Source organism: Fundulus heteroclitus, chromosome 22 (genome assembly GCF_011125445.2).
Source record: "Fundulus heteroclitus isolate FHET01 chromosome 22, MU-UCD_Fhet_4.1, whole genome shotgun sequence".
NCBI lineage: Eukaryota > Metazoa > Chordata > Actinopteri > Cyprinodontiformes > Fundulidae > Fundulus > Fundulus heteroclitus.
In genome coordinates, this window is record NC_046382.1 from 36,344,832 (window position 1) to 36,450,764 (window position 105,933).

Genomic DNA, 105,933 nt, shown 5'->3' on the forward strand with positions numbered 1-105,933 from the left:
AATTTGCCCCTTTTGTAATTTTTTGTATTTTTTATATTATATCTTTCTTTTTTCTTTATTTTTTTTTACCTTTTGTGTCCATCTGCATGCTTTCTTTTGCTTTTCACTTTTGCAGCTGGTACACCAGAATTTCCCCACTGTGGGACAGTAACGGATATTGCTATTATATTCTAATATCTAAAAGTGAAAAGACATCAAAGGGGTTCCTACACTATTTGCCCATCAGTTTTCACTTATAAAACACACTTGCACACACACATACACACTCTTGCCTAACCATTCTTTTAAAAAGGTCCCTCCTCTTTGTACGTACGCAGAAACGCCAACAGCAGCAGATGTTCTCACACTCAGTATTCACCCAGAGGGGACAGCGATAGGAGAGCAGAGAAAGAGATGCAAAGAGCAGACAAGGTCGTAGTTCCTGTGGACTGTCTTTGAAAGTGAAGGCGAGTGCCCCCCCCCTCCTCCTGTCCTTTGATGTTAAAGCAGTCCCTTTACTAGTGTAAAGACGGGATACAATAACCTTAACCCCCTCCAACTCTTCACCCAGCTCTCTGTGCACAGTTTGTACACGCACAGGTAACCCAGAGCAACTCCAGCCAGAAATCTGAATAAGTGTGGCAGCTCTCCAGGACCTTTTGCAGCTTGCTGAGTGTGTTTATTTGTACATCGCAGTGTGTTGGTGGTGAAAAAAATAATCAGATCTATCATTGAGATGCCCAAAGGCCTGAATTGGAAGAACTGCTACTGGTTTAAATAAGAATACTGTGCTCACAGTATGTAACTGAAAAATAAACTTTTATATCAATTGTATGAATCATCTGTTGAAAGTCATTCCATGGTTGACAACACGTAGAACTTAAATGGTCTTTTAGCAGTTTGCTGTGGTGTCAGCCAATAATATTTTGACAACCCTCCCTGCGATAGGGTTGGAGGTGGGTAAATACTGTGTGGGAAACCCTGGGACTCCGTGTTGGTGAATACAATTTGGAGAATGTGGCTGTAGTGTAATACACTTTGAGTTGTCGGTTTGGCTTAAAAAACACTACATAAATTCAGTCTATTTACGTGTAGTTTTGGCAATGACATGTATGTGCTAATTTCCCAAATGAATGGTGATGGAAGAAAATAAGAGGAAAAAGTGTCTGGAAAGGTGAGGTGTAGAAGCTGCATGGATGTGAAAATGAAAGGGCTTGGTGAGACATATCTTATACAATACACTGACCTGAGCTTCATAGAAGTCTATAAAGTGTCTTCCAGAAGCATTATAACCCCTTAAACGTTTTCACATTTTTCTCAAGGTAAAGCCACAAAGTAGTTTATTCCCTTTTCCTGTGGAAAATGCAACACAAACTAGAGCATTACTGTAAAGTGGAAGAAGAATTAGACATGGTCCATTTTACTGATACGCTGCAATTCAGCACAACCAATATTGCCCTCAGAAGTTATCAAATGAGTAAACCAAGTCCACATTGGTTGTAATCTTATCTTAGTTTAAATCCGGCTCAGAGGTTTGTTAGAAGACATTGGTGAACAGACAACATCCTGAGGACCAAGGAACACGGCAGACAGGTTAAAAAGTAAAGTTTTTAAAAAGGATAATGCAAGGTTAGGATACAGAAGGATTTTCCAAGCTTTGGACATCTCACAGTACATTGTTCCGTCTGTTATCTGAAAAATTGCTGGGACAACTGCAAACCTACCAAGACATAAGCTGGGCTCCACTCTATTCTACTTGTGTTGGTTTGTAGCAGGCCCGGTATTGCCAGAAGTTAACAGAAACAGATACTTGCAGCCGTGGAGGCTATAACCCCCCCCCCCCCCCCCTCTACCACACAAACACGCCCACAGAGCAGGAGCTGCTGCAGGTTCCTCGCACTCAATTTTGGACCCGGGGAGACTGATCTTTCCTAGCTGTTGGAAAATGGTCAAATCATATTTGGGGATTTTTGTGAGTTGATATCAATGTAAATAATAGTGTTAGATGGGCAGATGATAATGCATCATATCGATGGCATTGATCAGAAGTCGTAACAAACTTTGGCAAGTAGCGTATTGTCATCCAAACAAATCAATATATCAAATCATGGTAAAGCTGGTAATTTACACCCCTACTGATTACATTTTTATTAATGCTGTCAAACGATTAAAAATTTTAATCGCGATTAATCGCATAATGTCGAGAGTTAACTCGAGATTAATCGCAAATTAATCGCATATTTTATCCTTTTATTTCTGAAAGTGTAATAGCCTGTTTGGGCATTTTAATATGCACTTTTGCAATAAATGACACTAATAAAATACATGCTTGTACAAAAAATATTTTTATTTTGTTATTTTTCAAGCACTTTTCAGAATTGGAATGAAAACATCCTGGTGCCAAATGTTAAACTCTGGACTATAATGGCTAAATGACTAATCATGACGCCCTGATGTTTACACAGTGTGTAAACAAATGTGTAAATAAATACCTGTTTTCATGCCGATATATTTTTTTTGCCTCTTAAACAAAGATAGACATGGTATTCTGCACCAAGTAATCTACTTTCAGCAGTTATCACCGGTTATTGCACCGTAAACTGCAGAAAATACGTGCAGAGTTGCTCTGTCTGCCTTTACTACCGTCGGCTGCTATGGCGGAGGGATAGTTCAGCTGGATACACTCAAATGTGGTGCAGGCAGGTCTCATAATAACCCCTATTTCGTCACTTATTTTAGAGCCCAAATAAGCGATTTCACTTTCAGAAACGTGCCCAAAAAAAAACGCAACCCGTGACTCTAGAAATTTAGAAGCGCTTTTAGAAAAAAGCCCGAAGTCGCATGTGTCCGAGGGTAAAAGAAACAGCGCGGGTCTGTTTTGCTACAGTTTTCTAGCACTCTTGAAACTACGGAAAGCGCCGAGGGTAAAAGAAACACAGTCCGGAAAGCGCGGGGGGTGAAAAAACATTAGGGAACGGTGTGTGTGTTTTGACACGCGATTAACGGCGACAAAAAAATTGTCGGCGTTAAAATGGGTTTACGTTAACGCCGTTAATAACGCGTTTAACTGACAGCACTACTTTTTATATTTTACTTGCTATACATGTTATGCTAAACATGCTATACTTATTTATTAGTGGCAAGAAGAAAGCCAAGTGTTGAGAGAAAGCCAATTGTCACAAGCCATGTATGGGACACTGCAAACGTGTGAAAGAAGAGGCCAAGATCTGACTTTTTACCCAACATGCAAAAGGCCACATGTAGCAGAAAATCATCACCCAGCCATGGTAAAACATGCTGTGGCAACAAGTCAGAAAATTTGCCAAAAAACTAACATACTGGTTTGTATGCTCTTAGCTTGTGTTGTTTTATTAGGCTGTAAATGTTTGCTGAAACTTTTATTGAAAGAGAAGTTGTAGAAGCACCGCTGTATCATGATTGCATGACACTGCCACCACCACGCTTCACAGAAGCTATGGAGTTGCTGCAAACTCTTGTCTTTTTTATAATATGAGTCCTTGATTTAAAAAACAAAAAAAACAAATCTGAAATATTTCAGGTCATTTATTTTGAAATACACTGACATTGCGAGCATACCTTAGATACTTTAGGACCGGAAGAAGTAGCAGGTTAACCGCCTTGGTTTGAAAGGTTAACTGGCTGCAGTATAAGCTGTAATCAAGATGGAAGGATAGCATCAGTGTCAAACCTGCTGTGCCTTCATTAGCTGATTTGAGGAATGCAGCCTGCTTTGTCTGAGCTGTCAGCTCCTAAGTGTGTGTCTATCGCCGCTCGCCTCTGATGTGTGAAAGACGGCGCAAGCATTTCCACCCTTGACCCTTCTCAATGTCAGTCTGGGGTCATGTGCATGTCTTTCTCTCTTTTGCATTTTTCACTTGCAGCGTAACCTTTTACTGTTCTCTCAAAGTCTACCTAGAAATACAGGTGTAGCAGGTAGAGGAGGCAGGACAGCGTCAGGTTTCATGGCATTGGTCATATTTTGCTTGAATCGCACCCTTGACTGTTATTCCTGCAAAAACCATTACTTCAGCTAATTGTTCTCTGTTGGAAGTAACACCGACAGCACAGCTTTGAAACAGCCCGTGTCTTTGTGATCAGCTCATGTGGAGTTTAGCTACATGACTGAAGGAAAGGTTGAAGTATAGTGTAGTTAAGATTAGGACGTTTTTAAAATGTTACAGTATCAAAACATGTTGAATCTTCTATCACTCCATTTTTTTTTAGCCTAAACTCCTTTTCATTAGACGAGGGAGAAGGTGTCTGAAGTGACTGGACACTGCTGCCTCTTCCCTCCTTGTTCCTGTGCACTGCTGGTCAGCTGGCTAAAAGAAGGCTCCTACCCTTTTTTTGCTTTCCAGAGAGAAAAATGTAGCAGTTTGGAAACTTTCAAGAAGCTGCAACCCTATTTTAAAGGTATATAGCCTTGTAATATACTTATAAAAAAGACCAAAAACCATTTGATCATGATAAAATAAGGTTATATACACCAAGCCTCCATCTTGATAGTGTTTTGATGGTCCTTTTTGAGCCGAAAGATAATTCGCTCTCGGGTGTGATAACAAATATAAACAGACATGGCGACATCTAGAGACAGTATAACTATCATAATGCCAGTTTGCTTAATTTCTAAATCAATTGTAAATAATGCTGAACCGAGCCTGACCCTCCGCAATGCCTTGCAATAAAGTGTCAGCTCGGTGTGATCGAAGACCAACCTTTATTGATTAAATAAAATGATCTAAGAGCAACTTTAAGAGCCTCATATTTACTCACGTCAATCAACTCTGCGGTCACATCTGAGCAATCGGCAGGTGTAGTGTTCACTTCAGCGAACACCAATGTTTATACTGTATTCCCAGCGACATTTCAGTCTTTTCCCTTTTGGAATCATATTTTTCTGCGGGTTTTTTTGTCTGTTGGACCGTTCTGCAATGTTTCAATGGGAGATGCTAGTAGTCACTTTCTTGTTTTATCCCCTGCTGTGCATGTGCAGTGTTGTACCTCCTCTGTTATTAAAATAAACAGGAAAGGATTCATATGCTAACAAACTGAGCAAAAACAAAGCATAAAACACCAAAATAAAAACTAATACACCAGCAGGACATGATAATCTTTCATAAAAACTTTCATGCAACCAGAGTGAGCTACTAATGTATAAATAAAGATGTCAAATAACGTAGCTATGCACCTTTAAAGATACAGTTGACAGATTTCGAACATATCTGTAAAGTGGCCACCTGCATGGTAACGGACCACTTAATATCAGCTTGTTATACATGTACTACTCTAAAAAGAGCTGACCAAAAGGTTTGATGCTGCAATAATAATCGCTATTTTAGCAGCAGTGCAAATAATTGTTGTTTCTGTTTTTAAATAAATGAAACAGATCACATTATACAGTTTATTGTAATATTTGTGTAAATATTGAGATTCTGTGACATTCCTTTTTGTGTTTTGTTTGGTTTTTGGGGGTCTTTATCCGTTTTCATGTTGACAGAAGTTCATGCCACCCCATGTGTAGTTGTGATTTTCTGGTTTTACACACATCAATGTGTCTGTCCTCAATCAGGTAAGTGTTGCAAGTCGTCTTAGACGAGTTTGCTAAGCATGTGCCTTCATGCATGCTCTGCTTGGCCCTTTGTCTGAAACAGACCTGGCTATTTGTGTTCGCATCAAGATACTCGGGTGTGATTGTGTTCGGACTGCCCTGACTCACTCTCCATCTTTTATTTGCTTCCTGTCCCCCGCTGCAGACTCGGGTTACACTCCTCCGTCAGATGGCGTTCTGCCTGGCTGAGCTGCACTTGTGGTCCACGAAGAACTCGCTCCAAGTTAAAGGTGCCACTTATCACCATGTTCAATCTTCCTCCCTCTTATAAAGTCTCTCATTGTCTCCTTTCTTTTTCAGCCCACTCAGTCTTGTTCTGGTGGTTCCCGTCAACACTCACTTTGTTTTGGCACATTGTCCCCGCTAATATCTACTTCAGCAATCTGACACTGACTCTTACTCCACATCACCCAGTTACTTGTCTAAGTGTTGCATTATACTAAACATGCTTTGCCCACATAAAATGGTATTTTATCGTAATCAGCTCAGAAACACATTTCTTTATTTCTGTTTTTGGACAAAACCCAATTGTTAAGCAATATTAAGAAATAAATCCATCAACAAGGGAAAAATTAGTTTTTTTCATGTGAAAAAACATTTCTGTTTTTGTTTCTTTGTCACTCTTAAATGCACAGGTGACAAAATGTATGGCAACAACTCCTACGAAGCACTATCTGGCAATGATTTTCCAGAGTTGTTGTTTTCAGCCTTGTTGGAGAGGTTTTGAATATAATGTCTCTGCATCATAATTGGCCTGGACTTTGACTAAGCCCTGCTGTTTTGTTAAGCCACCCAGAGCTGGGCTTGCTGGTGTGGTTTTGGTCATTTTCCTGCTAGATAACCTAAGGGTGCTTTAGGTTGAGGTCACAGACTGATAGTTGGTCATTCTCCTTCAGAATCTTCTGGCTAGAGCAAAATTCATCGTACAATGTAATTTTGATAGGCAGGTCTGTCCTGAGAAGGTTCAGCACTGTTCTGTGTTTTCTCCATTTATGGACAATTATGTGGTTTGCTGGAGTCGAAAAGCCTTAGAAATGGCTTTTAAACATTTTCCAGATTACTTTTTTCTTCGCTTTTCTCGAAGCTTTTCTGTGATAGACCAAGCTGAAAGCAGGAGTCGTCACAGGAGTTAGTAGAAAAATTGAGTTTTTATTTTAACCCAAGTGTTTTCATGCTGAGCTCATGTAAGAGGTCAAAGAAACAAAATGGAACTCTGTCAAAATAAGCAAAAAACTACTTTAAAGAATATCCAATTCCCCCTCCTTAGCAGGTGCTCGTGGTGGAGTCCAAATAACCTTTCTTATATTTAGTCGCTCTTCAGTTTGGCCAAACTCCCAGGGACCATGCAAGGTAAGAAACCAATAAAAGAAAGAGGAAATGGCAATAAAATCACTGACCAAGGGTGAGAAATGAGCTGTTAAAAATGCAAAGTGAAATAAATGTGTGTGCTTACAAATAGAAACAAATGCAATTAAACCAGCTTTGTTTCAAATTAAATTAAAACAATAAAGGAAGGTGCCAAGAGTGGTGTCATCACAGCTTCATCTATTCTGTTTTCCAACATTATTTGGCAAGCATGATCTAGATTTTCTAATATTGAGATTTCTACACTGATAGTAAAAAGAGTCTACTGCCTCTTAAAGGTTTGTTCTCAGATCATGCTTTTGGGTCTTTATTTTTTATATCTTTAATCATCTATGTTCCTTAATCAAAGAGTTAGCCTGTGTTTATTTTTCAATCGTTGTTACAAGCCTTTTTTCAACCCCAGGTTCAGAGGTTTGCCGGTAATGGTTGCGCATTTGAGGAAATCAAACATGTTGGGAAAAAAGAAAAGAAAATCATCCACAAACTCCTCTATCTGTGATAAACTATTTTTTTTCTTTATGAAAGCAATGAAAAACTGCCAGTCATTGCTTCCATACCAGATAGTTTTAGACTTTTTTGGCAGTTTTTGTGTGATATTCTGCTAACCACCTATCGGTCCATCTCTTCTGTCAAACGGAAATTATCTTTTTCCTTTTTTTTTCTCCATTTTCTTGATTTTTCCTTCCATTTTGTCTTGTCTTTCACAGTCTGCTGAGCTTTCAGGCAAAGATAGTGTCTCTCAGAGGCTGTCTGTGTGGAAATGTGTGTGTCCATACACCTATGTATCTACGAAAGGCTGTATATCTTAGATGATGGTGACATGCTCCTTTCTGTTTGTTTTCCTGCTGTGTTTTGTCTGCTATCTTGGAAAAATATGGGGGGAAAAAAAGACCTGGTCGCCAGAGTGTGACATTCCCTATCTTCACCTTCCTCACGTCCATCTAAAAACAAAAATATGGAGTGAAAAAGCAGCTATGCTATAATGCTGTGTTCCCGACCCCCAGCTTTGCTTTGTTGCACAAGGAGACATCAACAAGCACCATTACGTCATGTCATGGGACAGATGTAACTGCACAAACTCATTGAAAGAATTACAGCACAACTAATTCACTACTATACTAGACAGATTCAAGCTCACATTTTCTTCCTGTGTTTCTTGCACATCTAAACATGTAGAACTGCATATTGTTATCTTCCAGATCTGGTAGTGCTTGATATGGTTTGTATACTACAAAAAAAAAAGATCGGATTTTCAGTTTCTGATTGACCAATCACTGATCAGGGCCAGTCAAGTCTATATCTTCTGATTTTGTTCCCAGACTGATTTCTCAGTACATCTTGAAAAATTGTAAAAACGGTTGTTTTCTAAAAAACACCCATCATACTGTTTGGAAAACTTAATTTTTGAGACATGATGCCATAAGAAAATGACAATTCTGCATCACCTTCCCATGCGTTTAACAGTACAGCACACAGGGTCTGATAACAAGATACACCCATTGCCAATTTATTTATTTTTTTGGCTGTGTCGAAACATTTCGACACATGAGCAACAGCTCTCACAGACTCTGTGTATGCCCAATCAGAATCGACACGATAGCAACTAAAACATTGGAGCAATGACCCAATTACCACAGTATAAAGTCTCATGTTAGATAGACGCTTCACTCACTACGGGATCCAGGATGTTTGGAGCTATAAGTGAAACTTTAGCCTGATTAAAATGGCTAATATGTTTTTAAAATAATTATTCATCCTTTGGGATAATTAGTAGTGTTACAAATTAATTCCCAGACGGTCTGTTGATCTGGTGAAAAATATTACTAATTTGAACAAAAAAAAGTTAAACAAGATGATATTACGTAAAAGTAACTTCACGGGTCCTAACACATCAGATTAATTCCAAACTATTGATCTGGGTATACATGCACTACTCAGCACAGGGACATCAAAAACGTGACAGGACTTGATGTTCCAGAAAATAACCTTCATCTCCTCATATTCAGACTTATGTAAGACGTGTAATTTTTTTTTAAACCAGGATGAATGGAAAGAGTGTGAGAGGTGTTTAAAGAAATCAGCGCATTACATAAAAATGTATCACCATGTGATTTGGTAGGGTTTGTTTATTACAGTTGTCTCAAAAGCCTGTAGTGTAGTGGTAAGTAAGGAGTAGTAGTTTTATGATGCCTGTCGGACAGGGGTGTCAAACTCCAGTCCTCGAGTGTCCTGCAACCTTTAGATATGCCCCCAGTCCAGCACACATTGAACCAAATGGATAATCCGTCTCCTTAACATCCAGTCTTTATTTAAAGGGGACATATCATGCAAAATCAACTTTTAACCCTTAAATACATTTTGTTGTGTATTGACCAGGAGCTGCCTAAATATCTTTTTATTCAGTTTGGGTCATATTTTTCAAATCATTCAGTTTTCTTTATTGTCCGTTACGTTTACTGAACAATTACGTTGTAGTGTTAACAGCAGAGCTGCTAAACAACCATTCTTAGTAAAGAGCCATAGTATGCGAAATCCCAGCATATCAACAGTTTGTGAAACAGTTAAGCTTGCTGCGAGAACCAAGAAATGTGTTAATGTATTGATGGTGACAAGAACATGAAAAAAGTTTGTTTTGGCTTTGTCCATTCATACTCCACAAGAAACTCAGCTGCCGCACTCTATAGCATACATCAAACCTGAGCTAAGATTGTGGACAACAGCACAATGGCAAACATGGCAGGAAGAGCGGAGGTGCACAAAATGTTGTTGGCATTTGCAGTCGCTAGAGCTCGAGTGAGGGCGGGTGGGGTGTGGGTGGAGGTCAGAGATGGAGCCGAGCATAGGGTAGGCAGAGAGCTGAATGTACTCCACACTGGGGGCAGGTGGAACTGCAGGGGTAGGAGATGCCACCGGGGGGGTTATTGAATAAATGCTGCAAGGAAGCAGAAGTGGCATGTTCCAGCGCTTAAACCACCAGAGTTGAACAGCACGACGACGGTGTTTAGTTTTCCAACTTCAACACTGCCATTTAAATCCTGACCAATCAGTAGTCAGACACCCTCCGAGAAAAGAGTTTTTCCCAGGCGTTGTGTTGAGAACAAGCAGTGAGAACTTCAAAGGCTACGAGAACAAAACGAGAACACATCAGAGTGATGTTGTAGTTCAAGCTGAAGGATGCCAAAACTACTCGGGGATAAGTCGATGAGGTGTTAGGTGCCTGCTTTAGATTTAAAGAGACGGCATCAAAATGAGTTGTCCTTAGATGCACCTCAGAACGGGGGCAAAAAGGGGGAATATGGGGGTAAATTAACAAGGAAATCAGACCAAAGCACAACTGAATGATTTCAGTGTGAAAAGGAAGAACTGAAAAGCATGATATGTCCCATTTAATTGAGATGTGTTAAAACAGAGACATATCTAAAGATACAGGATACTGGCCCTCGAGGACTGGAGTCTGACATCTGTGCCATAAGCAACAAAAACGAAATGTTGCAAAATAGAGAAGGTGACCTCAGGCCACTTTTATGTGCTGAGTTAGTTTACATATGTACCGTAGTTTTTTTTCTTCTTTTTCCAAATCCCTCTTAAGAAACAAAAATAACTTGTGTCACAAGCCTTGCAGTATATCTGCATTCGTGTGTGTGTGTGTGTGTGTGTGTGTGTGTGTGTGTCTCCCATCAGCTCTCTTGTTGTATTAGCATGACCCTGCCTCAGGAGCAGCAGCAGAGGCAGCAACAGCAGTTGAGTGAGCGATAAAGAAGCGATGTGTTGTGCAAATCTTAGACCGGCTGCTTATGGTTTTGGGGCCTGCAGGAATAACACTTCGAAAAATGCCTCAGCTCAGCAATTTGCCTGTGTTATGTGTCCATATCTATCAGTATGTGTATTTGCGCTTGTTGCATGCCTTGCATAGGTTGGTCATATGTTTCTGGAGCTGCACATCCTCTGCATCTACTTCTAAATGTCTACACGTCAGATTACTCCCTCGGGTGGGATGGGTGAAGGTGCACCCCTGTGTTTATTATTACCCCTCTGCAGGTCCTACCATTTTTTTCTTGGACCCTTCCCTTCCCACTTTCCATATTGGGTCTTATCTAAACCATGGTGCGAGCAGACAGGACAGGCCACTAGCTGATAGTGATTGTTTATCCCACGGTGCGAAATTGCTGATCTGTCGTCTGCTTTTCCCTGACAGCAAGATGCTCATCTCACTTTCTCTCTCCCCTCAGATACAGATATTGGCACCTATCAGTACTACGATAAAGGAGACCCAGGTAAATAGTGTTTATATTGGATGTCTGTTTGCGTTTCAGATTTGTTCCATGTGTCTTGTTTTTGGAATGTATGTGATTTCCCTATATATAAAGAAGGGCTTTTTGCTGCCTGCTGACACACAGATTATTGGTCCAGCATGATTCAGAGTCTTCCAGCCCCTAACTACACATGCACTTGTACACACAAAGGCTATTAGTATGAAGGATTTACACCCTAAAACCTTATATACACATAGACATACCACACACACACAGATTATGGGGTCTCTGCGGTTCTATCTTTTACACTCCCTGTGTTCCTGTTGACCCCGGGGTCCTGCCATACAGCGATAGGAAAACTAAACTGTTGACTTTCTCCTAGATCACATAGCAAGAAGCCCCATGCAGTCCAGCCTCATTTTGCCCTGAGGCCAGAGGGCTTTTCCTTATAATCAGGAAGTGCTAAGATCGTCCCCCTGCAGTGCCGCAGTAAAAGATGGTCTATAATTCTTACTTTTTTTTACTAAATAAATGATACATTCAGCTAAAAATATATAATATTAAGACATACTTTGCAGCATGTCTTATATCTTTCTGTCCATGTGCCATGCCCTGGAAACTGAGTAAGAGGAAGAAACTGTATGCAGTTTTTTAATGCAATTCAAGCCAGATATTTTAACATTTATTACTATAAATACCCCTCAAAAGGTTATTTATTAAGTAAAGTAATTAAAAAAAATCAACTAATTTGTTATAAGTGTGTAGCAGCCACCCACTGACAATTTCCACATTGAGGTAAGTCTCAAGAGTATAGATAAAGAAGCTAGTAGTGTAAAGAGTGCTGTATCCACACATATTAATGAACAATTGAGTGGAAGGATAAAGTGAGGCAGAATATGTGACGTAAAGCCCATTCCAGAAGTTTTAGGGAGTTTCACAAGCAGTCAGAGCTTCAAGAGCCCCCTCACAGAGACAAACTGTCACATTCATTTTTTTAGCCCCTCCTTATGCACAGACATCAGAAGTGTGTTACCTGGGCTAAGGATAAAATAGATTGGACTGTCGCTCAGCAGTCTAAAGTCAATTAGTCTGATAAAGGAAAAGTTTGCCATTCATTTGGAAATCAGAGTCCCTGAATCTGCAGGTTGGAGAATTACAGAATCTAAAGATGCTTGAGGTCCAGTTGATGCTTAAAGTTTAAAGATGCTTAAAGCTGAAATTGCTGCCCGGATGGAATAGATCTTGGAGAAGTTGGAAGCTCGGCTTTGGCAGAATGACCACAAATTTGGATTCCCCATTTAAGAGATATTCAAAATAAAGTTAAAAAATAAAGCAACTGGACTTGTTTTCCGTAGTTGAAGACGTTTCGCTTCCTCTCCAGAAAGCTTTCTCAATTCAAAAAGTCTGGAGTAATGTGGAGCAACAAGCTTTATACCATTGCCAAACAAAGGCCTTATAATGGCTTAGATGACATGCAAATTCAACCGAAACAGGTCCACCCCTTAGTAATGGGGAGTCGTTAGGGTTGTTATTGGCCTGGCTTTTAAGCTGGGCCAATTTGAACATGCCAATTCGGTTGAATTTGCATGTTGTCTAAGCCAATACAAGACCTTTGTTTTGGGCAGTAGTATAAAGCTTGGTACTCCACATTACTCCAGACTTTTTGAATTGAGAAAGCTTCCTGGAGAGGAAGCGAAACGTCTTCAACTATGGAAAACAAGTCCAGTTGCTTTGTTTTTAACTTTTTTCTGGAATGACCATGACCTGGATGACTGAGAACCTTCACCAGCACCATTTAAGAGGTATCAGTGAGACTTTAAAGCAGGCAGAAAATAAGAGTCAGCCTGCACCAAAACAGATGTGATGTGCCACGGCAAAAGTAGGAACAAGTCGGCAAAGCACAGTATCTGCGTGTCAGGGTGGGGAAAGCCGTGGCTCATTAGTATACCACCTTTGCGTGGCTCCACGGAGCCTTTTGTTATGCATCGGCCAAAAAGCTCTGTGCTTGAAGAGAGTAGATGGCTACCTTTGCTGCTACTTAACTCTGTTTGAAAGAGAAACTGAGTTTCCGTGACTTGTGAAGGAGAGGGACCGAGCTGAACGGATCTCCAAGAGTGGCTTGCTCAGCGCTCCACTGTGGATGACACATGACCAGGACGCAGACGTGGGACTTCTTTCATATTCTGTATCAGGAGTGTTGAAGCGTAACAAGCTGACGAAGCGACTGCATAACTTTGGCGAACATTCATAGTTTCCTGCTGCCGTTAACCGAAGATGATGATGAACGCTTTGGATATGTGGCTGAGGAGCGTTAACATGAACGCACTGCGCAATAACCTTACTGAGTTTGAGAAGTTTAAAAAAAACGATTATGATGCATCATACTGAAATTAAAGCCGTGTATCATTCAACCTTCCATATTTAATATCCAAACATGATTTAAGTAGCAGATTATTTTATTTAAGTGTTTTTAATGTAACACAAGACATAACAAAAATATATTCCCTGTGTTGCAACCGTATAATTAGCTAAATAGTAAACATACTGCATAGGTGTGAACATCTCTATTCATACCTACATAATCAACTCCTAAACTGTGGACTTTGAGCTAGAAATGCATAATCTCTTCTTAAGTATATCTGATTGTTGCTATACCTGGAAGATTGCTCCATTTGATCATTTTATACTGTAAGGTGATAACAAAGGTTATTTTAATACGTGCCCATAAAACGCTTTTTGAAAAGTTCCTTTTAAAAGAACAGAACAAGCAATTAAGAATCCTTATCCTCTATTGACAGGCATTGAATGGGAGGTAGGTGTTGCTGCAAGGTATGCAAAATAATTCAAATCAACAGCTTTTGTTAACACCCCCCTGCTTGGGGTGATTCTAAAGAAACTTTGAGACTTGTTTTCTCCCTAATCTTCTTTCCAGAGTGCTAACATTCAACAGGTCATATCTTTTTCAGTTGTTATTTGATTTCCACATGTTTGACTTCACTGGAAAGCTTAGAGTCCACTCTATCTGAATCTTTAAAAAAATAAAAAATGGCGGGGAGACTTGTTTCTAGTTTTGCTGTGGCCGGTCATAAATGCTGTTATCCAAAGTGGCTCCCCTGTGCCGGCCTTGAAAGGGTGGGGGCTATCTGGGGCCTTCACTGGCACACACACTCGCACACACACACACACACACACACAAATGACTATTGTTAAAACACACACCATCTTCACTGTGCTTCTTCCTTTTCTCTTGGTTTCTATTTTAGCTGTATTGTCAGAAAGGTCAGATCAGACTTTAAGTTGTAGCTTTAAGGATTGACTTAGTTTTTTTTTTACTGCAATGAAACAAAATAAGTCTAGTTAATTGTAGCTCTTAGAAAAGTTGGACAAAACTGCTTTAGATCAGAAACCCCCAAGGATTTACTTTATTTCTTATTATGAATAGAAACAATTAAGCACTATGATTTATGCATTCTCTGTGTTTGCCAATGTATGAACAGAAACAAGTAAGCTTTGAATGTTAGTGATGAAGCTTGTTACAGTGAAACTAAAAAGTAAAGTCAGAGATTTACTTAGCTTATTCCTTTAATGTAATGTTTTCTTTTCCTATGTAATATTTCCCTCTGTAATGTTTGTTTTTCTTTGCATGTACAGCACTTTGAATCATCTTGTTACTGAAAACTGATTGATTGATATATATATATATATATATATATATATATATATATATATATATATATATATATATATATATATATATATATATATATATATATATATATATATATATATATATATAAACACTTGCTTTGCCTTACCTTCATGCTTCCTTCTGCTTACAAGCTTTTTCGGAGATGCTGATTTCATTTTATAGCAGGCCTTGGTACTGGCCCACACTGGCCAAAGGAAAAAAAAGCTGGTCTGATGGTTAGCCAGCAAACTCAACTAACCCGAACAACATAGAGAATCTATGTGAGGTGCAACACCTGAGCCAACAATGCAGACAAGCTAAAAGCCACTACTAAACCAACCTGGGGCTCCTGACCAGTGTAGCAGAGCCACAGGCTTATTGGCTTCTGCATACTGCATTTATGCAGCAGTTAATGCAAAAGGAGGCTTAACCAAGTATTGAGTGCATACACTGTGTAGTAAATGGATAGTGGACTGGTATTTCTGTTTTAAAATCCTTTTGTATTACTCTTACGTAATGTTTTCCTGGAGTAGTTTTTCTTGTACCATTTGAAAATCTTTTGAAACTTTTTTTGGACTTGGCTGCTTCATTGTTTTTTCCACTAACAAATGCACATGTAGAAAAGAAAAGAAACTGAACTACTGTCTCCAGCATACAAACAATATTTGAAAGTCATGTTTAGCTGTGACTCTGATTAAGGCTCTCCTTGTCTGGTCTGTCCGTTTAGATAGACGGCCACGTTAGGAAGGTTTACGTCTGTGCCATACATCCTGAGATTCATTTGCAGGGTGTTGGAGTTAAAGGAGCTATAACTAATAATGACACTTAGTAGTTAAAATCCGAACAACACATACTCAATGCCTTTTGCGGCGACCAGCCATTTACTCAAAGGCTGCATACAAATGCATGTCACACATTCATAGATTTTTATTAGCACAGAAAGATCTAATCCATATATCCTTTACTTCACATTGGATAATAATAATAATAATAATAATAATAATAATAATAATAATAATAATAATAATAATACACCACTTTATGTTGATCCATCATATAAAATCCCAATAAAATACACTGAGGTTTGTGACTTTAACCCTTATGTGGTGTTCGGGTCTGTGGGACCCGTTTTCATTTTTTATTGAACGAAAAATGATACAATCAATTAATTTTTCAAACTCAGATTCACTGGCCTTGGCTCATTTTCTGTGAAGAACATATATCAGAAAACGATTTTAATGACTACATGCCGTACACCCCCCCTACACATTTGTATTACATATAAGGTGTCCGGGTCCACTGGACCCGGGGCTAATTGAGATGTGGAAGATGGCGTTCTGTGCACACAACACTCTTTCCTCCTCCTGTCTGGGCACATTTGACTCTCTGTTTTGTGGTAATCTTTAGTTTATCACACTCTTTCTGCTACAAATAGAGTAGAAAGAGTATAAGTATAGCTTTGCCAGTGTGGTTTCTTATAACAACCGATCAAGGTGGCCAAAAGATACTATGCGCAGAGGGCCCTGTAATTGATTTTGGAAGAGAGAGAAGTTTTTGATGATAATGTTGAGGGATAGTATTCAAAAAAAGAGGTTTCAGAATTTGAGGATCCCATTTCTGAAAATTCAGAGTCTGACAGTGACACTGAAGCAGGACAAGATTGAGCATCAGCCAGTTCCAAAACGAAGACAAGTCTCCAGACCAAGCCGTCAGCAGCCAGCCACAGGGCCAAGAACAAGAAAGAACAAGAACAAGACAGTCACCATGTAGCAAGTGAGGAAATATGGAAGTCAAAAATGTTGAAATTGAATGGTCTCGCCCAAGAAGAGTCACCCCGCAGACTACCAATGTGATTAAGGATGCAACCAGGACCAACACTATGGCAGTTACTTACACACAGGACATGAAATCTTCAATTCAGCTTTTTATCCCAAATTCCATCCACAAAATTATTCTTGTTTTTGGAGAGAGGTGGAAGGAAATGGGCCAAACCCATTTACATGCCTACTTCAGGGTTCTTATCCTTGCTTGAGTTTCCGGGTCTAAAGTCAAGCCTTACAAGTTTGCATACATGGGTGACACAACCCTGGTATCCTATGTGCCAAATGAGGATGATTCCGGAGGAGAATGCTGCCCTATCCTACAGAACCTACAGAACCAGAATCTGCAGAGCCTGAAGTAAGTGTGTGATGCTGTTCCAGTACATGTTTGGCAACAAGAAGAAGCAGTGCGAAGTGTGGAAGATGGACAGAAAAAAACAATACAGATGCATCAAGTGCAAAAAGTATATCTGCAACACACACAGTAAAACTCTGCCCCTCATGTGTTGTACAGGCCATTGGCTAAAGGTCATGGGGCTGATGTGTGTTCTTGACTGATAGATTTACTCTGTGTTCATATAGCTTGTGTTGTGCACCTGAATGGGTTAAATTTCTGAGTTCAAACAACTAAAAGTCACTAGTTTTGGAAAAACCTTGCTTCACGTGTGAATTTGTTTCCATTCATATCATGATTTTATTATAAATAATTTGCTTTATTATGTTTTAAATAACCAAATATTTTGTTTATACAACTTGAAATTGGGATTAAGTAACATCTGTTGAGTATTTTTACATAAAAGTGTTTGATTGTGAGGCCTTTAAAAAGCACAAAATGCAACGGCTCCACCAGACCCACAAACACTGGCTGAGTAACAATAATATGAACACCACACAAGGGTTAAATATCTGTATAAGAATTCCTGACTAAACCCAATCTGTTGTTGGTGGGCCTACTTGCTTTTTTTTGGCTGCACTTCCAAGCAAGATGTTTGGCCAATTTCTGTAAAACCAATCTTGAATAACCACAGCTTGTTTTCATGTGCAAAGCTTAGAAAATTGTATTTTAGGTCATGTGCAGTATTTATTTGTTTATTGGGTGCTTTGTGTACGTCGATCACATGAAATCCCAATAAAACACATTGATATTTCTCTGTAACGTGACAAAATGTGTGAAAGTGGAATGGGGCCGCATGCCTTGGCAAGACATAACATATTAATGTTTTGATACCGTAAACCAGAAACCTGTGAGTAATTACTTCCTAAAACCTTGTACATCGCTTGGCTTCTTCCTACTGCTTCTGCTTAAATTCAGACGTCCTAAAGGGGAAAACCAAATAAGACACTGACCCAATGGGAAGGCCTTTTTCTTGTCTTTTTTTGAGTCTAAGATTTAATTTTCTTTGCTTTCAGTTTGTACATTTCAGTGTTTCAGTCCCTTTTAAATACATTTTTACACAAATCAAACCCGAATGGGGAAAATCTGCTCATCCAGTTGTAAGTATTAAATTAGATGTGACTGTAAAAGCAGGTTGAGATAAGAAAAGCCACAAGGATATTGGTAATCATACACCAATGATTTTTCTAATTTTTCCATTAAAGATGAGCAAATTTCTATTAGTTATTTGATGTAGTGTTAAAGCAAAATATAATACCTATAATTTATCCCTTTTTTTTCTATATTTCTTTCAGTGCTTTGTGCATATTTTCAGAATATTTAAGACAGTTCTTTATCCTGTTTATATCATCTGGATATTCTAGCGTTGTTCATTGCTTGTCTGACATGGCACGGCTCTTCCAGTCTTTCATGCGTTTCCTCTCTCATTCCTCTCATCTTAGCAGCTGCCTTCTCTTTTCATTCCAATCTTCAGTGGAGAGATGATGCTCCTCCTCCCAAATCCTTTCATTTGGAGGATTACTAAAGTGTAGCTCGATATCAGAGTGGAGGGATGGGGGGGGGGGGGGACCCAAAATCACAATCCAGAAGGTATCATGACCCTCATACGGCAGTGTAATGATAGCCCAGTTTGGAGTGGGTTGGACTTTCAGCACTGCAATAAATTACAAAACAGTTGTGTGCATTTTAATACAAGTTGACTTTAACAAATTAAACTAAATGTGTGTTTACTCAGATTTACTGTAAAACCACTATGAGAAAGAAAATGAAAAAACGGTATATGTGTATATTTTAATTGACTCTAATTAAGGCCACCTTTCTACTAACACTCGAGAGCTTGTTAAAGGTTTTGTTTGTATTTTGGTTTAATGTAGTTTACAGGTGCAGACATCTTTGTAAAAGCTCAATGTATGTTCTGATGTTTGTTTTTTTACATAAAAGTGCTTAAAATAGTTTTTCATCACCTTTGCTATAGGCTGATGCCTGACTTCATAGATTTTTCAGTCACCTCTGTTTTGTAGCCACTGAACTAATCTGAATAATGTTATCCCCTTTGGGGCGTGCATGGATTCAGCAGCAGGAAAGAGTGCTGATATCGAAATATTTTGACAGTTTGGTCTTATTTTAACATTCAGTTTCAAAATAAGCATAAAAAGCATCATGTTGGTGTTCATATTACTTGATTTTGTATTTCTGGTTCATTTGACTGGTTTAACATTTCCTCCACTAGAGGGAGACCTAGACTCATTGGAGCGGCTCTGGGGGGGGTCCCCAGCTGCCAGTGCCCACCACCCCCCTCCACTCTGTTCATCCAGCCCCAGAGCAGGTGCCCATTTCTGGGCCTGTCTGGCCCTTCACCCCCTTATCTGATTAATACTACTAATCCTGGAGGTGTCCCTGCCTGCCAGAGAGGCCGGCCACCAGGCTGGCCACTTTTATGCTTGGGGCGGCCAGACCACGAGGCACGGTTATGGGTTTCACTTTGCCAGCGTTGCCCCCTTTAGAACTGAAGGGGATGGTCGAGCCACAGCTAAGCTCTCTGTTTTTATTTAGCTACATCGAAATGAAAAGCCAAACCCAGTTCTCATGTGTTGTGTGTTGTTGTTTTTTTGTTTGTTTTGTTTTTTTACATGTATGAATCGGTTCACTTGGCCTCTCTCTTTCCCCTCCAGCCAATCCTCTGGAGCATCACTACTACAATGAGAAACTTCAGTTCTGTGAGGGTAAGTTTACAAAGCAGGATTTCAAAAAGAGGAGTTCACACATCCTCCACATTTGTCTGTTTGGACTCTAATTGTTTGACCATTGGATGAACAGCCACCATAAATCAGTGCTCCAGTCACTGAACTGTCCCACGTCTTCTGTGAACTTCTTTCCCTGCCTCTGCTTTTCACCCAGTAGTGAAATACAAACAACCTTATCAGAAGACAAACACTCCCCCAACCCCATCTTCCACACCCTCATTTGCATGCATCTGTTTACCTCCTCTTATTCTTAATAGAGCACTCTCCTCCTCAGTCATTCATTTCTGTAAAGATGAAATGAGAGACTGTAAAATAAACAGATAAGAGTCTGATTGCCCCACATTGAGAGCAGCAGTGCTTCCTTTCCTCATGGAAATGTTTTGTATGTGCGCAGGCAGAGGCAGTTGCACAAATTCAATTAACTGTGTTTTTTTTCTTCCTATATGCTTCCTTCTGTCTGTTTAACCTCCAGAGATGGGAGAGGGAGAAATGGAGGGCTAGGAAATTAAATGAAAGGGCAGTACTTGGGTTATAAACTCAGATTGGCTCAGGCCTTTACATTCTTGTATGCAGGTCTCTGGCACCTTCCAAACCAATCAAGACTTGAAGAGACAAAGCAGCGGTACCTCATTAAGTATTTTCTTCCTTACTGATTTCTTCGGTTTTTGCTTTTTCTTTGTCACTTAATTCGATAAAATTTTATTTATGTAGGTCCAATTCACAACACATGTCATCTCAAGGTGCTTTACCAAGTCAATTCAATCAAATCATCCTTACAGGCTGGTTAAAAAGCTTTCTTAGGAAACCCAGCAGATTGCAACAAGTCATTGACTTACAGGGTTCTCCCCTCCTGAAAGAGAACATAGCAACAGTGGACAGTAGCTTGCATTGTGTCGATGGCTTTGCAGCAATCCCTTGTACTGAGCATACATGTAGCAACAGTGGAGAGGAAAACTCCCCTTTAACAGGAAGAAACCTTCACCAGAACCAGTGTGAACAGTCATCTGCCTCGACCGACTGGGGGTTTGATATCAAACTAAATTTAATATCAGGCTAAGAGAATCTGAGTAAATAAAATGAATAAATCAAATGATGATTTGATGATGATGATGATGATGAAAAACCTATTGAAAGGAATCTTGTTGAAAGGATAAATCCCTCCTTAACCTAATAACTGCTTGTGTCAGTCTTAATGGCAACACTGCTATTAAGTGTTAGTGAAAACTGACCTTTTACATCTCTGTCATGGGATTTTGTTCCACTCTTCATTGCAGAATTGTTTTTAATCAGCAACATTGGAGGGTTTCTGATATGAATGGCCTATTTAAGGTCAGGCCTCAGCATCTCAGCTTGACTTTGACTCCAAAACAGTGTTTCTGCCTTTCAGAGGCAGATTTGCTCATTGGCTTTGGACTATTTTCCTGCTGCGTAAAAAAGTCTTAGAGACCATGAAGATCTTTTTTGGCAGTGTGAGACGGCCTTTGTCTTTTTCTGGTGATCAGTGGTCTTTAGGGTGAGTGGTGAAATTAGACTCGGGTTACAAAACGTGCAGTCAATTATGGTTAATTTATGATAAGGAAGAGATTACTGATTTATATAGCCCCAATCTGCTTTGGATAGCTGCTTTGCTTCAATAAATGAAATTATCAAGTGAAAATAATGTTTGTACTGAAATCATCTTTGCCTGATTTTAAAATCTTCGTGAAAGCAAATGACATGTGAAAAGATGATTTAAAAACTACAGCACGTCAACATTAATTCAGCTCTGTTCAGTAATGTCCCAGTAACTAGTTTTTGCAATATTTAGGATTTAATGATGTTATAATCTCAAAATAATCCCATTTAAATGTTCAATAAATAGGAAAGGTGTTGATTTTCTTTATAAAGGCCAGATGATTGGAATGAACATTTCCAGAGTTTGTAAATTTGCGATCAGTCGTTTGGTAAGATAAATCTGTTTTTAGGTTTTATGAGAACTTCAGAGGATAATGGTTGGCTGTCTTTATATTATCTTCTTCCATAATCACAATTTTAAGAGAAGAATGACTCACATTAACACTTATGAGAATATGCAGCTGATTCATAACACCAGCTCAAATGCAGTTTTGACCACAAATATCAGCACCCATAGTAAATGTGTGTAGAAAGTCTAAAAGTAAATTTGTTCTTGCAGGAGCACAATCCGAAGCTGACAATGTAGGAAAATCAAGTCTTTGAGTCCTTTTATGATTAATATTTGTTTTTGACCACAGTGTCAGAATTATTGGCACTCCAACAAACCTTGTAATGCAAATCGTTGATCACAGTTTCTGGAAAGTTATAACTATTCCGTGATTTTCTGTTTTCCTGGTGAATAAATATAACATGACACAGAAGCCTGTCCAGGATAATAGTCCTACAATCACCAACATACATGTGGAGTTTGCTAAAGTCTACTTTAATTAGAAATGTATGCTTCGGTCAGATAGTTTAGCTTTTTTGGCAGAAAATCCTCCAGCCGGTTTTGGCATGAAAGAAAGCCAGAAAATGTGGACATATGCCGGTATGGTGGAGGATGTGTGATACTGTGGGCTGTTTATATTTCATAGGCCTTGCCGACCTTGTTATTGTGCATAACTCCATCAATTCTATGAAAGACATGAAGATTTAAAACAAAAATTCTGCAGATTCTGCCAGTTACATGAAGTTTTGTCAACAGCAGGACAGTTGTCCAAAACATATCAACACATAATTGATTCACAAGAGACAAAATCAGCCTTCTTCCATACTCTTAGGCTCCACACCTAAATATTAAAGAAAACCACTTGAATTTGAAACCAATTCAAACCAAATTAACTAAATTAGTCTTCTAGTTAATTTAAGACTAAATGGTGGGCTTTGGAAAATGTATGAACTGTATTATAATTAAAGAATTTAGCGTTTAGAAGGTTTTTTATGTTAGCACCTGTATTTGTCTGTAATATAATGCATTACAAAGAGTGATAAGTTTGCATTTGTTCCAAGGATGAGAAATGCAGCCAGACTTTACCATGAATCTGTTTTGATAAATACAAAAGATCCACTATTAGCTAAACAAGAACTATTTCCCCATTAATTTAATCTTTTTGGTTTCAGTCAGATAGTAAAAACTGAGCTGCTGTTTACCTGGGTCTACTTTGTTTATGTTTTTCAGAACTAACTTCCCTGTCGTCATCTTTTCATTCCACATCACCTTTATTGCTCTTTTATGACTAAATTGCAACCTGGTTATTCAGTTCATTCTGGATTTGTTCCCACATTGCCAAGGATTCCCATGGGTGTTGTTTTAAAGAGTATTCCTCTCTTTTAAATGTTTAGTCTCATGATCTCTTGACTCTCCCGTTGTTTTTCCTCTGTAGCTCGAGGCTATTCATGGACCCCCAGGAACCGCCGTCCAGAAAAGCTGCGCGACTCGCTGAAGGAGTTGGAGGTAACCCCACCCCACCTCATTACTCCACTATCCCTCTCCAGCTTCTTCCTCCCTCTGGGGATTTTTGCCGTTTTCCCTTTCCGAAACGGCTGATTGATTAACAAATAGGAGCATTCTCTGTCTGTTCTCCCTCTGCCTTCACTCTCCCTGTCATCCTCGTTTGTTCTCGTCTCCCCCTCTCCTCTCTCATCACCTCTCTTTCGGCCGAGCTCTGTCATCGAACGGGATATTTGAGGGGATCAGGGGGCTGCAGGCTCCCCCCCTTTCTTCCTCCCTCCTTCTCTTCAGCCTCCGTCCCTGACTCCTTCCTCATTCACCTCCTTCTCCGTTCTTCCCCTCTGTACTTGTAGCAGTACAGACCGAGCTTTGTTTGCTGAAACCTGTCTGTGGCTGACACACACACACACACACACACACACACACACACACACACACACACACACACACGCTACAAACCCAACCACCTTCCTCCTCTCACCCGTAACCATTGTCTGTAACCAGAAACACCCAGCACACCTCCTCTTTCTCCGTCCCTCTCTCCTCCCATCCAATCACCCCAGCTGGGTGTGGAATGTTGCAGGAATGACTGACCTTACACACACACACACACACACACACACACACACACACACACACACACACACACACACACACAGTGGCTACCTGCATCCGTTTCCAAGTCTCGCCCACCCCTCCCTGAGCAGGAACTGCTGGAGTGACCACCTGTTGGGACAAGTGTCTACTGCCACAAATGGACTGGGAACTATTTTCCTTTTGTTTTCACAGTGTCTTTCAAAAAGTTTCCTATAATTATTGCATTATTGCAACAAAGTTTGCGCTGACACTCTTCAACAAACCTGCATCTGCTACACTTTGTGCCTTTCTCTTTTTTTCCACTATGCCCATACAGGAGCTGCTGCAGAGCAACACCTGCGTTCACACCAGATGGAGGAACAAGTACTGCTGCCAGGTACACACCCTTCCCAGCTCAGCGCCCACTGGCTTCAAGCGGACACACACAAACACTCAGCCACCTGTTAGTGCGTGCCCGTGCCTCAGTGAAAAAGCTGAACTGGACAGTAAAGTCATTTGTAAGATCATTGTAAGCTTATTATATAAGTGAGCTGTTAAAACTAACATTCCAGTGTGTCTCTAAGTGGTCACAGTTTTTTAACCAGACAACCTCAAAACCAGATCTGTGCTTTCGTTCACTTCAGAATACATCTGTTAAACCACTTTTAAGTGTTTTCTCTGAATAGAAACCATTTTGATTGCATTTACAGTGCCTTGCAGAAAGTATCCATACCCCTCGAACTTTTCCACATCTTGTCACGCCAAAACCGTGCATTCTACTGTGTTTTGTTCAAGTTTTATGTGACTGAACAACAAAAAGTAGTGTATAATTGTAAAATGGAAGAATTATTACACATTGTTTTTACGTGCTGTGATAGACTGGTGACCTGTCCAGGGTGTACCCCGCCTCTTGCACATTGACAGCTGGAGATGGGCACCAGCACCCCTCGCGACCCCACAAGGGATAGACATGTTAGAAAATACTGTGATGGATGGATGTTTTTATGCGTGGCATGCATATGTTCATCCCCCTTAGCCAACACCTTGAAGAACCACTATTTGGTATAATTCAATTACAGCTGCAGTCCTGGATTACCTATCTTCCAACTTTTCACATCTAGAGACTGACATTTTTTGCCCATTCCTTCTTGCAAAAGAGCTAAACTGTAGTTAAATTGGGTGAAGAGCATCTGTGACTATGCAAAAAATGTTATGTAAAATAAATAAGCGACCTTGGGCATCTTGAAAGGCGCTATATAAATTGAAGTTATTATTATTATTATTATTATTATTATTATTATTATTATTATTATTATTATTAAATAACTTACTGGACAAGCAGGGTATCATCTTCTCAACGCTGTAACTCCACAAGTTGATCTTTAGACAACGGCTAAAGATCAACTGACTTTGCCTGATTTCCATTCTGGATAAATAAAGTAGTATCGAATGGAATTCTATTTAATTGAACAGCATTTTTGAAGTCTTGCCAAAGATTCTCAAGTGTATTTAGCTTTGACTAGGCCCTCATAACACATGAATATGTTGTGTTCTAAACCATTTTGTTGTAGCTGTCAATGTTTGGGTTGTTACAACACTCTGAGACTTTCACATTAATACTGATATTAAATTACACAACAATTAAGTGTGTTTACTAAATAACTGTATTCTGAAAGGTGTTTAGTTGCACTGTGTTTTATATAAGGGATATAAAAGGAGATGGGTAGAAATTCATGCCATACTTTTGGTATTTTTATTTGTAAAAGGGAAAAAAATTTAAATCTTGTTTGCTTGCTTTTTGTTTAGTTTAGTGTTTTTGTTTCACAAGTATGCACTACTTTCTCTTGGTCAGTCACATAAAATCTCAATAAAACATATTCTCGTGTGTGGTTGTAACAAGACCAAATGTGAAAAAGTTAAAGTGGTATCAATTATTTTACCAGGCCCTGTATTTCTTTCAGAAGCTTTGATTCAGTGAGAAAACACCAGTCATTCAAACCAGTGCACTTTTAAGAAATATTTGCATTAAATCTTTTTATATTTACACTGTTGGGAAGGGGTTTTATGCAGTTTTATAAGGTTTAGAGGACCATTACGTTTTTATTATTTTTTTAATAGTTGTTTCTAATACAACCTAAATTTAAACTGTGCTGTTGAAATTCATTAAAACAACTTAGTTTTTTCACCAAATGGTTGCACCTCGAGCTTAAAGAATAGGGTTGGAAAGGAGACTAATAAATCAGAAAATGTGTGAATAGTGTTATTTGCATTTCAAGCAACGACATTGACATATATTGTTTCCTTTCATTGATTTTTCTTAATGATGTGTAGCAATTTCATTATCTTTAGCCACAATGATCAGTATGATGAACCCAAACACTTAAAAGAAGCACGATGGACCAAAACACCTTCACGTGGAATAAAAGTTTATCTATCAGCTCTATCATTTGTGACAGTTGTCCATTTTGTTTGGATGTATGTGATATATGCAGATGATGCTGAGCAATGGCGTGCTGGTGACGGTCACCCTAAAAGGACCTCAAGTCGATCAAGTGTGCATAGACCGTATGTTAGTGGGTCGACTACCTGCCAACACTGTGACTGATGGTGAGTTGTACTGTAAAGCATTTACGTCCTAGTGAACCTCATGTGTTTCTCATTTATTACTACTAAGCTGCTCATTAGTGTGCCAAGTGCGTTGTGAACCCTATAAATCACAGAATTCCCAAAAATAAAATTAAGTCAACACCTGTTTTAGCTTGAAATCTGTTTGTTATAAATATAGATTCAATACTGTCCACCATTATATTTCAGTTTTCTTTTAAAAGCACATTGGTTTCCAACAAATTCTCCTTTAGGGGACACAGATTTGCATAATCAATAATAAAACATAATAAAATGTCAGTGGATGGAAGCAGTTAAAACTCTTGAAATATTGTTACACTGAAAGCAAAACCTTTAGCTCTGCTGCTGAGAAAAGTTTGCACGGTAAAGTAGAAAAACAGAAAACCCTCCCAGGGGAAATTATTGTTGGGGCATATCTGCTAATCTCACCTTTTTCTGGTGAAAATTTTTTCTAACATATGATACGTAGAAAATGACAAATGTCCAATGTGTGGTTCAGCACAAAATGTACAGGAGTTATTGGAAGTACACGCACAGAAAATTCCCCAATAACAATGATACGAGGTCATTAACAGTACCCTTCAGTGGACTCAAGAATAATGATGACGATGATGATGATGATGATGCTTGGCGCCTCCAGTTTTTTCTATGCTGAGTTTAATTTTATTACAAAAAATACTCCTAATTTCACACTCTACCAAACACCCTAAAAATCAGTTTAAATATTGGTTTACTGCTCAAACTTTAGAGTTTAGCAACATATCTCACTTCAACAACCACCAAGAAACACTTCTTTTAAATTTTTCCATCACCTCAGTCCCCAGACTGTTCCCAACAATATGTGCATGCTTCTATTTTTTTATGTGTCCTGTCTGACTGTGTAGCACTAAAATTGCTGTCTTAATGCCAAAAAGAGCCCAGATTTTACTTTCACAAGTGGAGCAGGACTGCTTTCAATATGGTGTTCCACTTGACATATAGGCAAAAACTTTATTGGATATTATTTTGGGATTATTTTGAATTCAATGGACACAGGAACAGAAATGTAAAAAAGAAAGGAAGAGAAAGAGATGAGGCAAAATGTTAAAAGGGAGAAAAGGTGACAAAAATATAGTAGAGGAAAAAGAGGGTACAAGATAACATCCTCGGAGTCTGCTTCTGCAGCTGCAGAGAGATATTTGTATATAAAAAGAACAGCAAAACCAACAAAACGTTTTCAAAGGTACAAACACCCAACTCCTTGATAACATCACTGAAAAATACACAATATTATTTCATATGACTCAAAATGTCTAAATGCTGCTGATGATGTGAATGCTTTTTTACTTTTTATAGCTATTTTAAGGAAAATTATTATTTAGAGCGTCATCGTCCACTCATTCTCTCTTAGCCTGTCAGTGCAGACCGTTTGTCTACACCTGCGCTCCCCGCATGCACTTTCACATCTACCACACACTTCCCCACACTCTGTCACGCAATCACTCTTTCACACAAGCGGCGACTCACACCATAACAGGTGCCACAGGTGAGCCAGGCGACTGTGCTAGCTAATTGCAGGCAAATCCTTTTGTGCTGCGTGTGTCCAGGGGCCTTCCCTTAAGAGCATCCATCAGTGTTTTTCTTCCATTGCGCGTTCCTCCAGGGAGCACCACTCCGCCCCTCTTTACTCTGGGCTCCCTCGCTCTGCAGACCTGGCAGGAGAGAATAAGAGGCTGTGGACAACGGCCCAAATCTGCTAATTATTTCTTTCTTTCTGTATCAATTATTTGTTCATAACACCGCCCTCCCTACTTCCGCCCGGGGTCTCAAGACACTTGATAAAACCCCCATAGTGCACACATATGCACACGTGTAATTACGCACACACACACACGCCTTTTTGCATAGACCAACACACACTTACTGTATGTCCACTTACATTTACACACTTAAAAAGAGTTGAACACACATGCTCATAGCCATGCTTGCTCACTCACACACACACACACACACACATACACACACACACACACACACACACACAGGTACACACTCACCTCCCGCTGCGCTTCATTCAAAGCCTCAGAGGGCACTAATTATTAGAGTAATGGTTGTGAGAGGGTGGGTTCCGGGGATTTTGTGTGCGTGTGTGTTGGGGGGGGGGGGGGGTTGTAGTCGGATTGGGGTTCTCACATCTGCCACTTGTTAAATTAGGCTGAGACAATTAAGAGCACAGAGCCAGACCAGATCACACCGTCCAACACGTTTCTGATTACTGGAGCAGTTTACGATATCAATCGAGCTGTGATCTCTCTGTGTGGGTGGGTGTTGTGTTTTAAATAGAAGCTGACTGTCAGTATTTGATATTACAATTTACAATCTCATCAACTAATGCATGCTTTAAAAGGAAATATCTGGAAAGAGAGAGAGGCACATGCATAAGGTAATTTCTGGCCCTGTTGTGGGTGATTTTAAGATTGTAGCTGAGAGAAGGCACGTTAAGATGCACCTATAGTTGGTAATCCTGTTCAGAAACACTTTTTGTTATGCTTTCCTTCCATTTTGAAAGTAGTTGAAACATCATGTATTCATGTAAAAGGAGCTGCATGGCTGTACAAACTCTAACCAGTCTCTGCTGTTTGGTACGAATGTCAGGTGTTTGTCAGAGTTTTGGTCCTACCCTCACCCCTCTCTGTCCCTCAAGTTCCAAAGGAATCGCCTTTTCTGTTGGTTGTCCCACATGACAAGCATTCTGATATGCTCATGTAACGCCAGTGTGTGTGCACGTTCCTTCCCAGTTTCAGCTTGCTGGTTAGTGTGCACACTTGTAGTGTTTCTGTATCCAGTTAGGTTCTGAGCCAGCAGCATGGGTGGGCATTGGGGGGCCGTGCCCGCCCACAGAGCCAGCTGTGACCGCCCTAGACTAGAGGCTGGGTTTTGTTTTGTATTACCTCGGCAACTTTCTATTATTTCTTTGACTTGTTAACCATACAATTGAACTAATCAAATCAAGGACTGAAAGCAACTTGCTAGCCAATTACAACTAGACGGGGGCGGGTCACTGAGTCTGACATTCATTGCCTACAGCGACACCGACGGCTCTGATGTACTTGCCATTGGTGTCACTAGTGCAGCGTGGATATTAGGACTTTCAAACAAATTCAAGAAGTGACAGAGTAAACGGGAGTGAGCAGGAAGCAGCACCATTAATTTCTGTTGGAAATGTCAGCACTGGAGTAAAGGTCCATGCTGGGAGGGTTAGCTACGGCAGCTAGGAGCTCAAGGAGCAGAACCAAGCAAAGAAACTCAGCCAAATTGAAGAAACTTGGATTGCAGGCAGAAGAAAACTCTGCTTTGTTGTGATCCTTGTGCTGCCTAGCTGCTGTGGTTACCTCTCCTATTATAAATGTTTACTTCAGGCAGTGTTCAGCCTGACACCAGTGCTCATGTTTATCAGAGCTTCTGTTTATGCTTGACTTTTGAGTTCATTGAATGGACACGGCACTGATCTGACTGATAGTTTCCAGCCCAAGCACAACGTAAATAGTAAAAAACAGCTTCAATCTCAACCTCTCTTGGACTCATGTTAAAAGCGTAATAGCACATAATAAAGAGCATGCCATTAGCACACAAACTGCACTGAAGCAAAGAAAAAAACGTTCCTCATACAGGCTCCCCACAAAATTAGCAATCAGGCAACCAAATAACACCAATTTTAACAATTACGTTATATCAACTGGAAAAAAAAGTTCATACACGGCCATTGAACATTTTTTAGTTGATCAGTAGAACTCAACCCCATTTAGGGCGTTTACAACATTGACTAATACAATTTCATAGAGACATTAACCATTGACTATTATTCATTGATGATGTCAGGTTTGAATGATTCTACTTATTTCAAAAATAAATTAAGTAATAAATTGAGTTCAAGGAGATGGCATTTTATTAAAACATGGAAAAAAATTATTTTTGTTACTAATTCTTTATAAAAAACATAAAAACATCAAATGTTGTGAAAAGCTTTCCAGCTACTAGTTTAATTGGACAGGCTGTGTTTTTGGATGGGTGTGTTTTGGTTGGAAGAGCAGCAACAGCTACAGTATGTCTACATGCACAAAATTTCATGATTGGATTAAAATGTATTCGGATTAAATAATAGGGTTGTACAGTTTATATGGACACACAATTAAGTAATCTGATCATAATGTGCGTTTATATGCACCTGGCTTTATTCAGAATACAACCACTCTGACATGCACAGTTATCAAATGCCCCTAGAAAACACAGAAGAAGTACTTCTGTCTTTGCTAAACAACAAAAATTGGGAACAAAGCAGTATTACACAAGTTCGTTTGTCTTCCGAGCGCCCAGGCATCGTTCTAATTACGTTTTGTTACTGTTTCACCGTGCCGTGACTACGGTGAAGTAAACGTTACTGAATAAGAACGATTTTTAAGCTTTTTTTTTTTTCGAATAGAAAGGTTTAACGGGAGCCCCGACAGTTTTACTCCAAATGTATTTCCGCCACTCACCAACGCAGAAATACGTCACATTTACGTCGGGTGCACATGCACACTCAGGCCAGTTTGCCACATTCGGAATAACTTGAGACTGACAAGCGTTTATATGCACGTTGATTGATTATCGATTGGCGTAAACCATCCCTCTCATTCAGGATAAAATGTCATACTGAACAGCCTAATGCAATCATCATATTCCGATTTTTTTTTTTTTAATTTTGATCATGTCTGATGCTGACATAATTCAGAAATGTAACTCTGAAAAATTATTCAAATGTATTAATTTCTATTCTGTTCTCTGCAATCCATTAACTAAATGTATCAGAATCTTAAATTGAGCTGCACCACAGTTTGTAATGAAAATGTATTTTCATTCCCCGAACAGGATTTGACAACTTTGTAAAGCGTAAAGAGGGTGTGGGGATTTTGAATTTCTCTGACTTCAACCAAACATCAAGCCTGGTTTGGTTTTAAACGTTCAAACAAAAAGCAAAGTAAAGCATTTTTGGAAGCAGGTTCACCATTCTGATTTAAACATTTCAACCTGGAGGCCAGTTTAACACCGTTGCAACCGTAAGCTCCAATTGCATCATGCTGAGCGGCAGATTACAAATATTTTACACCAAACACCAAGTATTACAGGTTTCCATTGGCCGATGGTTGGGCCAAGTTGAGCATATGCTCCACGATTAAGCATCCTTAAGTGATTTTTCATAGCAGGTTTCATTTACCCATGTTTAAATGTGCTTTGCTTAAGCCCATTGGCCTCTTATGTCAACATGCTGCAGAGGAGATGGCATTAAATGGATTTAGGGGGGCTCTGTGTGCGTGTGCGGTTTTGTTTGTGTGCATGTGATGAGATTGCTTTTGCATCTGACTGTGAACGCGTTTGTGCATGTGTTAGTGTGAGTAAATGTGCATGCATAAAATATTGTTGCAGACCACCGTGTATAAATGCATATCTGGCTTTCTGGCCTCATGACTGGGGGGGCATGGGGGAGGGAGGGGGGGTCGGCGGTTACCTCACACACAGACCATAACTAGCTCCTTCAGTGTGTGTGGTTGTGTATCTGGGCGCTGTTCTAGGATGGGTCACGCAAGTCTGGCCCCTAATGCCGAATCAGCCACCTGGTCCCAGATATGGCCACAGCCTAGTTTGGAAAAGAATGGGATTATGCTTAATCCCGTTTATAGACACCCACAGAGATCAATGCTAAACAAACTGCATTTAACTTGATTCATCTGTAATCTATCACAAAGACGCTTACTATTGCATTAAATGTTGTTTCTAAAAGCTAAGGCTCGTTAATAGTTGTATGTTTTTTGTAATAGTTAAGCTTTGAACCAGTTCTTTACTGCATAATCCAACAGACTGACTCAGTTGACCTGATTTAAGATGCTTGTTTTTATGTGTTTTTTCAAGCTGTGTTTGCTCTTCTCTCATGAAAATTAGCATATTAATTCGAAATTTCCACACAACAGGATGATTTGAAGCGCCATCACACCAATATTCTCCTGTTTATAAATACACACGGCATGGTTAATTGCCGGTTAGATGTTCAAATCTCGGGATGCAGCCTCACTCGTTCAACTCAAAGCAGGGTTTCTGAAAGACATGTGTAGTAACCCCCACCCCACCCCATCCCCTTTCCATTTAATTGGTTTCATAAACAGATTAATTTGAAGGAGAGGGGGGCTTAATTGCTAATCAGCGTTTCCATGCAGCTCCAGAAAGAGTTGAACAGGATCAAGTGTTTTCTTCTACCATTAAAAAAAAAGGGTCTTGCAGCGTTCTGTAGACTGACGGGGAGCAAAAGATACAAAGAGTAAATATTGTGTAGAAAGGAAGTATAAAAGGTAAATATTGGACACTAAAAACTTAAAGTATTCAGAACATTTATAAAATATTTAAACTGAACTCTGTTTGCAGTGCTTTCCAAAAGAACTATACCTCTTAAATTTTTCCTCACTGTCACATTACCACAAACTTCAGTGTATGTTATGTGATTTATATGTGATAGACTCACACAAAGTGTCGCATAGTTGTGATAGTAAGAGAAAATAGTACATAGTTTATGTACATTTTAGTTCACAAATCTCAACACAGCATGCTGGTCAGGGACAGGGCTATGCAAAAAGTGAAGGCAGGTTAGGTTATAAGACAATATCCAAACATTTCCAGAGCAAATCTGACCATTATGGAAGATTGTCCAGAGGAAACCTGTTAAAGGAAAGCCATTAGAAGTCACCACGACAGTTTACCACACGCAAAATTCTCTTTAATTGAATTTTCAGGATCTATATATTTAAATCTTTTAGTAAATATGAATGTATTTATTGATGCTTAGTAATTGCTCATGGAAGGAGCTAATAGTTTCTTTATGGGTCACCTCTACTGAATAATGCTGCTGTTGTCCTTTTTGTTTAGCATTGTAATATTGAGTGCGGTGATGTAATTTCCAGCGGTTCTGAGCGATCGGCTGATTCTGATGTCCTTCCTGGAGCAAAGCCAAGTCGCTGCGGTGTACCTGAACAAGAAGAGCCAGGATTCCCTGGAGACTGGCAGGCGAACAGACAAACTCTCACTTTCTGAAATCAAGGTACAGTAGAGGGCATTGGTGTGTGTGTGTGTGTGTGTGTGTGTGTGGGTTGAATTTAGTGACCATAAAGGAGGAGGAGACATGAAACGCCAAAGAAAAGTGTTGTGTTCTTGTTCTGTGTCCCTGGCCAATTTTGATTCTTTTCTTCTCAACACCCAAAAAAATTCCTCTTAGATCGATATCACATAAAGTCGAGTTGTGCTTTTGAAGAAATGCATTAAAAACCTCCATCACGTGTTGCCACTGGGGATTATCCACACACAAAATGACAAATTATTATAAAAAGTTCTAAAAATCCCATAAGTGATAGTAGTTTAATGACTAGATGTTATGGAGTTGGATAAAAGACTGAATGAATGTTGAATTATAGAAATAGAATGAGAGGGACTAATAATTAAAATGTAATGTTTCTTCTTGATATTTGTTTCGTTTTGCACATATTTCTAGATCCCTTCTATTTTTTTATAAACTCATGAACTTATTTTTAAACAAATATTGTAGTGTCTTTAGTGGCAGAAGTGTTCAAGAGTTTTTCAGTCTGCTGCCTTTCATCTTCTGGTTGTGCTGAAAGTGCATTGGTTGCAGCTTTGTATCTATTTTAATGTTAGTTTTCAATACAATCCAATAAAATTTACAAAATCTAACCTATCTCTTAAAAATTGGATATAGGACAAAACTCAGGAAAGTTTTGTCTTTTAAAAAAACTTTCCTGATTTTCCATGATATTCCTCAGTTCAGCCATCAACCAATTATTATGATCACCATAAATAAACACGGAACTGCGTTGTGTGTTATAGTTAAAGCAAGGGTTGTCTTTTGCTGCATATGGCTTTTTACACTCAAGATTATGTGTTTTGAGCATCCATTCTGATATTTGCTCATTAATCGGCTTTTTTATGAATAATAGCTTGACTCCCCATTGAGATGTTCATGTTGACTCCCCAAACTGAGTTTGCTCTGACTGCGGTTTGCTCTGAGTAACATGCACACTGCTGATAAGTAATCCACACTTTGCTCTTCTAAAAATAAATAAATAATTAATTTCTTCATCTTTATTTCTGAGAAGACGTTGCTTAGGAAAACCATGATCATCGCAGGATTTCTGCTTGTTAAAGCACAAATGACGTTGTTTTCTTATCCTTTTAAAAACACCTGTTAAGTACTTGGAAAGACTCGTGAGCTGATTCGCTCAAGTAGTAATATCAGGCTCCACCCTCCCTTTTACAACTATTCCATAGAGAAAACGTTTGCTTGGTCTGAAATTAGTACGCGGTCACTCCAGTAAACAATTTTTAGATTGAACAACCATTTTGAGACCAGATACAGTTCACTATTGAGTTTGGTAAATTCTTAGATTTTGATATGCTTTCAGCTCTCTCATATGCTGTATTTATTTTCATCTGGTCTGAATATGTTTTAAAAGATGCTGGTAATAGATCTGATCAAGAGCAGCCCTCTTCTTCCCTAAAAACAGTCTCCTCCCTCTGTTGCTCCTAACAGCTAAACCAGGCATTATCACATTACTGCCAGGCTCTTTTTTTCAAGGTGTGTGTGTGTGTGTGTGTGCGCGCGTGCATCCATGATTGTGTGTGCGTCAATGCAATCGTTCCCGCCGAGCGTCTGTTTCCAGAAGCAGAGCCCTGATAAGGCCCAACCTTCATCACCAGCACCACTTCATTCTGCACACCCTGTGCGCCAGTGTCAATGTACATGCACATGCATGCATGTAACCTACAACATACACACATGTGGGCACAGACACACTCTTTATCCCACCCTCCAAAGACACACACACACACACACACATAAACACACACATGCACAAGCACATACACATTGCCCTGGTCCAGTGGGCTAAGCTGGAAAAGGGAGAGTAGGGGGGCTTTGAGGGGGGGCTAAACTAATCCGGCCCACAGAAAGTGGTTTTTGATTATTGCTGACCAGCAAACGCCAGCAGAAAAAAAAAATTGAAGAGCAAGGAGATGGGTAGGGATGGAGGGGGCATACGGGTGGTGGAGATAGAGTGTGTTATTAACCCAGTGATTTTTAGATATATTTTCTCCTTCTTTTTGATTTCTAATCTGTCACTGATCTCCTGTTCAGCTGTTTGGGGAAACTCTTTGTTCCCTTTATCATCACATGTACTTCCATCATTCACAGGCATATTTTGTGTCCAAAGGAAATTCTGCCCCCTCAGGGAGCAAGGAGGGCAGACATGGACCACTGAATCTCAAATATTCTCTACTCATATAACACAGCACACCAAATCCTGCAAGTTCTTAGGCTTTTAACCCGTGTTCTGTGCTGATACATTAATTTGTAAAGAGATATTTTCATGTGCCACCTCCAGAAAACTGTTATTCAGCTGGACACTGTATTTTCTGACATGTTGAAACATCCATTAAGGCTGTGAGAGAGCAGGACTTTTAACAAATAATAAGAAGGCCAGAAGAAGCACAATAAAGTTGCTATTTTATCTTTTTGAACCTTCCGTTTCTCTTTTTCATATAACATTTGTCAATATTGGCACCCTTTAACAAAGAATTCAGATTTAAGGTGGGCCTTTAGATTTTTTAGTTCTCGCACGTAGAAAGGTTTCTGCTTTAGTAATAGTAGTGCTAATCTACAACCAGTAAGGCTGCAGATTAAATGTCATTGCAATAAAGCTGTATGTAATTTAAGCAGTGCAAAGAACTGCTTGGACAGCAATACATTTGAGCCAGTTATGTAAGTGGCATGCATTCAAACTGTTGCTGGTTTAATGTAAAGGGGAATATTGTATCTTTGGCGTCATGATGTAACATCATTATAAACCTACAGCTGAGTTGTTTCATCGTCAAAACACAGTTGTAAGTTTTTAGTACAGTCAGTATTTCCATCTCATCTTATGTGGTGATGGAAGTACTGACTTTCTGTTTTTACTAGTAGCTGGATAGACTACTCACTATTTGGGTCTATGCTAGTAGTAAAACCAAAGCAAAAAGAAATTAAACGATGTTTAGTTCAGTATTTGGTTTATCACGATTTATTTTCCACGTAAAATTTCACCAACGTAGTCATATATTTCATGTTATCGCAGTTTGTCGTTCTCTAAAAATAACATTAAAACCCTCTTTTACACAATGAATCCGTCACGTATGGGGCCTCTGCTCCTAGGATAAAAAAATTAAATATATACAGAAATGAGGCAAGGGAAAATATTTTTTGTGCTTCTTTTTTTCATATATTTTAGCTCTCAAATAGAAATCATACTCTGCTAAAATAGGTTTTGAAAAGTCTTTTATCCATCTTCTATCTACCACTTCCTAAATAATGTTTTACAACATGATAGAGGATGGGGTCATTTGCGTGTTTGTGCATTTCAGCAATTGACTCTGCTTTATTCGGATGTGTTTGACGGGTCTGTACGAATGTGGAGCTGCGGCTGTTTGTGTGTTAAGATAGAATAAGCTTTGGTGAGGTTGAATGATCGGGTCAAAGTGTAGGACCTGTGATTTCACCAGCTTTACAATCACCTAATGATGTGTGTGCATCTATAAAGGCATTTTGCTTAAACACACTGCTGCTTTTGCTTGTATTTGCGCATGTGTCGGTGCACATACATACTCCAACTTACATATGTGTGTGAGTCTGTGCTGCAGCCTCCCCCTTAAGCACCACGAGAGCTCATTACTGTGCGTCTCTTTGTTGTGGCCCGTAGAGCGTGGCGGACCTTCCTAAAAAATATGCACATCGCTAAAACAACAACCCCACACAGACATTAATAATGGAAGATAAAACACAACCTTAGACATCAACAGAAACAGAATGGGGGAAGGACAAGCAATGCATCTGGGGCTGCAGCGGTGGAGGTGTCAGAGCCCCGAGGTGATAAAACAACAGACCAGGAGCGTGAATCCAAATGGATTAATCACTAATGACTTCCCCTCAAGATTTGTTTTAATTCTGTGGGCTTCTCGACCGCTTCTCGGCGCAGCCAGCCAGCTTTGCGAGTGTTTGTCTCTGTGTTCCTGTTTTTTTTAGGTGACGTGTGTGGAGGTGGGCGGGCCAGGCCGGAGACTTCACAGACGTGTAGCTCTCAGCCGTCTCCAGGACGTGGCGCTCTGCTGGTGGAAGCTGGACGAGCTGAGTGAGGAGGCGTGGCCGTGGACGCCTACAGACACACATAAAAACAATCTCTTCTTGATTAGCTGCTCACCTGCCGAAGGACTCAAGGTACGCGTGCACATTCTGTATACAGTCTATATTTTAAAGCGTGCAACCAGACGAGGCTTGCATGTATTCTGGACACAAAAAAAAACATCCCAGCTCTTCTGTGGTGCTCGTATGTTTTTTTGTTTTTTTTTTGTCAGCTAATTCAAAGAAATTACTAATGGTATCACCTCAGTTAGTTACACAGCGCCCACCAAATGTTATCAGACAAACTAGAACACTATTACTTTCCCAGTGCAACATTTGGCTAGGTTACAGCATCGGTGAATTTTTTTTGGGTTAGGGTTTTGAGCTGTTCCTATATATACCTTGTTTATGCAACTACATAGGTCCTTCTGCTGGCCTGAGGAACCCCTACAAATACATCAGTCAGACTGTTGTTTTAATGTCATTGGTAGACATGAGACATGTGTATTAAACACTGTAGTATACACAATTTAATCACCGCATGTTGAAAGATTTCCCCATATGAGCTCTAGATTTCTCACACGTCATGTGGATATGCACCATTGCTACAGAATCAATGCAGCTGTGACTCAAATGATCCAGTAATAATTTCGCCCTTCGCTATGCAGATGCTTTACCCACCCTGGGGCATGGGATGGTTGAAACTGAAAGTCAAAGTTTAGCACTTCACTTGATTCAGCTAGTAATTATCTCACCACTTGTGGACACTCAGAGCAGTGAAATTTAATTCCCATTTGATCAGTTCATCCTTTATTCATGAATGAATGAATAAATAAGTAAATAAATGAATGAAATGAAAGAGTCATGTTATGGAAAAGTAAAGGATCCGGTCATGATGCTGCAGAACACACTGAGCTGAACAAATGCTTGAAAACCATCACAGGTCTTGATGTTCCACTAAGTCTCCTTTATTTCCTGTTGCTCACCTTAATGTAAAAGGTGTTTTTCAAAATGCCAGAATAAATGGCAACATGGGAAATGGAAGGAAGGATAGTTATGCTCACAGAGGTTTCTTTCTATCTTCTCTCCTGTTGTACATGAGTTTTGAAAACATTCCTTGTGCGCTATACTTTTAAATAAACTAGCATGTAACAGCCTTCATTTCCATCCTGCACTTGAAAACGATGGTAAACTTGGCTCAGTTCTGCCTGCATCTACCCCCCTGCTCACCTGAGGAAACTGTTTCAGAGTAATGACTCCTTGATTATTCACCAGGTTTACTTTATATCCGTGATCTGAGCAATTAACAGGTCTGACTGATACTTTGAAGGTAAGGTGCAGGCTTCAAAAGCTGAAGAGAATCATAAAAGGACTGTTTATGAATGGATTAATTGACTAACTTTCTTATTATAGTAGCAATGTGAAAGTTAAATGACTCCACACAACTTTTCTTTTTCAATGTGCCCTGTGCAGTGTACAATCTAAATTATTATTTAATGTTTTGATATATGTTTAATGTCTTAAAAAGCTGATGTGGAGAAAAAATATTTAATCATCTTTTTTTTTAAAACATATAATGTAACAAACTGCGTTCCTTTTGAGTTGAAGACTTGTTGATTATGCTTCTCGTTGTGGAAATAGTCAGATTTTGTTCCATTTATGCAGTTCTCTCCTAAACCTCACTGTAGAAGATAAGAGACAGTGCTAACAACTGGTTCAACAGCTGGAAAGACAACTAGAACCAACGACTGTTTAAAATAACTGTTTATGTAATGAAAAAGAAGCAAATGAAGCACTTGCCTGTCATTTTTATTGGGTTTCATTAAAAAGCCTTAGGAAATTGATTAAAAAAAACTACTAATACAATAAATAAAAATTAAAGCATGTGTTAAAATTTTTCAGATACACATCGCGTAATAAAATGTTTAAATTGAGTCCTTTTATCCCATATGCGATTTTATTTGGAAGTATGATTTGGCGGATGCGATTGTCAAACAAAACAACTTGCAATAGTCATTTCACTGTTGGCTCATTACTTAGCGATAAAATGTCCTAAATGCAGACTTAAAATATGATTAAGGAAGGACAATCTAAAAGTTGGATCCTAGGCTGGCAGGCCTCCAAATTCTAAAAATCTGAAAAGTGTTGTGCATTTTTATTCATGTCCTTCAGTCTGATGCTACTAAATAAATCTAGCTAACCCCTTGCTGACAGATTTCAGTTGTTTAGTAAATAGTTGTAATTAGTTTTAGTATAAATCCAGGAAATAGAACTAGTATGATCCAAAACTACCAAAGTCAAGCTCACGTTTATTTATACAGTACGGTTCCAAAAACACTATAAACACAAAGAGCTACAATGGAATGATTTGCATTGAAGCATATTAATGTATGATAAGAAATTCCTTTTACTGTCCCATAATGGGGAAATTTGGGATACAAGAAATTCACCAAAAGTAGGACTTGATGTTCACCATCACTTTCACTTTAATTGCAGTGAGTGTAGTTCTACAAAGAATTGACTCTGAAAGACTAAATTCAAATATATGCTGCACTTTGCAAAGTTTTGCTTGTTAAAACTTTAAATACCATGTACAATTTTCCCTCCACGCACAATTTGTATGTGTGTTGGTCCATCACATAATATTCCTAATAAAATCAATTTAGGTTTCTCCGAATATCTTGACAAAAATATAAAAAATGTTGAATGGGGTTTGAATATTTTTGCAAAGCGCTGTATTTGCAGAGTTTATTGTAGATGATATAAATCAGCTTGATGTGTCGGTTGCCCATCTGTGCTGTTCACCAGAGGCAAAAATGTTCAGACAGAACTTTTCAAAGACAGAACTTTAAAAAGTTTAATCAGTGTTGATCAATTCTTTAGGACGTAAGACAACGAATGCCTGTCATTGGTGGGTTTAAAGGTGCTACATACTGGGGAAAGAAGTTTCAAGGATACCAAGGCAAGATATGTTGTAATCACCTTTACAGTAAAACCTGTTTGTTTGTTTTTTTGTTTTTTTTTTATTTTTTGTGATAAATATTTGGACATTTCATGAACACTGGGCTGCTCCTTTTGCTAATTTAAGCTTTTTGCGGCATCAGCTCTGATCATTTACTCAGAATACACTGAAGATGACTTATTCTGAATTATATGCTTTTTGCAAATGTTAAAACACCAGACATAGGCATAGAAATGAGGCTTCAAGCCTGAAAAAATGTTAAACCTCAAAGTACAATCCGAAAGTTTTAAAGGCCTTTGTTGATTTTATTGTTACTCAAAACATTCATCTCTGTAGCATTACTCAGAACTCCAGATCCATGCATATTTCCTGCAGACTCTGAGGCACGCAGACTTTGCAGGGCAAAGAAAGGAAAAGCTGCTGATTTGAGCTGAGATTTGTGTTGTCATGGATGGGATTGGGAATGGTTTGTTAGTCACCTCAAGGGTGGTACCTCTGTTGCACCTCCATGCTTCACCGTGCGAAATAAAAAAAGGAGCGGTAATCTGTGGTGCAGCATGTAGGAGAACGCCTACACGTTCTCTGGCTTCCACGCACACATTGGCGGCCTGTGGCAAAACCATACCCACGACGAAGGATCAGCTCGGGATTGGCCTCGCGCCGAAATCAGATGAAAGATCCCACATTACCAAACCGAGCTTAACTCCGCTGCTCGTCTGTATGCATATGCAAAATATTCACCACAGCAGAGAGAGGAAAGGGAATCTGCAAAAGGGAGGAAAGATGAGCATTAACAACTGGAGGCAGGGGAAATAAATTCATGCAGGAGAGAATGAGGGAGGTGTAGGAGGGAAGGGGGCACATGAATATGAAAAAAAAAAAAAAATCAGAGCAGATGTTGTTTGCTGCCTCTTGTTTTTGGGCAGGCGCTCTACATTTATCTCACTCCTTCACCAAGTTTAAGTCCTCACCGTCTTCCTCCGACATCCCCCACCATCCTCCTCCTCCTTCTCCTCCCTTCCTCGCCGCCTCAAGAACATTAAAGTCTCTTCATGGGGCTGCGGCATCGCGCTCTAATGAAAGCGTTTGTTGTCATTTTTCAGATGTGCAGTGTGAAATTAAGCGAGCAGTTTATGTAAGAGCCGTGGCAGGAATCAAACGGCGGGCACACATCGGGAGACGCCAGCTACTTCAATCACTTCAAGCTCATATATATGTTCCTTTTGTTCACTTCGCTATCTGCAGCACTAAGCCAATTTTCTAGCCAGTCTCTCGTTTTTTTTTTTTTTTTTTAAAGTCTGTTTTTTTTTTTTTTTTTTCCGTATGTGGTCTTAATTCGTAACCCCCCCACCACCACCACCACTCCCCATGCTGATAAGTGGAGCCCAAAGCACACGCTAAGCAAAGGTGGAGGGGTGGAAGGAGAGGAAAACATACAGTTTAATGCAAGCAGTTAGCATTTTTAATGATTCTCCCTCCATGACTCCATCACTCTCCAAACAAATATGCTTGCACAGAAAATGTTTTTGATTTTAATAATCTAATGGCTATTTAACTGTGTGTATAAATATCGTACAACATCCTGTTATATTTCACAAACAGTTTGTGTTGGTGCTTTATATTTATTTGAGTCACGTTTGCTGCAATAAATTATTGTTTTCAAAACAATTACAAAAATAAACAGAAAAAAAACATATTTTTTTCCCCTGATTAATATCCAACTGGAAATGAAGAGCCAGTACGACAAAATCTGTCAAAACCGCCGTTACGCTGTATCTGCCAAAAATGGAAACCGTATATGGTATGTGTGTAAATACAGCCTATATAATGGCTTTGATTATCAGATGTGTGTTCAGGGTGCCGTTGTGATCTTAGATGTGTTATGAGGTTGAATGAGGCTAGACTATTAGACCTGGAGGGGATTTGAACCCAGGACCTTCTTCCTGCAGGGCAACAGTGCTGAAATCTGCACCACCATGCCGCCCTGCTGTGGAATTGGGAGTACCAATGTTCAAACATTGACGTGACTTTCATAATTCTGCTGGAAAAGGAAAAAAATATTTAAACAAGACACAGAGTTTGCAACAATTTAGTTTTTGGATCTCTATTTTTTGTAAACCTTTGTCCCTCCGACATAGTTTTAGTGTATTCTGGTTTCTCTTTAAGCTCTATAATGTAAAAACTATTGACAATGGCCTTCAAAACATTTCTTTCATCCTGTTTGGAATGATCATTACTTGTACTATTCAGAGGAAAGGTTGAGTTGTATTTTTGAGAGCACAGTGGCTATAAAGCAGGGAGTTGATATTTGTAACCAACACAAAATCATCATGGAGAGGACATTTTAAACTATCTTCAGCATCATAGATAGGCAATCAGCGAGGTTAGAGTGATCAGCAGTTTCCTGTTGTATATTCTAGGAAAGTAGCTGCAGAACGGACCAAAATCTTGAGGTTGAAAGTGCAATTTTTTTAATAGTTTAAAATAAAAATACCAAAATAATTAAACGTTTTTTTTTCTCGCAGAAATAAACTAAACATGCTGTAGTTTGCCTCTTCTAGGAAGAGAGTATAGCTGTCAGATTTTTTAAGAAGAAGGGGGGGGGGTACATCAATGAAGATCCAACACATCTGGCCACATCCCTGTTCTAGAGAACATAGATCCTTGCCTTAGATTTCCAAAAGGCTGCCAATATTTCCAAATCTAGCATTTTCTATGACAGAATTCAGCGCAAAAGGATAAAACAGGGCAAATGTTCTGTTCAGACATCTTATTTGCTGACGATCTTTGACGTATCTCAAGATGTTAACAAAAACACAGCTTCCTTTTAAATTGCTTCTTCTTACTCTGACTTTATTTGCAACACCTTTCTGATACTGCAAAGTCTGAGTATTCTTCTTTCCGCCAGAGCATCTGTGCCGAAGAGTGCTGCTGTTACCATGAGCTGACAGCTTGGTAAAGAAAAGGCAGATTTTTTAGTTTCCATTTGATTGATCTTTCTGTGCGTCTTTATTTGCAAATCTGAACTATTCAGTCCTACCGGTTGTTAAACTATGTGCAGAAACATTTTACGTTTTACAAGTGAGTCAGAATATGCAGCAGTTTGGGATCTCCTTCTGCTCCTAATGCTCCTAGGCAGCAGCTGCTACAGAGAAGAATATTTTTTCTCCCTACTCCTGCTGTTCCAATGTCACATCGGTACCCCATCTCTGACCCTCTTTCACATGCCTAAAACTTCCTAGTCCCACCCGGCGCCCCCTCCTCCTCCTCCTCCTCCTCCTCCTCCCTCTCAGCAACCCCTCATCCCTCCGGTCTCCTCCAAGTCCCTCCGTCTCTCTCCGTGCGTCTCTCCCTGTCTTTCTCTGCTCCGTGAGCTGGAAAATTGGCTTCAAAAGGCCACTGCTGTGAACAAGGGCCAGCCACACAGTTGGGCCCGTCCGCTTTATCTTTCACGCCACGGAGGGGGAGAAAGGGTGCCGGCAAGAGGGAGGGAGAAAGAATAGAGAAGAATAGTTTTGACCAGTCACTGAAACCAATAACCAGGAGAAAGCTACTTACTAGAGGTCTCTCTCTGCCTCTCCGTCTCCTTCTCCTCTCGCCTCTGCTCTCTTTGCATCTCTTCTCGCCGTGCCTACAATCCATTTCTTTCTTTCTCTTGTGCTTTGCCTCCTAATTCTTTTTTATTTCCTCTTTCTTATCATCTTTTGTATACATTTCCCTTTGTCTTCAATATTTTTCGTCCTCTTCTGCCCTTAATCCTCCTTTTTCTGTTACCCTCCCAGAATTATTAGATCTATTGTACGTTCTCATATTCAACTAGAAACTCAAGAGAGTTCACAGCCTGACCGCGCTTTATGCGTATGTAAGCTTGTAATGTCACTGTGTACATTGTAAAGGCGATGTATAAAAAAAAGTTTTAGGCTTGAAGAGCAGATTTCTGCTACCATCAGCGAAGGAGTATCTTATAAAATTAGTCTCCTCATTTGCAGTTTTTTATTCCATCACGTTACACCACAGACTTCTCTGCATTTTATCCAGATATTGTTAGAAAGGCAAAGACAAAGGAGCATTTTTAAGCATTTTTATTTACTTTTTCCTTATAAAAAATGTCTGAAGGTTTGGCTTACATTTGCATTCACTTCCATTACTAGTTTACTCCTAAATTAGAGTCAGCGCTATCAACTGTAATGTCATAAAATGTGAAAAAGTAGAAGAGTTGTGACTAATATAGCAAGGCCCTGGATATATCACTTGATGTTTGTGGTCTAAATATCACACAGAGATGGCTCTTTGCAGATTAAAACATTTACAGTAAACAAGCAGATGCACCATTATTTATGAGTTTGTGGTTTACAATGTATCACTGAAGAATTGAATCTTAGTAACTAATCCAATCTTCTGTCAAAAAGCTGTGAAATTTTCAGACGGATGTTCTGTCAGCCTTGTTTATTAAAAAAGAAAAAGCTGCAGCATGAGTTAAGTCAAAATGCCCTTTAAGGTCTAAATAAAGAGATGGATAATTTCCAAACTACTACAAGACCTGGAAAAGCACAGGAACCTACCATCTTTGATGCTGAAATGACAAAACCCCAAAGATTGCTCTACACTCGGTGGACTTTGGGTGAATTGAGGACCTTACAAGTGTGAACTGGTTGACATTGCGATGTATGCTATGAGCATTTGCAGTATGACTCTTTTTAATTAGTAACATCATCTAAAACACAGGGTCCGACTGACGAGCCGTCTGTCTACCACCAATCTGTGGATTTTCTTTCAGCCTAACTTCAAAAAATCCAAAACATCCCTTTTATAACTCCTCAGACTCTGTTTCTTCAGGCTTGCTTGTTTATCGGTAGCAAAATATAATGAAATAAAGTCTGGCTTATAATTCTCTTGCAGAACATTTCATATATCTTCAGCCTGCGAGTTGTTGTGGTGTAAATGTTGACTAATGGTGGCCTGTCAGTGAACACACAGCTTAATCAGCAGCATCTCTCTCCTGGTGACGGTGCCGTGATGGCATGCTGGCCCAGTGGCAGCCAGAAGCTCAGGAACGGGACACAATGCTTAGAGGACAAGATGTGGTTGGCGAGGTCAGGCTTAGTGGGACTGAAGTTGGTAACACGATACCTGTGACAGCTTTCTGTGGGACAAACTCAGTGGTTTGTCTGCCTGTTGTGTGTTTGCATGCTTGTTTATTTAATGCACCACTTTGTCCCTGGAGCAGTGGAGCTCTCCCAGGCATAAAGCACCTTTTACCTGAACCAAGCCCCTCTTGCCTGATGCCTCAAATAAACCCACACATTGACACACAGCATTCACCCCCTGGGGAGCAGCTGGAGTTTGCTCTGAGGGATTATGGAGAAGGAAAAAAAAAAGGCTTTCAGGAGGACAGTCATCTGCTTCTTTCCTGCTGTAGACCACGGGCAGGCAGGGGGGAAAAAAAAGCTTTCCTCCCTCTAAGTCCCTTTTTGGCAATGCCTGCCAAAAAACTGGGCCGAGCAGCTTTGGAAAAGGAAAGGAAGGCAGGCAGGCAGCCGATCCCTCTTTCTGTCTACATGGCGAAAAGAAATGGGCTCATTTAGCCAAAGCTGCCACGGTCAATGCAAGGCTCTGATAGAGGCTTTGCAAAGGTGAAATCCTTTATAAAAAGCTCTGTTAGTGACTGGCGGACTGCTGTTTATCGCAGGCTGTTGTCTCCTCCTTCGGTTTCCCGTTCAAGGTGGGTGTTTTATCAAAAACTGTGACATGGACTGTCTTCTTTACTGTCAGTTTCCTTAGCAGGGTCTTTGTGCCTAGTGCCTGGTCTTAGTCCAGGCAAGAAAAATGATCTTCACTCTGGATTTTCACTTTTGGCCAAAGACTCTAAAAATTCCTCATACATCAAACGAAGCTGGTTTTGTTTCCCTGTCATTTTCTAATACTGAGCTTCTGGCACCTCACGCAGGTAAACATCGGTGGTTGTTTATCACTTTGCGCCAAGCCGTGGCATGCTCAGGGAGAAGACGTTGTTGACCTTGAGTTAAAATAGAGCTCTTATCACTAGCTGTCTTGATTGACAGCAAGGTGTTTATGAGCAGCATGGAAGACCTTGTTTCCTTCATCTCTTGGGGTTTAGAGTTGCTGCCAAGAGGTGACTCGCTTCTTTCTCTGACATGCTCTCTCTTTCTCTTTGCATCTCCGTTTTCATTCAAAAACTGTTTATTCAACAACATAATTACTTCATGTCAAAGACACTGTAGTATAGTGACAAGTAGAATAAGGTCCGTTTGCACTGATTTTCCTGTGATACTGATATATTTACACTTGCACTTCCAAGGTGCAGCTTGGAGAACAATTAGTTACAAAGAGGGAAAAAACAGAACTACGGCTCAGATTTATAGATGAGACCATATATTTATATAAACTGTATAAAATGACACATGATCTTCAGACTGTCTGCAGTGAAAGCAGACTCTTTTTGTTTTAAGTTAGTTAGGACAACCATTACATTCTAATAATGCTAATAATGGATGTATTTTAAGGCAACGCTGCCTTGTGTGACATCAGAGGGAATAAACGCAGAAATGAGCCAAAAAAAGAGACGTGTGGACGTCCAAGTTCCTTGGGTACAATTTTCATATGGCTGAAGGTTGCCACGTTCTTCTGGTCAAACAGTGATACACACACGTATGAAAGTGATGGGAAGGTGATGCTATTCAGGAGGGAGAGAAGTCATGTGTCCCAGAGGTGAACATGTTTTGGTGAGAAATGTGTGCATCAACCCCAGAAGAAAAGCAAAAGACCTTGTAAAGGTTTGGATTGAGGTTGGCAAGAAAACGTTGTAATGCGCAGGAAAATGATTCCTGTCCAAAAGACGATGAAGAAGCCATTTCACCAAAGCTAAAACAAAAAGCCAGACTACAGTTTTCAAATGCACTCAGAAACATGGAACTTACTTTTTGAAGACAAGTCCAGTGGTCGGATGAGGGTCGAAGTGTTTAGCCACAATGATCATCACTCTCAAGCTTTGAAAATTGACCGACTGTTTTAAAATCCTGCCGTGTGAAGCAGCCTTTAAGGAGCAGTGGACTGCCACTGTGCAGCACCTGGGGAGCAATCTGGGGCTGGGTCTTGCTCAGGGGCCCACAGTGGCAGTCTGGATACCCGCTACTCTCAGCCTTCTTGGAAGGCAAGCACGCCGCTCTAACCACTAGGCCACCACTCCCCAGTAACCAAGAGACCTGCCTCCCATTCTACATTCAGAAACTAGGAACCACTGGTAGACCTGCAGTCTGAGTGAACATACAGGGTAATCAGATCTCAGATGTATGATGGAGCTTGATTGTTAAGGGCTTATATGTCAGAAGGAGAATTATAAATTCTATTTTTGATTTAACAGGAAGCCAAAGAAGGGAAGCTAAAATAGGAGAAATATGATCCCTCTTGTTGATTTTTATCACAACCCTTTCTGATTTTTGATGAGCTGAAGGCTTTGAACTGCATTTTATGGTATTCCACTTAGGTAAAAAATGACAATAGTAACAACTGCATGAAATGGTATTTCTGTATCCCTCCGTGACTGGATGGTTCTAATTTTAGCAATATTGGGGGTCATAGAAACCTATGGGCAGATCTGAAAGGTTTGTGGTACCGATGTCTCCTTCAAAACCTGACTCTGTTGCACCAGTTTTGTCCGAAAAACCTCTGATGACAAAATTGTTGCTCTCTAAAAATATGTTTAAATATAGGTAATTCTCTCGGTCTTCATCTTCTTTTTGATCTTTCTCAATTAAATACTCAAAACCCGTCCTGGCTGCTTTTGTACACCATTTTCTTTTCTGGGTAGAAAGGTTTTGACGAAGAGTGAGATGTCTTTGGAAGTAAAGGATGGAGGTGGAATGAGACTTTCCTGTGGTACAGTACGTCGTCTGACTCGAGTTCTGTTTCCTCTCTGTCTTCTTTTAACTGCAGGTCCTTTGCTCTGTCCGGACGACAGGAAACCCCCTCGACTGCCGCTTCAGCCAGCTTCAGCACTACCAGATGCTGACCGTGGAGTTACCTGCAGAACCTCAGGAATTCAGAGAGGGCTGCTGCGCTGATACCTGCGTGTATGAATGTGCACGAGGTCGCCTGCACCGCACATCCATCACCACCATCCCACTGCCATCTCCTCCTGTCTCCTGCGCTCGTCACCCATCTGAGACCACTCTCCTTTTAGGCTTGAGGGACTCCTCCTTAGTCCTTTATGACCATAGACGGGCGGTCTCAGTCTTGGCCCCCTGCCCGGTACCACCCTCATACATGGCCTGGCACCCCGCTGGGGCTGTTGCCATTATGGTGGGGGGGCAGGAGGAAGTGATGTGCTTTGATGTGGGCTTGGCACCTTTGAATGTGGCACTGGTAGCAGAAGAGGCAGCTCCAGCAACCACATTGAGACTAACTCAGCACCTAACCTGCTCTGGAGGCCTGACTGGACTGCATTGGGGAGCTGGTTTGGATGGTGGCCCGGAGGGGACAGATACGGTGACTTTAGTCTTTAATGGAGGACCTCTAGCAGTCTTAAAATTCAGACTAGGTGAGTAAACAAAAGATTTAAAAATTATCTTCTTGGGGTTTTTTGTTATTTTTTTGCTAAAATGTTTGATTGCTTGGCACAAACACATCATACAACCAGACCATGGCTTCTTGGGTAAATATCTCTTAATGAGAGTCCCATCATAAGAAAAAAAGACCTCAATAACAATAGCCATTCACTGTCAAACAGATCGTCCTTTAATATTGCTATGATGAGCTTTATTCACCGTTTTATTGCTGTAATTTATTCTGAAAGGGAGTCTAAACTACACTGCCTTGTAAACATAGTCATACTCTATAAACCTTGTGACATTTTATCACATAACAGCCACAATTTAAAGTTATTGGGAATTTTTCTTTGGATAGATCAACTCAAAGTATGGCTTAGTAGTAAAGGAATTAATGATGCATGGTTATACCTTTGAAACGTACTATTAAACATTAAATCCCAATAAAATACAATAAGTATTGTGGTTATGTTATTACACAGTTTAAGATCTATAAATACTTTGGCAATACTTCATTACAATATGAGCGTGCATATTGACAGGCAGTTTGTTGCAATTATTTAGGGATATATGAGTTAATGCAGCTGAAAACGGATGCACACCATACTTTTCAGATTTGTGTTTTGAAAACCTTTTCAATATAATTCATAATTTTCCTTCCACTTCACTATTAGTGCGCTACTATGTGTTGGTTTGACATGTAAAATCCCAACAAACTACATTGGGATTTCGTCTCTGAAACGTGACCAAATGTGACAAAGTAACATAAAAAAAATAGTGTGAATGCTTTACAAAGACCTGCATCCCTCTGGAAGTGTACCATTTCCCGCCGTGTATTTACAGTAAATATAGGATCATTGAGGGTAGCCTCTGTTTAATCCAGATGCCCTCATCCCTTGGAGTTCTCCTGCTCTGTTTTGGATCCACACCCGTCTGCTTAAAAGAGGCTGCTGAGCGGGTCGCCCTGTTACCTCCTCGCTGCAGAAGGAAGTTAATTTGTTGGGAAGGTTAGCAGGAGTCACGCTCTCAGAGGTCATTCAATAATCGCCCCGGGGCACAAGCTCCCACGCCCCCAGGTGCATTCTGGGATGCATTTTTCCGATAAATCGTTTTCAGTGGCTGCGCAGTCCCTCGAGGACCCTAGATAAAGTTTGCCAATCAAAGTTTTTTTGCGAAGCAGCCATCTATCCCTTTAACACGCTTGCAGTGATTTTCATACACACGCTTTAAGCATCTTTAATTGTAACTTTGGAAAGAAGATGTCACAGCGGCACCGAGCGAAGTTTGAAGGCTTGGAGTGGGGGTGGAAGGTAGAAAGTGTGTGTGTGTGTGTGTTTGTGTGTGTGTGTGTGTGTTTGCGAGTGTGCACGGGGAAAGAGGGGGGGGGGGGGGTGTCTTCCAACAATAGCTTACACTCCTCTGATCGTCTGCCAAGGTTTCTGATGAAGAAAGTCACTGCACGTCTTTTCTCTATGATAATTCCCCCAACATACGCACACACGTGTGTTTATTCTTCTATTTCTGTGCTTCTTTGCACACAGGCACACACTCCAGCTCATTTGTTTGTTGCTTGTGCTCCTTCTCTGTATTGACTTGTTTCATGCAGCCTGCTACATGACAGAAGGAGCGAGTCGGAAGGCGGGTTGGAAGAAAGACTTGGCCATGCTCCAGGTTCTCCCTCTTTTTTTTTTTTCCCTCTGGAAGCAGGCCTCCCTGGTGCCATCCCCACACCCACCCCCCAGCCTGCACCGCGTTATCTCATCTGGGCACACGTTGGCCGCTACTGGGCCTGCACCGGTACACAGTGTAGAGAAGCAGAGCAGGGAATGTGCTGCACCCAAGAAAAACAGTCATTTTCTTCTCAAGATTGGAACGTAGTAAAACATTTTAGGTGTGGAAAGGACATAATGACGTAACAGGGTTTGCACGGAGTGTGAAAAAATTAGAAAGGAGCCCAAAGTTACAAGAATTTTATTTTTTACTGCAAAGCAACTCTAATATTTCTGTCACATAGTATATTCAAAATGTTCTATTTCCAAGTGCTATTGATTCACACTGTCATTGTGAATGGCACTGATGGATTTCATCCCCTAAATACTTTTGATGAAATGGTTGAAATGATGAACCAAAACATCCCCATTTTGACAACAGGAGGGAAAGCAAGGAGCCACATAAATAGCTATGTTTCCCACAGCGATTAAGTAATTTCACATTTCAGATGTGTTTGTTTTATTGTGGAGCTATAATCAATCAGTCCGTTTTTTTTTTGTTTGTTTGTTTTTTTTGTCTGATATCAGTGTTAAGTAGTTTCCAATGTTGGTGAACTATTTAACTATGTGTTCATTATACTGTTTATGGTTAAATTGTATATCATTTTCTAGGCTTACGGTCCTGGTTTCCTACAAGTACTTTAACTCTGTTGGTCTCATTCAGAAACTAACTGTGGCAAATGTTAAAGAATCTGTTTGCTACCCCAAAATTATCATAGGGCTTGTTCTGTCCACTCCTGTGAATATTTTTCTGTAGGCTCCCTGGGTTATACCCTTGACTGAGTGATATTACAAACACAACAGGTAGGAAAGGCCTCAACTCCAGCAAAGTTGAGCTTAATCCAGAGTATGTAGAGAATAAGTTAATTGATATTTAGCATGACTGAAGTCTAGTCTTATACTGACCTGTTTATGATGGATTATTGGAGTATCTGAAAAAGAGCATCTCTAAAATGGACATATCACGCTTTCTAGTACTTCCTTAATTTAAATAATTCAGCTGTGGTTCATATTGGGGCTGGGCGATATGGACCAAAAATGATACAATTTTAGTTTTGACTTTTAGAGCTTTTAATGGAGCTTTTAATGGACAGACACCCCCCCCCCCACCCACCCACCCCAATACATCTCAGACCTTTTAATCCTTTACTCTTATGGCCGTACTCTGCGGTCCTCGGGCCAAAACCTTCTGAAAGTCCCTAAGACCCGGTTTAAAACTCGAGGGGACCTGTCCTTCCAAGCTGTAGCCCCCAGACTGTGGAACGCCGTGCCCCTGTCTCCCCGTGTGGCCGACTCTGATGGATCCTTTAAAAAGCAGCTGAAGACACTTTTATTTAGACAAGTGTTTACTTAAACTTATGCATTTTTGATGTTGTCCTTGTAAGCTGTTCTTGTCATATTTCTATTTGGTATTTATTACGCTCTGTAAAGTACTTTGTGATTTTTATCTGTGATAGGTGCTATATAAATAAAGTTTACTTACTAATATCTTGATATGTTTAGGCTAAAATCTGATATACGATATTTATCTCGATATGTTTTTCTGTTCATAAAGTAATTATAAAAAGTCATATCTGAATTAAAGCTTTATCCCAAATGTCTCACAAGCACATTTCTAACAAACAGCTACACATAAAGATAAAAAACAGCTTCTGGAATACATAAAAGTATAATTATAACACAGCATAGACCATCTCGATATAAACAATATAGTCTGATCTTGTATCTCTTTAGTTAAACAAATCTTGTTTGCCCCTCCTGTGAAGCTGTAACCTGAATGGCTTTACTACTGGAACCTTAGAGCAGGTTTGATATTCTTCTTCTTGTAAACTGAATATAATTTACTCAACAATCGCTTCAAGTGAAGCAAATTAGAAGATCTCCTATGTTCTAAGTTGTATAATTTGGCTGTTTCTTGATACGAACATCTGCTAAAGGTGCACACTGTCATTATGGCCTCTTCTTTTATGTTTACTAATTGTTTTCTTTTTTCTCTTAGCTGGCCAAGTAAATCAGTGTGGACAGGTGTGAGAGGGAACTAACACGCCTTAATGCCACAAAGATCCATTGTTTCTGCTCAAAGTTTAGTTAGCTAGCAGTCAACACCCAACTCCAGCCCTCCTGCACACAGTCACACACAAACAGCGCCCACAAACACAAACAAGCTGATGTATTAGCCACATTAGCCATCTCTTTAGGGGATTTGGAGGTTTGCTAATTGCCAGCTTGTCATTTTAATTGCCCTCACCACCGCCCACCACCCCCATCTGACTCATACACACAACTTTAACAAGACTTCTAGCATCCTGCTGCACTGACAGTAAACCTGTGGAGCCAACATAAAGAAATCAGAAATGTAAATTGGTTTTCAGCATCCCAGACAATAAGCAGTTCTTAAGATATTGAAATGTGTCGAGTGAATGCGATAACTGTCAGCTCTCACTCCAGCACAAATGGCTCATTTCATGGATTTTTTTTTTTACTTCATGTTGATGCTAACATAAAAGTAACAACATAATCCAAGTTTTTCTATTCGCAAGTCCACTGAGAACACATCCATGGCAGACACAGTTACAGATATTTAAAAAATACCTTAGTTGGCTGTTTAAGAATATAAATGTAAAAAAGAAACGTCTCATTTATAAATAAATCCCAAAACCAAGGATGTAGAACTGTGTGTAGGTTAAAGTAGATTTGTTAATAGCTCTACTAGCTTCACACCAGATAAAACTCCAAAAACAAACTAGTCAGATTATATGGCCTAAACATATTTGATAAATAATAAATAAGTCATCAAGATCTATTTCTATCACTCTGCTGAGTTCTCCTACTGTTCTTCAACTTTGCATTATTTCAACTTTTAACTTTATGTTCTCTCTGTCTTTTTTCTCTTCCTAGTAGGTTCGCCTGGTCTGGTGTTCCGTTACCTGTGACATCATCCAGGGGGGCAGATCATCCGCTATTACCATATAACAAAGAAAGTATTCCTGGATCAATGTGTGCTTCTATGCTTCTGTGCTTTCTGTGTCTCTGCTCTGTCTTCTCTAACCCCCAGTCGGTCGAGGCAAAGGACCGTTCACACTGGTTCTGGTTCTGCTGGAGGTTTTCCTTCCTGTTAAAGGGGAGTTTTCCTCTCCACTGTCGCTTCATGCATGCTCAGTATGAGGGATTGCTGCAAAGCCATGGACAATGCATATGATTGTCCCTGAGGCTCTATGCTCTTTCAGGAGGGGTTTTACTGTAGGTGCCCCCCCCCCCCCCCCACACACACACACACACACACACACACACACACAGTTAGATGCTACCTAAAGTTTCCTGTACAATCATGTGTTGACTCAGTTAAAAACCTTTACAGTGTATCAGAATCAGCTTAAATGGCCAAGATAGTGTGCATAAAGAGGGAATTTGATTTTGGTTTCACCTGATCAGATCATACAGACATTACCCATACCTAGACGTTGTACCTCTTGAATCACATGTTGTTTTGTTTTTATTTTTCTTATATGAAACTGTACCTGACCCCTGGCTTCATGTGGCAGGAGCTCTGACTGGAGGCCAGCTGGGTCATGTGGAGCTGTTGCAGCAGAGGCTTCGTTGTGGTCAGGTCAGAGAGGCGCTGGGCATCCTGGAGGCCATGGACTGGAGCACCATGGGGGACGAGAGCTGCCAAGGCCTGAGCTCTGTGACCAACCACCTGCTGAGGCTGCCGCTGAACGCAGACAGGGAAGGTGCGGCTGTGCATCACATGACTAGTTTTAGGTTTTCATGCCTATGAGAATAATAGTTTGTCAGCTGGGTAACATAATATCCACCTAGAAATTTAGTCCTGTGAATTCTAAATGGCCCTGATAAAAATTTGTTCTTGAAAAAACATCTTTTTGTACATTTGTACAGGATACTCTTCTGATCAAAGAAGAATATTCTGTAAATTAAAATAAAAAACTGTTGTAAAAACCGTTACATTAATCTGGCTGCATCTGTACGCAAACTTCAGTTTAAGCATAACATTAAAGTTTTCAGCATTCAGTCTTGTTGAGTTTATATTTGTCGTCAGGAACACTGATTCTGATTAACATAAATAACATTCATTTATATACTCTAGTAGCATTTTCAGGACTTTTACATCCAGGAGCTGAAGGAGTTGACAAAGATTCAAAAGGATCTCGTTGTCCGTCAGGAAAAGGTTACAAAACATTTCTCATGGATTAAATTTACCAACCAACACAGGAAGGGAGGTAGTTAATATTTGTCACGGTGACCACAGAAACTGGATGTTTCTCCGAAATCAATGAAAAGACTAGATGGAAATGGGCCAGGGGGGCTGGCGAGAGGCTGACGTCAGCATCGACAAATGTTTGTGATCTACTGGTAACAATAGCCTGTGTTCTCCATATGTCAAAGCTTACTGGCAATTCAACAAAAGAACGGCTTCACCAGAAGGAAATCTACATCTTCCAAAAGAAAGGCCAGATCTAAATCTGTCAGAACATCTGTGGGATAACCTGAAGGCTGCAAAAAGATGTCTGACAGTTCTAGAGAATTTCTGCCCGGTAGAGTGGATACCTGTGGCTGAGTCGATGCGCTTCATTCTCTCATACATCTATCAAAGAAGACTGAATGCTGAAAAAGAATTGAACGGTGCTTCAGCAAAGTTGAGCTAAAAGTTGTGCACATCTGTGCAGGCAGGTTATAGCACCTGATTTTATCTTATATAGTTTCATTGCACCTGAAAGCATATGCAATAAAAGTGTGCAAAGATAGCAAATTATCGAGATCTCATCTGTTAACACTATGTGGATACTATATATTTATGCCATTTGTTACAGTTTTAGACTTTAGTAAAAGTTTATGGTGTGCTTGTACTCTGCGTGCAGCCCAGCTGGAAGCTGCTCTGCGGGTGTTTTACGCCCCGGCTGCCCCTCTGTCTGATACAGTCATACTGGAGTACAGGGAGCCAGTCAGCAAGTATGCTCGCCGCCTTTTTCACCACCTCCTCAGGTAAGGCCACCTTCTCCATACTGCTGCTGCTCTGGTCTCAGTTTGATGCACTGAGGGAGAAATTTGCTTTGTGCATCCCCACCAGCAGGGTCCAGGTCAGCTTCTATGGAGCACTTCTGGAAATGAAAAAGGAAAAGCTGTGATTCTTTAATAGGCTACAGTTCAGTGATGTGAAATGTAAAAACCCATATAGAGACTATTTTTAACACACCACAGGAGCACATTGTTAAGTTTATCAGTGTGGAGGGGAGAATAGCACGTGTCTAAAAATGTCTTTTAAAAAATGACAACCATTGAAAAAATAAATTTAACAGCGCTTGTTTTCCTCTCACTCGTTCTATTTTAGAATTTCCAAAACGGACGTAGCTTTTGAATTTCATCAGTCACACACGCATACTGCTGCAGCTTTGAGTCATTCATGAGGCAAAGCATCACACATAGACCTGTTTAACTGTTGTTTCATTTTCCCTTCTGCCATTAGAGCCTTTTGAAACGCATGTTTGACTGAAATAGACCCTGTTGTTCCCACACACTGCCGCTCACAGCTCTCCATCTAGCAATTACCTCCTTTTTCCTCCTCTGTAGCAGAGCTGGAGTGTTGTTTGGCATCCCTCCTCCTCCTCCTCTCTTATCACCTACCTGCATTCTTTTTCTCTCCATCAACATCAAATAAAGAACCACCACCACCACCTCCTCTCTGCTTGTTTATTTGTTTCATGTTGGATGTGGAAAGGGAAAGTTGGGGTGTTTTGTACTAGGAGATGCGGCTCTCGCTCTCTTGGCTTTAATTCTGGATAATAAGAGAAGTGCTCACTATTTACTGTTCAGTTATTGGCAGTGTAGTTCACAGAGAATTATGTGCATATCTTTGGATTTAGGTATTTGTCTATGTGCAGCAAAAACAAACAAAAAAAACAAACGTACTTCAGGCTGATTCATCTAGAAATGTCCTCTATTGCTTTTGTGTAACGGATAGATATTTCTCAGGGTGTAATTTCTTTTATTTATTATTGCCTCCTTTTTCTCTTTGCAGGCATGAACGTTTTGAGAAAGCTTTCCTCCTCGCTGTCGACTTGGAAGCTAGAGATTTATTCATGGTGAGTTGAAAACAATTTAGATTTCAGGTGGTGGTTTGAGAGTAAAGTGGGACTAAAAAGCATTGTCTATAGCAGCTTATCCTTGCTGGGTCACGGGGGTGCTGGTGCGTATCTCCAGGGGTCATGGGGCAAGCAGTGGGGTGTACTCTGGTCAAGTCCCAGTCCATCGCAGGGTAACATATGCCCCTTTCCATTAGTACCAACTCAGAGCAGTTTTCTATGGCTTGAGTCGCTTTTGAGTAGGTTATGTGGAACCGTTAATAATGAGACGGTGGACCTCTTGAAGTCCACGGTCGTCTCCACATTCTTGGGCAGCAGAAGATGCTCCCCAGCCTCACCTGCTGCTGGCAGTCGGTCAGGAAGCTACCGAGCATGCATGCTCAGTATGAGGGATTGCTGCAAAGCCATCAGCAATGAAGACGACTGTCTTCACCTGGCAATGAATTGGTTATCCATTTGCCAGGCAAAGGTTGGCACTGGGAGCTGTCAGGGTTGATTGCATTAAAGGCCGAGCTGAAGTCTACAATCAGGATCCTGGCATATGTCCTGGATGGTCGGGGTGGTGTATGGTGAAATGTAGACTTGGGTTGATGGTTACCTCTGCCGACCTGTTTGCCCGGTAAGCAAACTGCAGAGGGCCTGTGATGTCTTTGAGATGCTTTAGCATCAAAGGATTTCATGACCACAGACATCAGGGCAATAAGGTCTATAGTCATTTAAACCTCCAGTTATCCAGTTATTACAAGCTAAATATTTGATTTTCTAGAGGGAGTAACGAGATTTCCTGAAATGAGATCTTGTGATATTTACACAGCGTGTTTCTTGTCAAAGTTAAATCTATCCCACAAAGTGCTGCCCAGATTCTGCTATGCTTTGACTCCGTCTGGTGAAATAAGTTTTTTAGTGTGAGTCCCATTTACGACCCAATATGGACAAACTAAAAGAGATGCGTTTGAATTTGTTGAACAATATTTTACAAATTAAAAGCAATGAAAGACACATGTACATGTTTAATGACAGCTTTTGCTATCAAAATTGTCGAAACTTAGCTGAGGTTAATCCTGTCTCCTCAGTTATTCCTTCAGATTCTTCTGCAGCTTGATTTAAGTCCACTTTTGGTAATTCAGTTCATTTGTCATTAGGACTGGCACATACTCACTGTAAAAGGTGTCACGATAGACTCATTCTAGGCTGGATTGTGTCAAGCCACAAATCTGGGAATGAATGCAAAAAAAATGTGGAAGCAGCATTGTATTCCACCAACAGATCTGTGATCTCCACAGTTTGGAAAAGAAAGACGTTTAAAATCACCAGGACCCTCCCTAGATATGACCACCTGACCAATCCAAGCAACCAGGGTAGATGGGCCTTGGTCAGAGAGGTGACTGAGAAGCCAGTAGTCAGTAGACGATGGAGCTCCAGTGTTCAGGCCTTTATGATGGCATGGCCAGATGATCATGGTAGAGTTTGTCAGACCATCTGGTCTGATGAAAGCAAAACTAAAACCCTTTGGCCTAAACTCCAATGATCATGTCTGGAGAAAATCAGGTACTACTCTTCAACATAGAAAGGATTCCTGGATCAATGTGTGCTTCTGTGCTTTTCTGTCTCTGCTCTGTCTTCTGTAATCCCCAGTCAGTCGAGGCAGATGACCGTTCATACTGAGCCTGTTTGGCTGGAGGTTTTCCTCCCTGTTAAAGGGGAGTTTTCCTCTCCACTGTCGCTTCATGCATGCTCAGTATGAGGGATTGCTGCAAAGCCATCAACAATGCAGACGACTCTCCCTGTGGCTCTACGCTCTTTCAGGAGGAGTGAATGCTGCTTGTCAAGACTCGATGCAATCTGATGGGTTTCCTTAGATAGGAACATTTTTGACCAATCTGTCTGTATAATTTGATTTGTCTTTATAAAGTGCCTTGAGATGACATGTGTTGTGAATTGACGCTATATAAATAAAGTAGAACTGAATTGAACTGAACCAGCCAAACATGAAGCCCAGATAACAATAGAATGGCTACAGAGCAGTCTGTAAATGTTCTTGAATGGCTCACCTGGAGCCCACATTTAAATCCAATTGAAAATTGTGGAACACGTCAGTGTTCATCTAAATCTGTTGAGCTCGAGAAGATCTGCACAGAAAATCTCCATAAACAGATATGTCAGGTGTCTGGAGGCATAGCAAGGAAAATCTAAAGCTATAGCTGCTGCCAATGATGCTTCAACAATGTATTGAGCAATGGTTGGAACATATATTTTACTTCATAAAATACATACTTTTTTTCAGTAACTTAGTAAAAAATATTTTTCATTGTGGAGGATGTGTAGTGTGGATAAGTCTGAGGGAATAACCGTTAGAATAAGGCTGAAACATCACAAAATGTGAAAAAAAGTTTGAATATTTTCTAGAAGCGTTGTAAATGAAAGCTATTATACTGCTGTTATGTTAGCATAATAACATTAAATGACATTAAATTATCTACAGGACCTAAAAGGATATTGCATATAAACAATACTGCATTAGATTGATTGCAGTATTGTATGATTAGTTGGCAAAAAGCAAGTCACTGTGCAGATTCTGTGTGAACAAGACTAAAATCCCATCCTGTTAGACCATTTTCAGAATACCTGGAAATATATGTTTTTATTTTCTAAAAAATAAAAAAATAAACACCTAAGGATCAAAATGGCCTTTTAAAATGATTACCATATTTTGTGTTTGACATTAAACAGATTAGGCCTAGCTGATTAATATTTGGCCTCCAGAGGATTAGATATCGGCTCAGTCACCAGCACCTTTTATGAAAGCTTCCTGCAGGCCCCTTAGTGCCATACACCCTATTTTAGTTGTTCATTCACTGTTAAACCCTTCTTACTTGCATTTGCACATGACTTGTAGCCCACAAAAGTGTGTGTATGTGTGTCTGTGTGTTGCATGTCAGAGAGCAGGTGTGATCACAGTGTGGGCCCCTGTCTTTTCACAACCTCCATGGCCTCAGCTCGGCCTTTTCCCTCTCCGCTCATCTACCTCTAACTTGTTCTTTCTTCCAAATGTTTCTGTAGGTGTCTTTTCCTCTTTATTGTAACGTAGGGCCACCTGTTTGCTCCATGCTTCACCTGCACAAACACAAAAACACTCACTCATGCTCCTCTCTATCCCTCAATCACACTGATAGCACCGCTTCCAATTCCCTCCCCACTAATAGGCAGTGCTGCGGGGAAGCCGAAATGAAAAGGTGGAGTCAAGCCGGTGAACCTTGAAAAGAGTGAAGGGAAGAGGGGGCAGAAGGGAAAGGGGGGGGGGGTCGTGGAGTAGATAGGTCAACAATAAATTTTAAGATTTTTTTTCAATCAAAAAGGCTGGAGAGAAAATTCTACTCTGCTACTTCTCGAAGGTGTTAAGAGATGATTACTCGAGACAAGAAGACGGCAATATCTGCCTATAACTCTTAGCGTGTGACTGGAAGTGGATTAAACAGTTGGAGGTGACCTCATCAGGGTATTTTCAAGCTGCGTGTTTTTTAATAAAACATGCTAATTAAAAGAATGAATTTTAAACTGATCTTTAGGCTTCTAACACAGATTCTGCCAGGTTTCTGTCCACAAGATGTGGATTTTAAATCTAAATTTAACAGCTAAATAAAATGCCTCTGTGGATTTATAGAGCCTAATGAAGGACTGCCAACCAATCCCTAAAGATCAGGCATGAACATAGAAATATCCAACCATGACGTGAACAATGTGAGGTTTTTCTCTTGTTGCACTTTATAATGAACAGTGTGCTATTCTTTCTGGTCCCACATTTATAGTTAAAACATTAAAAGGGTAAAATGCACATATTCTAGTCACATCTGGTCCTTTTAAATGTTCAGATAGCTTCCATTCGTGTAGGATTTCAAAAAGTGACACATTTTTGACCAATTTTTGACCAATGAAAAATGTTTAAAAAGATATATCAGGAATCTTTATTCAGTTCTTAGATTAACACCGTTTTTAATTAACCTTTTTCAATGATAAAAATGAGAAAACAGTTCTAAGAATTTACTAAAAATCCATGCGTATGGTGTATCCTTAAAATGCAAGAGGATATGTGAATATTTGCAAACACACCAAACGCCTGGAGCATTTTGTTAGCCTGTTAAAATTTGTGTAACAGCTATAGTTGTATGTTTCAATCAGAGATTATAATACAAAATAGGGGAGCATTGTGGGGGAACCCCCCATTTTCCCATTTATCAATTTATTTTTTTACATCTATTTTGTTTGGCAGTTTAATAAAAAATGAACAGAGACTTTAGAATTTCTTAGACTGCGGTAAATCAAGACGATGTCCTTTGGTTAGTGGCGGGATCTCAACCGCAGCACAGATAAATCCTGCGGTTCACCTGATATCAAAGCCTGGATCTGCCATAGTCCTACACAGTTGACTAGCGTCGCTGCCAACGTGAACTTTTGCCGTGTTATGTCACAAGTTAATTCTTTAAACCGGTTTAATAAAACTCAAACTGTGTTTTTAATAAACTGTGTTGAGTAAAGAATTATCCAGTTCAGGGTTGAGCAGCTTAGGTTACTTAGAATTTGAACCATATGTCATTTTAAAAGACTGAGTCTAGATTTATTAAAGCACTAAGAAATAGCCTTTTAGTTTTACTAATAGGAAGCACTGAAGGCCTGTCTTAGCATTGTTAGCGGCTAACAGGTAGCCAGCTGCGTTTTTTGTTTTTTTTTTGCAGAGCTACAATTCATTTCTATCTCTTCTGTTACCATTTTATTTTTTTACCAAGTAACCACAATGCTCAAAAATTATTTCAAAGTAGTGGGAGCTTCTCCAATGCTTCTCCTACCAATGTTAGCAACAAGCCCAACAAGAAATAATTATTAGCCTCTGTTAATGTAACACACCAGCTCAAGGACCACTTCCTTTCATACTTCAAAAGTCCTAAACATAGATACAAAATGTGTGGCGGGGCTTAAAGCGCTCAGCCTCATCTGGGGGTCACCAGAAACCCCGTGGTTTGATATCATGAAGATCTCGTCACAGTCCTACTAACACTCAACAGAACTATATTTAGATATTTATTTTATTTATATTTAGTCAAACCACGTACGCCAGAGCTGTTTTTAACTAGAAATCCTGACCCTGCACACATTTTAGAAATTTTCCGTTTCTTTTCTTTGACTCCTTTACCATTCTAAACATCCTTAGCAGAATCTGAAAGCATGTGGGAACCCCTTTGTGGCGGCCACAATGCACAATGGGAATCTGCTCATATCTGGTTCACCGATTTCAGCAGATACTGGCCGATCCTCGTCATCCCAGATCTGTAACAAAGTTAAAGCTCATTCACTGCAAACAGTCTCAAGCACTTTTTAGCCTCAACGACCAAGAGAGCAGCAGCTCATTGTCTGCAAAGAGTGAAAGAGAGTAGAGAAAGAAAAAGGGGGCGCACTGACATTTCACCCCTCGCCCTGTCCTTCTGTCTAATTAGGTTGTGTTGTTGCTTTAACCTGCTGCTTGGCTGATTGGGCTGAGGTGGAGGGGGTTAATGAGGGCAACCCCCTCCACCACCAAACTCTTAGGAACTTACTAACTTGCCCACAGAACTCAATAACGCACCGTCGACTTGATAGAATGCACTCACAGATAACATGGACGCCATCACCTCTTCTAGAAATGCTCAGCATGATACCCTCCTGCCCACCATGACATGACCCTCCATTGTTTCCCAGCTAACAATAGAGGCCCTTCAAGCTTTCCCCCCCAAAACAGTAAGCTTTTGTTAAAATGAAACACTTAGTGTTGGGTTAAATTGAGGGGGAGGAGGAACTCTGTGTGTGTGTGTGTGTGTGTGTGTGTGTGTGTGTGTGTGTGTGTGTGTGTGTGTGTGTGTGTGTGTGTGTGTGTGTGTGTGTGTGTGTGTGTGTGTGTGTAGGGGAGGGTTCTCTCAGGGGTGGAGGTTGGTGGTGGTAGGGGGCTACCGATTCGTTGGCTTTTTTTCATTATTGGTGCTCTTCTGTAACTCCCTAATTAGCCTTTGATAATGAGTTGATAATGTAACCAATTAGGTCATTCGTCACCCAAGTCGAGCCCGCAACACCTCCCTCCCTTTTTTATTCGCCTTCTAAATGGGTCTTTATAGAGCTTGTAATTAAATCAAATTTTTGTGGGAGCTGAATTGAACGCACGCTCTTCTGTTTCTGAATGAGGTCTGATACAGTATCACCACAGATGTCCTCAAGCGAAGCTGCCGTCGTCGTCTTCTCCTATCGGATGCCAGCATCGTTGGCAGTACTGAGGGAGGAGGAAGGGGTGGAGAACTTGCTTCTGCGTCTTTGGCAATAAATTCACAGTTGTCTCTCACATGATTAATTAGACCTTTTAAAACTCTTGACGCCTCGCTAACACAAGACTTTGGGGTGTTATTTGTGTCATGAGACAAGTGTGAAACTAATTATGTTGATTTCTCAAGATGCTAGCATATTTCTGCCTGTGTGCCGCTGCCAGTATTGTTGGCAAACAGCGGCAGAAAATTGCACAGTTCAACATTTTAACAAAACCTAAAATAAAAAAATGCCATCACTTTAATTGGAGTCTGAGAGTGATTGTTAATAAACATTTTTTTTTGTGTTGCCAGGAATAAAGAAGTGCAGATAATTTGAACACACCTATATTTATATATATATTTATTTATTTATTTATTGTTGGTTCATGCAGTGAGTGTACCTCTGAAGAAATCAACAGGATTGGCTGCCAGTTCCTGAGAATCAAAGAGCATGACTACTCATTCACTAATCCTTAAATTTTCAGATTTCACACTTGTATAAATGATCTGTTGCTCACAGATGTATGACAGTTTTACAAACTTATCAAACAAGTAAAGTTTTCAAATGACTGATTATTTCTCTGAGCAATTAAATTAACCTCGCTGAGAAATTGACCAGTATTTGGGAAAATACCAAATATAATATCAGAAATGCAATATCTACACTTTCCTTACGACAAAACATAACTCATAATGTAAAGTGGTAATTAGTGGTAATTCAGCACCCAGTGTGCAACATATACAACCTGGGCAATGAACAGGTGCATCTTCAGCTGTCTGCATTTTTTCTTGTTGTTGGATTTTTCACATTTTCACATTATGCTGAACTTATTTTTTTATCATTTATCAAAGGATATTAACGTTTGATTAAACAGATTTATCCAAAGAGAACTTTAATTATTACTTCACTATTTCTTTAATTAAACCAATTTGATTGTAGTATTGCATGGAATGGATTTGAGATTGAAGAGTGGAGCATGTAGTTTATTTTATTTTATATGAATGTTAAAAGTCAAAATTTTTAGTGCAAAGAAATCCTTCAAACTTTGAAAGTGAGATTTAAAAAAATCTATAGCTTTTCGCTACCGTGAGTCGTTTCAGTATTTTGGAAAACCACTCAAATAAAATGCATGCATTTGCTGCATATTGAAAGAACCTAGACAAACGTTGCAGTCATTGCACGTGTAGTGTCAATTTGTTCAAGACATTCTTTAGAAGTTTTGGTTTAAATGTTCTTAAAGTTAGTGTATTTATCCTTGATTTGACCAGGTAAATAAGATTATCTGCCAATGGAATGAGTATTTTGACCCCTTAAAATAAGATAATTAGACATCCTGCACTTGAAATAAGATGATTGAGATGAATTGTTCCTATTCTAAGTGCAAAATTCTTATTCCATTGGCAAATCATCTTATTTACTTGCTCAAATCAAATACAAGACAAGACAAGACCAATACACAAATTTTACTTATTTCTGGTTCTGTTTTTGCAGTGCACATCTTCATATTTAGAGGGTTTCTTATATCTACCTGTGTGTATCAGATGGACATTACCTTACACTCCATTCACTGAGTTTATTTCCCCTATAATTTATCTGTGTTCTCATGCTTGTTGATCCAGTTTGAAAGGAACCCACAGCCATCAGGTCAGACTCCATACAGACGTGAGCCTGTCTCGTAAACGTGCTGAAAAATGTTGCTCTGTGCCAGTTAACCTAATCCCCGATTTATTTGGAGGAAACCCAAATATCAGTCAATATCGGGTTCTTAGCCTCCACTACCGCTCTCCCCTCCCCTCTGCTCCCTTAAAAAAAGGCCCAGTAAAACGCCCCTCTTTATCAGCGCAGTTAGCTGGCTCGCTGCAACCCCTAAAGCTCTTATATAAATAAGATTAGTGTCGCGTTTGAGCGTCGGGGAATAAGAGGTGTAATATCTGATGGTTTTATATGCAGTATTATTGTTATCCCCTCTTAGTCTGGCTGATACTGCTCGCTCGCTCCTTCTCATTTTGCGTTTGTTCACTCACTGGGTTTTTTTTTTCTCCGGGTCTCTTTCTACAGATTCAGACAGTATTATGAGCGGCTAAGCTGGAATAAAGCGCCTCAGCATCAAATGTTCATATTGTTCCGATCTGTCTGTCATACCGTCTCATCCTCTCTCTCGTTGTTTTTTGTTTATTTAATTTTTTTTACCTTTCTGTTCTAAACTCTTCCCCTTTTCCTGTCCTGCCTCCTTGGTTTTATCATCTGCTGCTCTGTTATCAATTAAGCACCTCAGTCATATCTAATTGTGGGGCCATGTCCTCGTTTGTGGGGACCGAATCTGTCACCTCAGTCCTGGGAGCCGATTTAGGCCCCTTTGAGGCCATTTTGTTGTCGTCCATTTTCACATTTCCTCCTAACTCTCCTCCACAGAGGCCAGGCACCACACTATAATTACCCAATCTGTTCCTATTCAGACTCCTCAATTTCAGCACCTCACCCTCTCTCATTCTCCTTTACTCCCCCTCTCTGCTCCCCCTTCTTTTGGGAATCAGCCCCCCCCCCCCCCCCCATCCTTTTTTTCATTGGAGGGGGTTGGGGGGCATACAAAAGCTGGGTTACAATATGAGGGTATTAAAGCTGGGTGCTGGCTCAGCTGGGGGCTGGCTTTAGCCAGCTGAGGGTTATCCATGACGAGCCCTGAGTCATGGCGCTGATGTCCTGTGATGTTGCTGAGGCGGAAGACTTTGCTTAACGCGCTGTACACTTTGATGGGCCCTCAGACCCTGCGTTCTGCCTGGGGAAACCCCGCGGGTCTCAGCAGCCACTTGTTGGGTCTCTGGATGAGCATTTCATTCACTGTAGTCTCAGAAAAAGTAACGTTATTTAGGGTGTGTACATTCAGTTTCTCCTGACATAATTCTTAATAATATAAGGTACACGCAACACTGGTTGGCACCTGTGCTTAAAAAAATCCAGTTTTCTGCTAACCATGAAGCTGGACAGGACATGGGGAAAAAAGACTAATCTATCATTTCGTTTGTTCACTAAGGAAAAGATTTTTAGAAATGCTTTTACATAATTGTAACTGCTGGAGTTACTTTTACTCCTATCAGATAAACATAGTTGAACGATTGTTTATTTCACGGTTTACTTTTCTGTATTCATCAGACTGCCCTAAAACCTTTAATTAATGTTTACCTGGGATGGAAATAAGATGTGACTCTGACACCTGTTTCTCTTTGCCTGTTTCTTTAACGCGTTTTTAACCACTGAATAATATACTCAAATTAAAGGTTGGCTTTCTTTTCAGTGTGAAATTGTGCTACTGCTATTGAAGTTTAATGTGTTTTCTGTTTATTGGACCCTTTTAAAATGTAGGGAGCTTTAATTATAATTGTTACCTTGAGCACTATTCTGTCAGTCTAGCACATTTCACAGATAGACAGACAACATGGTGGAGTGATGTGGTAATTCATTGTTCACTTTGATTATTTAAACTCATTTTTCCACATATCGTTTTACTGTTATAGCTTAAGAGGGGAGAAAATGCAATTTTTTCTCATTCACCACTGAGACAGGAATGTTCAGCTGTGGATCAGCCACCTGTCAATGATCCCTTTGCTTCCATTTATATAACATTTCTACTAATGTTTTAAACTGGGGTTAATCAATATTTCTCCAGACTATCTGAAAACCTTTCAGTTCTACTTTTATTTATTTATTTTACAATTTAACTTCCTTTCCACAACTTTTTATACATGCAGCCCTTATCTATGAATCATTCAGACATAAAATGCTCCTAAACTCAACAGCTTAGCCAATATTGTATATATACAGACAATCCTAGGGGGCTTTAACTAGCAACTTGCCTCAGATTGTGTATTCTTGTTTTCAAAATACAAAACATGATTTTACTGCCAAAGAGGTTTAAGTTGAAAACATGAAACACAGCAGATGATCTATTGTTCACATCCTGTATCTCTTAGAGGGTCTATCCCTGATTCTGAACAAATTCAAACCAAAAGTGAGGAGAACAGTTTAGTTTGAACTCTAACCCCGCCCCCACCTCGACATGAACGAGATTAAACACGCGCACCTCAAGCTCGTGTGCAGTCCTCTAGAGAAACAGTGCTTTATCAAGGGGCTTTGCTTCGTTTTCTATGACATAAATGGCTACGTCTCGGGTAAATGATATTTTCCTGTGTGAATGATCAGCACTTGCATGCATGCCGTGCTGTTTTGTTTACATACCCTGTTGTGCAGGAGCTGGGAGAGCTGCTGCTTAGCAACGGCTCCACACCTCATTGTGCCATTGGCGGAGAAAAGTCGTCCCGGGTTGTCCCCAGTTCGCTGCTAATTCCTACAAAAAAAAAGCCTGGACTCGCTCCATGGCACAAACAATTAGTCAATTGTTATTATGAAACTGCGTCTATTAACTCATAATACACTGCAATAAAATATTTTTTCTTAAGCAGACAAAAATGAATTCAGGTATTGTTCCTTTAAGTCCGGGCTGAGTGGTTTGCTGATTTTGCTCCCCCCTGTTTTTCTAGACATGACCTGTAGATCCTGCTCTTCTGCTGCAGATAGCTTTTTTGTTCTGACATTAATTTCTTCTCCCACTTGTCCTCTTTCCTCATCTTTTATGACAAACACTACAATAAACTTGATGGACACTCATTGTAAATCTGCATTTGCTTTAGATTATTTCCTGCTAAAATGGAGAAATTCTTCACATTCTTGCTCAGAGGAGGCGCTGCCGTAAAATCAGTGACTTGATTCAATCAGTAACAGCTTTACCATTCAATGATCAACTGAATTCAATTGCACTATATTTACGATTCAATGAATGTAAATCTGAAAATATTTGATCGTATTGATGTTAACTGGATCAATTTGAGATGAAAAAGTCTGATTCATATTAAACTGGATATGAACTGGAGTATTTGCATCCTGTGTGTCTAGAGCTAAAATCTGCTGGACCTGGCACTATATACATAATTAAAATCGAAAAACAATTATCTGCATTCTCCATTGATGTTTCTGCAACTAAATTGTAATTATTCAAAATGTTTACCTTTTTACCTTCTAAGACAAAATAATTAATGTAACAATGCACTAAAAACTAGATATTTTCTCTCATTTTGACCCAACAAACATGAAACCAAACAAATCTCAGAGCCACAAGTCTCAGAACAAACCAGCTATTATCTAACGGTGCATTTATCACAGCTCAATGCTCTTTAGATGAAAATCTTTTCCCCAAAACATTTCTGTTATTTACTGTCTTTGAGTAAAGATAATGTCCGTCCACAGCGTAACAACCCAAGCATCTTGTATTTGACAAGAAGATGGTTTTCGGTCCCAAACATAGTAACAGAGCAGCAGAAACCAGATGCTGTGTGGTTAATAATGAATGTGCCGCCATATTATCTCTCTTTATGAGCATTTGAGGCTCAAACAGAGAGATACAGAGGATACATGCTGTTTCCAATATTGTGACTGGCTGATATAATAATATGCTCGGCTGGATGTGTTTCCTTGTAAAAGGAGAATATGAGAAGGTGAACAGTCCCTCTCCCACTTTTGAAATGTGGCAGATAACATCCAGCCCTGTTAAAAAACAGAGCCAGTGTGTGTGTGTGTGTGTGTGTGTGTGTGTGTGTGTGTGTGGTTTGGGGCGCAGGCAGCAAGGAGGCTGATTTCAAAGTTTTTTTTTTTTGAGGAAGTGGCATTTCATCCGAACCGGTGCCGTTTCTGATGTCGGACTTCAAACGGCTCTTTTTTTTTCTGCTTCTCATTTCATCTGTTTCTTCCTCCTCCTGCCAAAATACTGTGCCCACCCCTCCATTAAAAAAAGAAAAAAAACTATTGTCATCCGGGCCTAGATTCATTTTAGATTAACGCTCATGTTTCTTTCTTTCCTGCATTACCTTCAAAGGACCTCCATTATGTTGCCAGTGATAAGGGCGAGGTGGTGCTCGCCGACGTGGCCAAGAGGAAAGCTAATGAAATCGAAGCCCGGGCCATCGCAGGCGACGGTAAGAAAATAATCACTTGTCCAAGCCCAAAAAAAAGGAAATGCGGCCTATTATTCCTCCTTACATCTCGATAACCTCTGCGGCTCAGCAGTGACACACCTGAGATATTTTCTCAGGCTCAAGCCCTCCTTTAACAGCACCAAGAAGATTCAAATCACATCACGTTTGGTTTGGCTGAGAAAAGCGGCCCCAAACACGCACAACAGGTTGGCTTGCTTTCCATTTTTCACATCTTTTCATTAAAACTTTTGTAGTCTAAACTCCAGGCTAAGACACTTGCTCCAGACGAATGCAAGACGTAAAATTAAAGTTTTTCTGGGTGACCTGGCATGGGAGAAAAACTCAACCAAGGCCCAGATATTCTTTTTTTTTTTTTTTTTTTTTTTGTCTGTGCTGCTGGCCTTTGACAAACACTCCCAAAAGCACATACCAGAGGGGATCAAGCCGAGTTCCTGATTACACACACATACACACACACAACCACACACACACGCTCAGTCCTCACAGAGGCTTCAAGGGCCGACGGCTGAGCAGAAAAACATTCACATTTGTGAGGGAACTAGATGAACATGTTGGATGAGTCCTTCATTGATGCTTAAAAGCGCACCAGAAGGGCTGCGCGGGCATGTTGGTGTGTTCACTGATGAGGTATTTAACTCCACTGTATAAGGTCAAACCCTCGAGGCTGACCGTCTCGTCTGCGTGGCTGGGAATGAAAATGAGCATTTGTGTAACTCTGAGGCCTGTTTGCATCTGTTTTCCAGTTTTTTATCACTAATGTGATGCTTAACGCGTGCACACCCCCTCCTTCATAAGCCGCCTTAATTATGTCCTCGATGATTTCCCTCCATCACCCGCAGCATGTCCTATCCTTGGACAGCAGCGCTGTGGAGAGATGAGGAAGGGACACAGGTGAGATGGAAATAGGAGGGATGGCAGCTGGAAAGGATGGAAGGACTGATGTAGAGAAAAAGAGACAGAATCTGTTTAAATATAACAGATTTTAGATTCAGAGTCGATAATGAGTCTGGGAATAATCATTTGCACAATTAAAAAATACTTTAGTCCTCAAAGAATGATAAACTAGACAGTAGCGCTAACTTTATTGGTTAATTCGGTTCTCCCTCTTTAATTAATTGTAATTTATTTACGTCTGGGTTTTGTCTTTGGTTAAAAAAAACGAAAACGGTTTGTAATTACGTTACATTAAGTTTTGTATATTTAACTTTAGGATTCTACGTTTCTTGTGCAAGCTGTAGGAACCAACAGATTTTATGGAGCGTGATTCAAACAAACCTCACTGCTGGGACTGTTATCTGAAAAATATATATAATGAGAGTAATGTAAATAAAAGGGATTTGAGATTCAAAAGTAATTTTTATTATTTTTTTTCATATTTGTTTGCTGCTACCAGGTTTCTGTAGTAACTTTGTTTTATTTCTGCAAAGCAAGGCTAGGCTTCTTTGTTTGCTCTTGCGTGTAACGAATAACTAGATTTGCACCGATCAGGCTTTTCTGGCTGATACACATTTCCAGTTCTCTTTCAGGCCTGAGCTTTCTATTCTGAATATGACTAATTGTATTTCTGCTTTTAGAACAAAGTAAAAGAGAAAAAAAATACTTTGATAAAGGCAATAGAATCCAACAGGCAATAAAGGAATTGCAAGATCATCCCTTTTAATGCATGAGAGTATATGTCCCTAAGATTTATCAGCAGAAAGCTCTTTGGTTCATGACCTCCTGATCACCGGTCTGACCTGCTGAAGGGAAAATCAGCTAATTTTAATCTCTGGCCAACATCTAATGTATAACATTATAGGGCAACATTCAAAAACAAATGCAACATGACACAACGTAATGTAGGTGGAGATATAATTTAAATAACTGATCATATGATGAATGATCACTGAGTAATGTCAGAAAGGTAGAAGCTCAAATGTAATTAAATATAGTGCTACTTTTAGTAGTGTCAGATTCTCTATTTAACAGCAAGGATGGAAATGCTTTTATTGATTGAGGTTTAGTACCTAAATAATTTCATTTAAAGCACCAAATTTTGGCACCTGCACATGCTTCATCAGCGTGGATCTGTGTTATTCAGCCGGCCTCTGATGGCTGCCAGAATGCTTGTGACTGGAAGGAGCAGGTTTTACACACACAGCTGCATAGAAATAACCTGAGAGTGCGTCACGAGTGAGCTTAGAAGCACTCTGGAGGTGGAAGTTGAACCTGTCTGTCTGCATGAAAGAGATACCTGTCTGTAAAACCTCAGAGGTGTCTATATTACCAGCACATAAACTGCAGGTCATCAATAATAAGAGTCCCTCTTCAAGCAGAGGGCCCCAGCGACTTGGTGTCTCCCTTTACACACTCAACCACGCTCGCCTCGTACATTTATCATTAGCAGCATAACCTGTGGAGAGCCAAAGGAGAGGCCAAAAGCACTTTGATATTTTCAGCTGAGGAACACCAGCAAATCTACTAGACTACCATAAAGTTTCATTTTTGCTTTGAAAGTAAAATGTGTTTTCTTGTCTTTTTTTGTCTTCATCATTGGTCAAATATTTGTCCTTTATTATATAGTACTGGCTTATAGTGTTGGGCCAGCCATAATTTTCAAGGTATTTTCTCTTCCATCAAGATTCTCTTTAATCTAGTCAACATATTTTAATCACTCAGTTATCTTGTCCTTGTTTATGAAGCTTCTTAAGTTTCTTCTATGAATAAATCTCACACAAAACTCTCTTAAACTCAGGAGATTATATTCACATTTTATAAAACTTAGACCCAGTTAGATTCAGAGCTGGGTTGTAGGGCAGCCTGTCACTAAGACGCCATTTGTCTCCATTTGCTAAGTTGCATCAATGAGAAATAATGAACATCACAGGGTTTTACAGAAAGAAAATGTGATTTTTATCTCCAACAAAGTAATTCCTCAACAGCTTTTAGCCAAGAACTGGTCCCACATTAAAAGCTTGAACTTCCACTTAAAATGACCTGCATCATTTTACCTCCCTGGGATGAGGACAAATATACAATAAAGCCGATTCTGCAAAAGCCTAATGACAATGAAGAATTATGAATTAATTATTAAACCCATGAAATTGATTCTAGATTGGTCTTTCTGACCTAATTTCTGTCCAGTCTGTTGAAACAACTGCCACCTGATCACAGGTTATTTTTCTACAGTCCCTTGCAAAAGTATTCAAAGCCCTTTGCATTTTGTAGCATTACAACCATCAACTCTGAGGTATTTTATTTAGATTTTATGTGATAAACCCCGCACAATTATGATGTGGAAGAGAAATGATAAAATGGTGGAGACTTTTGAATTGAGTTTGGGTATGAAACTATATCAAAAGCTTTTAACCTCTCGCAGAGTTTGACACAACTGCTGTCAGAAAGGCAAGAGGCTGGTGGTAAGTGGAGGAGCTGCAGATACCCAGAGCTCAGGTGGGAGAGTCTTTTAACAGAACGACTATCCATCGAGAGCTCCACAAATCTGGCCTTTTATGGAAGAGAGGCAGCCATTGAAAGAAACCTAGAAGATGGCCTGTTTGCAGACATGTGGAGGAGGCGTTTCTGCTCAGGTGGAACAAAAATAGATTTTTTTATGGTTTACATGCAAAACTAACTGTACATTACAGTGAATACACCCTCTCTGGGGTGAAACACGGTGGGGGCACCATCATACTGTGGGAGGAGACTGGGGAACTGGGTAGGGAGGATAGGAAGATGAACGGCGCTCTGGATGGAGCTGTGTTTGCCAGGTTTTCCTTTAACAAATAATTTTTAATTGATGTAATCTTTCCTTTCCGTGTCATAACAATGGACTTCTTTTTGTTGGTCTGTTCCATTAACTCTCAATATAAAACATTCAAACAAAGTTCATAGTGTCTGTATTTCAAATATACTTTTTTTATTTTCTTCTATTATCAGAGACAATGTTTTTTGTCTAAAAATTACTACGGTAACTTCTGTCTTCCTCAAAGGTCAACGAGCAGCAGCGGACGACTCCTCTGATGACAGAAGACACTAAATGCTATGTCTCAATAAAAGAAAACTTTAAAATTGGAGGTTTTTAAAACAAAAGATGGAAAATGTATGAAAAGTGCAGTATGGTAAACATGAGATGGTTTTGACGCAGCTCCATTTTGGTGTTATACATTGAAATTTAGAAGTTATTGAGGAAAATGAGGGTGTAGCAGGTTGTCAGTGTGAACAGAAGCACTTCACTTTAACTTTCTAACTTAATTTGCCAGCTTGTTCTGTAAAGCTCCACGCAGTTTTTTTTCTTTTCCAACGTCCTAACTTGTTTTCAAAGCGTGATCTCTATAGGCATGTCGCTGCAGAGACACATTTTGACTTTTAAATTTTATGCATATATCGTCCAATCCTGTGCGCTCCAAACCGCCTCCAAATGATGCTTTCACAAAGCAGATTGGAGGTGTGCATATTGGCTCCAGTTTTAATTCTTCCTACTTACATGTGTCTCCGTAAAAACCATCGTTGCAGCTTAAATCAGAAGAGGAGTGAAGAAAGAAAAGGTGGGGTGGGGGGGGGGGTGAAATTTGAGCTCTGATCAACATGTTTTGTTAAAGCGTGTAGAGTTTGTTTGATGGGCTGTAATCGGCTGACACGTGGGATAGTTTGCATGTTAGTTGCAGCCTAAGGCAGTTTTACTCCAGGTGTGAGGCGCAGCCATTGGACTAGTTGGACACGAACAGAGCACTTACCTTGCAGTCCAAAAGCAAAACTGCCTGATCTTGTCTCACTTTATTTTAGAAAAGAACGGACTTGAAACGATTTGCATTTAAAATATGTAACACCCCAAAAAAAACAACAACAACAACAAAAAAAAACCACGCTTGTTGTTTGGGTAATTTCTTTATGCGTTTTTGAAAAATTGACTCGGTACCAAACTGAGAGGTTGTTTAAAGCGGATGCCAGCGATAGACGCCGCATTTCCGTGCGTCTCCTCTCGTATTTATGTGCATTGATTGTAAATCCCAATCCGCAGAGATTCTGCTGCCACTTGTACGCACACAAGCGCACAATAGAGAACACGGATCGCAGCTTAGAAATGCTCCGTTTCATAACAGCATTGGAAATCGCTTATAGCCGTCTGGCTGACAAGTGCTGATTTGGGTTGATACGGCGCTGTGAGAGGCAGAGCGGCGAACAAGTGCGAGGGAAGGCCTTTTTCTCTTCTCCTCCATCTCTTTTTTTTATTATTATTCCCTCTGAGTGCCAAGAGGAAAAGCCAACTTGGTTTGCGACGGTTGTGTCTCCCCCTCACAAAGGCGGACGTGACTGCAGGGCCTTTCAACGGGCAGAGACGAGAGCTTTATCTGAAGATCCACTTCTCCACCTCCTCTCTGCCTTTCTATCTTCTCTTTGTTGTTCCGGTGAAAGCCTGTTAGCTCCGCTGTGCGTTGAAGGAAAGACGTGGTTGTTTCTGTTCTTTTTCCCCGCTGCTTTGTTTGCACATCCTCCATTACCGTTTGACTTCTTGTCTCAATTCAGAAATTCTCCCAAGTGGCAGCTCACTTTCATGCCTTGCACAAGTGATCATAGCTCTTGAACTTTTAGCCCATTTTGCCATATTCCAACCACAAATGGCAGCTTTTCACATGAGATTTCATTTGATAGACCAACATAAGCTGGTGTGTTATTGTGAAGTGGAAAGGGACACGAGGGCTTTAAAACCAAACCTCTGAAAAGTGTTATGGATGCTTTTGTAAAACCACATTTTGCTGCTGTTGCGCATCAAGAGACTTAAACTATCGGCCATTTGTTTTTTTAAATCGTTCTAGTTCAGTCAGATTGAATCGAGAGCATTGATGTTCCCTGCGTTCTTCACCTGATTGAGGTCTGGACTTTGACCGTTCTTGATCTAAACCATTCCTCTGTTGCTCTGGCTGTGTGTTTAGGGACATTTACGTTGTGGAAGGTTCACCTCCAGCCCAGCCTCACGTCTTTACGGCCTTTAACGCCTTTCTTCCATGATTGACCTGTATTAAGCTCCATCCATCGTGCCACAGTCAATGACCAGCATCCCTGTCCCTGCTGAAAACAAGCATCCCCCAGCATGATGCTACCAGCACCATGTTTGTTTAGTGTTATTTGCCTCACATAGAGTTTCACATGTTAACTTTCTGTGACCAGAGCTGCTCCTTCTGCATTTTGGTTTGTGGTAGACTACCAAAAGGATATCTTCCAATTTCCTGTCAACAATGGCTTTCTTCTCTCCGCTCTTCTGTAGAGGATAGATTAGTAGTTGTCTTCCACCTGAGAAGTCTATTGCATACATTGAGGGTGGTGGTTGGTTCGACTCCTCCCGCTGCTTCTTAAGCTGTTGTTTTTGTTTTCATGTTTGTTGTCAGATGATCCTCAGAGAGGCACCAGCTTCAGTCACAGAGAAGCAGAGGGAATCATGAGGGCAACCGGGCCTTCCTCCTCAGACAACATCACAACACTGTGAGTACCTCAGCGTGCAGCTTAGCCTGAATGTTGTTGTCTAACTGTGTCCTGTATGGAAATGAATCATCCATCCTCATCTGTTCAGCACTGCAGTGGTGACTCCCCTTACTACTGCATGACGCACAGAAAATCTTTGGTTAGAAAGGAGAAGAATGAAGTCCAAACCTGACTCCAGTCCCCTGAATTAAGCTTTGTTAAAGACTTGTTGAGGTGTGAGAACAGGACTTCATCGAAGACGGGCCAAAAAAAAAAATCTTCAGAAGAAACTTTGTTTTCCAGAAGCAATGGTCAACAATTCCTGCTCATCTGTGGGTACTGGCTCTGGTATTTTCCTGTTTTGTTTTGAAGCTACAACCCTTTCTGAATGAATAAAAGGAGACCGGACAGAAACGCCTTACTTCTTTAGACAAATGGAGCCAGTCTTTGCTATTGAATCTCACATTTGTATGGCCAGTTTCTCCATTCATGTTGTTACCTCCGTGTGAGGAACATCAGGTGAGGAATAATATTTCACTGTCTGCAAACAGGAACAATTGCTGTGCTGTCAGAAAATATTTGTCCCTTTCTTCTGTCACACCGATTTTAACATCAGTCACTTGGGTAAACACAAAATGCACTTTTTAAATGAGGATTTTATTCATAAGAAAAAAAGTTATTCAAACCAACCTGGCCCTGAGTGAAAAGTAATTGCCTCCTATGTTAAATCGCAAATGATCTATGATAAACGGCATTTTTTGTATAGTTGAGTCCAATTCACCAGCTACGCCCAGACCCTGACAAAAACAGAAGAAGTGAGCAAGCATTTAAAAAAAAGCAAGTATACATTTTTCAGATCTCACGTGGACCTGAAAGTTGATTGAAAGCCATTAAACCTGAGCAGAGCTGCAGGTGGTCGTTTCACACGTCGTCATAAACCTGCAGCTTTTTAAAGTTTAGCTCACTAGACATAAAGCCTCCAGACACATTTGTTAATTTGGTCAATTCATGCCTCCTCTCAGAGACATTCATCATGGTCGGTTCATGGCTCCCATAAGGCCATCAGTGGCCAGATGACCGAGCTGCCGCCTAAAACAACTTCCTCTCCCCCGTGAAATTTCAAATGTCAAAGCTTCATCAGCTGTGCCTCTTAACGCTTCCAGTGAGCCCAGATTTTAAAAAGCTGCTGGTCCAAGTCTGTCACCACAGCTCCTGACCAAGTCTCTGTCCCTGAGTTTAACACAAACAAGAACGACGAGAACCACGTATTGAAAGACTTACAACACAGACAGAACTGTCCACGTCTCTATTATTATGGGATGGCAGAGGAGGGAAGTGACGGATACAACATCTAACGTATCAGAGCATTTATATGGGATTTGCGTGCTTTAGAGAAAAAGGCGCTCTTGTGCTTTTCATCCTCGTAGGCTTTCATGGCTGTTTGACTGTAACGGTGATGACTCTCTGAACCCCCCCCCCCCCCCCCCCCCCCACTAAGCCTCCTCCATCCATCCCAAATCCCCTCCAATTTAAGCAATCTGGGTCCAGAGAGAGGTAAAGCGAGATGCTGTGGCCTAAGCTCTTTTTGTAAAAACACTCAAATAAACAAGAGGAGTAAAAATCACGTGGAAAAGAAGGTGATTTGGTGCCAGAACCTCGATCGTACTACCCCGGGTCATCCTCTGCTACCCCAACAGGCTGAGGAAGCAAAATCTCAAAACCTCCCAAAAGACAATGGCCTCGGCGAGGAGGAAACAAAGCTTCTGCTTTTTTATTTGACAATCACCCCCTCCTCCTTTAGAGGAAAAATTACTCTAAAGCCCCCCCTTCTCTAATCTGGTCTCCAATGAAGTTTCATTGTTTCTCATGTGAAGCCAGTGGCAGCTTAGCCGAGATGGAGTAGGGGAGGCATTATAACGCCGGCGCTCTCTCTCGTTTGGCTCGGCCAGAAAAGAGCAGTGAAGGAGAGGGGAGGCGAGCACAATGGCAGTTCGGGGGCTCCTCGCAGATTCCTGCGTTCTCCAAATCCGACTCTACGCTCGGAACAGTGAGGGACAACGAGACGAAAGTCTGGAAAGCGTCCCAACGTTCCTTTGATGGCTGCTGGCCTCTGTTGTTCATCCCGTACTCTTCTGTCAGAGGAGCGCAGAGACTGGGAGCGTTTTTCTCAGCGAAGGCCAAACTTATTGTGGCGCTCAGAACCAACAAGGAGCCTGAGCTTTGCACTGTTTCATTCTCTGATGAACCAGAAACTACCAACATCCACATTATCTGAACAGTCCAAATCCAGCCATCAGAATCAGGACTTGCTATGAACACTATAAAGATGTGAAGTTCGATTAAAACAACTTCCTGCTCCTAAAGTGAACATACAGCCGTCTGATCTGACGGTAAAGGCAATAACTGCATCATTTCAATTAATAAGCTAAGAATTGAGGGCTGGCAGAGTAAACTGAGTAACAACGTTGCTGTATGGAGGCAGTACCTGAGCTGGTCCTCTGAGTCTGGGTTTGGTCACAAAGAAGGCTAAAATCGCAGTGGGTCAGACCTTTTATATCTATGAGTGTCTACAGAGAGGAACTCACTCGATCCATCCATACATCAGTCAGTCACAGTTTCCCATCAGTACATTTGGTCTTTGTCTTTGTGTAATTGTTTTAACTGATTTCCACCAAACTGTCTCTATTGTCAGAATATTATCATTGAAACAGCAATTTTCTGTCTAAATGTTCATATCCTGGCGTTGGTGCTGCAGTTCCATTCAAAGGGTCCCTTTCACCAAACCTTCCTCCTGCAATACAACCAAATTGTTGTCCAAGCATCACACACGGCTTTGTCATAAGGGTTGATATTTTAAAAAGTAAGGGAGTAAACTCAAAAAGCTGAGTCAAGTGACCAAACTACACAAATGTATCTTAATACAGATGTATTGTACCTGGCCTTATATTTATGCGCATGACAAAATATGGTCCAGTGTGTTACATGGCCAGATAGCCAATGAAGGGTGAGCTGGATTTCAGTAATATTTTAGACTTTTTTAATGAAATGAGACACTGCATAATTAACATGGGTTCATGAAATCCACATGTAAATATGCCAGAGTTAGCCATAGAGACTCATTTTCAGATTTTCACTGATCTACTGAAGGTTCTAAGTGTTGTAATGTTCCTGATGTTTGGTGGAACACTGTTCCAAGTATGAACGGCTCTCACTGAAAAACTCATCTCACCAAAAGTAGTTTTTCTCAGAGGAATAGCACAGTCCCCCTGCTACAGGCATGTGCGCCCACAACAAGGTGGATATTATCCTGCGGAGGAGGCGGAGCCAAACCTTGTAATACTTTATAGTATCATGTCACAAAATCTAATCAGATTTATCCCAACTATAACATTTATTTCTTGAGAGAATTTGACAGTAATGGTAGGACTTGTGCTTCCGATCCAAAATCTTGAGTGCTTATAAACTCTCTCCACTGACTGCAGTGTTGTTTTACTTGTTTGGCTCCAACTTGTGAGACAATAGCGTATATGTGGCATAACCATGGCACTAAAATATATTTTTGCTGCTTCAGTAGTTACATTATGTCTTAATTGCCGAAATGTTGGCAACATGAATTTTATTCTATTCATTACTTTCTTAACATGATATGTAAAGGACAGTTTTAAATCAATAATGACCCCTAAGTGTTTGTATTATATTGTTAATGTGCATCCTGCAACTTCAACAGGTAGGCCAGGTTATTTGTTGAGCGACTTAGTAAAATACAAACAGTTTTATCAAACTTTTAAAAAAGAACTGTCAGCCAATTTTGTACAGATGTCATTGTAAATGATAGTTCATTTGCAGCTTGGCTTTTCGTTTTAGCTTGCAGGTATATGACTATCATTTGCAAACATTTAGCATGTAAAAGATAGACAGGCCTCAGGCAAGTGAAACCAGATACAAGAATCTTAGTATATATCACAGTAATTTCAAATACAACATCCTGAGTAGAAAAATGTAATATCAAACTTGAATGATTGGCCAATCAGCAGTGAAACTAAACTAATGCAAGAAAGATTGAAAATACTCATGGTGTCACAAATGTTAGACATACATAAACTAAGACCAAATCTGATTAAAAAATTACAAGGAATGCACGAGTTAACAAAAATCTGGCGACATTTGACTGTTAAATTATTGCCAACTTTAGTGGTTTTCCCAAATATTTTTAAAGCATTTTTGAAGTATCTCATTAAAGAATATTCATTCCTTTCTTATTGGAGAAATACCCTTAATTTGTCCCATGATTAACACATTACATAAATTGCACATTTATCTTTTAGAATGTCAATACTTGCTTGTCTTTTCACATAAACAGAGTTCATTATAGTGATGCTTGTACCACTAAATCATTGTTTTTTTGTAAGTTTCTCCAAATACATAAATGTTGAAACCAGGCATCACAACACATGTGCTTTTTCTTCATTGGCGTGTAATTTCATTTGTTACATTAATAAATATGTGGAGAGTTTCCTTATCAGCTCAGAAACCCAAAGTGAGCTCCCTGTTTTTATCATTTATAGATTTACATACAGTCGAGCTGGACAGTGGACTTTGTTTGTGCATACACGGTGTAACTATCTGAGTTACATTTCTAGGTTTGTGAAAGCCTGTGGGAATGTGGATGGTTGATATAAAGCTCGGTTCAGCTCTGATTAGAGACTCTCTGGCCAAATTCTGCTCTGTGCAATTACCAGATGTTTTTTAATATATGAAAAAGATACAAAACATGTATGGAAAACATATGCTAACATATGATGTACATACAACATACATAGTTTTCATATGATTCTTGTCAAATTTATTATTTTATATTGCATGAAATAAATTTAAAAGTGGCCACTTTCCAGAGTAAATCCTATCAGCCCCATGCGATGTGGAAAACACTTACATTTTTCATGTGTTTTTTTCTATTTCTTTTCCATATGGGTAACCAGCTTTTGCCATGGCTCGGTCCAGGTACTGAATGGGTGAATTATTGTACGGTGTGTTTGATAGATGTCTGTAGCACTAATCCGGCCCTGTTGTTGCTCTCAGACCGGATGGACGAGGCACACGGAGGAGACCACAGACCCAGTCCATCCATGTGACCGTCAGTCCAGATCTGCTGCAAACTCTCAGACAGACAGGTGGGTCTTCTGCTAGTCAGAACCAGAAAATACAAACACTCTGTAGCTCAAACAAACACAGTTATGTACAGTGCTCTGAAAAAGTATTTACCCCTCACACCTTTATTGTTTTTTAGCTTTGTTGTCTCCCTTTAATTTGACTGATTCCTAAATGCTGTTTGCACACTTGGCAGCAACATCAACCATCAAGTTTTCGTGGAGTATTTATTATTTATTATCACTGTGGGGGAGTGGTCTGTTTAATGACACCACAACATTTTAATCCAATTAAAGTCTAGACTTTGACTAGGCCACTCAAAAACATGTTTAGCCAGCAATGGTGGACATGCAGGTGTTGGTTGGACCAATGCTTTTTTTGTCCAGATATTTTTTGAGCAAAATGGGAGACGGACCTTTCTGTTCTTGCCCTCAATCTCTCCCCTGGATGCCATTTTTGCCCAGTTTCTTTTTTTATTGTTGAATCATAAACTCTGGGAAAATGAGGCCTGCAGAGCTTCTAGATGTTCTGGGTTCTTTGGTGACTTCCTGGAGTCGTTGACGTGCTCTGCATACATTTGTAAGCTGCTTTTCATATATCCTCTGGTTATCATCTTCCGATGTTTCAACCTGTTTGATAATCTGAGTAAGTCTGACACAAAAAGCAAAAAGAGAAAACAAATCTGCAAAGTGGCAAATACTATTTCACAGCACTGTTAACGAGCCATCTGTATTATTGTTGTTGTTGTTGTTATTGTTGTTATGTGATCTTCAGAGAAATGTGGACACTTCTTGAGGACTTTCAGAGCTTTTAATGGTTACAATCCAACAGTTCTCAGGCGACGAGCTGCTTTTCCTGCTCTCTGAACGTGGCCTGAGTGCTTTTCATTTGAAATGTCTGAGATCACTAACTGGTCTTTTAGGAAAACGTCCATTAAGAAAACATCACTTCTCTTTCTCTTCTCGCTCCTGCTCTTAACAGTTTAATAATTCCATTTTATTTGCGTTCAGCAATTGCCTCGGCACCAAATCACGCTGTCGCTTTATAATCCGGACTGTAGGCTATTGAAGGGAAAAATTAGCATCAGCGTCTTGAATATCTGTTTAAGGCATGCCGGGGTTTTAATGTCAATCACAGCCTTATTAACGCCAAACTCAAAGCGAGGGAGATCACCGTAAAGTGACAACACTTTTTACTTTCATTAAAAGCCAGGAAGGCATGGCGTTGGACTCTCTGAGCGAACATGTGAACCTGCTGAAGCTTTTTGCTGTCGAAAGTGTCACTGCTGGTTGACAGCAGCGGTGCTCTGTGGTTCTGTTTCTGTTTGTGCAGGAAGCCGCGGAGACGACACAGAAGGAGAGAACGTAAGTAGACGGACTGAGGGAGGACTACAGGCCTTTGCAAAAGCATTAATTCATTTGCTCACATTACAACCCATAACTTCTGTGTTTACTGGGATCTTATATCATAAACCAACATGAAGAAATTTAGTGAACAAACAGCATCATGAAGACTAAAGAACCAGGCAGACAGGTCAGGAATACAGTTGTAGAAAGGTTAAAGCCGGGTTGGGTTATAAAACGCTGAACTAAATTGTTCTCACTGTAGAGAATATGACGCAGGTGCAAACCTACCAACACGTCCCTCCATCTAAACTCACTGGTCAGTCAAGACGAGTATTATTTAGAAGAGCAGCCTATGGTAACTCTGGAGGAGCTGTAGAGATCCACAGCTCTAGTGGGACAATCTGTCAGCAGGATAGCTATTATGCACTCCAAGAATCTGGCCTTTCTACCATGGCAAGAAGAAATCTATTGTTGAAGAAAAACTTGAAGAAGTCTCATTTATACTTTGCTACAAGCCACAACAAATGTGGATGAAGGTGGCTGTGTCAGATGAGACAGAACTTGCATTTTTTTGGCCTTATGTGTGTGTCAGGAAGCTGACACACACACAACCCTGAACACACCGTCCTCACAGTGAAACATGTTGGTGGCAGCATCATGCTGTGGTGATGCCTTCATGGAGCAGGAACAGGGAAGCTGGTCAGAGCTGATGGGAAGAAGGATGGAGCTAAATGAAGAGGAAACCTGTTAGAGTCTGACTGGAGCGGAGGTTCACCTTTCAGCAGAACAACGAAACAGTCCGAGTTACAGTGGTTTAGACCAAAGCACATTCATGTTAGGGGCAGACCTAAATATGGTGGAGAATCTGTGGTCAGACTGACTGAATCAGCTGGTAGAGACGCCTCAAGACAAGACTCACCTGGGCTGAACAAAAATCTTTTTCCTTCTGTGTCCCTGTTGTGAGCGACTTTGAGTCACTGTCATATGAAATCCCAGTAAAATGCATTGATCTTTGTGACCGTAAACTGACAAAATGTGAAAAAAAAACAAAGTATATAAATACTTTTGTAAAGGAGCTGCATAGCCTTTCTTTAAATGTGTTTTTATGCAGATAATTTGTGTAATAAACATCTAAACATGTTTCCTTGTGAATGGAGGTTTGAATATTTATTCATTTTTTTATGTCCCAATTACACTTTTTATTCAAAACATATGTTTTTTTTCTCAGATTTGTTGTAGGCCCTTTGTGAAAACAACTGCAAGTCATTACATTCGTTTCACGATCTAACTCTTTGGAAGCAGGGTTTTGTAGACAAACTTCCAACTTTGAATCATTTGTTAATTTTTCTAAAAACAAAAAGGGCAATTTGTTGAGATTTCTTCGGACTCTTTGCATGCTTTCATTTATTAGTCTAACAGAATAACTTTTATAGTAGGGTTAAATTTGGCCGTAACCTTACTAAGATCTTATGAAAGTAAAATGATCCTTAACAGATGGTAACGTGATCGGGTTCATGTGTTTGTAAATACTGTTTTCTGTTTCTTTCAGGATGATCAGGACCCCGGGATGCTCCATGTAGTTCATTTGGGAATGGTATAAAAAAATTAGGCAATTAGTTTATTCCTTGTCGTCAAGACAAGACCTCAGTAATTACAAACCTAATGGATATTTTCTATTTGCAAAGGATACTTACCTGGAATATTATCGCTTTAATTATAAAAAGCTGAATCTCCACAATTAAACAATATTCAGGGAATCAGATTATATCAGATTTTTCCAAAAGGAATTCAAGTGATATTCTAAGTGAACGATGAACCAAAAGGAAACAGTTTTTCTACTGTAATCACATCAAAACCTGCCATTAACCCGCCTGAATCAAATAAAGACTTTTTGTCTTCATAGTGGACGTTGCAAACATCCCCTACATCTGTGTGTGTGTGTGTGTGTGTGTGTGTGTGTGTGTGTGTGTGTGTGTGTGTGTGTGTTAGTGTGTGTGTGTCTGGGCTTTGTAAATGTGAGTGTGTGTGTTTTGGCCGAGATTACGGGCCGCGGTTTTATTCATGAACGGGAGCCAGCCAGCGCCTTTAAAGCATCCATCGCGCGGAGCCCCTTTCCTGAACAGCAGCCACAGCCGTGTCAGAGCTGTCGACGCGCTGCTCTCGCCGACTAATCTGACAGCGCCGCGCGAGCTCTAATCCCTCACTGTATCGTAATCTATTTACTTTGCATTCTAAGAGGATTTCCACCAAAAAATATACAAGAAGTGATGCTGGAAATGGACAGAAGATCAACGAGGATGCTTTTCTGCTCCTTTTTTTTCCTTGTTGTTGTTTTGTTGGCTTTAAAAGGGGAGGGAAAAAAAAAAATCTTTGTATGTTTTTCGGGTAGTCAATCCAACACGAGAGGGACGGGTGAAAGGAATTACATTTGTGACTGATACTAATACTTCTCTTATGTAAACATCAGAATGTTGTATTTCCCCTCTGATGATACAGTCACACTGCAGAGGCAGCCGCTGATAAGTGGCATCTGTCAGTGCGCTCAGTGCAGCTCTTGACACGTTGATCATTTACAAACCAACACTGCATTATCTCCTGATTGTTCGTCTTGACAGTTCCCAGAAAAGCTGCAAAATTGCCTAAAAGGCGAGCCCGACCCCCTCCCATCTCCCCGGTGCCCTGCGCTGTCACATGTTTGACACACAAATGGTGGAATCGCACAAATTAAATAACATAATACAGAAACACAAAGTACGGGACCAAACGGTCTCCCTTTGAGCAATTATGTCGGCTTTGTGAATTCACAAATGCTTCATTTAAAACGTGGCCAGCAGCTTTATTGTAAAACACTGCCTCAGATCTTTGCCATCCGTGATGACTTGCAGAGATAGGCTTATTAGAGGTATTAGCATACTGCGCGGGGTGCTGGGGCTGTGAAACGGCCTTGTTAACATTTTGGAAGTGAATCAACCCTCCAGCACTCAGGTTATCTGCCCTTTTTTTTTGCCTCCTCGGTGCAACAGCTGTGCTGAGTTTCAGCAGAAGCCCTATAGCACCTAATGATGCCCCCTGATTGGACCAATACTGTCTCCCCTGAGGGGGACAGGCCCCCGTGTACGGGCTTATTTCTGCTGTGCACAAGTCTAATAACTAAAATATCACCGGACACTGTGTCGGGACTGTTCCAGGCGTCAAGCTGACAGATTTACTAACCGGTCTGAAGTGTTCAGGAAGTGGATGAGATCAGGAGCACGGGCTGTTTTAATGCAAGGATCCGTCTCTAAAACCAACACATGGTGTTCTTTTGATCAGAACAAGTTAACTTTGTGTGAATTTTCTGTTGACTAAACAACCGGTGCCTCTTTAAACGGAGAAGTCTCTTAAATCGGTTTTATTTGCCAGTAATAATCTGGTAGTTTAATCGCATCTTGATGACGAGAAGCATCAGTCTGAAAGTACAGGAAACTAATTGGACATACTGAATATTTATTTGCCTCCAAGTCACTTTTTAGCTGATAAAAATCAGATTGCTGCTCCTTCATTGCCTCTAATTTACTTCCTTATTTAGAGCCACTTACATCAGCGGTTGTTGTTGAATAACAACAATACATGCATAAAGTCTAATCACCACATTTTCCTCTTAGAGCCAAACGCCTGTGATTATCTCTCAGGAGATTGTCATGAACGAGCTTTATGACAATCGGTGCAAATTTGGATTTGTTACTTTTAAGAAAACGAATCGAAACAGGAAATGTGGCCAACAAGTCAGTTTTCACACAGAGACATGAGGCTGTGTGGGAAACGTTGACGCCTGCGGGCCAACAAGCACCCATTAAGCTCTCCCAGGTCTGGAGGGGGCTGCAGGGAGAAGACAAGTTGGGACGAGGGTCTGCCGCATCCTTTTCAGGTGAGATAATTCCCCTCAAATACCTTCCTAATCCATCCCTCCTCTCCGAGATGCAACCGATTTACAAGGAAGGAGACTGGGAAGCGAGGAAGTCGTCGGGACAAGCAGCAGTCATCTGAAGTTTCATCTCTAGGGAGTGGCCTGTTTAGAAACCACAGAGAGCTGCTGTTACCAGACCAGTTCAGTCTGATTTCCTATCAGGTGTAGCAGGGAAGGAAGGAAGGAAGGAAGTAGTTTGATTGCTCCGTTGACCTTAGAACAGCTGTTTCTGTTTTACTGCCCTATCTTTGAACTTCGGGAAGTTTGGTTCACCACGCTATGTTTTGGTTAGCATGCTAACATTTTAGCAGCCCTTTTTACCCAAACGTGAGGACTTTGAAATCTTTGAGCTGTGTCTTTCTAACAGAAACGTCAACAATAATGTGTTGAACACCTCGTTAGCCATTACATATTTAAAGGTTTTTGCTAGTGTTGTTTTCTTAACTGTTTAACGGAGCTGAAACATTAGCCTGTACAATGATAATGCTAAAGAACTCAGTCTTTGCAATAAGGCTGGTAAGAACCTTTCTAACATACAGTAAAGACACAGGGAAAAACAACCAGCTTTATCTCTAAAGCACAACTACAGAAAAATTATTTTTTCTTTAATTTATCGGTTTTATAGCCCAAAACATGAAGATCTGTGATGACCTGAAGTAACTTTTTGTTCACTTTCGTTCATCTAAATCAGGATGGGCGAGGACAGCATCCTACCTAATATGTAAAGTACTTTTTGTGATTACCAGCTTGAAAGGCTCTGCATTTTCAGCCCTAATGATGTTGGAAGTTCTCAGCATCACGTTTTAAGGCAGCTGGAAATCATTCAGTGTCATTTTTTTTCATAGGTGAGAGGATTGGAGTTTGGTGGAGGAGCCCATAATACAGTCTAAACTGTGTCGTGGGAGATCATTAGCGCCTGCTTCGTTATTGTTTTCACTTTTGTCACATGCACCAAAACAACGTGATTGGGTTTACTTTTGACCAATTGTACTTTGTGTTTAAATAGCCCAGTTAACACGTTTTATCTTCAGTATAATTGTCTCTGTAATCATCGTCAATCAAACGCATTTAACTACAGCCCATGGTGTCTTAATCAGACTCTGGAGGACTTCTGCTGAATCCCCGTAGCAAAGTGGTAGTGACGAATTCCTGACTATGCCGACTGTAAACAAGCTGCAGAAGTTGTCATCAACCACAGCATCCTCTCAGCTTAATAATAAAAACACGTTACCTCCTCGTCTTCTCGACCACATGCAGAGAACCAGCCCTACAAGCACTTTAATGAAGGTTCCTCGAGATGTTTTTTTGGAAACTTGTTTTTAAACCTCCGTCTGGTCTTCTCACCTGCTCTAAGTTTGGAGGTCTGGTCTTTGCTGATCATTTCAGAAATCCCAAAATGGAACCAAAGAAACCTGCTTTCATCTTTGTGCGCTCAGACTGTGACAAAACAAGAGGCACGAGGAAAAGGTTAGGTAACAGAGGCCTTGGCAGACAAAGCAAGGAAACCAGAGATGGCGGTCCAGTCTACACCCACGTCGCGGTACAGTTGCCCCCAGATTAACCTCTGGAGTAAATATAATCCTACTCGTCAATTCCTCTCACTGCTTTAGCCAACGAAAGACAAGAAATTGTGTATTCTTTTTTTCTTCTCTTGCGTGGAGATGGAAGAAAACAGCCCTGGCATGCAGGCCATTATCAGTGCGGCCACTTATCGAGGCCTGTGAGATCTGACAAACCAGAGCAGCGGTGGATCAAGCTGCTTTCGTCTTCTTTCTCTCCCTCTCTATGGCAGATAGAAATCTAAACACTAATGCAAATATATAGTGCAGCATGGTTCCATGTTAGCGGGTTTCCGGTCCAGCCCTGTTTTACACAACTTCACCTTAGAGGCCAAAGGGTTAAATGGTAGACAACAGGCGTCGTCAAGGTGCAATCGATGGGGGTATTGAACAGCGTATGGAGACAAAGACCCTCAGCCGGGGTGAAAACGCTGATCCCCCACACATGCAGCAGCAGCCATTAACTTTTTACCTCTGAATGCATCTGCAGGATAGTCTGTTCTGACGTTTTCCAGCAGTTTGGTTATTTATGCAGTTCGATTTCAGAAGCTCGGGTCTTAACATCGCTCGGGCAAAAGATCTGATCAGTCGTGAGCTACGTCGCTTTGAAAACACAGCCTTACCTTAAACCTTCTCTAAAACAACATGAATGCTGGCTGCTACAAGTGCATCTTGAGCCAAGCGAGAAACAGTTTGACTTGACAGCATCATCAGCTCAATAGCTTTTGAACCCTTCTGAGGTTAAAGATGGTTTTTGTTCTTACTCTTTCACTCGTGACGCTTTTACAGTTCAGATGAGGCCATTTTGATCCAAGCGCTTCTGACTTCAACTACTGAGTTCAGCATCTTCTGGAGGTGAAACCTGATTGGGCATTAAAAGGAGATGTCAGGAAACCCATCTTAATTTGCTTGTTTACTTTTTTTGGTTTTAAACGCTTAATTTAAAAATATCTTTCCAACAAACAAGGCATTAAATAAAGATTTGGTATTCGGGTTTTAGGGAGTGTTCATTGTGTGTTTGTCTGTGAGATTCAAGGCACAAATTAAAGAAATAAAGTTATTTATAAAACACATCTGTTTTTGTGTCATTCGTCTCAGATTTCAGGGTTTTAACATCAGGATTTAGTTGAGACCTTGCCTGTATTTCTAATATCAGACATTTCAGTTCTTTAGAAATATGGATGCAGGACATTCTGACTCACAACGCAAATTTCTGAAATTACTACTCAGCATTTTAAAGTGTCCTAAATGATGGAGAAGCTCCTACTTTGGCGACATTTGTTCCTAAAGCCTAACCTAAATTAACAGATAATTGTGTGTGCGTATATATATATATATATATATATATATATATATATATATATATATATATATATATATATATATACACACACACACGTTAATTTTTAATCGCTCAGATAATTGTTTAAAGTTCCACCTTTTTACGCGCAGGAGCACATAAAATAAAAATACAAACGAAAAACATCTTACACTCTATAGAATAATGACTTCTCTCCCTTAAGTATTTTAATCCTAAAGGACATTTTCTCTCAACCAAGCCTTTAATCCTTTTTCCTTTCAGTCCCATAACAGTTTATTTTTGCCCCTGCAGACAAATATTTTGTCGGCTGTATAACCCATTCGCTCACACTAAAGGCTCTTTATTTTTGGGTCACAGCTGCCTCACGGAGAACCTGTGGCTCCTCAGAACTCCTTAAACAAATCGCGCAAGATTGGTCCGCAAATGTTTGTTTGATGCAAATCCGAACAAATCCGCCGCTGTTGGCGGACATGGCGCTGCGCTGTTTGCGCGTCTTAACGCCAAAGCTTTTTGATGTCCAGTCCCGGCCGATATTTATTCAGCTGCTGCGGCTCTGATTTACACAGAGAGCGGCGGCAGGACGGGAGGAGAGAGGGCCCGGCTCGATCAGGCCGGTCAGGAGCAACTGGGAGTTTTTTTAGCTCGACGCATTTTGAAACGAAGCAAACGCGTTTCGTTTGGAGCGATTTAAAACGCGCCATTTGGACTAGAAATTACAGATCATGTCAAAACTACGCCATTTGTGGCGTAGTTTTGACATGATCTGTAATTTCTAGTCCTAGAAATTACAGATCATGTCAAAACTACGTTTTAAAGAAATAACATACGATCGCAAGTGATATGTTCACGATTTGACCAAATAAATTGTAGTTTAGTTTCACAGCGGGTGTGTTTTGTATTACCCCATACAAAAAAAAAAACAAAAAAAAATTATCCTGCGTACAATAAAATCAAATCGTTAAGCTGACTAATTCCGGTCTTTAGTTGAAAAGGAGCCATTTGTCGTTTCATAAAGCAATGTTAGGACAAAAAGATTATAAAAAAAATAAAATAAAAATCAGCAGTGGAAAGTTTCATAGCCAAATTACGTTTTGTTAAAACACCGATGGATGAGCAGGCTGTTGTGCTCAGTGCGGCCTTTTAAAGACCTGGCGCCATCCTTTATTATCATTATTATTATTATAACTTTCCCTGTCTTGGTGTTGCCTGCAATAAACGCATCAAACACACCCTTACATGTGACCCCCTAACCCAGCCCCACCTCCCTAATTACCGCATCAGAGAGCCCGAGATTCCTGCGGGTTATTTTGGAGAAACCAGGAGTAATTATCACGCAATTACTGCGCTGCATTCAATTACGCCTCGATCAAATGTCTTCCGGCTTACTCTTTTTTTTTTTAAACGGCAGAGTCAAAATAAAAATAAATAAATATAACGAGCCTCCCTAAAGCAAGAAGAGACTTTAGTGTTTCAATTTGAGGCAGGCAGAGAGGATTAAACATCCGCTCTCTAAAATGGAAATGCGGGGCCCTACATGCGTTCGAGGCTTGTTTTAATTACGCTCTAATTTGCATTTACCCCGCTATAATTAGAGAGAAACAAAATAAACAAGCCTTTAAATAAAAGTGTGACTAGTTCAAATGACAGAAAACAGCAGTGTTGATTTTGTAATTTACAAGCATCTAAAAAAATGCATTTAAAAAGCTCCCGGATGGGAGTCAAGCTGAAACAGAATCCACTTATGGAAAATAAATTTGGACTTAAGGGATCTTTATTGGATGAACATGTATGCAAGTGTGGTTGCCTTTAAGATACATTCAATATCTCACTCTCGTTTGGAGCATTAAATCCACATTTCCTCCTCCAAAACTAAAAACAGAAAAATACTTTGACTCCATATTTAAGCCAAGTGCTGCGGTTCAAACATGTCCAATATCACCACAATGCTGACGAGAGGAGGCTGAGTTGGAAAATGTAGCGGCTGCAATCATGTCTGGATCCGGTCAGAAGCCTTTTTTTTTCTTGAATCCAAGACATCTCAAATTTCCAAAAAAAAAATCTGAATAAAACCATGTGAAAAAGCTCAACTTCATGGCCAATTTATCATCTTTGGAATATTTAGAAAGATTTACATACAGTATTTTTTTTTCTCCCAAAGTTGTTATAAACAATTTCAAATTCAGAATAAAAGAAAAAACAACTAAACATGGTCACTGTAACTGACCCAAATAGATATTTACATATTTCAGCTCCTCGCTGTAGCTGACTAAAAATCTCTGTCGTCCTAAAATAACAAATTTGAGAAATAAAAACTGTACAGAATTGGATGGGTTGGAGGTAAAAGGGGCGCAGCAGGCAGGCTGTTCCCGTCGGTGCACCAGAGGGGAAAATATTCCTCTCATCCAGAGGGCTGCTGGTCAAAAGGAGTTTGTCCAAATAACTTCTGCTGTTTTCGTAAAACAGTTTAAGCTCCTCCACATTTTATAAAGCCTCTCCTCATCGTCACAAATCTGCTCCGGATGCTCAACAGGATTCAGGATTTTATTTATTTATTTTTTTGTCATTTTTCTTTCTTTTTTCTTTTTTTTAAAGATACGGAGAACAAGCGGGAGGAAGAGGCAGTTCGACTGCTGAGCATCCCTGCTGCTATCGTTTTGTTTCATAAACTCTTTGTTTTTAATAACAAGCAACAAACTAATCTGGAGAATGAACGCAGAGGGCGCAGGAAGGGAAAGGGCAGAGAAAAGGCTGATCACAAGACCTGGAACCTCCAGGAGGCCTGGTCTTTGTAGTCCAAGCAGTCCGTGGCATTAAAGTTGAGCTTCCACGAGGAGGCTGCAGTCTGCTCTTTGTAATCCAGGCAGTCAGAGGAGTTGAAGGCCAGGCCGGAGCCACCGTAGGCCTGGTGGTGGTGATGGTGGTGGTGCCCCGACGACTGGCTGATGTGGTGGTGCGGATGGCCGGACATGGAGGAGGCCGTCATGGGGCTTAGCTGGTGGGGGTGGTGGTGGGAGTGCATGGGGGCCAGGTAGGAGCCACAGTCTACGCTGCTGAAGTAGGAGCTGGAGGGGGCGGGATAGCCCTGGCCGTAGCCCGGCGTCTGGTTGTAGGACATGGGGTAGGAAGTGGCGGCGGCAGCAGATCCCGACATTGAACGCTGCATGCAGGAGGCGTTAGACGCGGGTCCGGGCTCAGGGATGGGGGCGACGGCAGGAGCGGGGGCGTTTCCCGGAGAGATGGCAGGGCTCCAGATGGAGGAAACGGTGCTGATGGAGGTAGAGGTGCTGCTGAGAGCTGCAGGACCAGTGTGGTTGGAGGACGAAGTGGACGAGGAGGAAGAGCCCGTGCTGGAGACAGCAGGAGGGGTGAACTGGCCGCTGCTCTCTGATCCGGTGCTCTCCCGGGCTGGAGAAGACTTCTTCTTGGGCGGCCTGGCTTTGGCGCTGCTGCCACTCTGCTGCTGCTGGCGACACTTGGCCCTCCTGTTCTTGAACCACACCTACGACCAAAAGACACCAGGCAGGAGTTACCAACCTGAGCATTTCATGAAAAAAAAAAAAAAGAAAATTGAAGGAAAAAACTCCTAGGCCATGCTGGGAGTACATTATGGAGGAAAATTGAGGGTTATTATCCATCGAGGTTCATTTCCACCTCGGCCCCTTGGCTTGGATCAGCCAGGGGTCTAATTTCATAGCTGGTAGACGGCTCTAAGATAACAGGCTATTGAGTTTCACCACACAGTAGGGTAACTCTAGAGCACTGAGAGGGTAGGATCTTGTAGAGCATTTTGTTTCACACACACATTCTGAAAATAACTCAAACTGTGAGACAGAGGCCTTGGTTTCCTCCATTATGCCCTTTAAGAGTAGTATTTGTTTGGCATTGTGGTGCAGCAGTTAAATGTGTGCACAGTATTTCCAGAGAGCGTTCTTACACCTCGGATCAAATTACATCATACACTTCATCCAGCCTTAAATTAAATATACAATAAATCATCATCTATGAGCAACTATTCAAAACAGTCAGATTTATTGTTCTTTTATCTGAACTTGCTTTGTTTTCCAGGTGACCAAGGTAATCTCAGTTTTTATAGTGGTTATAGAAGCTTTCCCAGTAGGCTAAATAACAAGCTGATAGCTTAATGGTCTATATTATAGACCATTAATTAATTTTAGTCATAAATTAGGTTATTATTGCATTATAGATCAATTACTAAGCCCATAAAATTTTAAAGACTGTCAAATCACAAAAATATCAAACGTTATTTATTTTCTTTTAAGAATATGTAGTAACGTAATTTGTGACATTTTCAAGCAGAATTAAAATAAAAATATAAAGCTAATGTCAGATATAGGACTGCTAGCTAGCAGGTGACCGTTGACCGTTAGCTAATGAATGTTCTGGATCAAATGACGTCACTAACGGTAAAAACAAATAAAAATCTCCGGATGATATTAACTTTTTTTTTTTTTTTATAAAACACTAAAACTACTCACAACGACTTACAAATTATATTTTCACCGACTTTAACAATTCCGCCCCGCTGTGTTTATTTTTTATTTATTTATTTTTTATTTAAATTTTTTTATTTTTATTTACCTGAACTCGGGACTCCGGCAGGTTGATCTTCAGCGCCACCTCCTCCCGCATGAAGATGTCCGGGTACCGGGTTTTGGCGAACAGAGCCTCCAGGACGTCCAGCTGCGAGCGGGTGAAGGTGGTCCGCTCCCTCCGCTGCTTCCTGGGAGTCGCTGCAGGAACACAGACACGGCCCACGAAGGAAGAACCACGGTGAAAAACACGAATAACGTGGGAACACGCTGGATATCACGCTCAGTCACAGGTGTGTGAGGAAGTTAGCCGTCCGGCTTTAACCGGGTTTAGTTTGTAACTATTGCGTCATTTATGCAAACGCAGGCAGAATCACAACTAAAGCAGTGAGTCTATCGGCTGCTGCTTTATTCATGGGGCCACAGGTCTTTACACACAGGCTTGCCAGAGTTTTCACCCTGGACGCCATTCCTGACCCACCCGGGATTCGAACTCGTGTCCCTCGCATGAAGCATAAGGCCGCTCCACCAGCGTGGTACAGTAAAGTAGCAGCTAGCTCAATTCAGCGGCTTTGTGCGCGTCGGGGCTCCTACCTGGGTATCCCACCGAGGGGTGCAGCAGGTCCATGGCAGCGCCGCTCAGCCCCAGGCCATTGACCCCGTAGGGGGGCTGTTTGAGGTAGGACATCATGCTACAGGCGGTCACTGCTCCACCCAGCTCAGGCCAGTGGTTCAGCTTCCCCCGATGCTGCAGCTTGACGGAGCAGGGGGCCGATCCAAGTCACTGCGCACAGGGGCAACGAGGAGAACCAGCGAGATGAGCACAATCATGATGGAAAATAAACACAGAAATAAACAAACGATAACGTAACATAAGCAAAGAGTTTCCCCCTACAAATGTAAACACTATAGATACTAAATAAAGTTACCATTGATCGGACTGGAGCAAAAAACAAACAAGAACATTTTAATAAAGGCCACTTTGTAATGCCTTAAACTGAAAGAAGAAATTAATCAAACGCGTCCAATTAAATCTATTTACGTCTCCGTGGCAGCAGAACCCAGAAAAATATTTTACCACCACGGCCACTAGACCCGACCAGCAGTCCTTTAGGAGGATTTATTAGAAATAATAGAATTAATTCAGTAAATAAAATCAGAAGAGGCCATTTGACTGCCTCCAAAACTCGAACTGTAAAATAATAATAGGCTAATTTAGAAAAAGGATTTAGAATATTATCGCCCGTTTTAAATTGTAAAAGCTAGAAAAAATTAGACCAAGGAATAAGGGATGCTGGAGGTAGGGACGGTGTAAAGTTGTTAAGACTGAAGCCGTCCCAGCATTTATTTCTGTTTATGTGCCTCTAAGCACGCAGGCATTTCCCCAGGAATCCTGCAAATAATACAATTTCAACTTAAAATGTATCGATTTTATTGGTCGGTGCTTTTTTTTTTGTTTGTTTGTTTTGTTTCAGAAATGCATGGACACTCTGAATAAAACAATAAAAAAATAAATACAATAAAATCTTTGTCGTTCAATATAATACATTTAGATAGTTTTGTGTAATAAAGCCAAACTTTCAGGATTAAACTGCAGTCAATCTCGGCTGTGTGTGTTATGGTGTGGGCTGACCTGCTCTCATTTAAAGGAAATATAAATATTATATTTATGGACGCTGTGGATTTTTTTGTAGGATATTCGGTAAATTGGTTGCTGTCAGTATATTTCTGTTTTTTTTTTTTTTTGTTTTTGTTTTTTTAACTTTCATGCATTTTAACCCAAACTGGATCCGCTGCACTAAACCAGAGGAGCTCCTCGGCCCAGACATAAATCCAACAGAGAATAAAACTAACGCTAACCAGGGCAAAGTTATATACATTTACTCCAAAAAGCATTTTGGAGATATTTCACTTTAAGATTATGTGGTTATTATTTTAAAATCGACATCAGTTTGAATTAAGAACCCGATTCTAATTAAAAAAAATATATAAAAACAACCAGATCTGAATATTTTAAAAACAATTCACATATTTGCTTTTGCATTGAACGAATAAAAAAAGCGAGGTAGAAAGTTAGATTTTGCCCACAGATGTAAAGTAAAGGCAGTTCTGCGGTGTGCAGAGCGTGAATTAAATCAGCGCCGTGTTCTGCACCAGTGAGGCCCAGACCGGCCGAACCAAAGCAGCCCGGCGCGTCTCGCAGGCCGAGGAGGAGGCAGAGAGGCGACAGCTCGGTGCAAATGAACTCCATTAGAATTTAGATTAGACCTCCGGGGAGAGAGAGGCAGCCTTTCACAAGGGCTCTTATCAGAGAAAGAAATTAACAAAAACCAAAACACGCCTCTCCAATTATCTGCAGAGTGCTTCACACGCTTTAATGGCCAATTGCGCCCAGTTAAAAAAAAAAAAAAAAAAAAACTCAGAGGGAAGAATTGGAAATGAAATATGAAAATTATCTGGAGGAAAGTTGATCCGACCGAAGCCTAAAGTCCCTCTCCATGCGCCATTAATTGATATATCTGCGGCAAATTGTCACGCAGATGATCAGAGAGCAATTAAATTAGTTTCAGACACTTTATCTGCAAAATAACCACAAGAACAAAAAACAAGTCCGAGTTAAATGAAAGTATTAAAAAGTCCAAACAAAAACCCAACTTTACCTTGTTTCACCCACTCCTCCTTTCCTCCAGAGCCCTCGGACCGCAAGAGGCGAGTAAAAATTATCCAGTAGGAGGAAGTCCGCAGAAGAAGCCGCAGACTTGCTCAAACGCAAACGACGGTGCGCAAAGGCAGCGGCATCACGGGGGCAACAGAAAGGCGCACAGAGCTCAGCGCGTCCTCGCCGCGGTTCCGGACGCTCTTCCAGCCACACAAATCAAACTCATTTGCTTTTTCAGGGGGGCTCGCCGTCGTCTGTCAGCCTGTTAAAGGTGATTTCTAATGGAGACGGATGGAGATTGATCACCTTCTCTCCGCCCCGCGCCTCTATGAGCGGAGGATCACCTGCGGGATCCGCCTCCCGCAGCCAATCGCAGGCCGCCGCTGGCCGTGACGGACGGCGCGGGCGGCCAATGGGCGCAGAGAGGCAGCAAGAGAAGCCCCCCCCCCCCCCCCAACCTCCCTTCCCTTCCCCGCTGCACCTCCTCCACCACCGGTCCCGGAGAACGGGGGGGCTGGGGGGCTTTTAGAGGAGATGGAGCCGATTCGGAGGCCTGCAGCAGGGACAGGCCTGCGCTCTGCTGTGCGCCAAAGGAACGAGATGGACTCAGGGGGAGATGGTTTGCTACGAAGAAGATGTGCTTTGGAAACTTTAGATGAAACTAAACGTGCGGGAGTTTATTTTATTTACAAAATTAATTATCCATTTAAGCGTCAGGTCGTCTGCAAATCCGGGATTTTTCTCCTGAATTTACACCAACAGGAAGAAATCTTTGGGAGATTTTGAGGCTTTTCTGGGTTGTTAGTTTCCCTCTCGGTTTATTGCAGCCAACCAGCACTTTTTTTAATTCTTTTTTATTTTAGTTTCCTTTTAAACTCCGACGTTCTTCCTCCTTTTTTAAAAAAAATAAAATAAAACAAAGTGTGTGTGGTGAGTGGGGATAAAACCAGGCGCAGAGAAGTTAAATTCATCCATTTTGATTTTTATTGATACCGCCACCCCCACTTCTTTCCCCCTTTCTTTTTTCCTCTTCTCTCTCTCTCACACACACCTCATGAATATTAATGAGCTTTAATCCCCATTTAGAATTACATTTGAGGATGGTTGACGTAAAGTTTAACAGGGAAAGACCTCCAACTCAGTGCGGAGGAAAAACTCAGCGGAACAAGGTGCCGCCGCTGATGTTTTTCAGCCGCTGATGTTTTAAAAAGCTGAATCTTTTAAACTGAGCGGGTTTAAATTCTCTGACCTTTTCCTGACGGAGAAGGTCACATAAACTCGGCGGATCTGTTACACGTAAAATAAATCAAAACGGAGCAATGTGCAGAGGAAACGGCATCTTTAGGCGTTAAAGCATAAATGAGCTTTTGCGTAAAAAAGTGCAGATAAGTGTTGCAGGTTGGGCTGCGGAGGCCTGCGGTGATGCTGCCTGCACGGAGCCAGCGGACATGGCGCTCTTTACGCACACACACGGGATCAAATCAGATCAGAATCAGACATGAAAGAAGCAGGGGGGGAAATGAAGGGTGGTTTAAAAGAGGTCAAAGCCTTTCCCCGCACCTTTTCTGCATTTTATTCCTGAAGTCCAAGCAGCCAGAGGCCCGCCAAAGATCCAAAATACCAGCACCCCTCCTGTTCACAAGCGCGCACACAGAGGCGCCGTTAAATTATGCAAAAAGGCCATTCAACAAATATGGCCTTCCCAACACAAAAGAGACGGCTTATTCTGACATTTCCCCTCACGTTTCTTGTTTTTTTCCTCTTCCTTTCTCGATGTGAGACCTCCAGATAAACCCCCCTGAACAAGAATCAAGTTATCAACTTGCACCAAGCTTTTTGTAATAAGAGCATTTTGTCTAATCCCAAATTGCAGAAGAATTTTCTTAATGCTGAGCTGGTAAAGCCTGGGATTAGAGCGCAGAGGAGAGGAGAGGAGAGGAGAGGAGGGGGGAGAAAAGTTTTGTCCCTTCAGCCGGGAGGATTGGAAGGAGCGCGGATCTGCGGGGATGTTGTCGGCGCTTATTAAAGCGATGATGCCTCCGCCTCAGCGTGGCTGGTTGCGGGAGGCTGCGGTGCCGCCGCACCGACAGCCAGAGCCGCGGCGCCGGCCGAGCGGCGCGCCGCGGCGGGCCGGCAGGACCAGCGCCGGAGACACGGGGCTGGATCCAGGTGTTATTTCTCTCTTTGTGCCGCTGCTGGGACCTCCATCAGGTCCCCACAGCCACGGAGCGATGCGGCAGAGGTAAGACACGCATTTAATTCACTTAGTTATTATTGTTGTTACGGTTTTATTAAAGCTGACGCTGGTGCAGTTTCAACGAAGCGCGTTTTTAAATTAACTGGAACACGTTTAAAACATAAAAAAACAAAGTTTGGCTCATCTATAATTCTGCCAGGATTTTTTTAAAGTGCTTAAAATAGCCTGATAATTTTTTATGCATCTTAAAAGGAAACAGTAAACAGGGAGCATTATTTTAAGGTTTAGACACGCACACAAACCCAGCGCGTAAAACTAAACGCCTCACGGGACGCGCGTAAAGTGCGCGCTGGCGTTTCGGTCCCAAGCAGAGAAGAAACAAATGTGGAAACGAATTTGAAAGTGTGAGAGGAGCCGAGGAGGACGTCTGCTGTCACAACCGATTTCCCCGCTTTAATCGCGGATGGGAGGGAGGGCTGACCTGCGCTCATCCTGCGTTTCCAGCGCGCTTTCGGGGGGACGCATTTCACAGGTTGGCCCAGTTGGACACCCGCCTGCGCGTCAGTGCAACTTAAAAAAAATCCGCATTTTAAAAAGTTTAACTAAGGGATGTGAAGTTGTTTTTCCGTCCTCTCCAGGTCGGCCCATCGGCTTCAGCAGCGGCCCGGACAGGTTGGACATCCGCTCCGAGAAATAAAATATTTCTTTGAGTCTCCTCCTGGGGAAACTGTGACCCTGAAGTAAAACCACACACGTTTTTATGTGCTGGACAAACACTTACCGCAGAGCGTCGACTAATAAAAGGAGCTGACGCTTAAATCCGCCAAAATGGGCATTTCATGAAGTGTCTAAAATTAGCGCCAAACACAGAACAGTGCAGCTGAGCTGGTGGAGAGCAGCAGCTGAAGCCTGGTGACAAAGAGAAAAGCTCCAAGTGTGTGCTGTCCAGGATATAAAACACAGGATGACATGATATTCACCTTTAAAACACACAAATCCACTTTGAGTGATACAAAAGACGCGGCACACCTTGCTCTGGAGTATGAAATCATAAAGACTTTATTACTGGAGACTTGGGTTATGACTGGAATAAATAATCAGATAAATGTTCACAGGTAAAAGGACACGTGGAGCTCTAAGAGATGCAAGTGGAAGCATTTTTTTTCCTCCTCTTCTGAGAACAATAAATAGGAACCAAAGGTTGCTGAGCAAAAATGCACCTGAAATGTGACGGATCCTCGCTCACCAGCAGCTCACAGGACACACGGCAATAAATAAAACACAAATCTGTTGTTTCAGACTGCAGAGATTTAAAAAGGGGGGTTTGGAAAACAAAACGGATGGAAATGTACAACAATGATTATTTGTTTCTTTACTAATTCTTTTGGTTTCAAGCCAAGACAATATAAAAAAAAAAACAATAGGAAAGATTTATGAAGAGTAATGCAGTTAAAATATTTTACAAGTAAAAAGTGATGCAACTAAAGGTCACGTAATAAAGAAGCCTAAAGACGGATCTGTCCTTTCCTTCTCCTTTAAAAAAGCCTTTTATCTGAAGATGATGACCCCCCCCCCCCCCCCCCCCCTCATTAAACCCAGTTGTGCTGTACCTCAGACTGACTGCTGCAGCAGCATTGCATGCATCACACCGTCTGCTCGTCTCAAAAACGTATTTATATCACACGGGTACCGTTTTTAATAACCTCGAGTTAAGATCGCATCACAACGCGTCTCAGTGGAGGTGAGTCGGGGGAAAGTTGGTGCAAAGTCTCTGCTGTCAGCGGGACTGAAAACCTCGTCAGGATTCCAGACACTGACAGAAATGTCTAAAAGCTGCTATCAGACAGTAGGAAAAGTCAGAATATTCATGTCGATACATTTCTTTCATCGGCTACATTTGTTGGTTTGTTCTTGCGACCCTCACTGAAGGACACACTTCTCCTCTTTCTTGGCCATCTTGCCTTTGTTCTGCTCCAGCGTCCTCTCCAGGTGCTCGTCCTCCGCCTCGGCCCTGTGGACGACACGCATCACAAGGTCAGCCGTGTTGAAGTGTGCGGCTCTCAGGGTGGCGGGGGAAGACAGACACTGGTAACGCTGGTGGTGCCACGCAGGCCCCGTGCCAGGGGCCACGCTCTGACCTTTCACCCTCCTGGCACCACGGATCTGGGAGAGATCCCCCCCCCTGCAGGTGAGCCGCAGGCCGGCGTCAAACGCTGTAGGCCTCAGGAAGGCTTTGTGTGTGTGTGTGTGTGTGTGTGTGTGTGTGTGGGGGGTGGCCCTGAAAAACCTCCATTTGCTACAAACATGTCCATTCGTGGTTGCTGTGAGTAACTCACTCTTTCTCCTGGGCGTCCAGGTCCCTGACCAGCGCGTCCCGCTTGTTGACCAGGATGACCAGTTCGTCTAGCAGCAGCTGCTCTCGTCTCTTCTGGGCTTCAGTTTTCTGCCAGTCTGCAAAAAGCAGAGGAAAGCGTCAGACTTTGAGCCACCAGCAGACACCCTGACACCTGAAGAAGGAAAAAGTCACACTCAGGGACACTTTAAAACTCTCCCTACAAAAGCAACATCTGCAGAGGGACATGAGGAGGACGGGTGCTGGTCTTCCCAGCAGGACAGAGAGCAGGACACACATGGAGCGGTGTGTGGATGTGCCATGTGAACTCCTCCTGCGGTGGTGATGCAGACGTCCTCCACGTCCCACAGGACCACGCTGCCACCGGCAGAACAACACCTGAGGATGTCTGATCCAGCAGAACCTGGTTGCTGTTTTGTTTTGTTTAGCCTGAAACGCTTTAAACCACATCATGGCTGACGTAAAACATCCTTTGGTTAAATTGCTCTTTCATCTGAACGTCACCTTGGAGAAAACTCTGTCCTCATCTGTTCAGTTCAATAAACAAACAAGCAGGTGAGCCCCGACTCTAGTCTCAGTTCTCCAGGGTCTATCCAGGAAGGGGCCCCACAGGGACCCAGGTGGGACCCTGATCCAAATCCCCTCAGCCTCGGGGGGGCTGCCTACAGGAGAGCACCCACTCCCCCTGGGGCTCAAATATCCGCCCGGCGCCCTCGGCTCCACATTTAGCTGCACCGGGGCAGCGCTCCTCCCTCCCCGTGTCCCCCCGCCCCTGAAGGCCCTCAACATTAACGTCGTCACATCTCTGCACCGTTTAAACGTGCGCTGGACACGTTTCCCCAGCAAAGGCTGAACCACGCGCGTCAGTATCTTTTAAACGAGGTCCCACTTCGCTGCCATCACAGAAGTCGGCTCGTCTCCTGCGCTCAGATAATGTGCAGATTTAGTCGGCCGTCTGGCAGCGTAAGGAGGACAGGAAAGCTGCAGCTTCCCCACGGCTCTGTGTGAAAACGCCCAGAGAACCCAAACACAGCCGAACGCCTCTGCTGTCGGACAACTTCTCTGTCAACATTTAAACTCCTATTGATCCCAGAGTCAAAAGAATGTTGTCAAATGTCAGTCCTAAAATAAGTGAGCTTTATTAAAAATAAATATTCCCCCCCGGTTGAGTCAAATTGCAGCGGTGGGACGGTGTGTGTGTGTGTGTGTGTGTGTGTGTGTGTGTGTGTGTGTGTGTTAGAGTCACGCTGGGCCCAGTGTGTCGGTCCTGAAAGATCTGCTCTCTCCTCATTGGCTCTGCTCGTCCTTTTGATGTCGGCGGCTCAGAGAAACAAACAGTCCCAATAATTTGGCTCTCGGCGCTCCCGTCTCCTCCTTTTTTTCCCCCTTTTCACTTTTTGAGAAGCAAATGCACCCTGCCCTCTGCGTGGAAGTCACCAAACACTCATAAATCTGTCCAAACTTGCTTCTGAGCCACAGCCTGAGTCGGCCTTTTTTTTTTTTTTTTTGACGCCGGCGGTAATTTGGGATAGAGAGAAACTGGGGCGATCTGTGAAACAGAGAAGCAGGTGAGTCATCAGGTTTAGGTAATTGTGTGACAGGAGGTGCAGCCAGGATCCATCGCGACGCTCCCACAACGCTCCTGGATAAGCCGGCTCACAGGAAGGAAAGAGAAATCATCTCTGCAACTTCCTCCACAACTACAGCGATTTAAAAGTTCCTCCCCCTGCAGGGCAGCAGTGAGCCAAAAAGCCAAATCCTGCTCGATTCTTGAAGGGGAAGAGGTAAACGGGGAGGAGGAGGAGGAGGAGGGGGGGGGTTACTGCTGTCAATCACATGCAGCAGGGTCCCGCCCCCCTCATTAGGAAGATAAACAATAAAAACAGTCGATGAGAGACGTGACCAGGCAACACCAGAGCGGGGCAGGCTGGGTAACCAGAGACGCAGGAACAAACAAAACACCCTGCAGCCACTCGACCCCCCCCCCCCCACTCCACACCCCCACATAAGCCCCGCCCCCTCCATCAGAGAGACAGAGAGAGCGAGTCTGAGGTAGAGGGAGGTTAAAGACTTAGGAGGTGTTCAGATGAACCTCACCGGCCACGCCAGCCGTAACCATGTGAGCCTGAACATAACACACAAGAATGCTACAGCCCTCCTCCCTCCCTCCATCCTCCCTCCTTCCCTCCCTCCTTCCTCCCTCCTTCCCTCCTCAGCTCTCACCGCCGCTAAATTTATTCAAGAGTGCAAACTGGTCTAAAGCCGCGTCCCCTCAAAGCCGGGCGAGAGCGCCCGACATGCAGCTGCCTGCCTCGTCGGCCTTCTCGTAGTAAATATGACGGCGAAGCGTCTGAGCAGAGATCTCTGAGACTTTTACAACAAAAAGAGCTGAAATATGAAGGCAGCGGCCGTCGTTTCTTTGTTGTTCCTCCTCCGGCTCTATTCTGCTCAGGAAAAGGCCCCTAAAAGCTGCTCCTGGCCGAAGGCCGAGCTGGATCCACAGACAAAAAGGGTCACCGCCGGAAAAGAAAGACGACAGGCAGAGGAAAGCGTCTGAGAAATAAAAACAGATCCTTCTGCGGCGTCACAGGAAAATGGAAAGAAGTGGAAAACAAACGATTGTGGACAGAATCACTGATTAAAATGCTTCAGAGTTAAAGGCTAGAAAGATGAAATCAGGCCTTAAAATGTATTAGTCCAACATAAAATCCAAACTTCTTTCAATAAATAACTCAGTCTAGAAAACCTAAAATAACCGGCAGGTTTAAATCCTTCTGGAAGGTAAAAAAGAGCTAAGATAACTTTTACACTGGTATCACGATTTAGCAGAAACATAATGGCTCCAGTCAGTCAGGGATACTTTTTATTCATTTATCCTAAATAATTAGAACTGCTGGTGATCCCGACAAGTTTTATTATCTAAAATTTACCAGAAAACAGGATCAATTAAGTGTGCATCCTGTTCACGTTTCCCAGATTAGATTTTAAAGAAACCTTAAATAGTGACTTACAAAAGATTAATGCAGGCATTAAAAACTAAATAATAAAAATGAAAACTGCCATTTTCTAAATAGGTTTTACAAATACTTCAATTCAAAAGAACAAAATAAAAATTGAGGGAAACGCCTTTTGTTCTCGTACAGTAAATATTTAAATACTACTGAAAACATGAAGAATGTATTCTAAAGTTGCACTTTCATTAAACTGGAATTTTTTTAAGGGGTTTCCATCCTTTGACGTTAAAAAAAAAACAAAAAACGCTCTTAACTTATAAAAAAAAAAAAAAAAAACTTTACCGGTGTTACAGCCATAAAAAAGTGAAACATTTATGGAAAACCTCCGTTCTTCGAAGTAAAATTAAAAATAAAAGCAGGTACTGGTGAGAAACAAACGACGTACTGCTTAGATTTAAGATCTCATCCATAAATGTTATTAAACGCTGTAATATCACTGAGGATAAATTCAGAAAACCTTCTCATAGAGACACTGGATCACATTATCTGTGGGCCGCTCAGAGATTCTCACAGTGGGAGAAAAATACCAGTTTTACGGTCTTTACACAAAGCTTAAAACTCAACAGGAGCTAAATTGTTTTATTCAAAACGGAAAAGCAACAATTATTCCTTGTGTTGCCAAAATAACCCATTATTCATGACCGCTATGCTAACCTGGCCTTTAGCATTGATTAAGTCATTGTTTGGACACGTTGTCAAGCAGAGAGATCTGGAATACGCTTCATCCAGAAGTCATTTCCAGTGAGCAGAGATGACGGCCTCTCTGCTCGTTACAGCGCCGCCCTCAGGCCAGATTAGCTGCTCCTGTAGTCGGCTTCCTGCAGGGCTACAGCCTGCAGCTCCATGTGCCCTCACCAGTGATGAGTGCCGCTGCTTTGGTTCGTCCACAACACGACCTTTTCCTGGTGATTAGCAGTCCCCAGCAACATGTGGGGGAGGGGCAGAAAGTCGAGGAACACAGAGAGCCGTCTGAACCGAGGCGATCTGAAGAGCCGGCTAGAACTAGCAACCAGCCGTCTTTTCTCCACAAACCCTTTTTTATTTATTTTTTTATCTTGACAAGTTTTAAAACAGAGGCGTGAAGCTGAACACCCAGCAGGATGTCAGCACCTGTTCCACCATACGCGTCGATAAAGAGCGTGTCGTCTCCAACGTTCACCACTGGAAGACTCGAGATGTTGGAGAAGAAAACTACGAGGGCAGGTGACGAGGAGGCGTAGATGAGACGCATTCAATTTCAACGTCACGTCTCAGCGGGCAGGAAGCGTGCGTCTGCGCGGGACGCCGGGCTCCTGATTCCCCGTGGAGACACTTGTTATCTTTGGTCTCAGTCAACTCGCAGCCCTGAAAGAGTCGGCGACATCATCAAAAGTTGCCCATGTGATAGGATTGCATAGTGCACCTAATCAATCAGGGTCTGAAGCGCGCCGCCCCGATGTGTTACAAAGCCCAAATAGATTTACAAATGACGTGGTGTGTGTGTGTGTGTGTGTGTGATGGGGGTGTGGAAAGGGATAAGCTCCTGCATAGGATTACATATTGATTTTAAACATATAAAAAAAGGCTTATCATATCAAACCGTAACAGGAAAAACTCAGGGACCCGGCTATGCATAAATCCCTTTTAGACAGCAAGAGGGTGTCCACTTTAAAGCGCACACACAGGCCCTCGAAGCTAGCCAACACGCCGGTGTGTGTGTGTGTGTGTGTGTGTGTGTGTGTGTGTGTGTGTGTGTGTGCAAACCTAGGTGTGAATGGGTAAGCAGATAAAGAGGGCATAGTGGATCAATTTTGTGGCAGGGAGATGAGAGTGTGGCATACAGATGGCATTTCCCTGCCTGGCATCACACCAAGATGGTACAAGGAGGCGTTTATCACTGAGCATGCTCATAAACGACAGGAAATC

General features: G+C 41.1%; 3 protein-coding genes across 3 annotated transcripts in view; 1 reads left to right on the forward strand and 2 right to left on the reverse strand.

Moving 5' to 3' along the window:
* Positions 1-380: 380 nt before the first annotated feature.
* LOC105933306 (WD repeat containing planar cell polarity effector) lies at positions 381-84,331 on the forward strand. The gene is made up of 18 exons (XM_036126154.1): positions 381-446; positions 5,754-5,838; positions 11,203-11,247; positions 19,801-19,851; positions 23,250-23,320; positions 24,231-24,290; positions 26,386-26,500; positions 33,484-33,620; positions 37,644-37,835; positions 48,655-49,258; positions 54,577-54,765; positions 55,912-56,035; positions 57,069-57,132; positions 69,377-69,476; positions 75,863-75,956; positions 81,015-81,106; positions 82,416-82,447; positions 83,979-84,331. The coding sequence occupies exons 2-18, from the start codon at positions 5,778-5,780 to the stop codon at positions 84,027-84,029; spliced, it is 2,082 nt and encodes a 693-aa protein (XP_035982047.1). The 5' UTR covers positions 381-446; positions 5,754-5,777; the 3' UTR covers positions 84,030-84,331.
* Positions 84,332-91,008: 6,677 nt separating this feature from the next.
* On the reverse strand, positions 91,009-96,769 carry otx1 (orthodenticle homeobox 1). Its single transcript, XM_012872795.3, has 4 exons — positions 96,466-96,769; positions 94,400-94,589; positions 93,855-94,006; positions 91,009-92,754 (listed from the first exon to the last, which is right to left on the reverse strand). The coding sequence occupies exons 2-4, from the start codon at positions 94,494-94,496 to the stop codon at positions 92,008-92,010; spliced, it is 996 nt and encodes a 331-aa protein (XP_012728249.1). The 5' UTR covers positions 94,497-94,589; positions 96,466-96,769; the 3' UTR covers positions 91,009-92,007.
* A 2,926-nt stretch (positions 96,770-99,695) lies between these two features.
* Positions 99,696-105,933, reverse strand: part of ehbp1 (EH domain binding protein 1) — a gene marked incomplete at its 5' end in the record, with an annotated part of 133,469 nt that continues 127,231 nt past the window's right edge. The window contains 2 exon segments of the mRNA XM_036126155.1: positions 99,696-100,672; positions 100,998-101,112. Of these exon segments, the coding sequence (XP_035982048.1) occupies positions 100,582-100,672; positions 100,998-101,112 (206 nt within the window).

Coding starts and splice junctions, on each gene's coding strand:
- LOC105933306 (XM_036126154.1), top strand. CDS start 5,778: ATGGCGTTCTGCCTGGCTGAGCTGCACTTGTGGTCCACGAAGAACTCG. Junction 24,291..26,385: donor GGAACAAGTACTGCTGCCAG/GTACACACCCTT, acceptor TGATATATGCAG/ATGATGCTGAGCAATGGCGT. Junction 54,766..55,911: donor GCTGAACGCAGACAGGGAAG/GTGCGGCTGTGC, acceptor CTCTGCGTGCAG/CCCAGCTGGAAGCTGCTCTG.
- otx1 (XM_012872795.3), bottom strand. CDS start 94,496: ATGATGTCCTACCTCAAACAGCCCCCCTACGGGGTCAATGGCCTGGGG. Junction 94,007..94,399: donor CCCCTCGGTGGGATACCCAG/GTAGGAGCCCCG, acceptor GTGTTCCTGCAG/CGACTCCCAGGAAGCAGCGG. Junction 92,755..93,854: donor TGCCGGAGTCCCGAGTTCAG/GTAAATAAAAAT, acceptor TTTTGGTCGTAG/GTGTGGTTCAAGAACAGGAG.